Raw genomic sequence first — 144,179 nt, 5'->3', positions numbered from 1 at the left:
GGTCAATGATCAGGGATGGTGGGAGTTGTAGTTCAACAACAACCAGAGGGTCACAGATCCCTTATCCTTGCTTTTGGCTAACCTGGCACAATAAGACTTGTGAACGTCTTGTCACCTCATTCAGTTGTCAGAGCAAGGAGGGTGGGTCAGTTATCCTGCCACTCCAGCAAATGACACCATCACTTTATACACACACACACACACATATATATATATAAGTTTTTTAACATATCATTTTCAACAGTAATTAAACATACTTTTACATCTTATTCAATTTTTTTTGACTTCCATCAATCCTGTCTGAAAAATTTCCAATCTAATCTCTTAGTATGCATTTCTTATCTTCCCTATTACATTTCAAACTCATAACCAATATCTCTATCTTTTTCTACTTTGTAACACTTCGTATATTTCTCCTTACAAAACTTCTTGTCGTCCTACTAGGGTCATTTGTTGATTACAGTTGCTCTTCAAATAATTCATATACTTCTTCCAATCTTCTGTAAATCTCTGGTCCAGCAGGTTTCAAATCCTTCCTGTCATTTTGTCCAATACTGCATAGTCCATTAATTTCATCTGCCATTCTTCTTTCATTGGAATTTCTTCTTGTTTCCATTTCTGGGCTAACAATACTCTTGCCGCAGTTGTTGCATATAAAAACAATTTAACATCTTGCCTATTAATGTCTTGACCTATAATACCAAGTAAAAATGCTTCTTCTTCTTTTTTTAAAAAATGTATATTTCAACATCTTTTTCATCTCATTATATATCATTTCCCAGAAGTTCTCAAATGACACCATGACTTTTGCTCTGAAAAAGGTAATGGATCTGCTATCCCCAATGTCCCCATTCGCTATACTGTTGAAGTCTGGGAATATGCAGAAGACAGCTGGGTGGAGACAGCCACAAAATACTTTTTCACCCAGTTGCCAATCTGGAGAGAGAGAGAGAGAGAGAGAGAGAGAGAGAGAGAGAGAGAGAGAGAGAGAGAATTGTATACAAAAGAGCTATGTGATCAGGATCACACACAACGGTAGAGGCATGTTTTGCATGGAGAAAGTCCCAGATTTAATTCCAGGCAACTCTAGTTAAAAGGGTTGATAGGAAGTGATTGGAAATCTTCAAGAACCACTGAAAGCTGGAGTAGATTATGCAGGGTTAGATGGGCAAAGAGCCTGGCCTGGTTTTAGACAGCTTCTATGTTCTGATGTCCATGGTTGTGTTGTTCACAAATGTTCCATGACCACTAGAAAAGAGAGCTCTTAAGGAACTCATTCCCACCCCTCTTCAGATTTATGTGAAATAGTCACACTCAAATCCTTTTAAGATACTGCTCCTTCTGCATTTGGAAATGAATAACTGGTCTCCATTCTTGCTTGGATTTTCTTTTTTTTAAAAAAATAGTGTTCTTATGATCTACAGCCTACTCAGATGAACTGAGTAACAGAAACATTCCTTAAGCACGGATTGTTACAATGCTGGTTCCAGAGTGCTTGTTCCAAACAGTTAAGATGACACACAAGACGCACTTAAAAGATAATGACACAAAGTAGTATTTTCTTCCAGTTCATCAGAGAATTCTCTCTTTTTTGTAACCTTCTTCCTGTCTCCATGGTAACTGCTCTAATAATGTGTACCTGTATTTTTATTTCCAGCAATTTACATTAAATATGGTAGGCACAGATTTGCCGAGCTGATTAGACATATTTTGCAAGTGCATCTTAAAGGGTGATGGCGATGGTGGGGAACTTTGCCTGTTTATTGATGCTAGGAAAACTCCATCCATCCACCCTTTCCCTGCTGCCATTCCTGTGTTGTTGTTGTGAGGTAGGTTCCTCATCTCTCTTCAGAAGGGCATGCATGCGTACTGGAGTTCAAAGGAATACTTTACTTTTACAAAAGAAACCGAGAATGCTTTCCCCTAATACCAATCAGTTTGTTTGAGTGAAGACTAAGAAGGCAGTCCAATAGCTAATTCCCTAAGATGAGAACTTATTATCCACCCCACAACGCTTGCAATAAGTCACCTGAACTAGAGTGGTGGTGATCATAGCAATCAACTGCTAGGGACCAAGGTCCCTTCGCCCCCCCTAAAATATTTGAGGGGTTGCCCCCCAAGCTGATGGGCATTGCCATTCAAATGGTGTGGGTGCACACCGTCATGTGATCAATTATGTGTGGCGGAGCTTATCTGTCCCCCCCCAATACTTTATTCAAGTTGGCACCCCTAGTGGTGATAGACAGAAAGGCAACCCAGGGCGGATCTACACTCATGGTTTTTAACATTAAGGAAAGATTAAGGAATGGTTTGGATTACGTATATGGACACATGACGTCCTACTTTTATCATTCACAATACGTCCTTAAAATGTGACGCCAGAGGGTGCAGCAGAGCAATCAGCAGCAGGGAGACAGTGTTTTGACGGGGGGAGGTAAAAAATGTTTTAATTAACAAGTATGCCCTGTGATGTTTCAGAATGACATGTTCTAATATCGTTCTAATAATGTTTATTATTATTATTATTATTATTATTATTATTATTATTATTATTATAGGGACATGGGTGGCGCTGTGGGTTAAACCACAGAGCCTAGGACTTGCCGATCAGAAGGTCGGCGGTTCGAATCCCCGCGACGGGGTGAGCTTCCGTTGCTCGGTCCCTGCTCCTGCCAACCTAGCAGCTCGAAAGCACGTCAAAGTGCAAGTAGATAAATAGGTACTGCTCTGGCGGGAAGGTAAATGGCGTTTCCGTGTGCTGCTCTGGTTTGCCAGAAGCAGCTTAGTCATGCTGGTCACATGACCCGGAAGCTGTACACCGGCTCTCTCGGCCAATAAAGTGAGATGAGCTCCGCAACCCCAGAGTCGGCCACGACTGGACCTAATGGTCAGGGGTCCCTTTACCTTTACCTAATAATAATTTATTTATACCCTGCCCATCTGGCTGGGCTTCCCCAACCACTCTGGGTGGCTTCCAACAAAATATTAAAATACAGTAATGCATCAAACACCAAAAGCTTCCCTAAACAGGGCTGCCTTCAGATGTCTTCTAAAAGTCTGGTAGTTGTTGTTCTCTTTGACATCTGGTGGGAGGGCATTCCACAGGGAAGGCGCCACTACCGAGAAGGCCCTCTGCCTGGTTCCCTGTAACTTGGCTTCTCACAGTGAGGGAACTGCCAGAAGGCCCTCGGTGCTGGATCTCAGTGTCCGGGTAGAACGATGGGGATGGAGATGTTAAACAGGTTAAGCAGGAGACATTAAACACTGGCCCTTGACCTTTTGCAAGGGGACATATCATTGTATTCTTGTGCTACCCTGAAGACCATTGCATTGATGCTGTGAGCTCCTCCTTCAGCACACAGGAATTGACAGGTATGCTGCAATCTTACGAACACTTAATTTAAGCGATAATGTATTTTCTATGGCATCAGGGGGGCACATTTCTGAGATGCTACTTCAGTAGACAAGTTGAAGGTGAAAAGCCGCATTTTTATTATTTTCATTTCAGTTTTGAATCACTTCCCATGAAACACCCCAAAGCATTTAAGGATTAAAAAACACACAATTAAAACACCAACAATAAAAACATATAAGAAACAGTTTCAAGTCCATTACAGATGCAGAATGGGATACTAAAATCTCCTCTTAGAACTATGTAAATTATACAGTTTAATTGTGCTTCAGATTTTTTGTTCCCTAGTTTTGCATGGTATGTATTCATATAGCCAACCAGGCCAGTGCTAGCACTGATGTCATTCTCTTATGTCTTTTCCAATTAGAGGAAAAACCTTTCAGTGTTTTAATTAATTTTTGCTCCATTCAGAAAATGCATGTTTTCTTTCCAACTGTTGGGTTCCCTCCTCCCTGATGAATAGAAAGCCTTGCCAGAATATATTTTAATTATTCCCATGGCACTTTGTCAAGAGCTTTTTGGCTAATTAAAGTTTCAATAATGTAGCCTCCTCGGAACATAAGAATTGCCATGCTGGTCTAGGCCAACAATCAATTTAACCAAACCTGCTGCCTCCAACAGTGGCCAGGCAGCAAACAGGCAGAGTGTGAAGATGGCAACCTTCCTCTTTTTGATCTTGGATCTTGTTCCTGGCAATCATAAAGATGGAATTTCCATTATTAAGCTATCGCATGACTATCACACTAAAAGACACTGGTAGATCTCTCTCCCATTCATCTGCCCAACCCTTCTTGAAAAGCCATCTAGGCATCTTATTGTGGCCATATCTTCCAATCAGTTAATTGTGCTCATTGTGAATCCTTTTGCACATCCCAAATAGGGCTGGGCAATATCAGATTGATGCTTTTGAATTTTGGTGCTGGAGGAGACCTTGAGAGTCCCATGGACTGCAAGAAGATCAAACCCATCCATTCTGAAGGAAATCAGCCCTGAGTGCTCACTGGAAGGACAGATCCTGAAGCTGAGGCTCCAATACTTTGGCCACCTCATGAGAAGAGAAAACTCTGTGGAAAAGACCCTGATGTTGGGAAAGATGGAGGGCACAAGGAGAAGGGGACGACAGAGGATGAGATGGCTGGACAGTGTTCTTGAAGCTACCAGCATGAGTTTGACTAAACTGGGGGAGGCAGTGGAAGACAGAAGTGCCTGGCGTGCTCTGGTCCATGGGGTCATGAAGAGTCAGACACGACTAAACGAATAAACTGCAACACAATATCAGATTATCAACAACGTGATGTATCACCAGCTAAACATTGTGACACAGTGGTACCTCGGGTTACATACACTTCAGGTTACATACGCTTCAGGTTACAGACTCCGCTAACCCAGAAATAGTGCTTCAGGTTAAGAACTTTGCTTCAGGATAAGAACAGAAATCATGCTCTGGCGGCGCAGCGGCAGCAGGAGGCCCCATTAGCTAAAGTGGTGCTTCAGGTTAAAAACAGTTTCAGGTTAAGAACGGACCTCCGGAACGAATTAAGTACTTAACCCGAGGTACGACTGTATAGTGATGCATCATCATGTTGAAAAGGAAGGAGCACTGGTCCTGGCCCCTATGAGGCACTGGGAGGAAGGAGGCAGCCTGCACACTTGGCTGGAGAAGGAAGTTAAGGTGCTGGCCAGCTGGACAGCCCCATCTATGATATTGCCAGGCGGCAGTGCATCCAACCCCCATGGTAGATCGCCAGGAATGGATAAGACAGAATAGTTCTTACCAACTGTTTTTTATTCAATATTCACAGAGAGAGGCTTGGAAATGCAGCCTCTTGAAATAATGACATTGCCCCAAGTGAGTCTCCACCCCCTCCCTCACTCCATGTGTCATCACTATGGGTGCTGAAAAGTGCCATTCTGAAATAATTTCTTTTTGTGTTTAATTTTATTGTATTGTAGTGTGTTTTTTGTTGTGTGTTTTGTGTTTCTTTGTTATATCATTTTGTGATAAATGTGGAAAATCAATAAAAAGTTTTGAAAAATAAATAAATGCCATCATGATCTGACTCTCAAACCAGTCCTGGACGACGTATCCCGAACCTACACAGCTGATAAATCCCATGGGATGATGATAAGTCCTAGTGTTCGGAGAGAGGGAGAGATGGGGAGAGAATACTTTTTCCTATTTCCTCTCTCCATATCATTTATAATTTTATAAGCCACTATTATGTCTTCCAATATAGGTATAGATATAGATATGTTAATAAAGTAGAAATTGGCATATGCTTAAATTTTTCTTTCTGGTGGGAGAAACTTGGTTTAGATGAGAAGCTACCTAATTCACTCTTCCTGAAAAAACGCACAAAACAAAATGCAGTCATTCTTCAAAATTCGCAGCTCTCCCAATTTTCGCGGTGCAATTCTCTAACCTAAAAATGCTTATGATTTTTCTTTAAAAAAATGTATTTATTTGACAGACGTTATATACCACTTGATTGTAACAAAACCTCTAAGTGGTTTTAAAAAAGAAAATTATAAATAAAAACACTTAAAAACAAGTAGTTAATACATTTAAAAGATCAGTAAAATCAGCAGTAAAATAAAAAGATATTAAAACATGTCAACATCTGCATGTCTGGGTAGACTTACCTGAACAACAATGTTGTGAACAAGTGCTGAAAAGGCACCTGCCTGATATCATTAGACGGGGAGCTCCAAAATTCAGAATAAGTATTATTTGGCACCTGTAACACTGCCCATTCTGCAGATCAAAGTGGTCAGTGTGGTGCACATCTTATCTTTATATATTGGCATTGCAGCACTTTTTATTTTTAAACAAGCACAAATAATTAAACAGATTCTCAATCCCTTGCAAGCACAGTTCAGACAGGGACATTGTTATGTGCTAGGTCTTCCATTAACAGACCTTTTGGCAATTGATCTTTTCTCTTAATAGAGACATTAGGGCAGCATTTTACATTGACAGCATGGACCAGAACTATCTCATAAAAAATTCTCTCTTGGCAGTGAGCATATTCAAACGCTTCGAAATGCACACCACAACCATCAAAGGGCCTTGACAGTACCACTAATGAAAACTAATATAGACATCACTTATTTAAAAGGAGGCATGATTACAGCACATAATGCACATAAAAACCCCACAAAGGTCTACAAATCCATAAGCTCAACCATACAGTCCCTGAATAGCTACAGGTATTTGGTTCTAGGATAGGATTCTTATTAAAAAAAAAACCACTGTGCACAATGCAAGCCCCACGTTGGGCAAAATATTCCTGCATCGCAGGGAGTTGGACTAGGTGACCCTCACGGTCCCTTCCAGTGATGCAGTCCTATGATTCGAACACTAGATAGACACAAATTGAGCACAATAGGTTAACCATCAGTACACTGCTCAAATCTATTAACGAAACAGTGCCTGGCGTTGTGACGTTAAACCTTGCCAGCCCCAACTTAATGGGGGTGTCTTTGCCACACCCTAACTCCCCTGAGTAGAAGAGTTGGGTTGGTATTGTCCGGGGGAAGAGTAGACAACAACTTGAAGGGCCCAGGTGGGCCAGTAATGTAAAGATAGTTAGCCTGGCTTAAATAACTGGCTCCACCCCATACTTTCTACTTTGCACGATTCCTCTCTCCCTATGCTTTGCTAGTTACCCATTTCCATGAGCTGAGCATGATTCCCCCCCCCCCGGGAGAGCCCTGTATTGACCTCAGGATTCTCCTTACTTCATTCTGCTGGGAGTTCTGTTCTGGAGTGCCCTTTTTGATTGGTTTAATTGGCTGTCAGTCCAGGCAGGAAAGCGAATCACAAGATGCGATTCATGTCAAGTTGCATGAAAGGAGAGTCCAACTAAACATCAGGAAGAACTTTCTGACAGTAAGGGCTGCTCGACAGTGGAAGGGACTCCCACGAGAGGTGGTGGACTCGCCTTCCTTGGAGGTTTGTAAGCAGAGGCTGGATGGCCAACTGTCATGGATGCTTTAGCTGATATTCCTGCATTGCAGGAGGCTGGACCAGATTGACCCTTGAAGTCCGTTCCAACTTTACAGTTCTATGATTCTACGTGGTGTGGCAATATCTGTGGCATTACTGGGCTGGGGCACTCTTGGGTCACCCAGTGCCAGCTTGGCTTTGAGACCCCCGGGTGCCCATTTAAGATTGGCCTACACATCTGGGGGTGAACACCGGACAGGCTGGGCTGTAGTATGCTGGTTAAGTTCCTTATCCAAGGCTCTCACTGTAAGGAGAAACAATTTCTTCCAATCGTTTGCAGCAGTGCCATAGGATGAGTCTGTGGGTGAGGAAGCTGATTCCCCCTGTTTTAGGGAACTTTCTCACCCAGACTATCTCCCCCCCCCCGTTAATCTATTTGATTTGAGCTACTCTAATACGTTATAAGTTGAATAAATATAACAATTTCCCCCATCGTTATGGTGTCCTGAGTCGTCTTTGGGTGTGATGGCAAGGTGCTAATATTTGCTTTAATATTTGCTTTCAGCAACATAACAGCACTCTTTCGCCTTTATCTTATTTATTTATTTATTCATTACATTTCTATTCCATCTTTACTCTAAGGAGCTCAAGGTGGCCTACATGGTTCTCCTTCCCCACCATAGCTGAGAGAGGTTTTGACCTCTGGTTTCCCAGGTCCTAGTCCAACACAGTAACCACTACACCTCGTTGTCTCTCCTTTAAACTGCAGTGTGGGAAACAGCTCTGAGAATGAGAATCTAAGGGGGCTCAGTGCAATCAGAAGTGAGATGCAGAGCTATGAAAGAAAGAAAGAAAGAAAGAAAGAAAGAAAGAAAGAAAGAAAGAAAGAAAGACAAATCCAGTCAGCATAATATCTGCTGCAATCACGATTCTTGGCTACAATCACATCTCAAATTATGCTGAACTTTTAGGATCATGTAGCATGGCATTCATGTCACTTTGCGAATTTTGCCATTGTTTTCTGTTCCTTTCCTGTTTTGAATAGCATCCATATTCAGCTACAAAGGACAGAAACAGACAAGTTTGTTGGCAGAACTGAGGAACAAATGAACAGGGAAAGGAAGCTGGGAGCTTAGATTTTTATATAACGATAAATTACAAAGACTGATGTGATTGCAGACTATAGTGTTTCGGTTTTTTAAATGGGAAAAAAATCAAATACAGCATGCTTACCATGGCAACCTTTTGAATACACAGTTCACATTCTTCTGAGCTTCAAAGATACATTGCACTTGTTCAAGAGACTCCCACACACCCCTTTGCAATGTGACATTAACATTTTGCTAACACGCACACACCTCTCAATTTTCTGGTATCCTGCCTTTAAAATTGTCTCTGTCTTCTTCCTTCTGATGCATATCTTGGAGCATGATATATGGGTGCACACCATTGCAATCTGTGTACATTATGCATGCTGCATTTATTTATTTAATTGCACTTATATGCCACCTTCTCCCCTGGACGTTGAAAGTGGCAAACATGCTTCTCTTCCTCTCCATATTATTGTCACAACAGCCCTGTAAAGCAGGTTAGGTTAGAGATCAGTGACTGTCTGAAGGTCACCTAGTGAGTTGTACCCCTTACTTCTCCCTCCTTCTCAGCCTGGACCTTAGGGCAGTCTGGTCTCGCCCCATCTGTATTTTCCATGGGCTGGGTATCTCCTTCCCATCTTGGACTAGCTCAGTGTTTCCCAAACTTGGGTCTCTAGTTGTTTTGGGACTACAGTTCCCACCATCCCTAGCTAGCAGGACCAGTGGTCAAGGATGATGGGGGTTGTAATCCAACAACAGCTGGAGACCTAAGTTTGGGAAACCTGAGACTAGCTCAAGAAGAAGACCTGGAGAAGAGGAAGTGTTGAAGAAGAAACCATGCCTCCCACGGGTCTTCCTCATGGCCCGTCCTTCCACTCTAGGCATGGTGTGTATGCATGAGAGAGATCCAAACACATTTACCTCCATTTATTTAGGATAGGTTGATGCTCCACTTCTTCCCCATCACTTGGCCATCACTTGGCTCTCAAGGAGTCAACAGGGCCCTCCCACTAGCCCAGTGTTTCCCAAACTCGGGTCTCCAGCTGTTTTTGGACCCCACCTTCCATCATCCTTGGCCACTGGTCCTGCTAGCTAGGGATGATGGGAGTTGTAGTCTCCAAACAGCTGGAGACCCAGGTTTGGGAATCACTGTGCTAGCCCTTGACTTCTATTCCCAAGTGCTCACATTCTCATCCAGCTAGACAGATGGGCACCACCTTCTAGTCTCCCTGTGAATCATGCAGATGGTGGCACAACAGCTCTGCCCACACTGGCCCCTCAGGAAATTGCCAGAGTACCTAGATGGTCTATCGACTATTGTTTATTTTCCCAGTGCAGAAAGGCTACTACCTCCTTTGATTATATATCATATGAGTAGTTCTGGGTTGTGGTATAATTCCAAGAGAAAAGTGTAGGTGTGTGTGTGTATTATCATTTGGAAAGGCTCACAATGGATGGCTGACATCATGAGTATTTTCCAGGAGAAGACAAGAACTAAACTGAAATATCTCCTGGCAATTTTAATACAGTACTCTGTGACTGGGAGTTCCCAGCAAGCTGCAGTGAGCCATGCAAAAATGGAAGCCTTCCAACTTCATCTTGGCTGAATGTCATGCTTTTGGCAGAGTGCTAGGACAGGGAGAGCCCTGCTTTTTGCTGTTCCGGCTCTCAGGTTTCAAAAGCTCAATGGGCCACAGACATTTGCTCCCCATCGGAGCCTCTCCACTGACACACTGTCTGCACACCGACTGCTGGCGACACTTAACAAAAAAACAGAGTGAGTGGTGGGGAGAAGCAAAGGTCGCTGGTGGTCAGGCAAAGGGAGGAAATTAAGGGTCTTAGAAGATAAACCTCACTGCAGCTAAAATGCCCACTGCTCTTTCAAATTAAAAAAGGAGTCTCAACAGGACTGGCTCTACTATTAGGCAGAGTGGATACAACCGCCTCAGGTAACAGATGTTCAAGGGTGGCAGCAGCTCCTACCTGTTCCCCCTAAGCCCCCGAAACCTTGAAGGTAGGACCACAAGGGAGAGAGAATTCACGAAGCTGTTTCATTCCCCTTTCCTCCCTTTTGACTTTGAACTTCTAGACAGAAGTGTACATTCAAGCACCATAAACCAGAGAGATATAAATAGACTGAAAACAATTCAACACCCTACAAATGTCTAATGTCTTGACATGGGAATTTTTGCAAAAGCAACACAAAGAAACTTGCAATATCCTATGACAGCAGTGCCTCATTGTTGTTTAATAATTGCCTTTCACATATGTCCCAAGACAATATAACAAGAAAATCCATTGTTATTTTCTTTTTATTTATATAAGGTAAAAAGGTGAAGGTAAAGGACCCCTGGATGGTTAAGTCCAGTCAAAGACATCTATGGGGTGTGGCCCTCATCTCAATTTTCAGGCCAAGGGAGTTGGCATTTGTCCATAGACAGCTTTCCGGGTCATGTGGCCATCATGGCTAAACCACTATTGGCGCATGGAGGACTGTGACAGAAGCCAGTCATGGAAATGCCATTTACCTTCCTGCTGCAACGGTACCTCTTTATCTAGTTGTGCTTTTGAACTGCTAGGTTGGCAGAAGCTGCGACAGAGCAACGGGAGCTCACCCTGTCGTGTGGATTCGAACTGCCAACCTTCCGATCAGCAAGCTCAAGAAGCTCCGTGGTTTAGACCACAGTGCCACCCGCTCCCTTGCTATTTACCATATTATTTATATACCGCCCATCTGATTGGGTTGCCCCAGCCACTCTGGGCAGCTCTCAATGAAGTATTAAAAGAAGAAAGTTACAAAACTACACACACAAACACACACACCCCAGAGGAAGAATTTTAGAAACAGTACAAAATGGACACTTATAGCAGAGACTTCTTCATCAGATGGGAAAACTTGGTCAGCTTCTTCCATTTCAGCTGAGATGTTGCCAGTCAGCTGAGATATTTCCCTAACAATTCCCCACCTGCCCTTTTGGTCAATTTCCTTTTTTGCCCAGCATATGGGCAGAACTATGCTACTGAATCCAGACGACGTGCTCCGCTCTTTGAGGTGGCGTATGCCAGTCGAGGCAGCTCATACCAAAGCAAGTGCAACTTCGTACGTCATGTTTTGTATTGGGAAGTTGCCGCTTGCTCATCTCCACAGCTGTGGCTAACCGGTTGTATTTGTTCCTTACTGAGTGATTAAGTTTTTCCACCTCTCATCTGTACCCCCCCCAGGATGACATCAGAAACATTTGGCACTTTCTTTTGAAAACAGGATGGCTCCATTGCCAAGAGAGGACTAAAATCACATGCCCGGGTTGACAAATGCGGAAATAATAAATGGGAGGGAGGGAGGGAATGAACAGCAGGAAGGGAAGGCTCCGCATACGTAGCGTTGGAAAAGGTGCTGGGGCTTTACTCTCTCTGCCTGACGTCTACAATTTCACAAAAGGGGTGGTGGGAGGTAAAAAAAATCATTTCAGAAAAATGCCTTCCGAGTAACAAGAAGAAGGATTGAAACGCTGGGAGTTCTTTCTCAAGACTTGGAAACAGGCGGGACAATAACGAAGTCTCATTGCCCCTGAAGCAGTAGCAGAATTCTATTTGCTACTTTGCATCATGGCCCAAATTAGCAACTCCTGTCCCACTTACTTCATGGGAGGCTGATTTGTATTATCCAAAAGCAGTGACTGCTGGGCAATAAGACAGAGCAACTACTTGATTAGCCTCAGGCAGTCACTCCCAATTTCCTCCACCACCATCTTTGCATGTAGTAAAAAAGCCCCGCCAGGCACCATGAAGCACAGAGAGGTGATGGGTGCTAGGGGGAGGCTCCCTATTTTCTAGTGATGGCAGCCTCTTTACTCTTCTGTAGCTGGCAGGATATATTTGCACCAAATGCCCCATTTTGTATTTTTTAAAAAAGAAAAACAGCAGAGAAACGGAGGGAACTTGAGTGTCTCCCTGTGCATGCAAGCTGGGATTAGAGCGAGGCAATATGAATATTATTAATAAGTATTATTATTTTATAACATTATGAATCGCCTTTCACCTAAGCCCTCAAGGCAATTTACAAGCATATTTAAAAATAAAATAGGTTTAATACAATACAAAAAGCAGCAATTAATCTGAGAGTTTCCTGATCGTTAAACTAATCTGTAAATTGTAGCTCTGGATGGAGAATAAAGGTAAAGGGACCCCTGACTGTTAGGTCCAGTCGCGGATGACTCTGGGGTTGAGCGCTCATCTTGCTTTACTGGCTGAGGGAGCCGGTGTACAGCTTCCAGGTCATGTGGCCAGCATGACTAAGCCACTTCTGGCAAACCAGAGCAGCGCACGGAAACGCTGTTTACCTTCCGGCTGGAGTGGTACCTATTTATCTACTTGCACTTCATGCTTTCAAAATGCTAGGTTTGCAGGAGCAGGGACTGAGCAACGGGAGCTCACCCGATCGTGGGGATTCGAACCGCCAACCTTCTGATCAGCAAGCCCTAAGCTCTGTGGTTTAACCCACAGCACCACCCACGTCCCTTCTCAGTGTCCCTTCTCAGCACCCTTTCACAAACTACAGCTCTCAGAATTCTTTGGGGGCCGTGACTGTTTAATGTGGTATCAAAGCACTTTAAATGTATGGTGTGAATATGGCCTTCATTTGCCCCCTCTCTGGTCTTAGTTTCTAAAGTGGGCCCATGTCTGTTTGATTGAGAAACTCCACATTTCTGCTCTCTGTGGTCACATGGTTACTTAGAATGTGCTAAAGGAGCCCAGGCTGAACGTGGAATCTTGTAAATCCCATAGGTACATCCTGGGGTCATTCTGTGATTTACAAGTCTCTGTATCCATGGGAAAGGTTGCCCATGTAATGATATCCACCAGGTTAAAAATAAAACCACAGAGATATTGTTACATCTGAACTTGGTCTGGGAGGCAAGCTGGGACCTGTTAAGCCTATCACATGTTTGCTGTTACTTAAACTGATTGTGTAAATGGGCTCTGGTAATTTAATTTGGAGTGTGGGGGACTCATAGTGCTGATGTCTCAGCATATAGAAGTCTTTGGCTAGAGCTGGTTCTTGCTGTGAGGTGCTGCAAACCTCACTCCTTCTGTGGGTGGTATGAGTTGAATAGTTACATGCAGTGCAGGCAAAGTTTAAGGAGGTAAGGCAGCTAAGCTGGTGAGCACATTGTGTTTGAACTGGAAGATGTGTGTGTTTGAAGAATCTAGCTGCTCTATTTCCTTAGCTAGTTTTGCTCAGTAACATGGTCTAGGCCTAGTTACGGGTAGATAGTCGTGTTGGTCTGCCGTAGTCGAAACAAAATAAAAAAAAATTCCTCCCAGTAGCACCATAGAGACCAACTAAGTTTGTAATTGGTATGAGCTTTCGTGTGTATCTGAAAAAGTGTGCATGCACACGAAAGCTCATACCAATAACAAACTTAGTTGGTCTCTAAGGTGCTACTGGAAGAATTTTTTTATTATTTTGTATTGGCTAGGCCATCTTTGATTACCTTTAACCTCCAGGTTTTTGGGGATGCCTTGGGCGCAAGATGCTCTTAGAATAATAGAATTGTAGAGTTGTAAGTGACAATGAGGGTCACTGAATCCAACCCTCTGTAATGCAGGAATACTTTGCCCAACATGGGGCTCAAACCCACAACCCTGCGATTAAGAGTCTCATGCTCTATCAACTGATGGGGCCCACTTTTTCCTTGCCACTGCCTATTTGCTTCCCTTCCTCTGGTTGTGACTTGCCCAAGAGGAGAGGACTAGGCAGGAGGAAAGACTTTGCTGTTCCTCACTCCTGACATGACTCACCGGACAGAATTTGAGATGAGAGAGAATTGGATTCATATCCTAGCCAGCAATGAGTTTACGGCATAACTTAAGTAAAGCCATTAGCTTTCAGACATTTCAATGGAAAAAAATAGCAACCTGTTGTTCTATGAGTGTTGCCAATTGGAGCAACCAGAGACATCACATGCATGGGCTACAATTCCCTCTATGAGACACAAAACTTTGCACATGGAGTGGCATTATTTTCTGCACATAAGATGTTTTGGTTCTTCTGGAAAAGGAGAAGCCCTTTTTGTTCGTGCTACTATTAGTTGGTCCATGCCGTATAGACTATAGAATCGGGGAAATGTAATTTATTCCGAAAGCAGAGTGCCATCCCACCCACCTCAGCTTTCTTCAGCATACATAATCCAGATATCAACAAACATGCAGCACATTGTGAAATAAAACAGTTCTGGAAATAATTACTTTTGGCACACTCCTTTCAGAGTGAAGTACTTTTAAAGTTCCCTGGATTTCAATGGGAAAGATGAAGCATATACATTGCTCTCCCACTGAAATCAATGGACTTAAAGGTTAAGAGAGGGATGGATGAGTGCTGCTTGGACCATGGCCCTCTCTGAATGTCGGACATATCATCGGAGAGTAGTACAAGGCACTGTGAAACATGACAGGTTTGATAAGATCTGGTTCCCTCTTGTAAGTTACATGAGCAGCTCCTCATCTACTTGAACTGCACCATATGGCAATATGGAGAGGTTACTCAGATATGAATCTGTGTGTATTGTGTTGCTTAGTTATCATTGTGTTGTAACAGGAAAATCTTGCTCACATTTGTATGAACATTACCTTTTACATCACATTGCAACTGTGTTTGGTTTGAATTGCTTTATTGTTAAAAACACCACCACCTTTAATAAATACATTTGGGGGGAATGCTAAATTTTGACTGGTTCTTGCCTGGTGCTATAGATTTTGAGATGCCTGATGATGATGATAGCAGTAGTAGTAGTAGTAGTAATAGTAATATTAGTGTGAATAGCCCTTTACAGAGTATAAGAGGTCAAGAACAAGAGGTGTTCCAAGCATCATATAATCTAAATTTGAGCACAGAGGAAACATAGAAAAGGGAGGGATATAAAAGTAAAGGTAAACAGGAGAGGAACATAAAATAGAATCAATTATATGTGCTTAGGCTTAGTAACAAGCTGAGGTACAGTAGGCATGGAAATGCTTCATATAAACAGTGAGTTTTGAGGAGAGATTAATTATCTTCTTTTACTAACTGTAGTAATAGCAATAATAACAGATTCTCCAATTACTTTTCATTCCATGAAATTAATTTGCAAACTTACTGACACACAAGAATTTTATGTGAGCTATCTTTTTGGTAGAGAGTCAACGTGTAATGGCAACGCACACACAACACAGCTAAGAACTTGGCAGTGGTTATTCTTTTCTATTTATGCCCCTGTTATTTATATTTGAAAGATTCCCTGGTGGCCCACAGAGAGGGGAGGCAATGGAGAGCAGATGAGTCATTTGCATTGTAAACTAATCTTTGCTCTCAAGACAAAATGTCAAGGGCTGTTGCGCCCATCAGGGATGTGGCTGGCACTTGACTCCCTTACTCTACTGCCCCGGAGGCATTCCTCCTAGCAACTGCACTGTGTGGTAAATGAGCACAGCCGATAATAAATATCAATAGAATTGATAGGAGTGGTCTTAGTAACCAGGTGATGGGCTCAGAGGCCGATAAATCTGCTATTAGGCATCTGTGGGTGGCACATTGTTTGGGACTGGCAAGGCAAGTCTCGGCAGCTCAAGCCCTGACATTAAGCCGTATTCACAGCTGCAATTCCTGGATGATTTTGTTTCAGAGTCTGGCCTGCACATTGGCTCGGGTTTCATGGTGATTTTAAGAAGCTTCTACAGACAGCTGCTGCAAACCTTGAGTTTCAGGCATCCACTGATTCTCTCGCTCTCTGGCAGAACTCTTAACCCTCTATATAACTGGAAGAGCACCAACCTCTCATTGCCAGAGTATGATTTGAGGCCTAATGGAAATCAATTGAATTTCACTTCTCGCTGACGTTGTGGTTGATTATATTGTGGCTAATTTAAGGTCCCATTCGTTCAGGTGAGCAAGTTCCTTGTTGCTTTCAAGGAAGTACCCTGCAATTCACAAGGCAGATCGATTTCCTTGCCTCAAAGAACTATTGTTTTCTGATGGAGCATTTTGACACTGTCTGCTGACCAAAGACAATTCCATCTGAAAGCCAGTGAAAATGCCATTACAGATTCATGCCATTTCTTTAAAGGAGGTTAATTGAAAACATTCCGGTGTGGCTTTAATTAAATGTAGGCAATCCTATTGATCAAGGGGGAAATGAGCGGTGGTGTGTACTTAAAGTAAAGCTTTCAAGCTGAATAAAATGAACTTTTGTGGTTTTATTTTTTGCGGATTTGTCCTCCACACCCACCCTCCCCACACTCCTCAAGAATCTCTCATTACTACAGGTGAAATTCAGTGTAACTGTATGTTGAATATTTCCTCTGCACAAGAACATCAGCTTGTCAGGCAAAAGGATTCCCCCTATCTTCCCTTCCTCTGTGTGCTGTTTTGGGGATTCTGCTTAAATGCACCCATATATTTTTTTGGAGGGATGCAGAGGGAGGTGAAGCGGGAAAGCCTCATTGCAGAAGCCCTTGCACAGGGCTACTGCTGACAGGGTTTGCTAAGTTTTTCTGCCTCTCCCATAATACTAGACTTCAGGACCATCCAATGCAGCTGAATGAGGACCTGGCTATTTATGGCTACCAGCTGTGTTGGCTCTGCTCTGCCTCCAGTGTAAGAGTCAACATGGCTCTGAAAGCCAATTGCAGAGAGTCACGAATGAGGACAGTGTTGTTGCACTCAAGTCTTGCTGGCTGGCTTTCCGTAGACACCTGGTTGGCTGCTGTGAGAGCAGACCTCTGGAATAGATGGGCCTTTGGTCTGATCCAGCAGGGATCTTTTAGCTGTCCTAATGTTCTTACGACTTTAAGAACATGTCTACACAAAGAGTGGTACTGTCCCAATTTTTTGCTTCATGGATGTGGGTGGGCACCCTTTGTTTTCATCAACCTACCTGCTCCTTCTTAACTACTACAAAAATGTAAATATTTGCAGTGCTATAAAGTGGGCAGGGAGTGGCAACTTTGCAGTCGAGCAAGACCAGTTAAGAGTGAGAGAGTACAAAGGAGGGGGGAATAAAAGAAATGCCAGTTCCCTTCCCAGATCCTTTCACAACATCCTGTTGGTCCCCAGAAATCAGAGAGGGTGCCAGAAGCTGTGCTAGGAGATGAGCAGAGAAGACGTTTTCTGAAAAGGAAATCCTTCACTTGCTCCCAAGATGTGCCGTGATACAAGTCATTATTTCAGCGATGGGGGAACATGTGACTCTCCAGGCCTTGTTCCAGATCCCATCACCCTCACAACTGGTCACATTGGCTGGGGCTAATGGAGCCCATCAACACTGAGAGAGCTATGGGTTCCCTGTCCCTACATGCTTTATTTTTGCATCCTCTCTGGCATACTATGATTAAGAAGAATTTGGAAGGACCATGGTGGGATATCCAGCTGGCTGAAGTGCTTTCTCCCCCACCTTCCACCATCAACTCTCTTTACCCCTGGCACCCCCACCATCCATTTTTTGTCATGGAAACATTGGCTGCCTTGAAAGACAGTTGATTTGTTCTTTTATGCATAACCTTGTCAGCAGATAAAGAAAACATTTCTTTTCAAGAGCTCTCATAGGTGGTTAGCTGAGATATTTTCTGTTTTATTTATTGGAATGCTTAGCAACCTAGCTTCCCGCATTTACCATTGTACTCAACCCACTTCTTAGAAAAAACAGCAATGTTCTTCTGTTTCTTAAATTCTCATAATTACGATTCCCTCTGCATTAGGTGGACTTTTGACTTAGATTTGAACCTACTTAGTGAAGATTCATTTAAACATACTCTTTTCACCTTAATTAAGGGTATTAGCTGGATGTTTTTTTAAAATGTGCATTCCTGTTTTAAAAATAGCAAGTAGCAATCCAAAACAGGTTTTGAAATGTACAGAGAAACTTCAAAACAGAATATTTTAAAACCAGTGATAGATTGTTAACCTACCGCATATCTATGCATTTGGGCTAAAACAGGGGGATTTGTATACAATTCAGAATCGCAAGGATCTGTTGTTTTTAAACTAACTTTCCAGTCTGCTTGAATATAGAAAAGAGCATATGGAAACATGAGGAAACTGCTGACAAAGGCTCAGAATTGGTGGTAGCTGCTAAGGACTTGCAGAATTGTGGGGTGAGGCTTCTGTGCTCAACTTCAAATGAATCTTTATAACGGTGGTACACAAATCTGAATGATTTATGCTGAAAGTTGCCTTGGCACATAGCATGAAATGAATGGTGAAGGATGCCAAAATACGGTTCAACGGCACACACCTGTCTGACTGTAAGGTATTACAGATCCAGTCATCAAATTACTCACCAAGGTCTCGCTATTCACTTTCATCATAGTTTGAGGAGAAAAAGAATGAAGGCCCACAACAATAAGACATTTGCAAATAGGTAGTAAAAGCAGTTATGTCATTTCTCACATGCTGCTTGTCATGTTGCTGTTTGTATAGCTGAAAACTACCACCATTTCTATCAGGGTGAAATACTGTTCCGTCTGATATGAAAAGAAAGGAAGGGAAAAGGTTTTTCTCACGATACAGTAAGATATATAAAAATCTTAATGGCAAAGAATGGCAAAGAGGAGAAGGGGAAACATGGGGAAATGGCTAGTTGGAGATGCAGGACTAGGAGCAGTTAGTCCGGGCCATTAGGGAATGGGGTGTATGAAGGAGAAATAACGACAAGATAAACAGCTTGGGGGTCAAAGGGCCACAACTTTAGTAATTACTGATGTCAGTAAGTTTTGGCATAGGCATTGGGTGTGTAATCCTGAATCACCCAACCCAGCCGCTGGATTATGTCAGTGTTTGTTAAAAAAAAAAAAAAAAAGGTTCTGACCTCCCTTTGTCACCTCAGCCTGGTCCTCGGACCATTGTTGGCATAAAAGAGTCCACGAGAAAAGTATCCTTGCAGAGTACTTTCTGCTTTTATTCTTAAAAGTCTTTCTGCAAAAGCAATTGACCAACTGTACACACATCAACACTACCAGCTTTCACCAACCAACCAACCCAACACCAAACTAACATTTCTCACTCTATATATCCAACTCGGTGCAGGCCGCTGACTCATGCTGACCCAGCTTTTTTAAACATTAAAGAAACAGCGGCCAATTTTTAGCCGTGACAGATTATTATTCTTTCAGGCTTGACCCTGGGTTTTAGGATCGCCCTGTGACATGAATCAATTCTGGGTAATCCCTCCTGGATGCCATCGTGGGGAGTTCTGCATCCTGTTAACCCCCATCTGGCCATTCAGACAGAATACATCCCCCTACTTTAATTGGATACCCTGAAAATCTGACCGGTGTACTGGGAGTACTATTCCAAGCCACCCCCTCTGCCAGACTACAGATCCAACTCAAGGCCTTTTTCTGCCACCCAAGTCAACCCCACCATGCCAGCTTGCTGCCAAACCACTCACAACTGCGACCAATGACACAGGCCTCAGTAAATGTCCAACAGCCAAGCCTCATTGCCTGGTGAAGATAGGTGCATGCCACTTTCTCACGTGTGATGCCAAGGTGCCAAATCGCCCATCCTTCCAGCTGCAATGCTTTGTGCAACATTGCCCTGTTCATTTCCCGCCCCCAGGCGTGGTTAATGTGTGCAGGGTCCATGGCCCCTTGCCATAGCTGTTGTTCCAGAAGCTCCGAACACAAGATACTCATACGTGGGTGTGCTGTATGCAAGACCTCTAGGTCCATGGCAGTCACAAGGGTGAGGTTGATGCTCTGTCTGCCAACCAGAACGTTCTCCCCAGTTGAACCACCAGCGCCCATGCAGTGCAAATTGTGAAACAAGCCATGGCAGCAAGCTATCCCAGCACATGCCCCTCCTACCCATCCAGCTGATCTGAGCACTGGCATCCAGTCCAAGGTGTTGGCCCCAGAATGTTGTCATTGTGTCCACCTGGGCCCAGGGCACGATGTTGTGGCCACAGAGCCACACTCTCCTGAGGCCTATATCTGTAAGAAACAATCAACAAGAAAAGGTAAGAGCAACTGGTCTGATGTGCACCTAATGCAGGCAAACTCGGCCCTCCTGATGTTCTGGGACTACAACTCCCATGATCCCTAGCTAACAGGACCGGTGGTCAGGGATGATGGGAATTGTAGTCCCCAAACATCTGGAAGGATGAGTTTGCCTATGACTGACCTAATGCTTGTAGGCAGAGGAACGCCAGCAACCCAAGGATTTTATGTGAGCAGGAGGAAGGCCACGGAAAAAAGGCATGGTAGATTCCCCAATATGGAAAGAATGGGTGGAATACTCACATAGAGATGCGACCTTTCTTTATGGGCATATTTCCTGCGGACAAGTGCCAGCTTCCTCAGCCTGAAAGCGAGATGAGTGCCGCAACCCCATAGTTGCCTTTGCCTGGACTTAACTGTCCAGGGGTCCTTTACCTTTACCTTTTACCTGTTTCCTGATGGTTGTCCATCATTCACAGAGTATTTTTGCTAGCTAAGTATATTACATAGGAGAATTTATACAAATTATAGGCTGGTGTAATAGCAACAGTAATTACTAAGATGACCTTCCCACCCCGGATTTTCTATTTCAGTGTTTCTCATGAGAAAGACAACCTGATAAGCACAAAAGCTGGAACTCTGAAGAGAAGCAGCCACAGCAGCAGTTCCTGTTAACAAAGTAAAAATACAAAGAAAAGCTTATGGGTTATTATTATTACTAATACTATTGGCTTATTTATGAACCAGTAACATTTTGTTTCATTTTCTTTTCTTTTGTTTCTCTAATTATTTTGCACATGGCCCCATCTTGTCAGAGCTGTTTCATGTTTGTTTGTAGAGATGGAAAGCAGAAGTCTGAAACAGATATGTCTTTCAGTTTCTGTGAACTGACCCTTTCAGTAAAAGAAAGTTCTGAAGGTGAGAAACTCCAGGGGAAATGTGCCAAAGGGGAACTGCCTTCAGAGTCAAAGAACAATTATACAATTTCTTTTTTTTATAAAAAAAAATATTTATTACTTTTAAGGATTACAAAAAAGAAAAAAGGAAAAAGGAAAGGAAAAACAAGATAAAAAAGAAAAAACAATACAATACAATGTATAAACAATACACAACACGACACTAACCCAATACACTAAACAAAACAAAGCAAAAACAATTTAAAACACACATCATACCATTTCAATATCATATCTTACATTCACTTGTTTCAACGACCTCCTCACACCTCCCTTTTTGTATTCCACTTCTATTAATTGTTTCAGCAATTCCTTTCCATCTTCCTCTATTTTCTATCATATAGTTGTCTTAACATATTTTAACCTTATTTTCCCTTTCATACTCCAATGATCTACTTGTACTTAATTCCTTCTAACATTTCTACAAAAGCCGTATAGCTTCATTCCAACATTTTTCTAACACTCATTAATTTTACAATATTTCCATAAATAGTCTTTAAACTTTTTCCAATCTTCTTCCACCGTCTCTTCTCCCTGGTCTCGGATTCTGCCAGTCATTTCCGCCAATTCCATATAGTCCATCAACCTGGTAATCTTCTGTCCAAGGCTCTTAAGTCTTTTCCAAGTCCCTTCTGCAAATCTTCTTCGTATTTATACATGCACTTTACTTTGTCTTCTACTGATCTTATTTTTATTTTCCTTCCTTTGAGACTGAAGAGTAGATCTCGGGGAAACTCCCATCTAGAAATGATTTTATTCCTTCTCGACAGGGCAACCAAATCTCCGTAGTTAAAACTAAGATCCAAAAGATATTTCGGGATGTCTTTCAAAATTTCTCCAAGTCTGAAGGCCCTCACAATTTTAATCTCTTCTTGACCCAAGTCCAGGTCCCAAATATCAGCAAATTCCTGTGTGAGGGGATCTATCAAACTTTCCTTCTCCAGTTCAGGTAGAGCTCTGATCCTCAAAATCTGATTTTCTTTAAATTCAATCATAGAAGGCATCAACTTATGGTCATCAAGTTGCATCTGTAAGGCTGGGACTCTCTCTCTCTCCAATTGTGTTACTTTAGGTTCAACGACAACAACTTTCTCCCTAGCCTTCTCCGCAGTTTGCCATGTCAAAGTGTATTCCTGTATCAATTTCTGAATAGTTTCTGTATTGATGTTCACTTTTTGTCCCAAATTATCGATTTTGGTAGTTACCACATCCACAGCTAAGGCCTCTTCTGTCGACATTCTTAACCGATTCAAGGTCAGTCCCAGAATCTCACAGCTTTTTATCTTGCAGCTGGAAATTCCCCCAACTCAGCTCTTGTAACAGTTTCAAAGGCTTCCTCTAGAGGGATACAGTTTCTATTTGTATTGGTCCTTTTAGACACAGTTCAAACAATAAAATTAGTTTCAATTTTCAGTTACTTTTACTCCTTTTTAAACGCAGACGGAGACAATAGAAACAATGTATTTCTCTTATTTAACTAGCTGTCAGTGAACGTTCTAATCACGGTCAATGAGCATTCTAAAACACGTCAGTCCTGCTGGCAGCCTGTTTCCAGGATTGGAGCAGTGGTATTTTAACTCTGTTCGCTCTCTCCTGCAGGTATATTCAGTCCAAAACTTTCCCCCCTCTTCTCCTGCCACCAAGGGGGGTTTAGTATTTTTTACCGATGGAAATTTAGTCCTTTACAATAGACTTTCCGTGACTTCAGCTTGCATCCTCATTGCTTCAATCTATTTACAAAAGGGGAAGGTGGACTTCCTGTTTTGGACCTCCCCGTTTCGACACCAAATTAAGACGTTTAAAAATCCAATTCTCCGCTCTACTCACGGGTAGTTGCTTTAAGATCAAATTGTCCACAGGAAAAAGTCAGCGCTCTCCGGCAACAGCTATGCGGCTTCGCTCCGTGGAAGAAGCAATCAATTTGAAGCACTGCACCGCTCACCCCACATCGCTCCGGATCCCCGAAACCGGGTTTCCCCATGAGTAGGGGAGGCGCAAAAGGTGCCAGCCGAATCCCACGTTCACAGGCTTCACCCGCCTGTGATTTTTAGTGGGTCTCCGCCTTCGCCGTGGCGGCCAGACCCGAATTTCCATGAGGCAAATTCCTCCCGATCAGAGGAATTCTGCCATTACTGGAGGCGCCAACCCGGAAGTCAACAATTATACAATTTCAAGTCAGCTACAGTATGTATAGTTGGCATGTGTGTGTGTGTGTGTGTGTAATGCTGATTTTATTTATATATTTTTCTGACTTTTAATGAAAAATTTAATGTGAGCATATTTTATATAAACCATGTAAAGGTTTTTGCAATTAAGCGGTGTGCAAGTTCTGTAAAATAAATAAAAACAGTGGCTGGGACAGACAATATTGAAGATGCTTGATCAGTCCAGCCTAGGAATTGAGGCTGTGCTCCATTGGCTGTGCCAAAAACACACACCAGCGAAGTCACTTACAGCAACCCCCTGTAAGGGTGGGAGTGTGGCCCTAAATAAAAACAATATGGTAACAGTCACTGCTGTTCTTGCAGAAGACCTCACAGAGTTTTTCTTCACAGATTTTCTAAATACAGAGAAGCAAAAAGTTTTGGAGAGTGGTTTTATCTATAAAGAAAATGTAGGGAAGCACAGTTCTGACAGAACCTTTGTATGTGCATTTGATTTTTTTTGCATCGGTTGGGTCATGATAGTCAATAAATGTTATTCATTCACTAACAGCAGCAAGGGTTGTCCTGTAAATAAGGCACAAGCCCTATTTCAGTCTTCAACATGATGCCCCAGATGCTTCAAACTGCAGATCCCATCATCCCTGTTCATTTGCTGTGCTGGCTGAGACTGATTAGATTTGTGGTTCAAAACAACTTTAGGGAACCAGCTTGGTAAAGACCGGTCTACTCTCAGGGCTTTTGGGAAATCCTCGCAACTGTCCTTACCATAACACCCTAGAACCCATGGGATAAATTAAATTAGATGGCGTCTATTTACTCCAGCTTTATCACTAGTACTAATTGTACTGTAAAATATGCTAAAAATCTGTAGCTGTCACCATCCACTGAGAGAGCAATGATTCTTACTAGCATGAGTAGGTGCCCCAGTAAAGAGATCTAGCTAGGGTACCACCAATCTCTAAATACCCAACTCCTTCCAAAAGGTTATCTTATCCCATTTATAGTAATAGCTGATAAGGCAGAGGCATTATTAATGTGTGGGGGAGATAAGCTTAATTGAAATCCCCACCAGTCCACACAGGCTTAATTAGGCAAGAAGTTAGCTTTTTGAACACACAAAAGGCTGCGTTTAGAAAAATAAAACAGTAAAATGTAGTTTCTAGCTTAAAGCTCTCTCCTCTTCTCCTATTCATAGTGTTGGGAGTGGGTGGCACTGTGGTCTAAACCACTGAGTCTCTTGGGCTTGCTGATTGGAAGGTTGGCGGTTCGAATCCCTGCAATGGGATTCGAACCGCCAATCCTGTTGCTCTGTCCAAGCTCCTGCCAATTTAGCGGTTTGAAAGCACACCTGTGCAAGTACATAAATAGGTACCGCTGCGGCGGGAAGGTAAACGGCATTTCCATGCACTCTGGTTTCCGTCACGGTGTCCCGCTGCTCCAGAAGTGGTTTAGTCATGCTGGCCACATGACCCGGAAAGCTGTCTGTGGACAAACTTTGGCTTCCTTGGCCTGAAAGCAAGGTGAGTGCCGCAACCCCATAGTCGCCTTTGACTGGACTTAACAATCTGGGGGTCCTTTACATTTTACCTTTACCTATCCATAGCAGGCTAAACTGTAGCATAGACCCAAGCTGGCTACATGAACAAATATTGCAAATCCTAAACAGTGCACCAAGCCAACCAACATTAGGCTTTTGATTTAAACTATTTTATTAATAAGCCGTTAGATAATAATGAGGAAAAATGGCAGGTAGCAAAAAAACAAAAAGCCTTAAACAGGTTTCTGTCTAATGCTGGTCCAGGATACTCTTTGGAGAGGATTTAGTAACTTACAAGTGGAATATGATGTGCCATCAGCCTGGGACCTGGTTCAAAGGGGAGTGGCAGAGAACCCCCACAAAATGCCCCAAAAGCATTCCTCAGTGGGGTTTAAAGACTCTCCTCCTGGAAGAGAGGGGAGTGGTTGTGGGCGGGAACCCGAGCTCCACCTCTAGCAGGGGGCGTTAGCCCCCTGCCTTCCACTCACCTGGCTGGTGCCCACGCGCATCGGCAGGCACCCAACCAGGTGTCTCCGAGGGGGTGTGTACAGCAGCCTATATGTTGCGGCGCCAGCCCCTCCTCGGCCTCACTCTTCACCGTCCCTCGCGAGTCACCCACCCTCCACTCCCTTTTAGCTCAGGGTCTTAGTTTTCCTTGGCCTTGCTATGGACCTTAGGTTGGTCGCCCTGGTTGTCCGGGGGGCCTGGTAGGAATTTTTCCATTTGGCATTAGGCTTTTTGGTTTTTTCGCCTACCTCGTAGCAATCGTCACAACTTTTGTGGTATTGGTGGGTAGGTTAGGCATTGGAATAATGTGTTGTGGTGTCAAAGAGCTAGGTGTGGCCATCGCCTATGCCTTCAATTTTTGGGTATTCTGTTAAAGGAATCTGGCGGTTGTGTATTCAGTCCGATGCCTGCTTGGCGGGAGGCCATGGCATGACCCTCGGTGACATCAGGGGAGAGCCTATAGTTGGATTAGCATCAACAGGCTCCACCTACTGGTGAATAACCCCCCCTTTTTTCTGACTCACCCCTGTTTGAGGGGGTGGAGTCAGTCAGCTGACGTAATCCAATGCCTAAGCCAATACCTTTTCACTTGCTGTAATCAATAAAGTTGTGGCCTTTTCTTGCCCATTAACCTTATATCACGTGTCCTTGTGTATTCATTCCACTTTGGGGGGGGGATCGGGTCCTCGAACCACAACTCCAAGCTGCCTAAGATCTTCTCCCTTCTCCTAAAAGTGACGGAGCCCTCTTTCAATAGTGTTCACGCTGAATATCATTCACTGGAAACAACTGCAGAGAAAAATGTTGTTTTCAATATTTTTTTAAACTAGCTCACTGCCTGAACACTCAGCGATGATCACTGCTTTGTGTTTTGAGATTAGGTGCTTGAGAAGCACATCACAACATGTACTTGGTTGCTGCATTATTCTATTCCACCTTTCTCGCAAACATAGCATACTTCATTCAGCCAAGCCTTTTCTTTAATTTCATTACTGCAAAGAGAGGGGAAACAACATTTCCCTGCAATTTAGCAATAATACATTGGGAAGAGTTGTCGGCAGTAAATAGACAGGATGCTGTGTTTCTTTACAAGTTGATGTAATCTTGCCTGAAATTGTGTTGACATGTCGTCTTTTTTTTAATGTCTGCCATTGAGAAAGCTTTCCTGCAAGTGGCAAAAGCAAACAAACAAACACACTGTCCAACAATCATTTTTCTGAATTAACTGTTCCTTTTACACCGCACCAGGTAGCCAAAACATTTCCCAACATTTTAATTGTTTCCCCACCAGGGCATGGCTGCTAATTGGCAATCGTCGTGTTTTTCAGTCCTTGCTGTTATTGCTCAAGTGCCTTTTGTCTTGGAATCTTAATTGAGAGCTCTGCTGGTTTCTGTGCGTGCAAAATGGTACCAACAATGCAAGGCTCTGTGTGTTTCCAAGCAGAAGTTTTAAAGGCAAAGCCAGGTCTGGTAAGAGTTCAAAAGCAAGACTGAAAAGAAAAGTCATGTACAAGTGTGTAGAGGGCAAGTGAACATTGGAAGTTGCTTCAGAAAATGAATAGAGAAAACAGCAGGTAGCAAAAAACAAACCAACCAAAAAGCCATCAACAAAAGTTTCTGTCTGACGTTGGACCAGGATACTCTTTGGAGAAAATGTAGTAACTTACAAGCAGAATATGATGTGCCATCAGCATGGTACCCGGTTTAAAGGGGAGTAAGGTACAAGGTAAAGGACCTCTGGATGGTTAAGTACAATCAAAGGCAACTATGGGGTTGTGACACTCATCTTGCTTTCGGGCCAAGGAAGCCCGCGTTTGTCCACAGACAGCTTTCCAGGTCATGTGGCCAGCATGACTAAACCACTTCTGGCGCAACGGAACACCGTGACAGAAACCAGAGCGCACAAAAATGCTGTTTACCTTCCTGCCGGAGTGGTACCTTTTTATCTACTTGCTCTTTGACGTACTTTTGAACTGCTAGGTTGGCAGGAGCTGGGACAGAGCAATGGGAGCTCACCCCATTGCAGGGATTCAAACCGCTGACCTTCTGATCAGCAACCCCAAGAGGCTCAATGGTTTAGACCACAGGGCCACCCGTGTCCCTAAAGGGGAGTAGCAGAGAACCCCAGGTGAATGAAGGCAAAGACCAAATCATGTTAAAAAACTAGCCATTGTTATGTTCTGTCCCAACCTCACCAACCCACAAGAAGATTTCACTGCATTCCTAACTGCGGAGATTACTCCTGGATCTGCAAAGCTGTCATGTCCAAGACCACCCTGATTTCTGATAATAAATGTGGTGTCTGAACTGCAGAATTTTAAGAGTGCAACAGTCTGAAAATTCTGCAGAAAATTCTGCAGTTCAGACACATTTCACACCCTCTCTCCCTATCCTGAATGTTTCTCTTCCACCATGCTGTACTTAAACAGCTCAACTCTTACACATGCCTAATCAGGCTATGGAAGATAAGTGTTAGGGAATAAAGGAAGGACACATACACATACACATAGAGGTCTGTCACATGACAGAGTGTAGGTGATTAGCAAGTACTGAAGAATCTCAAGGACAGACGCTCACAATAGTTCTGTACAAATGCACGGCGCAGCCACAGACATCTGAAGCCAAATGAGTCATGCTGTTCAGAGCCCTGCTGGGAGATGCTAGAAGTGATGCAGCCCACCTGTGTAGAAAACAAGATATGGTGTGGGATCCGTAGCAGGGCTGAGGAGGAGAAAGCTAGGATGAGAGAAGGGGGATCTAGTCTACCTTTCCATAAAGGTGCAGTAGACATGCTGTTGCTTAGAGGATGGTAGGGCATTGGCTAATGGCCAAAAACAGGTGATTCAATGCATCTGTTCAGAGCCGATGCTGATGTTTGCAACATTCCAAATGGTTTGGGTTCTGCTCCAGGGTAGAAAAGTCACTGAATGAGGCAGAAGAACCTCCACTGCAATGTGACCGGAACTGCAATGCTACTATTAAAGATGGTGCAATAAGGGGCAAGTCATGTAGCAACAGAGTTTTTAATTAAAATAATGTTGCTGGATGTTAAGAAATGGAAAGAACATTTCAATGAGAAAATGTCAGTCTGGTTTTCTTAAAAACAAAACAAATTATCTGTGCCTATGATTTAATTTTATTACATTATTATCTTAACCCTCACACCGGTGTACATGATCCCTCAAAACAATCCTAGGATGTAAATTAGGTGAAAAGAGAGTGACTACATTGGTTCCCAGTACGTTTCTGAGCACAATTCAAAGTGTTGGTGCTGAACTTTAAAGCCCTAATCAGCCACAGCCCAGTATACCTGAAGGAGCATCTCCACCCCCATCATTCAGCATGGACACTGAGGTCCAGCGCTGAGGGCCTTCTGGTGGTTCCCTCACTGTGAGAAGTGAGGTTACAGGGAACCAAGCAGAAGGCCTTCTCGGTAGTGGCGCCTGCCCTGTGGAACGCCCTCCCATCAGATGTCAAGGAAATAAACTATCTGACTTTTAGAAGATATCTGAAAGCAGCCCTGTTTGGGGAAGTTTTTAATGTTTGATGTTTAATTACATTTTTAATATTTTGTTGGGAACCACCCAGAGTGTCTGGGGAAACCCAGCCAGATGGGCAGGGTATGTATGTATGTATGTATGTATGTATGTATGTATAAATAAATATTATTCCTGGCTCAAGATCATCTAATGAGCTTCAAACCTTGGTCTGTCAGGTTTTGTCTGGATTTTAGCCATGCCATCTGTTGCCCATGTGGACTATTAACTGCCCCATATTCATACTTTTAAAAATAAAATAAAAGTCTTGAGCCCCTAGAGAACAAGAGACAGAATGCAATATTTGGGAAACAGTGATAGTCAAGAGAGGCAAAGCACTGCTAGAATGACATACCCATTGTCTAAAGAAAACATTTCCTAGTTCAATTCGAAACCACATTTGGGGGTCTTCCCTGGGGCCCAGATGATACGTGCCCATGAAAATAATAGAGAGAGCCAAGATTTTAGTGTAGAGTCCCTCATAGTTCCAATCCAGCGCCTGACTGCATACAGAGGCCTGACCTTCCATTAACAGGTGCAGATGTTTTAGAACTCAGCAATTATATTTTTGTTCTCAAAAATAAGAGTAAGAGTTGAATTAGCAAACCATTTGCATAATATATAAATTAGGCTACCTTGATTTGAGCAACTGCAATTTGACATGCTTAACTAAATCTGCCACTCTAACCACCACACTGCCTTGGCTATAGCTAATGAGATTCTCAGAATTCATTAGTTCCTTTGTTTCAGAGAAAGAACATTGCTCTTAGGCTTCAAGACTTGAATATAAAAATAATTTCAAAGGATAAACATTAGCAAAATGGAAGCCCCTAGGATTGTTCCTAGTAGGAGAAAATGAAGTGCAGAACTTGTTGTTGGTTGTCTGTGAAAAGATGATGTACATAACTCAGGCAACATATATGAGAAAGAGGGAGCACTAATTTAACTGTCATGAGTACTGGGATTTCTTAAAGATAAAATAATTATCATGGCATCAATCTTTGTGGACTAGGACCAGGACTAAAATGAAGTCACCTTGTAAAAAAGTGTTGTTCCACACAGCTCAAAAGATATTGGCAGTGCCATCCTTTACCATATTTAACTACTAAATTCAATAGGCTTAAGGTAAAGTAAAGGGACCCCTGACAGTTAGGTCCAGTCATGGCCGACTCTGGGGTTGCGGCGCTCATCTCGCTTTATTGGCTGAGGGAGCCGGCGTACAGCTTCTGGGTCATGTGGCCAGCGTGACTAAGATGCTTCTGGCAAACCAGAGCAGTGCACGGAAACGCCGTTTACCTTCCTGCTGGAGTGGTACCTATTTATCTACTTGCACTTTGACGTGCTTTCGAACTGCTAGGTTGGCAGGAGCAGGGACTGAGCAACGGGAGCTCACCCCGTCACGGGGATTCGAACTGCTGACCTTCTGATCGGCAAGCCCTAGGCTCTGTTGTTTAACCCACAACACCACCTGCTTACTTCCAGGTAAGTCAGCAATGGGGAGCCTGTGGCTCTGCATGTGTTGTTGGATTCCAACCAGTGCTGTTTTTCTAGAAAAAGAGATGCCAGAACTCACCATGAACACCACCCTCGTTCTCTTAGAATGATAATGGCGCCCACCTGAGAGGTGCTGGAACTGAGTTCCGGCGAGTTCCAGCTGAAAAAAGACCCTGATTCCAACTCCCATCAGTCTCAGTCAGCAGGAGTCAGGGATGATGAGAGTTCCAGCATCTGGAGGGCCACAGTTTCCCCACCCTCATGGTAGTTAGCTGCAGTCTGAGCCTGTTTCTAGAAATAAAGGGTGCATGCTTACCTGGAAGTAAGTCCTACTGAGCTTCTGAGTGAAAGTCACCATTGCTTCTTTCCCGCTGATTGCTGCTGCTTTTGACTCTCTCCCTGGTGTTTCCCTGGGATCAAAGTGCAAATACTGTGCAAATTATGCAGCTGGGTTTAATTCTCCATAGCAGTGTGCATGGAGGACAAGATTGGGAAAGCCCAGAGATCTTCTCCTCCACATGGACTTCACGAACATCTCTCCCAGGCCATGAAATAACTTAAGCACCATGCAAATCAGCTCTTATTCTGAAGCCGCTGGTAACTTTAATGGGATTGCATCAGTGTGACTTGGGGATTAAGGCCTTTGAGCCTTAAGGCTGGGTTTGCAACTGATGGCTATGTTCATGCTGTCATGGTATGATCTGTTCCACAACAGAATAGAACCGCCTCAAAGCTTAGTCAATGCTCTTAATGCTGAACCAACCCCACAACTGTTCCGGTAATTGCAGTTGTTTGCAATATGTGAACCACCTTTTAAATTCACACCTATCTGAATTTTGCAATGCAGTTCTCCAACCAAAGTTTACAAAAATGCAGATATTAGGGGAAAGTGTGCATAAAAAGGAATATACAGTGCTACCTCGGGTTAAGAACTTCATTCGTTCTGGAGGTCTGTTCTTAACCTGAAACTCTTCTTCACTTGAGGTACCACTTTAGCTAATGGGGCCTCCCGCTGCCGCTGCGCTGTCGCCACACGATTTCTGTTCTCATCCTGAAGCAAAGTTCTTAACCCGAGGTACTATTTCTGAGTTAGCAGAGTCTGTAACCTGAAGTGTCTGTAACCTGAAGCGTCTGTAACCCGAGGTACCACTGTATTACTGAAAATAACATACCAAATATGCTTTATATTGGGGTCAATTGCATGAGGAAAGGGAGTACCAGGATGAAGTCACACCAAAATGCTGGTGAATTTTCATCAGGATTTAAAATAAAAAATTGCTGCAGGTACTTTATGTGGAGAGCTGAATTTAAGACAGGAAAAATGAGAAACTGAGAACCAAACCTGACTGATCCTTCTTCCGCTATCACCCAGCAGTCACCCAAACTTAGCAGCAAAGCTCCAACATTAGCCATGGGAGGAACCAAACAACGCAGCAATGGAAAGAATGCAGTTGTTTGGTTGACCCAACACCTTCTCTTGCATACAAAGCACAAACATACTGCCATGACTAGCTGACAACATGCAGAACCTAGAAACAAGCTCCCCAGGAGAAGGGTTGAGTCCCATTGCGGTACCAGTGTGTTCCCACAGGCAATGCTTGTAACACAACATGTTTATACTGTTGTCTATGTAAGCGGAACAAGCAAAAGCAGGGGAGCCATATGGACAACAGCAAGGTCACAGGAGAGACCGATATTAGGTGTTCATTTGGAAAGAGCAATGTAGCGGGAAACTGGAGCGGTAGGCTTGTTTCCTGTCCCTGGAAGGTGTTGATATGGCCTCTGTTCAAATGGAAAAGGGCGATGCAGTGGGATTAGACTTCAGGTCTCCTGCTTCAGCAACCAACAACAAAGCTACAGAGTCCCAGAAGAGACACGCACAACCGGGCCTTCATAGTCTCCCAAGGGGTCTGACAGATAAATGATTCATTGCTTCCAAATCCCCATGAATAAGAAATGGGAATCTCAGCAGTGTTAAGGGTCCTTCTTGGAATCGTGAGCTCAGTGGGAAGGCATGAGCTTAGCATGTAAGGCTCAACCACTGACTACTGGATCCCAGGAAAAGGGCTGAGACAACACACACACATGACCTGAAAAAGTGCAGCGCAGTAGTCAATCAAGTGTCCTGCTGAGGTCATGGTCTAATCTTTTTTTTTAATATAATTTTTTATTAGTTTTTCTAACATATCATTTTCAACAGTAATTAAACATACTTTTACATCTTATTCAAATTTTTGACTTCCATCAATCCTGTCTGAAAATTTTCCAGTCTAATCTCTGAGTATGCATTTCTTATCTTCCCTATTACATTTCAAACTCACAACTAATATCTCTATCTTTTTCTACTTCGTATATTTCTCCTTACAAAACTTCTTGTAGTCCTACTAGCATAATTTGTTGATTACAGTTGCTCTTCAAATAATTCATATACTTCTTCCAATCTTTGGTAAATCTCTGGTCCCACAGGTTTCGAATCCTTCCTGTCATTTTGTCCAATTCTGCATAGTCCATTAATTTCGTCTGCCATTCTTCTTTTGTCGGATTCTCTTCTTGTTTCCATTTCTGGGCTAACAATACTCTTGCCGGAGGTCATGGTCTAATCTAATCCAGGATTCCCCAACCTGCTTACAGTTGAACTTTGATTCCCATCACCCCTGAACATTGGCCATGCTGGAGGACACCAAGTTGGGAATGGCTTGTTTAACCCCATCGCAGTACTCCAGGATACCTTTGATATTGACCAACCTCCTTCACCCCTCCAAGTTATGCTCCCCACATTTTCATCAGGTTGACTTCCTGGGCCTGCTGGTTACTCAACAGACCTTGTTATTTACTGCTCCCCACCCTGCACACTTCATGCAGATTTCGGCTTTATCGCTAGCAGTATGGAGGCATTCAGGAGAGTATTGGTGCTCCACAGATGCACTCCCTCAGACCTTGTATGGTGTGACAATGAAGAACCTCCTGATCCATGCAACACTGCCACTGTGAGTCCTCTCAGATGAGCAGTCAGGAGGAAGGATTTCAATCTGCTAACCACTAGAATAAGAGACACAGCTAAACACTGGGGTTGTTTTTTATTATTATTGAACGATCAGTTGTGGAGCGAGTCCCGGATGTCAATCTTTTTTCTTCTTGTAGAGCCACTGTGCCTTTTGAAGCTTTGTAACAGGATAGGAGGGGGCCATCTTTCCCTGTGATGTGCATGAATGTAACTGTTTGCCATGCATTTCTTGAAGGGCACATGACCCCTGGGAAGAAAACAGCAGCAGCCCCACATCTGAACATCTGACTTCTTGCTAGCCACTGCTTCTGCTGCATCACTTGCGGTCTTCCTGGCACTGGTGAGGAACATCATTTCCTGTGGAGAGATGAGAAAGGCCTGGTAAGTTTAGATATAATGGGGTAGGAGCTGAAACCAGGGGTTTGTTGAAAATGCATAACTGAGAAAGGATGTCCTCTCACGGGTGCTTTTCTATTGCCTCAGTCAAACTCACTACTCTTCCATTGCCTGGGCACTCACCTAGTTGTAGGAATAGCTGGAGTACAGCATTTTGTGTTCAGAAGAAGAAGAGTCTTTATTTGCATCAGCCACTAGCCATAGAAATAAAATGAAATAAAATGTACAGAAGAAAGAGGTAAAAACATAACTATGCAAAATACATTTTGGAGGTTTACATCAGTAATCAAACAACAGATCTTATTCTAATTGCCCCTGCTAAAAATTTTGCAGGAGAAGAATCTTTATTTGCACCAGACACTAACCATAGCAATAAAATAAAATAAATGTACTGAAGATAGAGGTAAAAACTTAACCAGAGAAAATACATTTTGGGGCTTCACATCAATAAACAAATAATAGATCTTATTCTAATTGCCCCCACTAAAAACCTTGAAGTTTTTGCTGTCACCTGATCATCTTGATCTGCTAAAAGAAAGGACACAGTAGCAATGGTTGAGCGACCTGGCATGGACAATAATAGAGGGGTGATAGCTTCACTCCTCAAATCTTCATAAAGAGTGCAAGCCAGAAGCACATGAGCTACTGACTATATACTGCCATCTCCACAGGGACATAACCATTTTCCCCAGTGGAATTTTTAGCATTTTGTGTTCATTCACAGAGGTGCTTCTCGCTGCCTTTCCCACTCCATGGCAGAAGCTCAAGGAGTTGTGGCGGCAGCACCTTTTTCAGGAAGCACTGCTGCTGTTGTTTAGTCCGTATAATTTAAACACATTTAAGTGGAAGGAGAAACACTCTAGGGCAGGCATAGGCAAACTCGGCCCTCCAGATGTTTCGGGACTACAACTCCCATCATCCTTAGCTAACAGGACCAGTGGTCAGGGATGATGGGAGTTGTAGTCCCAAAAACATCTGGGGGTCTGAGTTTGCCTATGCCTGCTCTAGGGCAGTTTCAGCCAACATGGCTGGGCAGGGTTGCAGAGCTGCCTTCCTGGCACTGGTGTCATGGCAGATCACCTGGATGGGCTAGAGTGGGTAAGGGCAGTTGCGAGATTGGGGGTTGTGTGGGTGCACAGGTGGAGCCAATCTGATGCTCATGCTGGTGTGCCTACACAACCCCAACCTCACTGCCACTGTGCATGCTGCCCCAGCCATAGCCAGGTAAGCTGCATCGGTGCTGGTGTTGGCCAGCACTGTACCTCTTGTTTAGGGGAAGAAGAGGGGATGCTTAGAAGTCATACGTGGAAGCATGATGAGCCCTTCTTGCTTACCTGTATGGCTATGTTGTTCTTGCAGCACCTTTGGGGAGCTGATGTTCCAGGGGGATGTTTAATCACTGATTTCTGAGGAAGAGTTCTCGAAAGGAAGTCCGGGTTAGGTCAGGTATCGGCAGTGTCCCCTTCCTCTCTGACTTTCCCACTGTGGATCGTCTTGTCTATTCCACGTGCTGGGAGGGTGTTCCACTTTCTCTGACTGCAGGCCAAGACTCTATGCAGGACCCCTGTGTGAGGCAAGTGCAACAGAGTCAGAAACGAGAAAACTCTTGCCCCTACCAACTGACTACTTTCCCCAGCCATCCCTTACCTTTGACGGTCCAGATCTAATGTTACTCTGGACACCGATACAGATCTCCGATTCTCATACTTTCAGGATTCTGTGCAGCTTGTCAATTCGTAACGGTTGATCTTTGCCTACAAACCTGTGCCTTTTCATTTACTTAAGACATCAAGGATCAAAGGAGAAAAGGGCAGTAAAACATTGTTTTTCCACCAATCTGCTTGTCATTTAGATATGGCTTATTGTATAAATGTCATGGAAACAAGCTGTTCCCTGCTTTTTTTAAAAAAAGGAAACTTGCTTTGCAGTTTTCTTCCTCTTGATAAAAGGCTAAACAAAGCAAATGTGTTTATCAGGTAAAAGCTCTTTGCGATTCTCTCCCCCCCACACTACTCAGTGAGTATGCATGATTCATTTCCACAACAGGATCCTTGAGCCTCACAAATTAAATATTAGCATAGATTAAGGGCCAATATAGATATGGCATTAAACATGCCCTTGCATTTAATGTGCTCATTTCAAAAAATGCAAATAGCAGTCACTGGATTTGATAATTATTAGGAACGCAGCAGGTGGAGAGGGAGAGTTTAATTCTTCCTTCTTCTTTTTCTGCGCTGCAAATGAAAATTGCTCCTCCAAAGCTAATAGCCATTGACAAGACACATGCCCCTTCCAGGAATTTGTATAACGCCCCCTTAAAATTGTCTAATCCAGAGGCCATCAGTATGACATCTTATGGCAGCTGTTGAAATGAGCACTTTAATGCAGGACAGGTATCTGAAGTGAGGGAGTGACTGGCAGTGCCCACTAGCAATGCAAATAGCAGCTTCACAGGTTTTCAGGATGTGAGAATACACAGGGAGGCTATAGGTTCCTGGACAGATGCTTTGAAGGATGGAAGAGAGGCCACTCACAATGACCGCTCCCCACATTAAATGGGGGCACCCTTTGCGTGGTCGCGCGCAGCCCCCTGGACCCTACGCGGCACCATTAACACAGGCTTGGCTTCGCCTTCCCCAGGTGGGATACCTGGAGGTGTCCGCCTACCTTAGCCAATCGGCCAGTCCCGCCTGGGGAGGTGTTGCCAAGGTGATCAGGCCAGGTAGGGGGAGGGACCACTTTGCCCACACAATAGGGGGAGGATCTTACCTGGGAATCGTCAGTTGGCTCCAGAGCGTCTCCCATCCTACCCACCCTCAGTTAAGACTTCTTTTGCAGGTTAACCTTTTCTCCACAGGTACGTGGGCGCTGCTACATCAAGGTTGCTGTTGAAGGGCCGGAAAGGAATTCTCCTGCATTCACAGGTTTGCCTTTCCTGTAGCAAAACGTCACAACTTTGGCGGTATCAGGCCTTGGGCGGAATCCTTTAGTCTATCTTCCCTAAACTGGGGGTGGGCATGTAGCGGTGACTCATGCCCCCCTTCTCTTTGTGGCGGCGATACCAGGGGTCCCTGTTAAAGGGGTTGTTTTGAGGGGAGGCTTTGGCCATGCGCTGAGAGGTTGTCATTGCTCTCCCCTGCGATGGCAGCGTAATGGGGGCAGGCTCCCTCTGCTTGAACATATGTTCTCCAGAGCCAGCCCATCCCCCCCCCACTGGATAAACCTGATGTTCCCCAGATCCCCGGCGGGGGACTGGGAGGGATAAATGCCCAATGCCCAAGCCAAGGTCCACCCACATCTGGAATAAAGTTGTGGCCAATTTTAATCCCATAGCACGTTGTCTTGAGTTGTTATTCCACATGGGGGCCGCCCAGGGTTTGGGGGACTCTGCCTGTCCACGCAAAAAACCCTTGCACCCTTGTTGACTATCCTTTAATATATTTTTTTAAAGAAACAGAAACAGTGGTGAAAAATAAAGTAGGCACAACAAAAAACCCTGCACTCCACCCCTGAGAATTTCATTAAAAAAAATTTCTCCCCTTTTATAATTTTCAAGTGCAGTTTGTTTTCTCATTGATTGATGGAGAACGGCAAAAGGAAAAAAAAACACAGTAGAGAAATTGTCAGCTAGGTGTAGGGAAGACAGGCACAAATGACAGTGGTTAGGAAAATAGTCAAATGAATTTGGGGAGAAAGAGGAAAATGCTACATATGCTGCAGATTGATCTAGCAGAGCATGACATATGGCTGCTTAAATGATTCTTGAATGCTTTATAAAACTCTGTCCTTTAACTGCGCCAATGAAGAATGACTGAAAAGCATGCTGCTGACAGGCTCTTAAATGTTAAGGTGCCAAGAGAACATGGCAGCCCATTCTGGATGTTTCAATATTCCCTGGCTTCACCTTAGACATCCTGTGCAGAAGTACTAAGTATGGCTATCAGGTGCCGGTCATTCATGAACGCTCGCCATTCAAAGAGGTTGTTTTAAGTCCAACCAATGCAAATGTGCTGGCATTTAAAATCTGAAAGCTTGGGTGGGGGAGGAATAGTGACAATTCTCCAACACAACAATGGATTCTGTACCACGAAAAGCTGAATTCTGAGACTTTAAGGAATTATGCTAACTAAGCACATTTATTTAATTGTACCTCCTCTGTAGCTTGCAGCATTTCATCAAGCTTTGCCAAGACATTTGAAGCCTATTTGTTTACCATTAAGGGATAGAATTTTGCTTTTTTGGAAATGAGAATTCTGCATTTCTCAGGATACTAATTCTGAGCTAGATAGTAATCCACATGCTTACACAGTGTAATCACAGAATTACAGGGTTTCATAGTGCCTTGATTGCATGCACCTGCCATTCAGAATTAACACGGCATCCACATTTGGTGTCATGAATTCATTTACTTTCATATAGACGGTAGATGGGTTACTTTTTCCACAATGGACAATCATCACTTCCTGTCATGACTACTAGCCATTGGCAGACACACACCCCTTCCAGGAATTTGCAGAACTCCCCTTTAAACCACCCAAGCTAGTGGCCATTACACCATCTTGCAGCACCCACTCAAATTAGCAACTTAATGCAGGTCAGGTATCTGAAGTGCAGAAACACCTGAGATTTCTGATGTCAAAGAAGCACCAGCGATCACAGGAAATTGATGCAGCCAAGAGCTTATTTCTGGAGAAAGAGGAAAGTTTTTCAAGTAGTGAGTGGAAAGAGAAAAGTCACCCAATTAATTGTTGGGACAAAAGGTTACCTGTCATCGTCCAGTTTAAGCCATGCTATACAAGCAGAGGAAGTAAAAGTGTAATATACTTACATGTTTCCAGATCCTGTTGGAGTAAAAGGAAGAAAGGTTAGTCCAGAAATCAAGACATGCATATTTCCATCAGCAAACATAATTCAGTTTAGGTTCTCATTGCAAGAAAGAGTAAGGACTGACTTTGGGTTTGGCCACATTTCTGCTATTCCTGCCACTTCCCCCTGCTGTTTACCACTGAATCACAACAAATGTCAACTGGTTTTTTGCTGCGGATTGTCGTTTGTTCCAACGCAGTGGTAAACAGCAGGTTTTCCTGGGGAAAGTGGTGGAACAAATGAAAAACCACTCGGACCCATGCTTTCAAGGCACAGGACAAGCAGTATGAGCAAGCCCTTATTACAGCACATTATAAAAATATTAACAGATATCTATTTGGTGCTTTAATTATGGTGGATGATAAAAGGGAAAGATCCAATCTGGAAGCTTTAGGTTAGATAGGCTCGCAGTAATTTGGAGCACTGGATCAAATCTAGAATGCGCCCTGCAACCAGCTTCTGTTTGAGCACCACCCAACATTTGCATGGAGGTTGTCACCTGGATCCTGTTATGACCCACAGATGTTCAGGAGTAAACATTTGTGTTTAACTCTGGCTGGGCATGCGTTAGTGCGCACTCAGGCCATGGCACTCCTTTCTTACTCACCTGCTGGAGATTCATTTACTGAATCCTGTTTAACAATTGAAAACCTGCCCATCAACTGCTTGGGAAAGGGAGAATCAGGCTGTATCCGGTCATAGAAACATAGAATCATAGAACTGTAGAGTTGGAAGGGATCTCAAGGGTCATCTAGTCCAACCCCCTGCAATGCAGGAATCTCAGCTAAAGCATCCGTGACAGATGGCCATCCAACCTCTGCTTAAAATCCTCCAAGGAAGGAGAGTCCACAACCTTCCGAGGGAGTCTGTTCCACTGTCAAACAGCTCTTACTGTCAGAAAGTTCTTCCTGACGTCTAGTTGGAATCTTCTTTCTTGTAACTTCAATCCATTGGTTTGAGTCCTACCCTCCTGTTGCTTCTTCCACCTTTTGTGAAATGAAATTGTCAGCAAGGCAATTGAGGAATTTGTTGGACTTTACATTCTTGGCAGAGTTTGAGTTCCAACAGATATCAGAATAGTTGAAGTCTCCCATGGCTACTACATCTCTCCTTATGGAATGCTTGGTAATCTGCTCTAGGAAGTCATCAACCAAGCCTTTAGTTTGGCTTGGAGGTCTAGAGCAGGCACTCCCAGGAAGGTTACTGCTGTTTTCCTCTCCTACAATTTTTACCAATGTGCTCTGAATCGACCTTCCATTCTCCAAGTTTTGGATCTCTTCACAAGTGTACATATCCTTTACATATGATGCTACTCTTCCTCCCTTGCTGTTTGATCTATTTGTTTTGAGCAGGTTGTACCCCTCCATTTCTATGTTCCAATTGAGTCCCATTCCATTGGGTTTCAGCAATGGTCTGATTTGTTTCTGACCCCAAACACACAATGCATGCACATGTAAATGGTAACCCACTTACTGCAGTGCAATAGTGCTAGAAATACTTACTTCACTCATTGATGTAGATTTATACTTCACTTTGTGATCCACTCTGGGCTCATGAACTTACAGATGAAAATGAGACTTGGAATATTTTATCAAGCAGACCTCAAAAGATGATTGCATGATGCTTTGACTAGGGCTGGAGTGAGTGTTCCATGCAGCAGTACCCAGTGACGTTGACTACTTTTGCCCAGGTTAGTTACCAGAATTAATGTGGGCATAGCTCACCTGAAGCATGGCCCTCATTTCAATTCTGTCCACTAATATCCTGCCCACTTCTGCATGCGATCACCTCTCCCTCCTCTAATGTAAATAAGGGCCCACCTTGGGGAAGAGGAAATGGCTAGCATCCTTTACAAGACATGCAGTAAGATAACCTGAGCTTGTTATCTGTGTGGTTTCAAGCAGCAATGAAATTCTTGCCACCTTAACACAGGGTTTCTCTGCACAATGAAAAGACCTTAGCTATATAGAAGAGACCTCCAAAAAGAGGTAAAGAAAATTCAGTTTAATAAAATACCCAAAAATGACTGAAAAGGGCATTCAGTTTCTCATCTGGAAATGCATGCACCACAGCCAGAAAGTACTTTTATAAATGATTATTTTTTATTAATTGTGTCCCCCCCCCCTTGCTGCATTTTATGTTCTGCATTTGATAAGCTGTTTGTATGTGTGTGCTTGGCCAAATACTCAGGTGAGGAAAATGGCCAAATGCAATAAAATTGTTTTACTGCATTTGGATCTTTCTAGAGCTGCACAGTTGAACACATGGTAATTTGATCCAGGTCAATCCAGTAATTCATTATTTGCATTCCTTTTTATCAAGAAAAATGTCCTTAGAGAGACATGCTATTGCCTATGCACGTTCAGGTACATCCATTTTTAGGACTCGCTTGTAATGCTACAGGCTAGTCCCAAATATGGTCATAACTGGGGCCAGGCAAAACTAGAAACACTTGCTTGGGAGGCAGGGATTTGTCTTTCATTACATCATTACATGACTAAAGACAGCAGGCATTTCTAAGAAATAGAGGTGTTCAAATTCATCACCCTGTTTGCCTGAATGGAACGCTGTGAACAGATTTGGATAACTTTTGCTAAATGGGAGGATTTACAGAGGATCCCACTGAGACACAAGAGACACACAATATTTTGAGATGCCAATACATTTTGGTCAATGGAGACTTTCTCTTACATGAATATATATATATTCATATATATATATATATATATATATATATATATATATATATATATATGTGCTAACCCCACCCGCTTTCATTTAAACACATTTGAAGACTTCTTAAATGGTTTGGAGTAGTATATTATCAGCCCTTTCCCCAGTTTTTAGTAAACAACTATTTGTCATATATAATCTAGAAGAGCATATAGCATGCAATCCTATGGAATTTGGGAATGGAGTAGGTGGGCATTGGACAGCTGTTCTCACCGATGCGCTTCAAAGCCACTACTTTAACAAGTGACTTGGCCAGTTCTTGAGCTGGCATAATGAAAAATGGACATGCAGATTTGGTATAAGTGTTCTAGGATGTCCTGCACCAATCACGGACATGTGACCCTGCTTGGCTAATTAGATTAACCGGCATGTAAACTAGCACAGGATTACAGTCAAGGAAAATTAAACTTCAATACACTCTGTTAAATTAACATGTCATACACCCCCCCCCCTTTGCTGCATAGATAGCATGTGAAATTAGATCTTATTGGAATGACAATACAAAATGAGCTCAGTTTTCTAACAACTGAAGCATTTTCAGCATTGGGATAAAAAAAGTATTGAGAGTTAGGAATGTTAACATCAAAGTGATCAAGCAACTATGTGCAGAAATTAACCCTTTTATTATATTGTATATTGTAGTAGTAAAGTTTGTTGGAAGTGCATGAATAAAAAGTTAGTGAAATTACAGGAGGAACAATCTATATAGCAATAATAGGTGCATTCACTGTGCATCTGAAAGGAAAAAAGAGAGAGAGAGTTTTCACTCATTTTGGCCTAAAACTTTGTGTTCAGGTTTCCAGAATTCTGACATCAGAACCCAGATAACACTGATTAGAACCATAAGGCTTTACAATAAAAGCTAAAATATTGACCATATGATGGCAAAAAGTCTTTATTTTGTGGTTATATTATTCTCTTCTAGCTACTCTCTGATGAAGTGGGTGGTGCTGTGGAGGACGACCTCCTTCTCCGAGACAAGGACCTCGATCGTTCTGCACTGTAGGTCACATGCTTATCATAGTTTTGTATCTGAGCTTCAAGGAAATCCCTTTGTTGTTGGCTGATTGTTTGGCTAATCAGTCCAGGGAGGGCTTGAATGCTACCAATTAATGTTTCCAATTTTGTTTCCAAAGTAACAATCCTCTTCTCAAAGTCTTCGCTTCTTTCGTTTAAGTCAGAAATCATATCATACATGATGTTTTGAGTCTGAAAGAAAAAGGGAAAGGGAGATGCGTTCGAGCAAGCCAGGTTGTTCCACAGCAATTCAAACACTCATTGCTTAGAAACAGGAAAATAGCAACACAAACTGTGACTTCATAAACCAGCAGCTTCACAAACAACTAGCACAAAACAGCTTCAGAAAGTGTTTTTATTCCAAGCTTTACTGCACAGGTGCAATTCAGCTGGAGCTTGTGATTCCTTAGTGGCGCACTTTTGAGATTTCAAGCAAACAATGAGGTGGGTTGGAAAACCCTTCAGAAATCCGGAGTTGCAGAAATGTGACTCAGTTCAACAAATACTCTTTGTAGCAGAAGCTGAAAAGCTTCTCTATCCACAAATGGGTTCTGTTAGACCAGTTATATGCTTTCAATTTCCCTCAACATTTACAGTAAAGAGAGTTTTATCTTTCTAAGGAGCACTGCACACATTATGTAGTGGCAAATGTGCTTCGCGCACTGTGTGTAAATCCAGTGTCAAGCTGAGGCGTATCCCAGGTCCCTGAGACGCTTAAATCAGGAGATATGTGGCTGAAAATGTGCATAGCCTTTCCAGTGCATAGGCAGAGCATTTTAGTTGCAAACCATACAATTTTAATGTGTAAAGTGGCCCTGAGACTCCACTCCATTTTGGCAATTTGGATGGTAACAAGGAAGGCAGCATTCAAAAGCCACTTATAAAATCTAGTCCCATTTATTTGTACACTTTCTTCTGTTCTTTGTCACCTGCTCAAAGAGCATCTCCTGTCCCAAGGCCGGGTGAGTAGTTTCCCACAGCTAGACTGAAATTTTGCTTTCCTCAAAGAAGCTAAACCATTTGTGAATGTTGACTTGTCTCCTATGATAGCAGAAGGAAGTTCACTGGAATAGGCTTATAGAGCTTGAGTTGGCTTTTCACCTTAAACCTTAGCAAAACGATGAATGTCAGTATACAAAAGCAAAATGCCAGTACAGTATACAAAAGCAAAAGCCGGTGTTGTTACACTGACCTTTGCCAAGTCCACCAAAGTGTTTGCCTGATCGTTCAATTTCCTCTGTTCCATTTTAACACTTCTTAATCTAAAAGATTGAAAATCCAAGTCAGATAACAATTTTTTTTTTGCCAGCTCCTCAAACTTGAATACAGCATGCATCTAAACAGATAACTGCATGGACAATGTCTTGAATACTTTGTGTACAGTCATAACTGGTTATGTGTCTGGTACAATGAAAAAAAGCATGCTTCCTTAACACCGCAAAAAAGAAAGAAGAGAGCAAGAAAATGTGATGTCCCCGAGACTACTAATTGCCATGGTTAACGCTGAATTCAAAGTGGGAGGTAAGGATTTATTCATAGTGTATGAAAGAAAGCCAAAACATTCCTTAAAGCTCCAGTATCCTGGCAAGTAGGCATAGGAAGTAATGAACAACAATTCAATCTCCTTTTTATTGCCTGAGTAATCATTCGGCCTCTTCCATATGCCTACATGATTAGATACAGGTATAAGCCCTCTTCAGTCTGAAATGGATTTGGTTAGGAGGTGTTTGAACCTGATGAAAATACAGTGATAAGTGAGTTCCTTGTTAATTTTTAAAAGCTTTTATCTGACCAGCAGCTAAATAAAGAGCATCATTGTTAATATATTAGTTTCACAGTCCTCAGTGTCACTGACCTGGAATACTTTTAATTGTTTTTAATGTGCATAACCGTTTCCTTGTTAATATATTAGATTCACAGTCCTCAATGTCGCTGACTAGGAATACTTTTGTTTTTAATGTGCATAGCAATTTTCCTAGTAGGTTTGGTTGGCCAGTTTATCTGTCCATGATTAAACCAGAACACTATGAAGTATTGTATCTGTATAAAAGAGCCTCATGGGTATAGTTTTCCCCTTGGTGCCCAAGTAATTCCATTCATGTTAATCAGCTGAGCAGGGTAAGAAAGAGAAAAACAAGATGTATTATTCTGAACTGTAGTATGAAAATGTGTGTTGGTTTAAGGGTATATGGCCAGTGAGTTTGACAAAGACTGTTAATCTTTTCCCCCTCTCCAAATATATGAGAACAGAAAAGTTTTAAATCTGTAGTACTATCCATGTAAAGTCTTGATGCAAATTGTTAATCGGCTATATTGGTGTAAGTGGCTTCCTTCCTCTTCTTCTTTTCTTAAGGGTTATGTGCTTCAAGGAATAAAACAGTCCAATGCAAAATTCTCTATTTATACCAAAGCACCCACCCACACCAAGAGCTCCATAATAGCTTTCCCATTCATTTCAAGGGACGAGGCAGCTCTACATGCTTTTTCTTTTGTACAGTTAAATCTGTTTTGCGGAACTAAATGTAGAGGCCTTACAGGCTGGGGTTGCTCTCTGTGTATTTTGGACATGGATACTGCCCCCCCCCCCCAAGATGTAGGCTTGTCTCCTTTATAAAGGCAGTCTATCATCATTAAGTTACAAAGGCAATGAAGGACTTTGTGTGTCTAAGCCAGCAGGGTGTTGTGTGGTCAACTAAGTGTGTTATTCAGTTCACAACATGCCCATGATCTCATTCAAGAAATGAAGCTACCCTGAATTTAGGCATTAATCTCATGGGGTTCCTCTTTCCAGGTCATTGTCCTAAACCTCATTAATAATTGGAATCTGTTTATTTAATTTTTTGTGTTTGTCCTGTATCAGCACCATTGCACCCATTGTCTTATTCGCCACTGATAACTCATGAATTTATTCTCACAGTTTATTTTAAAAGATAAAATAAACTGTGAGACACGGGTGGTGCTGTGGGTTAAACCACAGAGCCTAGGACTTGCCAATCAGAAGGTCGGCGGTTTGAATCCCCGCGACGGGGTGAGCTCCCGTTGCTCGGTCCCTGCTCCTGGCAACCTAGCAGTTCAAAAGCACGTCAAAGTGCAAGTAGATAAATAGGTACCGCTCTGGTGGGAAGGTAAACGGCGTTTCCGTGCTCTGCTCTGGTTCGCCAGAAGCAGCTTAGTCATGCTGGCCACATGACCCGGAAGCTGTATGCCGGCTCCCTCGGCCAATAAAGCGAGATGAGTGCCGCAACCCCAGAGTCGGTCACGACTGGACCTAATGGTCAGGGGTCCCTTTACCTTTATTTTAAAAGAAGCTAAAGCTGGTTTCTTCACAATCCCAGAATCCAGTTGTTTCAGGATTCCCTTTTAAAGCCCACCCCTTCAGCACCGTGCATTCAGTTTGATGGGGTGAATGAGAATGAATGGGCTTACGGCTGCAGTCACACAAATTCAGCATTGTTGTGGGAGGTGTGAGGGGCACTCAAGCTCACATTTTCAAGAGGAGGAATAATGTATGTCCAGAAACACATAAAATTATTAAGTGATACTGTGACCCATTTCTTTTAGTCAAACCATGGCTAAGTGTAAATGAGCTGTCCTGCTGCTGTTCCACTACCCAGAGCTAAGCCATGGTTTGGCTTAGCATTATGCCCGATTCTGGGCTCATGGTTTTGCTCAATCACACAAACTATGATTTGTAGCAAAGGTTTAGATTTGGCTTATCATTTGTCAGTGTCGGATTTAGGACAGTGCGGGCGGTTCCCCTGCACAAGTCGCCAAGCCATGGGGATGAATAATAATAATAATAATAATAATAATAATTCCTATATTTATACAGGTACCTACTGAGAAGATTGATTTAAAAAAGGAACTGTACCAAAAGGAATTATTGTGAAATTAATAAATATATTTTTTTGGGGTGGTGCCAAATCTTGTCCTTGCTCAGGGCACCATATTACCAAAGTTTGCCCCTGTATTTCTAGTTTGTCTTGGAAGGAAACCTTGAGCCTAGCTTTAGATGTACTGCTAAGCCACTCAATGGCATAATGTTTGCTAGCATGGCAGCAGCAAGAGTGGGGAGGGGTGAAGTGCCAGTGATTTTTCCTCTAAGGACACACACGTTCACTCATTCATGCTTAGCCATGGCTTGGCTTACTGTTATGTGCAAACAGGGTCTATAAGGGACAACACTGAAAGAAATCAAACAAGAGTGTTGGTCTGTATACATCAGACATGTAGTTTTGTCTGTATAAGCTTTTGAAAGTATATTTTAGGTCATCAGTTATCTTTGGAAGAGGGAAAGCCAATTAGCAACATTTTAGGTTGAGCTTTCTATCCTCCTTTCCCTCCCTATATGAACATTTGGAGAAATATGGTAAATAAATGGTATAATTTTTATGCTGATTATTTACCTCTCTTGCAAATGTATGTTGATAAAGAGAGATTTGCATCTTCAAGGTGTGTATATCAGCCTTGGTTGTGACTTAGGTGGAGCAAACCTTTTTATAAACTGATCATTTCTTAGCTGCGACAGTCAGATTAAAAATGATACTAGCCAGATCTTTCTCTGAAAATTAAGAAATATTGATACTCTGATTCCTTCCTTCCGAACTTCACTTATCACAGAAGAAATTCATGACTTTGGATTGCAGTTCCACAGTAGCAACCAGACTATTGAAATTCACAAATAAAGTATCCATTTGTTGCATGCAGACAGTGGTAAATTCTGCAAATTTGAAAGGAACAGCTCACACAACTTACTTCCGAGCTCTATTTTCATTGTTGAAATAAAAAGACAAAACAAAAGAAAAGAAACTGTAAAATTGACTAAAATAAATTAACACAAGGGATGGTCTTCTTGTGAGCGCAATGTGCTCTGTTATGGAGCTTGTAGTTCATACATTTTCTCCATAGCACTTTCTGGGTCAGCAATTAACAACTCAAATGCAGGACAGCGTTATACTCTCAGGTTCTATACCACATTTCACCATGTTCTGAAAGTAAGCAGCGACATTTCATACGTTGTGGTACAAGCAGACATTAGCTGCGTTCACACATCACATTAAACCATGCTTAATTTTTAACTATGGCTTAATGCGAACAAACAGCATGCTGGTGGAAGTCCCTGCTTAACTCCTCCCCTGCTCTTGGGTGTGCTATATTTGGGGGAATAAAAAGTCGAGCCTTGGCTAGTCATATTATCCAAACCTAGGCTTGTGGTTTGTTTCTCCCAAACAAACCATGAGCAGTAAGCCAATAACAAACTTTGGCTACTACTTGTGGTTTGTTTAGAGCCACAAACCTTGACTCGACACATGTTCTGAATTCAGACACGTGTGTTGAGTCAAGGTTTGTGGCTTGTTTCTCCTGGCAGAGCGTGGCCAAGAGTAGGGGAGAAATGACACATGGACCTTTGAGCACTGTGCACTAGAATGCTGCTTGTTTATGTTAAACATTTAACGTCACATGTTATTCTGGCCGGAGGGATATCAGTGGCACCTAAATACCTCAGCCCCCTTCCCACATGCCATCCATACATGGGAAGAATTGATAGCTGAAATATTACCAGGATTCTCAAAAGTTAAGAGACTTAGTATTGGTACATTTTATTTCCATCTTCCCTCCCAACATCAAGTGTTGAGTAGGCTAGAATTAACCTTTAAAGGGGGTCATTAAGGGGAGTTAAAGGAAAACATATGAATATGTGAATGAAGACTATCACCATGAATCAAAAAGGAGAACTACACAGTTCAGCTAGAAATAGAAAATCAAACTTATCATTCTGAATGTTAGCATCCAACAGGATATGACTGGTTCCATTCCCCTATTTTGCTAGAATACAATTTAACCCCCTTTGTTTGACTTGGGAGGTCAAATGACGCAGGACTAATGACAATTCAGAAGTAAAACAGAAACCTGACTCTGCATAACAAGGAAAGGTAGCCACTATGGGAATTACTTCATTTAGTTTCTTACTCAATAGTAGGTGGTGAACAAATATTTGCAGTTCTTTTTGAGACTAAAGGAATAAAGTTGCATCACTTCCTTTGAGAACAAAGCTCTAGCACATCAATTGGCAAATCCACACATATTTTTGAAAGTCTGAATACTTCTAGCAAGGGACACATAGAAAGTAAGGTCAGAAGACAAAGCTAAATCACGTATTAAATTAAAATGAAGACAAGCACCTGGTAGATAATAGCTACCCTGCCCCATGCTTATTAGAAGCCATATTGATGTGAAAAAAGGACTATTCCATGAATACTGATCTGATGCCAGATCACAGTAGGGCAGGGTGGGAAACCTGTGGCATTCTGGGAGCTTTTGGAATCTAATTCTCATCAGCCACAGTGAGCATGGCCAATGGTCAAAGGGTATGGGAGTTGTAGGCCATCGGCTCCCTATCCCTGTTGCAGAGGCTGCAGTCCAATCCTGAACATGTACACTCAGAAGTAAGAATCCCACTAAATCACAATAACGTAGTACCTGGTTTCAGCTCATTTTGTAATTCACTGTCTCAGGAACCCACCCACACTGCCTTTTTTTGTAGAAACAGCTTTTCTATAGACAGCAGCATTTAACCTCACATCTTTGCTAAACTGAACTAATACTCATTGTGTATATTTTATTTTATAACTTAAGCATACTACGTAACCATTAATGAGTTAGCCCTTTTCAGATCCCTCCTCTGAAGCAGAAAAGGAAATAACATTACTGCCATTTAATGTGCTCAAATCAACAGCAAAAAAAGAGAAGCACGGTCAATTTATGAAACTTATTTCTTCCTCACTTTTGGTGTAATGGGTGACTACACACTCTATAAAATGAAACTCATGACTCTTGGGCTCTGTACACAGACCTCTCTGCAGGGAACAACCAGAGATTCCATGTCTTGTGTTAACATCAGGTATGGAAAAGAAGAAAGTAGGAAGAAAAACGAATTGTTCATAAATGAGCCTTGTTTGGACATGATACTAAACCATGGTTGAATGAGCTACAGCGAACCTTGGGACTGTTATCCCTCTTTCTCTTTCTCTAAGCTTTCACTTCTAACTGTTTGTAATGTTGGAATTCAGATAATACAAACTGTTAATCTTAACCATAGTTTGTTGAAACAAGCCAACTTCAAACCACAGTTTACAAAGTTTGCTTGTTTTAACTAACCATGATTAAGATTGACCACAGTTTGGGGTTAATATAGAATGAAAGCAGAGATTTTTTAATATACTCCCTGTATCTGTGCTGGAGTAGAGAGCACATAAACCAGATGCTTGCTGCAGTTCATAATGCTAAGCCATGTTTATTTTGCAACTTCTCGGCTCTGAAATCTTTTTCTTGTTATTATAGTATTGGGTCTGTCAAGATGATCTAACTTTACTGATTCCCCACTGCAGAATGATTAAAAGCAATATACATCATGTGTATTTCAACTCAGATTCTGAGGTTCTGATCTACACTTCTGAGAAAGGACCTCTTTCACAGAAGTGGACCTCTGCTCCCATTTCCATTACACTATATTTCTACTGCTAGTTCACCAAGCTCCAGACTCTTACATTTGGCCATTTCCTCCTCCCAAAAACTCTCTATGTGCTGCAGAGGAAGGGTGTGAAGAAGAGAAACCTGCAGCAATTAATATCTGCCACTAGTTTTATGTAGCCCAATTTGTGGTGAGGTCTTCCTGCTCTAACATAACAGTGACTGAGCACTCTCCAAAGTCAGGTATGAATGAGGAATCAGCAATGCTTCCATTATATCTGCAAGGAGCCTGCGGTTTCCAAAGATTAGCTTGTATCAGGAACTAATTCCCCCACATACCCTAAATGAATAGACCATAAGGTGGCTAATTTCTTGGGGTGCCAAAATGAAGACAACTATCCCACCATTATCTTTTCACCAAGTGTAAATTTGCTGCAGCAATAACATTGATTTTAAAATGAACCAATCATTTCAATAGGAAATGATTACATTCCTTTACTCATTACCTAAAACTGGTACAGTAGTAGAACCTACTGGTTGCAATAATTTTAAAAATGGTAAAAAAAAATATATTAAACATATATCACATAATAAAATAAGGGGCTATTGGCTGATGGTTAATATAGTAAAAGATTCTTTTGTCAGCTGTTAGCACCTGCCAGAAAAATCACAAGAGGGTGTTATTGATATTCAAATCTATTTTGCAATACGTACTAGATTCATTCTTATTCCAAAATATCATGTGTAGGAAGCTTTAGCAAAGAAAATCTATATTCAAGGAAGGGTGGTTGGATCACACATGAAGAGTCAGGGATGTGAAAAACTTGTTCATTTGTTTCCACAACGTTTCTGCTTTCTCTTCCCCTGGCCTTGGAAATCCATGGAAACTTCATGAAGAGTCATCTTTCCTTCTAAAAACCGTATGTATAATCTGTATGTGAATTAGATTGTGCACCTCATTTCATATCCATCTCAAATGCTATTGTTTCCCATCAATGAGATGGAGATTCAGGGACACACTGAGATACATACAATGCTCTCCTCCCACACCCTTGAGATAAAATGAACAGAATCAGGCAGAAGGTGGATTTGGGACAGCTGCCTGTATCGACAGAACAGCAACATCCACACTAGAAACTGAACCTGCCAGATTACCACAGCATCCTGGATAAGGGGGAAATAGACAAGCCAAAATGGTACTTACTGGTGAATAGCTTGCAAGAATTTGCGCTGATGTTTCCTTACTTTTGCATGGTCTATCTTTTTCACCAGCTTTGTATTTTTATAAATTAACCATGTTTCCCTGAGTACATTGGCAGCTGCATTTTTCACCTGTTTTAAAAAAAGAAAACACCAGGCTGACTGAAACAGCATTACACGTCCCTTTGAGTCTTCCCTAGCACATGTTATCTATCATAAATATTTACAGGAATGTCTCCTTCTGAGACCAGGTGCTGTAGAGAGCTAAGGTAATATGAGCACAACTGTCTAAATTCTGTGCCTCTGCTTGGCACTTGAATTAGTGACTATCCACACCTAGCATCTTGGGAATTCTGGTTCATACATTATGATGCAGTAGGTCTGATTAACATGCTGACACCCTTCCCTTCCCCACTGCCCATGCAGGAATTTCCCTTCTCTCCTGTGTTGTCATGGAACATCTTTTTCATAGACAAGAAGAGGAAACAAACTTGACATTTTGGATCATGGCTTTATATAGCAGGGTTGCCAAAAGTTGTTAAGCTTTTTTGCTAAATCTTTTTAAAAAGGTGAAGTTTTTGAGCTATCTTTAAGGAAATTTTCAAAAATCTCGACTTGCCATACGGACGGATTTTCCTGGATGTATATAATATATTTTAATTTTTTTAAAGCATGTGGTTAGGATAAAACTAGAATACCAAATAGACAAGCATTGCTTCTCACAAGATCATTTTATCTGATCAGCACTCTGAGAGTACATTTCCACCACAACATCAGGAATTGTTAGACATTGAATGCCAGTCATGTTTTGTTTTGTTTTAAGTAGATGAGCAGTTGGGTTGAAGGACAACTAGTCAGACTAAACTGGCTGCCAGGTTGTCACTACAATCATATCTCATTTTTGTTCCGTGATGGAATCAAGGCAGAAAACATAAGGCTTCCTTGGAAGTTTCACTTCCAGGCACTGACCAATCCCATACCTACTTAGATTTACTAAGCTTGGTTTATTACAGGCATAGGCAAACTCGGCCCTCCAGATGTTTTGAGACTACAGTTCCCATCATCCCTGACCACTGGTCCTGTTAGCTAGGGATGGGAGTTGTAGTCCTAAAACATCTGGAGGGCTGAGTTTGCCTATGCCTGGTTTATCATGTGCCTTCAGCTCATGTTCCAGGACCAATTCCACATGTTTGCTTCTGTTTTGCTATTCCTTAAGAGAGACCTCACATCTACCACCAGTGGACAAAACACTCAAAGCAGACATGAAACTTAAAGATTCAATAATTCAGTAGAATCTTTCAAGATCTATCCCTTGAACTATCTGTGATCATGGTGAAAAACAAAGTAAAATATTTGCTTTTTATTACGCATACAAAAAAACCCAAACCACACATTGTGACTTACTCTTTTAGTTAGCTGGGTATCCATCATGAAATTATGCACATGTTTTTCAGCTTTGGTAAGTTCTAATTTCCTTGCTACCACAGCTACCACCAGTGCAGTGCAACCAGCACCCTGGAAATAGCAATAAAACAAAATCCAAAGAGTTGTAATACCTTATTCAACAATGGTCACACTATTGACGAAACAGGAAAAGAAAACAGTATGGTTACACAAAAGAAGTACATTTGTTTAGTGCAAAATGATATAATTTGATTTTATCAGTGTCTCTGTAGTTGGGAAGAAATTCAGTGTCATGTTAAGGCGATCATTCAGTCAATGCGAGCTTTTCAGTTTCCCAGATGGAATTATCTCCTCTCTCCTCCTTCCACATGCTCTTCTAAGGGTTCTCTCAAACCCCCCAGAGCCAGTTTTGGGTGGCACAGAGGGTAGCAGGAGGGAGAAAAGCTGTGTTGCACACACACACAAATTCCAGACAAGACTCATCAGGTGAATCCCACCCTCAGTAATATCACACTTTAAGAGTTACTTTAATGGCACATTCAATCGCTTCCAGATCATCTGCAATTCTTCTCCCTCCTTCCCTCCACAATGGCCTGATTTGCATATTACATTAAGTGAAACCTTGGTTAAGCGTGAATGCACAGACTCTCGTAGAGGAGCTTGTAGCTACTTCACTCTTCCCCATCTCTTTTTGCTGCCACGCCATGCTATGTCTTAGTATGTCATCCCAACCCGTCTGGTTAACTTCTATCCAGACTAGCCATGAGTTGTAACCAAGAACAAACCATGGTTTGTTGGAGCCCGTATGTTCACGCTTTTGCACTAAGCCAAGGTTTGACGTGCAAACCAGGCCACTTGGTCTCACAGGAAGAGAATCTTCTTGCTCCAGTGATTCTGCACATCATTTGTGTGTCTGCTGTTTTCTCCCCTTGCCACAATGAGAAGGAACAAAGGAGGATAAAGCTGAAAGTACTGTCAATATGTTAAACAGCTCCCCACTAGTTCTCCACAGGCGTTAATATTCTTTAGTTGGGAAACTAAGGACTGCAAGTTACAGATATCCTGTTGAGGGCAAAAGAAGTTGAGACTTTATAGGCCATAGGCAAAGGGCAGTATAAGAGATGTGATTCTTCGAGCAGCCGATACATGCAATGGGGTTTTGGCACTGACACATAAACATCAGTTCCTTATTTGATATTAGAAGTTTTCCGTTTTCTCTGCTAGTTATGAAAACAAACTAGGGAGACTTAAACAAGTTGCATCATTAATATCAGTGTTAAAACACTACTTAACATTTACATTATAGCAATAATGAGCTTAACTAAGCCAATTTATAGTGAACTGATCAGTGTGTCTATTAAGGAGGGCAGTATAATTATATTAGGAACAAATCTAATAAAAACAGAAGCCTGTTTAAACTTTATCTTTGGACTTTAATAAAAGTCTTACCTAAAATCTAATTAACCCATAGAAAGTGAAATATTGTACAATCTGCCCTTTGCTCTACCCACAATGGGGAAAGGCTGACATTCCATTAGTAACAGTTTATAGGGATTCTATACATTAAACATTTATTGACATTAATATTTGATCTGTATTGGAATACATTGCAGCTCTACAAACCCTTGTAAAGATGAATATTTGGGATGCTCTTCACAAGACTTTAATGAACTTTTCCTCTATAAGGTAAATTTATCTCATGCACACCCTCACAAATACATTTATAAATACGCTGAACAGCAGAGAGCCCAGGATAGAACCCTGTGGCACCCCTCTTGAGAATTCCCTTAAGGCTGACACAGAGTCATTACTGAGTACCCAATGGGTATGGTTCTTCAACCAGTTGTAGATCCACCTAACTGGAGTAGTATCCAGCCCACTTTTTACTACCTTGTCAGCAAGGAAGACTGTCAATTGCCGAAATCAAGATATATTATGTCCACGATATATTATGTCTAACCCCTTTTCAGAGCCTGAATGAAACCATGTTAAATAAAACAGCCTAGAACATCTAGGAGAGTCCGTCATGGGAAGAAGATGTGCATAACAAAATACTGTAAGTCTTTCGTCAGGAAGATATACTTGCACTAAGGGATTCTCAGCACCTGCAGTAGCAGAGATCTCAGCCTTTGGAACCCCCTCTCTCTCTCTCTCTCTCTCTCTCTCACACACACACACACACACACACACACACTGGTTTTTCTAGAAACCACCTACTTTTCTTTCAGGGACTGAATCCACCTCCAGTTTCCTGGCTGAACAATGTTGCATAGAAACTAGTTTCGGGAAAGAAGGGATTGGCACGAAGCGTTATGTAGCTCTTTTTTGAAAGACAAATGAATAGCTGCACTTTTGCTTCCCATTTCCCCAACAATACAAGCTCTATTCTGTCTTCCATATACTCTGCTTTCCTTTTCAAGTCTACCCTCTCATTTTTAATAGGGGGAATCATACCTATTGGTACTGGATCAGAGTCAGGGCAAGTATGAATCCATTTTTTCTGGAAAAGCTTAGAACAAACTGTGATTCATGATATAAAGAGGTTTCTTTTTTTAAAAGAAAAAAGTCAGGCCTCCATAAATGTACAAAAGAGCTTCAAAAACACGTAAATTATTTTTGAACTCCACGGCTCCTCCCTGCCACACACGGTCTGTGCAGCATATTCTCCAGAAGCTTAACCATTTCCAACAAATGATTATATGCTACAGCTGGTACTTCAATGACTAATTAACCTTCGGAGAAAGAATGCCTTTGTTAAAATGTCACCAAGCTCACAATGAATAGAGGGAACATCTTGAGATGTCTAGGTGAAGACCAGTAGCTAGGAGTCCTTTAACAAAACACTATACACACATACACACACACACACACACACACACACACACACACACGGTACAAGATTTAGTTAAGCATGGAGATTTGGCTTAAGATGATTCATTTGTCCACATGCTAGTGTAAGACAAATCAGGGAGCCACAGTGCTTGGGTCCAGAATTAAAAATTACAGCTGACTGAATTCAAAGCAGGAGGAAAACAATCACAACTGTCTGCAGAAAATCTCACACTTCTATAGCAGTTTGGTTCTACAGCTGTTCTCATGCTGCTGCTTCCACAGCACATTGTGCAAGAAGCAGAGCATATCCGAATTTAGTTGCACTTTCCTCATGAAATGACACAAAACACCCCTTCTTCTGTGGCTTCTAACTGTGGAAGGGCACTGCGGCATCCAACTCAGAATTTGGATTCAGAGTTGTGGTTCAGTTTCATCTTTATGTGCGGCACGGAATAGTTCTGATATTTACTAAATCCTACTTTCCCCCTTGAAAATCCAACACAGGGATTATCTACATAGGTACACGTATGCTCACAGGCATTCCCTGGTTCCCACAGGGTAACCCCCCCCCCACTACACACACTGGAGTTTGACTTGACAGAAGTATTATGTTGCACCCAATAGAACAAGCTGCAACGTCTGCTTGGTTGTGTGTGTGAAGGGGCAACAGTTTCTCCAGTTTACAGATGAGCCCAGGGGCCCAAAATGGTTGACAGCCCCTGATCTAATGGAACTTATAAAATATGGGGACAGGAGTTAGCCACTTGCGCAGAATTCAAGACACAACAAAGGATGACGGAACTAGTTTAACTGAGAGAATATATCTGTCTGATATAGATGAACATGAACCCATAATCCTAGTTGTGATTTGGAATTGCCATTCAAACAGCGTGCTGGTGAACAGCATTGGCTATTTTTCTACAGTTCTTCATGTCAAATTGTTGTGAGCAGGGATTTTCAACCTGACGAATATGAAAGAAAAGAGAGAGGCTTCTTTGTGTTTATGAAGAGTTTGTATGTCTCAGATTAGTTCAGTCCTATGTTAAAAATCAAGCACTGATAGGAGTTGTTTCTTTTTGTTTTGCAATGTATTTCTTATCAATAAAAACTTTGGTGTGGCGTGAGCACATTTTTATTCTGAAGGTGTGGCCCAGAGAAGAGTTTGAGAACCAGTGCCATAATACAAGTGACAGATCTGATTCTTTGGCTTGGCTTGCATGTCTCATTTATGTATAGTTCTTTGCTACTGTATATTGCTCATTTACATACAGTGGTACCTCAGGTTACATACGCTTCAGGTTACAGACTCCGCTAACCCAGAAATAGTACCTCGGGTTAAGAACATTGCTTCAGGATCAGAAGAGAAATCGTGCTCCGGCGGCGCAGCAGCAGCGGGAGGCCCCATTAGCTAAAGTGGTGCTTCAGGTTAAGAACAGTTTCAGGTTAAGAACTGACCTCCGGAACGAATTAAGCATGTAACCAGAGGTACCACTGTATATAAAATCAGTGCATGTATTTCAATGTATGCAACTTGAGAATGAGTAACATGAAATATCATTTTCCATATCCTGAGTGAAAAAAGCATTTGGGTTTTCAATAACTCTGCCCAGCAAATTCCTTAAAGACTGCAACAATTTGGACAAATTTTAATTCTTAGATATTCTTTTAATGAATTTTTTATTACAGGTCAACACAGCTAGTTTTCCTTTTTGAATGACTTGGAGAGTATTGAATTCAGCCATTCAAAAACAGTATCCTAAACTGGAGGAAGAGGATTTTATAGCATAGGGAGCTGGGGCTTTATTTTCTGAAGGTAATTCCCTTCCAGCCACTAGGAAAAGCTACTTAATGTGACTTCAGGTTACTCTTTTTTTAACCTAGTACACTACCTAAAATTAATCTCCAGCTCTGCAGATATAAAAATTACCACATTTCCCTATGCGTGTTTTGCTTAAAGGTACAGAACTGCTGGATTTTATATCTGTTAAAAAATTGGGAATTGGCCAATGTCTATCTGTCTATTTCTTCCTCTTAGGATCTCTAGGTGCAATCTAAAAACTGCAAAGCACCTAGAAGAACCTTATATGATAAATCTGCTATCTTGTCCTACACTTCAGCTAAAGACCAATACCAATGTAAACTTTATGGTTTCAACGCAAAGTCAGCCTTCCTCCCCCCAAAATTTTCCTTAACACCTAAGCCTGATAAAGGGCTTTAAAGAACTCAAAAGTTTGATCACTAATTTGTGGCATTTTGCTGAGGTAATAAAGAAATTTCCCTACTATTTGTTTTTCTTATGGCCCAACACAGCTGCCTTTGCTTCTCTTCTTCCTGATAGTGTTTTTTAATCCCCCAAAAGATATCTGTTTTTCAAAAGTTCCCCCCGCCTAGCCAGGCTTTCAGTGGGTCTCAAGCACCCACACCACAGGGTCCGTCTTCCAAAGACAGTTAAGGCCGACCTAGAGGTTTGGGTGACATTTTTGGAACACTACAACGGAGTATCCCTATGGCAGGATGTTCTTAACTTGTCCTCAGATTTTCAGGTCCATTCAGATGCGGCAGGGTCCCTGGGCTTTGGCTTGTATTTCAGGGGCCGATGGTGCGCACAACATTGGCCAACGGGGTGGCAGGGCAAGGGCATCACGCGGGATCTCACTTTTCTCGAGTTTTTTCCAATAGTAGTGGCCGTGCATATCTGGACGGAGGAGTTTCGAAATCGCTGGGTGTGCTTCAGAACCGACAACCTGGCAGTGGTGAACATACTGGCGAGACAGTCATCCCAATCTGCGAGGGTCTCCTCCCTTCTGCGGTCGTTTGTTCTCCGGTGCCTTGAGTACAATATAGTTTTTTCAGCCAAATTCATACCAGGGGTCAATAATGATATAGCCGATGCCTTGTCTCCCTTTCAGATGTCTCGCTTCCAGTCGCTGGCACCTGGAGCACAGCTGTTGCCCAAACCCTTTCCGGAGCACCTGTAGAACGTTGGAGACGCAAAGTGATTAAGGGAGTATTAGCGTCTGTCGCACCCTCCACTCTCAGGTCTTACAAGAGGGCCTGGTGCGATTTCTTGGGCTTCAGGTCTGGGACATCTGGGCTTTCGCCTAACGTGCCGCCCACCACTGACTACGTTCTGCAATACCTTTCACACCTCGATGACTTAGGATGTGCGCCTAAAACCTTAAAATACATGCCATTAGCTGCCATTAGCTTCTTCGCTAGGGCCACGTTCTCCTCCGATCCATGCAGTGACTTCCTGATCCGCAGAGCTATCGAGGGTTGGGGCAGGTTACAACCCCCTAGGGCCGAGGGCCGTAAGCCAATTTCTTATGGGTTGCTCTCTCAGATACGCAAAAAGCTTAGGTCAACCTGTTGGTCCAAGTTTGAGGCCCGCCTCTTTTCCACTGCATATGCTATCGCCTTTTTTGCCGCCCTGAGAGTGGGCGAGGTTGTAGTCGAAGGTGGCGCAAATGGCTTGATGCGTGGCCTCCTTATGGAAGACGTGCAGCTGTCCGAAACTAGTATGACGGTACGGATATGTCAATACAAAACTGATCAGGCCGGTACGGGCGTTCTTCTTAAACTCACAGTGTCTGGGGAGCAGGGCCCATGCCCGGTCAAGGATACTAGGCTGTATCTTTGCCTCAGACCGCCCGGCCCAGGTCCGCTTCTGGTTCACGAAGATGGGTCACCCTTATTGAGACACCAATCCACAAGGGTACTCCACAAAGCTATTGATGCTTGCGGTTTAGCTTCCTAGGATTATGCTGCACACTCTTTTAGGATCGGCGCTGCCTCAACAGCTGCGCGCTTGGGCCTGCCCGTGGATAAGATTAAGGAAATGGGCCGATGGAAATCCAATGCTTATAAAGGTTATATCCGTTAGTATACGCTCCGCTACGTTGCATCTACTTACCCGTTTTTCCTTTCCTTTCATTCTCAGCTGTTTTCAGGAGAAGTGTGTGGATTTGCGGCCACAGTATAGTCCATTGGGCCCGCGTTTGGGCGGCCAGCTGTGGCCTTACCCCTTATCTTGGATTGCCACCTGGGGTGCGAGTTTCCTGGTTTTCGAGACGCGGCATACGGTGGGAGGAGCTTATGCCATTGTTGATGAAGAGAGTAGCCACGTTTGGCCCTCCTGACATCCTTATCATTCACTTGGGAGAGAATGACCTTGCTAATAGGAGAAGCGAGGATTTGTTGTGGAACATAAAAAGAGACTTGGAGGCGATCGCAGCCTTGTGCCCCGGAACAATGGTGTTCTGGTCCTCCTTCTTGAAAAGAATTGTTTGGCGCAGTGTGCAGAGCTGTATGGCCATTGAAAAAACCAGGAAACGCTTGAACCGGGCGGTAGCCCGTTGGGTACGCTTTATGAATGGCCGAGTCATTTATCATGACTGTATCCGGATCGGCGACCAAGCCATGTACCGGAATGACGGAGTTCATCTAACAGACATTGGGAATGACATCTGGTTGGATAGCATCATTAGTAGCATTAGGGATTGGTTGCAGCTGTGAGGGTATTGGCGGCGAGCCCCTTTGCGGCTCGGGTGGCGGTTAGGCATTGGATTCATGTGTGTCAAGGGCTAGGTGTGGCCATCGCCTATGCTATCTACCGTGGGTTATTCCGTTAAAGGAATCTGGCGGTCGTGTATTCCGTCCGATGCCTGCTTGGCGGGAGGCCATGGCACGACCCTCGGTGACATCAGGGGTGAGCCTATAGTTGGATTAGCATCAACAGGCTCCACCTACTGTTGAATAAACCCACCTCCTATAGTCATCCAATGCCTAAGCCAATACCTTTTCACTGCTGTAATCAATAAAGTTGTGGCCTTTTCTTGCCCATTAACCTTATATCACGTGTCCTTGTGTGTTTATTTCACATAGCGGGGGTCGGGCCCTCGATCCACAACCTACGGCCCGTGGGCCAGATGTGGCCCAATTGCCTTCTCAATCCGGCCTGCGGATGGTCAGGGAATCAGCGTTTTTTTACATGAGTAGAATGTGCCCTTTTTAAAAAAATGCATCTCTGGATTATTTGTGGGGCCTGTCTGGTGTTTTTACATGAGTAGAATGTGTGCTTTTATTTAAAATGCATCTCTGGGTTCTTTGTGGGGCATAGGAATTTGTTCATTCCCCCCCCCCAATATAGTCCAGCCCACCACATGGTCTGAGGGACGGTGGACCGGCCCATGGCTGAAAAAGGTTGCTGACCCCTGTGTTAGGTACTCTCCTTTATGACTCTCAGGAAAACACCACTGAACTCTCCCGCTCCTTCTAGATATCTCAAGCAGTTTTGAGTTCAGCCAAATAAGAGGCGGACTGCTGTCTTTGCCCACAAAATACTCTTCTATACTTGCCTGGGAGAAGGTAGCTGACCCATTTCTTGCTCATTTCCCTTGGGATCCAAAGAAGAAGAAAGTAGGTCCGCTTTATAGACAATGATGGGAAATTTAGTTCTCACCAGAAAATGCACAACAATCCGCCTTCTCCTCTGAATAAAATGAAAGGCCTGTAAGAATTTAAATAGACATTCCATTCATTCTGGGATCCCTAGGTGGAGAGCCAACCGAATGGGCCAGTTAAAAAAAGCGTTGTGGCTAAAATTTTTTTTATAAAAGAACCAATTATTGGAGAAATGAGAGCAAAATCCATCCCTGAGATAGGTTTTAAGACAAGTGAGACCTTCTGCAACAAGAAGCTGCAGCCTGGAAGTAGTAAACAGAAATGTATTCCATTAGGGGGAAATGTGTCACAAAAAATGTGCATATTAGACAGAACTGGATACAAAAAAATGGGCATTTTAGGTGCAGGAGCATGCAATATCTAAATGTGCTTGGGTCTTGATGATTTGCTGTTCCATGGGCGGAGGTGTCATAGTAACAAAGGTACCACTATAGCAGATAGAAATCTGAAATCCAACATGTGTATAAGGCAGTGCAAACTACTTTTTAATTCTCTTGCTTAGGGAAGTCTGTGGCATGGCAATGACTAGCAAAAGTTGTGCCTTAGTTTGCTCAGAGGTTGTTGTGCTGCACAATCACCCATGAGCAAGGAAGGCATAGACAGGGCAGAAAGTTGGGGAATTCTCCGCTCCCATGCTGAAAGCAGCCTCCGACTGAGAGTGAGAGAGACTTTCAACAGTGAATCATCTCTGAGTGGAATATTTCTATCTACGATCTTTTCAGACTTCTAAGGCAGTGGAAATACTGTTATATTGTTTATGTTTCACTGGTATCTACTACTTTCCCTTTCCCTTTTTAATTATTCAAGTTTTTATTACATCAGCAATTTTCAATTGGCCTTTTCTGAACCTTCCTAAAAGAAACGGATAATTCAATCCCTTATTAGCAAAGCTAATTATGTTGTTGATACCAAAAATAATTTACATAGCTCTAAGAATTGAACATCCCCCTCCCAGAAAAAATGGCAGCCATTAAGCATTTTTTCTCAATCGTCAAAAAACCACAAAGGTATATAATAAGTTCTTAATTTCTCCACAATGCAGAACTTGGTCGAAGTCACTGCAGCTTCAATGCTACGGTCCCTGGGAGAAAGTCTCAGGGACACGGGATACCTTGGGTCCTACTTGTTAGGATATAGTTCCGTTCTACCTTAAAAGGCAATAGGCTGTTGTGGGTCACATGCCTGTTTACTTCTAGCTTCTTGCTGGGAATTTCCATTTGTATATAGCTTTTTTTCTGGCTGTTTTTTCCTGGAAACGGAGGCAAGCAGGCATGTTTTTCCTTTGTTCTGAACAATGTTGAATAAAGCTGTAAATATGCTCTCCTGTATGCATCTTTCGTCATGGAGGCTCTGCTAAAAGGGTGTGCACAGCTCTGAGCCCAAATAACATCAGAGCTCTGATGTCAGCATGGGGCATGTAGAGAGGATGTTCAGGGACAGCTCTGGGGCAGTAGGGGGCATGTGGTGAAGGGCACTTATGCAGAGGCACCAGCTTCTCCGGAGGATTGCGGCCCCCAATGTGATGCCACACAACGTCCTCTGAATATTGAGGGGGCCCATCCCCTTCAAAAATATATATTTTGGGGGCCGAAACTTCCTTGGCCCCGAGGAGTTGGTGTGTTTGCACATATGGAAAGGAGCCAAATTGTCTGGGTTCCCCAGCATCCCCAAAGTAGGGAAAGATTTAGACCAGCGGTTCTCAACCTGTGGGTCCCCAGATGTTGTTGGACTACAACTCCCATCATCCCTGAGCTCTGGCCTTGCTAGCTAGGGATGATGGGAATTGTAGTCCAACAGCATCTGGGAACCCACAGGTTGAGAACCGCTGATTTAGACCATCTGTGTGTGGAAGACTGCAAGATTAAAACACTATCATTTGCAGGAAGTCAGCGCATTAGTTCATTATAAGGCATGTGTGTGTATACTAAGGGTGGGTGAGTCTGTCAATTTCTGTTTCTTTCCATTGCTCATTTTTTCCAGTCTTGAGTTCAGTTTTCCACATCAGTTTGCAATTTAGTGATTTTTTTAAAAGGCCTCATGAAAATTCACCAGCATTTTCATGTGAATGTCTCCTAACAGGCACGTTTGTGTATGCAATTTTGCTTTATACACACATTTTGCAAAGCAAACTCTCCCTAATGTAGTGCATTTGATATGCTTTTTTCACTACCAATATTTGCATTTTCATGTACACTTTGAACCAAAATATGCATTTTGGGGGACATTTCTCACCTTCAGAATTGCACTGCGAAATTCCGAAAAGTGTGAATTTTCATAAGCTGTATTTTGGTTTGCAGATTGTTTTGGAAAGTGAAAATTGGGTAGGTTTACTTTTAAATGTCGAATTAGTCAAACTGCTCCCCCATCCCTAGTATGTACTAAGGGCATGTACAAGATTCAGCCTGAATACAATTTTGGCATACTTCAGCCACTTTCATTACTGCATCAAAAACCAATCAGGCACAATCTTGCATTTGCTGTTTGTGTGGCATCTATGTGACTGTCTCATTATATGTCAAATGGGCAGGATTCAACCAGTGAGTTCTGCCAGGACATCCACTTGCGGGTGGTGAGCGAACTCTAGGAACATTGTGCGGGGAGAGAACAGGGTTTGTTCTGCCTGGCAAGCCAAAATGCTTGCCCTGACGTAACAATTGCCTCTGGGTGACGCTTAATTTCTCCCATTGTTCTCCTGTGGCTACAATGGATGGGGTTGTCAAGAGAAGAGACCTTCACTTTGAGCTACAGTAAGATAAAATATTCAGATATTAAGGGAACTGTGACCTGCCAGTGACAATTTGTCTTATGCTATCTATTCAGTTCTTCAATGAACATCAGTATGTTTAATCTACTTCTCTGGAATACTACAAGCAAGAGAAAATCAAGTCTGCCATCCATTGTTGTATTCGATATCTCATATAATCAAAGATATATGATCCCTGAAGATGGAGGTGTTATTCCAAGTTATGACATTTAAGCTATTAATAGGCCAATTCTCTATGAAATGGGGAACGTTCATTCGAAAGCCACTTATATTAGAGGCTATGACAATATCATGTTGATATAAACTTATCATGCACTGCACAAATCATTGCCTCCATTTGTTCATGTCAAGGTATCTGAGCTGAACTATCCACATAGTGGTAACATTTATGCATGCCTTCTCCTTGGGAATTAGTAAATCTTGCTTCCTCTCCACATGCCGTTGTTCAGTACAGTGGTACCTCAGGCTACAGATGCTTCAGGTTACAGACGCTTCAGGTTACAGACTCCGCTAACCCAGAAATAGTACCTCGGGTTAAGAACTTTGCTTCAGGATGAGAACAGAAATCGTGCTCTGGCGGCACAGCGGCCGCAGGAGGCCCCATTAGCTAAAGTGGTGCTTCAGGTTAAGAACAGTTTCAGGTTAAGAACTGACCTCCGGAACGAATTAAGTTCTTAACCCGAGGTACCACTGTACTGAACACAGCTCTTTTGTCCCCTTTGGTACTTATCCCTTTGGGAGCAGCCAGCAAGGAGCGCTGTTTGCACACACCTAGCATCTTAGGAGGGGGAGAGGCAAAGCGGCAGGGAGGTTGGTGCTGTGTGGATGCACCAAAAGCAGTGCTGGACTGCCTCCACCATAGCGCCTGCATATGCCTGACTTTCTCACCACCTGGCCCTCACCTTCCAGGTATGCCCCATTGTTGGGAGTATTGGGAAGTGTGTTGCATACTGTCAGCCCTCTCCGCAAGCTGACCCTGATCCCGTTTATTTTCCATTAACGGAAGATGTGCCTCTGGTGCTGCACAATTGCTCTCTGTTTCATCGATGTCTTTGTGACTTAGTATATTGCACTCTTCCAGGTGGAAGCTCCCCATACTCCTGGATGATTATAATGCTGATAATAATAATAATAGTAGTAGTAGTAGTAATAATAATAATAATAATAATATATTCAGTATACCTGAAGGAGCGTCTCCACCCCCATTGTTCTGCCCGGACGCTGAGGTCTGGTGCCGAGGGCCTTCTGGCAGTTCCCTCACTGCGAGAAGCAAAGCTACAGGGAACCAGGCAGAGGGCCTTCTCGGTAGTGGTGCCTGCCCTGTGAAACACCCTCCCATCAGATGTCAAAGAGATAAACACCTACCTGACATTTAGAAACATCTGAAGGCAGCCCTGTTTAGGGAAGTTTTTAATGTGTGACATTTTGATGTATTTTTAATCTTTGTTGGAAGCCACCCAGAGTGGCTGGGGAAGCCCAGCCAGATGGGCGGGGGTACAAATAATAACTCATTATTATTAGTTATATGGAGCCCGGACAGCCCCGTGGTTTTCCACGGATCTGAGGGCAATGAAACAATTGTTGAGACGGCTAGAGCGCCGGTGGCGGATAACTCATTCCAAATCTGACCGGACACAGGTTAGAGCTCAACGTCGAGCCTACCAAGTGGCGATAGTGATGGCGAAGAAGAATTTCTTCACCGCCTCTATTGCATCTGCAGAAAACAGCAGCAGGAGACTTTTTCAGGTGGTTCACAATTTAGCGGAACCACCTGCAACATTGGGGCCCAGTACGGGCCACATGTTCTCCTGCAATGATTTTGCAAAGTTTTTTGCAGATAAAATCGCTCAGATTCGGGAAGAAGTAGACTCCACCGTGGGAGCAGGGCCGGGGCGGGAGAGTGCTAGAGTTCTGTCTAGTCAAGTTGAGTGGGATCAATTCCAATCTGTTACCTCCGAGGATATGGACAGGCTGCTTGGACGAGTGAAACCAACCACCTGTCTCCTGGATCCTTGCCCATCCTGGCTTATAAAAGCTAGCCAGGAAGGACTGGGCGATGGGCTTCGTGGGGTGGTGAATGCTTCCCTCCGTGAGGGAGCCTTCCCAGACCTGCTGAAAGAGGCGGTTATTAAACCGCTTCTTAAAAAACCATCTTTAGATGCGGCCACGATGGCCAACTATCGCCCAGTCTCAAATCTTCCATTCTTGGGCAAGGTGATTGAGCGAGCGGTTGCCGAACAACTCCAGGCACGCCTGGAAGAAGCGGACCATTTGGATCCCTTCCAGTCGGGATTCAGGCCTCATCATGGGACTGAAACTGTCTTGGTCGCACTGGTTGATGATCTCCAGCGGACTAGGGACAAAGGTGAGAGCTGTTTCCTAGTTCTGCTGGATCTCTCAGTGGCGTTTGATACCATCAACCATAACATCCTTCTGGACCGTCTTGAGGGGCTGGGAGCTGGGGGCACTGTCATACAGTGGTTCTGCTCCTTCCTCCTGGGCTGTGTTCAGAAAGTGGTGGTGGGGGATGAGTGTTCAGACCCCTGGGCTCTCACTTGTGGGGTGCCTCAGGGTTCTGTCCTCTCCCCCATGCTTTTCAACATTTACATGCAGCTGCTGGGAGAGATCATCAGAAGGTTTGGGCTGGGTGTTCATCAGTATGCGGATGATACCCAGCTCTACCTCTCTTTTAAATCAGAACCAGTGAAGGCGGTGAAGGTCCTGTGTGAGTGTCTGGAGGTGGTTAGAGGATGGATGGCGGCTAACAGATTGAGGTTGAATCCTGACGAGACAGAAGTACTGTTTTTGGGGAACAGGAGGCGGGCAGGTGTGAAGGATTCCCTGGTCCTGAATGGGGTAACTGTGCCCCTGAAGGACCAGGTGCACAGCCTGGGAGTCATTTTGGACTCACAGCTGTCCATGGAGGCACAGGTCAAATCTGTGTCCAGGGCAGCTGTTTACCAGCTCCACCTGGTACGGAGGCTGAGACCCTATCTGCCTGCGGACTGTCTCGCCAGAGTGGTGCATGCTCTGGTTATCTCCCGCTTGGACTACTGCAATGCACTCTACGTGGGGCTACCTTTGAAGGTGACTCGGAAACTACAACTAATCCAGAATGTGGCAGCTAGACTGGTGACCGGGGGCGGCCGCCGAGACCATATAACACCGGTCTTGAAAGACCTACATTGGCTCCCAGTACGTTTCCGAGCACAATTCAAAGTGTTGGTGCTGACCTTTAAAGCCCTAAACGGCCTCGGTCCAGCATACCTGAAGGAGCGTCTCCACCTCCATCATTCTGCCCGGATGCTGAGGTCCAGTGCCGAGGGCCTTCTGGCGGTTCCCTCATTGCGAGAAGCAAAGCTACAGGGAACCAGGCAGAGGGCCTTCTCGGTAGTGGCGCCCGCCCTGTGGAATGCCCTTCCAGTAGATGTCAAAGCAATAAACAACTATCTGACATTCAGAAGACATCTTAAGGCCGCTTTCTTAAGTTCAGGGAAGTTTTTAACGTGTGATATTTTACTGTATTTTTGGTTTCTATGGAAGCTGCCCAGAGTGGCTGGGGAGGCCCAGCCAGATGGGCGGGGTATAAATAATAAATTATTATTATTATTATTATTATTATTATTATTATTATTATTAGCTGCCCATCTGACTGGGTTGCCTCAGCTACTCTTGGTGGCTTTAATGCTCAAGTAGGACTGCAGAAAGTACTCAAAGGAAAGGTAACAGGTACCCTTTTCTTCAACAGGAACTGAACCATATAAAGAGCATAGCGCAAGATGATCCTTATGAGCTCCGCTGAATGCCCCCAGTCAGCATGGTTTGAAGTATCTCACATTCATGGATAATTCAGAATGCTGAAGCGATCCAATCCCCAACGTTAATGCCATCTCAGAATGCCCTTTGTCTTGAGCCTATCCAGGGAACCATCATCCCCCAGTGCAGAAAATACAGGACCGTATTATGTCACCCAAAATAATAACGGTGGTAAATATAAGGCTACAATATTTTCTATGGAACGTGTTTAGAAGCGGGGGTGTGCACTGACCACAAGATTTGGTTCAGCATTTTGGAAAATAGCCGGCATCAATCTGAAGTGCTTTGTACATTGGTTGGTTTGCCTCAAGGTCCATCCGAATCAGTTTCATTTTCCCCCTTCCCTCCATTTCATTACTGGAAGAACAAAACAACCCTTTATCCCTTCTGGCAGAAGTAGATGGTATTTGCAAGCATGCTAACCCCTACAGAGTGGATAAAGTCTGCCAAATGACAAATAGATGCAGGGAAGTTCTGCCAGGTACCTTTAAAAAAAAAAGTTTTGATTTTTGCAGATACTTCTCTGCAACCTTTTTTTTTTTTGACATCTGGATTGCTAAGGCGCCCCAGGGACTCTGATTTTTTGCTACGTCATACAGTTCCTACTTTGCCTCTGACAAGCCCAACATTCCTTTGAGGCACTCCACTTTGGCTCAGGATTCAAATCTCACGCACACCTCTCTTTACAATACTAGCTAACTCATAAAGTACACTAGAGACATGATACAATTGAAGAGTACAATTCCTTACTCCTGAGCATTTTTAAGCTTCAGGGTTTCAGATGGATATATTTCAGTATGCCTGTAACTCTCCCACTAAAAAGAAATGGGGCCTAAAGTGCTTATGTTTCCTTGGATCATGTGCAATATTACCATTATTACTACAGTATTTACTCATATGCTCTAGTGTAATTGCTCCATAACTTCTCTTCACAGTATTCGGTCCTCAGCAGCTGTGTTCTGATACATCCTGTGTGAAAGCCCTACACCATAGAGATAGAGAAAGAAAGAGACATGGCAAAAATGTATAGGACCAGTACAAATATATGCTGGAAATGTAAAGAAAAAGAAGGTACCTTTTATCATATGTGGTGGACTTGTAAGGTAATAAAAGCTTTCTGGGAAATGATATAAAATGAAATGAAAAAAATGTTTAAAATAACCTTTGTTAAAAAAACCCCCAGAAGTTTTCTTATTAGGAATTATAGGTACCGACATTCCAAAGGAGCAGAAAAGACTTTTTATGTATGGAACAACAGCCGCCCAGATGTTACTAGCCCAGAGATGGAAAGAAGACAAGGTCCCTACCAGAGAGGAATGGCAAACCAAGTTGATGGACTATGCTGAAATGGCAAAACTGGAAAACTCAGAAACCAAGAGGACAAAAACTTTATTTAAAAAATGGGAAAAATTTACAAGTTATTTAGAAGACCACTGTAAGCGGATTGGCAGGATTTTGATTTCACTTGTAGTGTAACAAATACTATGGACAATATGGATTGATATAAAAGTTAGTGTATTGAAGAATATGCAGTTGTAAATCTTCTAAATAGGACCCCATGGAAGGGGTGGAGGGAAGTCGTGAGATTCAGAGGAATCTCTGTAGATGGACATATATTTGGATTTTTATAACTTTGTACTTGTAAAACCAAATAAAAATGATTTCCAGAGAGAAAGAGAGAGAGAGAAAGAAAGAAAGAAAAAAGAGAGAGAAGGCTAGATATATTACATTCCCCACTCCACTGTGTTTGGGTGTCTTTAATCTGGACAGTTTATGACTGATTCAGACATCTTGGTTTTGTGGATGTGGGAATTACTGCAGTGTCCTCAGGATTCTACAGTAGGGCTATCACGTTATCTACCATGTCAGATCCTTATACATTGCTTTTTTGATCATTTAAGGAAATTGTCAACAGGCCAGAACAAACCCTCTTCAAAAAGGGTCAATAAGTCCTGTGAGGGATTCCCAGAGGCTCCATGTAGAGAGGTGTGTACAATTTGTCACATAGAGAAATATATGTGTAGTTAAACAGAAAAGTAGCTGTAGCCACTTATTTGTATGAATCAGCTAACACTGGCAGGCTTCCCACCCACCCACCCATTTGGTGGCCAGTAGAAGACCAGCTTAACCAGTAGAAGAAAGTGGAGGGACATCTCAGATCAATCCAATGCCCTTCACCCAGCCCAGCAGAAGGGAGTCTGGATTGCAGTCTAAGTCTTCCTCCATAAAATAGGCCACTATATCAAATCACTATTTCAGTTGGCCTTTCCTTTCCTTTATTCAGTTCCGCTATATTCGTTGAGGAAATTAGGGCCCCCAAATGGAGAGGGTATTATTCAGGATTCCCTTTACAAAATTTTCTGGGGTGCCCCTTCCCGGCAAAGTCAGCCCTCGGCATGGTCAGTCATATCCTAATGCTCCCTAGGCAAAACTACCATTATGTACTCCATGTGTGACAGCTCTTAAAAAGTGTTCAGAAACTCCAGCTACCGCTGGAGAATATGAAAGTATATTAAAGGCCACTTTCTTCCATATATGCCCCCCCATGTGCCCTCTATTCAACATCCAAGGCCTTGGTCTGGATGCCACTGCCAAAAAAAGTTCAGCAGATGTGCACTTATAACAGAAACCTCTTGGTAGTGCAGCCAGCATTGTTGAACGCCCTCCCCAGAGAGGTCTGCCATTTTCAGGCTCTTCAGAAAGCCTTTATAATGTATTTTATGCATACAAATTCTTTTTATTGGGATTGCAATGTTTTTCTTTTCATTTTAAATCACTGCTTTGTCACTGATAAAGAAAAAATCAGGATACAAATTATTTAAAAATATAACATTAGGAGAACCAAAGATAGATATAATTTTATTATTATACTTGGCTTAAAAAACAACAACCCAATCCCTTTCTTATTACCGCATTTCCCTTTTCACTGCCACTGCATGTAGCAATGAAGTATACAGTAATAATAGATGCATCCAGTGCTTTTCCCCCTAATAAAATGTTTAGGGGTACTCTCATTTTCCTACCCATAGTGAAATACTGCCCCTCAATGAGGCCAAACTTAGATTCACAAAATGTTTTGGGGTATGTGTACCCCTGCGTCCCCCCAGGAAAAAAAAGCACTGGATGTATTAATGCAAAGATGTTAGAGGGGAAACCACTATGGCAGTTTCATAAAAGCAAGATCACTCAGTCTATTGCAAGACAAATTTAGAAACTATTAGGTCTGACATTATAATTCACGGGAAGCAAAAAGAAGAGGCAGAAATATGCTGATTGCCACATATGATATGAGTGGTAGCTGAGATATTTGATGCTCAGAATATCAACTTCTTTAGCTCAGTTTGTAAACATTTCCTAAGAAAAAGCAGGAAGTGAATTCCCGAAGACAGTGCTCAGGAGTGTCATGCTGTAATCCTATATATACTGGGTTGGAGCCATGTTTCATCATGCTTAGAACACACCCACTGAAATCAATGGAATCAATTATCTCAATCAGTATACTCTAACCATGATGGGAAGTCAGGGTGCAACTTACTTACCTGGGAATAAGTCCCACAGAACTCAATAGGACACCTGTATAGACATGTACCGGTCTATGGACAGTAGTATACAAATGACCAAAGATTTAACAAACAATTTTACATTAATAATACATGTTGTTAAACCAGTGAAGTTGTTCTGAAAACAATTCACCCAAGAAACTCACAAGAAATGTGGAAATTAAAACTAGGGGCACTCACCATTATTCCAGTAAGCAAGCAGACTCCTTTCCCACAGTATGTGTTAGGTACCATATCACCATATCCAATGGAGAGAAAAGTTATTGAAATCAACCACATTGCTCCAAGGAAGTTGCTAGTAACATCCTGTTGGTCATGATACCTGAAAAAGAAAATTATAATCTCTTTAACCACAAATTCTTCAACAGTGCTTTTCTTTTTTGGCTTTGAAAAGAACTTTGACAGCTCGTTCCTTCTCAAGAATAGCTTTGTTACTTGAAACATATGCTTAAGATGCATGTTTTGTCCCCTATGGGGCTCCCCTCAAATACATACATGAAGAAGCATATACAGTACATGTACGATATATGGGTTGTTGCTATCAACGTGGGCAACACTGATCTCCTCTTAGAGGAGAAAAGCACTTGGGTCTTGAGTTCAACGTACAATCAAAAATTGAAAATTTTACTGATAATCCTTTCCATCTATTCTTCTTCTTATTATTATCATCATTGTCATTATCTTCTTCATTATCTTGCTTTTCTGCTCTCCCAGACACCGAGAGCAGCTTATACGTGAGAAAATACAATAAATATTCGATTTTATTTATTTAGAAAAATTCAAAACTACTTAACATTAAAATCTATCCAAGTAGCATACAGTTGAACAGGTGTTGGGAACAGGAGTAGGTTGAATCAGGAACTGCTCCACCCTTCACAGGTGAGCGAACCAGTCATAGGATATCAGATGATTTAAATTTACTTGCTGTAGCTGTGAAGGCAGAATTCGGAGCACCCTCTGAGTGCACTCCTGATTCTTCCTTTCCACCTTGAATTCAGTGCCTTTTGAATTGGCACCTCTTTTGGTCACTATGCAGGGCAACAGAAAAAGTCACTGAATTCAACAAGCACCAAATTGAAGAATTGACAAGAAAGGAAGGACCAGGAACATACTTACAGATAGGCAAATCTCAATTTTAGTTTCCCTTAATTTCTCATTTTTCCCTGTCTTAAGTTTAATTTTACACGCCAGTTTGCATTTTTGATAATAATAATAATAATAATAATAATAATAATAATAATAATAATAAAATTTTATTTATATCCCGCCCTCCCCAGCCAAAGCCGGGCTCCAAACGGCTAACAACAGTAAAAATAGCACAGTTTACATAAAATCACAGTCAATTAATTGAAATACATTCTAAAATCAGTTCAGATTTTAAGTTCAGTTCAGAATTAAAATCAGTTCAGAATTAATGGCAACCATTGGGCTATAGTTCTATGAAGATTACAGAAGGAGAGAGGGGGTCAGACTATGTCTTGGCCAAAGGCTTGGTGGAACAGCTCTGTCTTGCAGGCCCTGCAGAAAGATGTCAAGTCCCGCAGGGCCCTAGTCTCTTGTGACAGAGCGTTCTACCAGATCAAAGCCACGGCCGAAAAAGCCCTGGCTCTGGCTGAGGCCAGCCTAACCTTCCTGTGGCCTGGGATCTCCAAGATGTTTTTATTTGAAGACCGTAAGGTCCTCTGTGGGACATACCAGGAGAGGCGGTCCCGTAGGTACAAGGGTCCTAGGCCGTCGTATAGGGCTTTAAAGGTTAAAACCAGCACCTTAAACCTGATCCTGTACTCCATTCATCAGCTCTCTAATGTGAATTTCTCTTAATATAGATATTTGTGTTTGCAGTTTTCTTAATATACTCTTGGTTGCAAAGCAATTTCCCCTAATACATTTTGCATGTCGTTTTTACAAATGTATGCATTTTAATACACAGTTCACCCTAGCAGTAAATCCATTTTTTAATACTCATTAGTTGTCTGGACAATTCAACTGCAAAATCAGAAGTGTGGATTTTGAAGAATGGCTGTGTTTTGGTTCTCATATTGTTTTGGGAACTGCAAATTAGATAGATTCGCCTTTAAATGTGAATTGGATCAAATCTCTTCCCCAGCCCTACATACATAGTGCACCCCCAGTTCTTCCTTTGGAATGTGGCACCATGGCTTCCCAAGTCCAGCACCTGATGCCCAATGATGACATGGGAAGGCCAAATGGGATTGTTTTTCTCAAAACTATCTCATAGGCCAAAAGGAGATGCCTGGTGGGTCTAATTAGGCCTGGAGGATCCCCACTACTGAACTAAAACATAATGTAACAACATATGAAACCATTAAACATAAGAACACAACAGAAAATAAAAACAGAAAACAGTGAAATACAGTAAAGGTAGAGAATCCAGTTAAGTCCAGCAAAATTTGACTATCAGGTACAGCACTCATCTTGCTTCAGGCCAAGGAAGCAGGCGTTTGTCTGCAGACACCTTTCTGGATCATGTGGGCAGCATAACTAAACAGATTCTGGTAAAACAGGGCACCGTGACGAGTGCCAGAGAGCACGGAAATGCCGTATACCTTTCCACCACAGTGGTACCTATTTATCTACTGGTATGTTTTCGAACTGCTAGGTTGGCAAGAGCTGGGACAGACCAACGGGAGCTCACCCCTTCGTGTGGACTCGAACTGCCAACCTTCTGATTGGCAGTTCTGATGGGCCACCCACTCCCTAGTGAAATACAACAGAGGCAAGCTGAAACACTTCTGAAATGACATTGAATTCCACCTGACACATTTTCAGGAGGCACCTAAAACACATTACCTTGAGACTTGCAGAGGGAAAGGTATTCTAGATTACAGGGCCACCCACAGAAAATGCCTCTTTCTGGGTCATTGCCCCATTCCAATCTGATGGGCACAGTGCCATAATAATAAATCCTAACATATCCAAAACACAGATTTATTATCAGTATCACAACAAGCCACCAATTAAATCCAAGTTAAAAGCATAAAAGCCCAGGAATTAAAAGAAAACAAGCTGAAGAAGACAAAGTTCAGGTAGGTTAGGGGAATTAAAGAAGAATATGTGCACATACTGTAGCTATTACTGGTATTACCAATTCAGACATTGCTAATCACAAAAATGCTTAGCAGGGCTATGCTATATTTTAACAGCAGAATTAACCGAAGCAGTTTCACAGGTTTCGCTTGAGAGAAGAATCTTAATTATCAATGTCCTTCAGATGACTTTCCCACCATGTATGTATCCCTATTTAATAACACACTGCTCTGTGGTGCTGAACAAACGTTTTCTCAGTTTTTAGCTGTAAGGCAAGGCAATACCAGAAAAAATCCAGTGTGAATGATATTATACAGCTGCGATTTAACAGAACTTAATTTACTGTATTAGTAGTCTCATTTTTCTGCGGCAAAGCCATTAGGTTCATAATAAACAATTCTAAAGCCACTGACTTGCAAGCAATACCCCTGGTGTCATGAAAAGAATCCCTTAAGGACTGCTGCAACAGACATCCTGATCTTATAATCACCGATTCAACAGTGCACAGACTGACTTGCAGCAATGTAGCTGTTTCTGCATCATGGGGAAATTAAGTGTAGAGCAGGTCAGTCTTGTCGTGCAATTTGCTGGGCAACCTCAGCCTGGAATGTGCAACAAAAAAATGTAAGATACATGAGCAAAAAATGCCTCTGTAGTAGGTGGTCTTCAGAAATAATTTTCCTGTAGTCCTACACTGTTTCATTCATTCATTCGTTTATTTGCAAGCCACTTTTCCACACACAAAAAATCATTCTCAAAGTGGCTTACAAGCAAGAAAGCAATACATTCCTAAACCAAACACTGCAAAGATAATTTCATAATAACTTAGCAAAACAACACAATAGCAAACATAACAACATGCAAATAAGAAACAATTCGGAACTATAAAAATAAAAAGATTACATATACAGCATCCAGTAACAAAATAATGGGGGAGTTTTACACTTTCACCTTGGTCCTACCAAAAAATTCACAATTCCTTTCATAATTCTTTTGCATCACAACTAACTATGTGCTAGGCAGTCCGGCTTCCAAGTTCTTTCAAATTGGAGCCTCAAGTGACCCTAGCAAATACATTATGGGATGACCTACAATGGTTCTCTGGACCCAAGGGCATTCTGTCAAAAAGCTGGCCATCCTTTTCCCCCAGTCATTGTCTCTGGATTCTAGAAATGATGGTACAGCATCACATAGCATCTTTTCTCAGAGTTCTTTGAGGCTCATGTTTCTAAGCATTGACAACGAAGCTGCTATCAAGTAGGGATTGTGGGGGGATTGTGTTTAGTTCACATTCAATGGTGAAGTTCACTTTCTGGAATAATATGAGAACAAAACACACAGCCACCCTTCAAAATTCGCACTTAACTGAATTTTGCAATGCAGTTTCCCAACCAATGTTCACAAAAATGCAAAATTGTGTATGTTAGCCACAACTGCATACAAAAGGAGACATTCACACAAAAATGCTTAAATAATTTTATGAGGATTAAAAAAAAATCTACCTATCATTGCAGAAATGTGGAGAACTAAATTTTAGATTGGAAAAATGAGAAACTGCGAGAACCAAAATTGACAGATCTTTCCATCCCTACTGCTGAACATGTCAAAGCTCTAGGTGGGGTTTTAGATTGTCAATCAAAAAGAAATGTTTGGACAACATTGTACATTGCTGTAAATAAAGAGTCATTCAACTTTCTTTCACTCACACCACCTAAAGTGTTTTGGTGGAAGAAGTGAACAGGATAGAATATTAATTTGGGAATATAAATTAATTTCAGAGGAATTTATTTAGAGGGATGGGGTAATGAAGAATGGGGGGGTAAATTAGTTGAAGGGGCATTTATTTGGAGTAGAATCTGGATGGAAAATCAACTGGAGGTAAATTAACTAAAGATGAATTGACGGTGTGTGCTGGGCAGGTTTATCAATTTGGGATGGGGTGCAAATAAATCAAAATATTTTGAGGTGTGCGCCAGATGGATACTTGAAGTAAATTTATTGAACGAGTAACTGTAGATGAGAAATTAATTGGTTTACTTTCTGTGAAAGGGGTGTTTTGCTGCAGCAGAGAAACGTGGGATCAAACAAATAGTTTGATGTTGTGGGTTCAGATCCCATCACTGTCTTGTACCCAGTTTCTTGGTCAAGTTATTTATCTCTCGCCCTATCTTCTTTACACACACACACACACACACACACACACTACTTAATTTTGCTTTCAACCACTCTGTTACCATCTTTGGTGATGGACAATATACAAATCTCTTAATAATAATAAACAAATGTGTGGCATGAACTGTAATCTGCCCACTTCCTCAAGCTTTCTGCTCAGTATGTAGGTGATTTGCTGCTTTACAAATGTAGCACAGCTGTAGTCTTGCTTACATTGATCTATGGAGCTTGGTATCATGTGGGATGATGGTATTGTTTAATACAGTGGAATATCTAAAAACATATGCAACAGCTGTGTATAGTCCACCTCCTGATCCACCAGCTCCACTGGCTGGCATTTGACCAGCTGGGTACCAGCTCCTGACCTGTCAGGCTCTCCCTCTTCACTGCCAGCTTTCCTATAGGTATAGCTTGGCAGAGTGGGCAGATCTTGTAGCATGCCAACAATATTCTTTGGACTTCTACTGTTTGGTTTATTGCCATACCTAAAGTGAAAAATGCTAAACCTCACTATTTGGACTTTATGTTGGCTACATTCATCTGTTGCTGTAGCTTATCCCTTTTGGTTTATTGGCACACATGAAGTGAAAAGTTTTACCTTCACACTGGATGATAGAAAGAAAGATTTTTGCAAAAGAGAAATGTCAGCGTTCTGAAGACAAAGACATAGCAAAGCACTGGAAAGAAAACCAACCATATGAAATGCTTCTCCTAGGGATTTAAATTCCTATGTACGTATTTTGCATGCATATTACTATAGTTGCATGAACAAACATCCGTCTCCTGCCCTGAACAATTCCTGAGAATTCACATTATCTAAGCTTAAGTTAGGGTGCACTGTGCATCTTTTGAATACAGAGGAAGGCTTCTGACTCGAAAACGGAGAAGAGGAAAATGGAGACATGGCATCTTTCATCATTGCTAGCTTTATGCAAATGCAAACACAGATGAGACAACAGGTTTCATTCAAAGTGCCTACTGTTAAGCTTTAATAGTTAATGAAATGTTATGACAGCTGCAGAGACAGGCTTGGCTTTTATATCCTCTACTGGATCTTCAGAAACACAACACAAAGGCAGGTGTCTGTGTGTGTGAGCGAAATTTACAACAGGAAACACCGTAAAGCAAGCTAGGGGCCTGCAGTTGGTAGATCAGCAAGTAATGTCAATGTGGGTCATGCAACAGAGATGAGGAGTTAGCAAAATATGACTCATTTGTAGTGATTTGTTCTGCTGCAAATCCTCCCAATTAGGACCACAAAAACATAGAATCATAGAAATGTGAAGTTGGAAGCGACTAAAGGGATCACCTAGTCCAAGCCCCTGAAATGCAGAAATCTTTTTGCCCAACACAGGGCTTGAACCCACAACCGTGAGATTAAGAGTCTCATGCTCCACCGACTGAACTATGTGGGTAGACCTTGTATCATATCTGGCAAACACATACATATTGGGTTTAAATACTACTACATCGCAACAGGTGGGAATTCAAGGGCAAAGGACAGCTCAATAAACAAGCACTTCAAATATATTTTACACAGGAGAAAAACCACACAGTGGATAAAAAGAAGCTTTTAGAAAGAAACTCATGTAACATTGTACTTAACTCCACTCAGGGATACTGATTGCATTAAATAATAGTGTGGAACCTCTAAACCACAGGCAAGCCATGGATACCTAGCCCACACTTGACATATGATGTCAAATGTCAAGCAGGTAAAAACATGGGTCAGTGGAAAGCTGGATCTACAGGCATCACCAATCAGCAGACTGGCAGCAACTGCAGAGTACAATGCCTTTGTAAGCACCATCAATCAGCTGATTGTTGGCCTTGTTCCTTTGCCCAGGCAGTTTGAACCACGTAGGCAAAGGAAAATGGATTACTTGACAACATTGTGACATCAGGTGATTTTCAAGTGGGAAGCCCCACTCACCTACTGAACATGGCTCATGGGGGAATTAAGGAACCAGCATACTGGATTATTCAAATTCCCCATCCCTGCATTAAACTATGTGTGACAATGTTTTCGGTTTGTGGCAATCATCTGACAAAAAAAGTTAATTAAAGAAGCAAAATACATTGTTTGAAGCGTGGCAGATGAGCATAAATAGTTATATGATCTAAGGCTGCATATACAGTGGTACCTTGAGTTACAAACGCTTCAGGTTACAAACTCCACTAACCTGGAAGAGTTACCTCGAGTTGAGAACTTTGCTCCAGGATGAGAACCGAAATCGTGTGCCAGCGGCGCGGCAGCAGCAAGAGGCCCCATTAGCGAAAGCACACCTCTAGTTAAGAACAGTTTCAGGTTAAGAAAGGACCTCCGGAACGAATTAAGTTCGTAACTAGAGGTACCACTGTCCTGTACACTATAAATTTAAAGCACATTGCCTCCCCCCAAGAATCCTGGGAGCTGTAATTTGTTAAGGGTGCTGGGAATTGTAGCTCTATGTGGGGTAAACTGTAGTTCCCAGGATTCCTTAGGGGAAGCAATATGCTTTAAATACAATGTATGTACACAGTATTAATTAACAATGTTTTGCATTTTAAAAGCTGAGGAGATTAACTCTTGACTAATGATGTTTTTTGTGAAAATTTTCCATTTTGTAACCTATTATCTATATTTCTAGAGGCTGGTTTAGTACAGCTGGACTAAATAAACTAACCATTTGTTAAGTCTAGTCTACTCCCCTATTATGTTTGAAAGAAAGTACTAAATTACTGGCAGCTGACAATTCTGGAATAAATTGGTCCAAAAATCACCACGCACATTGCCCAAACCTCGTTCACAACCTGCAGGAAGACATCAACCACCAATTTGTGCTTGTGTTTCCCAGACACATTTGTTTGGCTGTTGATGAAGACAGATGACTCAGCCAGATAATGCTCAACTTTACAACGGAGCATTATATAATTTGTGGAATCTAACACTAGCACTTTTGCATTGCCACATCTCTTATCAGGAAAGTATTCTGGAATGATCCAACACGGCATTCAAAACTCTAAGAATGAAAAGCAGAAATATCCATCTACCAATGATACACAAATAGGATTTGAACTTTGCAATAGCCCAATCCTTCAAAGAGAAGTTTGAGGGAAAACTTCTGCAGGACTCTTCAAGCAAACAGGCACTGAGTTTTCCAAGAAGGTGAAAGTACAATATGCACTGACAGCGGATTATATTCTGGAGGAACTGTTCAAGTTAAGCATGAATAAGAGCAGGTCTAAAAACTATTCACTAGTAAGTAACTGAAATGTTCCTGCTCCTTCTCACACTATGTCACTGACTTTGGCAGGGAAAGAATCACTCATAAAAGTTGTTATTTATATTTTTTTAAGGCAATAGTCCAGATTCCTTTACTATCCTAGGTCCATAGTACAAATTGTAATTGTAGAGTCCTCCTTTCCCTTAACATGGCTCAAATGCACATTATGACTCCCAACTTTATTACTTTTTTGCTTGCGGTGAGTGATACATCCCAGTTTAATGGTTACAATAGCTGCCTGTTATCTGATCACAATTGCTACCCGTCATTCCTCCTTGACAGCTGTTTCACATTCATCTTAATGCCAACAAGTAAAAAAAAAGAATTAAACTTTGCTTCTCAGCTTATCTGCTGCTTCATGCGGAGCTGCCTGACTCAATTTAGCCTGATCCACACCGATAATCTCATGAATACAGTTCACGATCCAGCACTTTGCTTTCTTAAAAGGTAAAGGGACCCTTGACCATTAGGTCCAGTCGTGACCGACTCTGGGGTTGCAGCGCTCATCTCACTTTATTGGCCAAGGGAGCCAGCATACAGCTTCCGGGTCACGTGGCCAGCATGACTAAGCCGCTTCTGGCGAACCAGAGCAATGCATGGAAACGCCGTTTACCTTCCCGCTGGAGCAGTACCTATTTATCTACTTGCACTTTGATGTGCTTTCGAACTGCCAGGTTGGCAGAAGCAGAGACCAAGCAACGGGAGCTCACCCCATCGCAGGGATTCGAACCGCCAACCTGCAAGCCCTAGGCTCTGTGGTTTAACCCACAGCGCCACCCGCGCGCCTTGTTTTCTTAAACAATAAAACAAAAATTACTGAGAAGATTAATAGACAGAAAGTAAATGTTCCCGGGGGGGGGGACTTCCACATATCCCCTCCCCCCCCAAAAAATAATCCTGCAAAACACTACTGATCTGAGCAAAGCAGAGACCTGTTAAACGCTATACAGCTAGACTAATTATAGCGAAAATGGTACAGCCCACTAAATCTGAAACTTGTCAATTTGACACTGAGTGGAGTAACTAGCTATTAGACGTCCCCCAAAATAATAAATCTTCTGTCTTTTCATCACTCATTTAAATAATAGGTAGTTGGAGAGTGGTTTCTTTCTTTCTTTCTTTTTCTCCTCAATACACTGCAGGATTTATACATATATTCTTCTTTTAATTCATTTACTGGCAGGTGATCTTAGTACAGTGGTACCTCAGGTTAAGTACTTAATTCGTTCCGGAGGTCCGTTCTTAGCCTGAAACTGCTCTTAACCTGAAGCACCACTTTAGCTAATGGGGCCTCCTGCTGCTGCCGCACCGCCGGAGCATGATTTCTGTTCTCATCCTGAAGCAAAGTTCTTAACCCGAGGTACTATTTCTGGGTTAGCGGAGTCTGTAACCTGAAGCGTATGTAACCTGAAGTGCATGTAACCCGAGGTACCACTGTACAGGGAAGAGGAGCTGTGTGACCTTCCCAGTCCTACCAACCAGGGGTCAAATGAGACGCAGGTACTCAACATGATGGGGAGCAGGAGTGAGATTGTGCAAATCTTGTGTCTGCAGGATTGGGCATCCACCCAGAGCACCTGCATCCCATGTGGTGTTATATGCCTGGTAGGGGGAAGCGAGGGCATCTGCTACTTTCCCATGCAAAGACTCTTGTCAGCCCCAGTATGAGTATGTAGTAAGCCTCAGTCACATGGACAGGAACGAAAAGCAAAACACCAGAAAGGACGCTAAAGAACAGGTCCAAAATATATGACATTTCTATGTAAACAGAGAACCCGAAACGGGATGCTTACAAGCACGTTGTGCAGGATGTCATTTAGGGATTGAACTGGGTACTTTCTTCAACTTCTACCCATCAGGAAAAATGTGTTGAAACATTAGTCGTAAGTACTAATTGTGGTTTTGTGTGCTGCACACTAGAAGATTAGCAGTGGCACTCCATACCCTGCTTTGTTCCCATGGCATACTCTTCAGATAGCCCGTTCAGTCCAAGTAAGGATCAAAAGCAGCTGCCGTGATTGGAAAAGTTGTATGAATGAAGCTCAGCATAACAAGAATCACTTTCAGTAACCTTTGATAGGATAAAGAAAGATAGCAATTAAAATACTGCTACAGTTATTACAGTGGTACCTCTGCTTACGAACTTAATTCGTTTTGGAGGTCCGTCCTTAAGCTGAAACCATTCTTATCCTGAGGCGTGCTTTCGCTAATGGGGCCTCCTGCTGTGTGCGCCTCTGGTGCACGATTTCTGTTCGCATCCTGGGACAAAGTTTGCAACCAGGAGCAGCTATTTCCGGGTTAGCAGAGCTTGTAACCTGAAGCGTTCGTAACCAGGAGTGTTTGTAACCAGAGGTACCACAGTATTAAAGGTAAAGGTAAAGGGACCCCTGACCATTAGGTCCAGTCGCGGACGACTCTGGGGTTGCGGCGCTCATCTCGCTTTATGCACTGAGGGAGCCGGCGTACGGCTTCCGGGTCATGTGGCCAGGATGACGAAGCTGCTTCTGGAGAACCAGAGCAGTGCACGGAAACGCCGTTTACCTTCCTGTCGGAGTGGTACCTATTTATCTACCGTATTTTTCGCTCTATAAGACACAGTTTTCCACTCTTAAAAAGGGGAAATGTGTGTGCGTCATATGGAGTGAATGCAGGCTGCGCAGCTATCCCTGAAGCTAGAATAGCAAGAGGGATCACTGCGCAGCAATCCCTCTTGCTGTTCTGGCTTCTGGGATTCAGAATATTTTTTTTCTTGTTTTCCTCCTCCCAAAACTAGGTGTGTCTTATGGTCTGGTGCGTCTTATAGAGCGAAAAATACGGCACTTGCACTTCGTGCTTTCAAATTGCTAGGTTGGCAGGAGGTGAGACTGAACAACGGGAGCTCAACCCGTCGCAGGGATTTGAACCACTGTATTAGCCTTCTGCATTTTATCAAGAGAGCTCCATTCCCTGAAAACTTGTTAAGGGTCACACAACTTTGTTGTTGTGGCTGCAGAAAGGTGACCAAGCCACACTTTTAGAAGTTGCTGAAGTTGCCGAACAAACACAGAGTGAGTGGTCCACTGTAGACGTTCACACAAAAGAGGGCTTCACACAGTTAAAGGGCAATTAGGCCACATTGCTGGTCCCACCTAGAGAGCAAGTGAGCTAAGCACTGATGCCTGCAGCATGAAATCTATGCATGCAGACCTCTGTGTGAGTAGCTTTCCTTCTGTTCTGGAATTATAGAATCATAAATTACTCCCTGCAATGCAGGAAATCACAACAGCAGCATCCCTGCCAGATGACCACCCAACCTCTGCTTAAAAACCTCTAACGAAGGAGAGTCCAATACATTCGGGGGAGTCTGCTCCACTGCTGAATACCTCTTATTGTCACAAAGTTCTTCCTAATGTTTAGGCAGAATCTCCTTTCTTGTATCTTGAATCCATTGGTACAGGTCCTGCCCTATGGAGAAGACAAGCTTCTTCCATCTTCATGAGTCTGGCTTGGTTTTCCTATCCACAATTTCAACAATCCACAGTTCTCTGTCATCAAGAACTGTGGCTTGTTTAACATCAGAAATTAAGGTTTCCAATTTCTTCCTTGTGGATGTGAAAGGAGAGGAGAGGATGCATATGAGCCTCAGGGATTCCATGTCTCATTCATGTAGCAGAAAATCATGGTTTCTCATTACATCTGAACTGTATCAGTGTTTGGTAAACATTATAGTCTGTAAACAAGTGAAATCAACCCCCCCCCTGAATTCTAAAATCCAGAAAAATCCAGAACCTCAAGCTTCCTTCACTGTCTGAAGGAACTCGCTAGAACCATCACCCTGCACTAATGCCAGTCTGAGGGTGTCCTAATATCAATGACAGGAAAAGGAGAGGGCATTGCTTCAAGATAGAAATCCTAAAATAGGTAGAGGGTTAAAGCAAGAACTGGGAGCACTTGTGCCCTCCAGGTGTTGTGGATTATAACTCCCATTATTCTTGGCCATTGGCCATGGTGGTTGGGGCTGATGTGAAATGGAGTCCCAAAACATCTGGAGGGCCACATTTATGTGCCTTTCTTCATTTATGGGCCAAATCTTTAAGCTTTTGGACCTGGACACCATTTAAGAATGATCTAATTGTTTAGCTTATTCAGAAACTAGTCAACTAGCAAATGAAATTTGCAGTTTCTAGCCCTGATTGTTTGCTACTCAGTTGCAGCGGTCATGAAAAGTTGTTCATTCACACTGACACCACTAAATCAACAATTCCAGAAGGAACCCCAAATATTCCTGGTTGGGTGAATGAGAGCTTTAAAATCATCCTGGTTCATTTCACATTGTTAGCATGTCAAGATATTTAAAATGGTAATTTTTGCCAGTATATTTGCTCCTTCGATAATTCGGAATATAAACAGTAGTGTATAGACATAAACAAAGCATTTAGAGCTAACTGACTTGATGAAAGCATCCCAAATCCAGTATGTCACTAGCTGCAGAACATAAGCCGTCATCTGTTTCAGCGATGCCTGATAAATCATTCATCACATTTCTACAGGAGACTTATTTACTTCCCTGATGTACACAGTGTAACACCTCTTGGTGCTTCAGTCATTCTTCAATGACAGTCACTGAGTCATTACGTATATTGGAAAACAGACCATGAATCCAGCGGCAAAGAGGAAAGCACCCCATACATTTTATTTTATGGATGCTCAGTTTAAGACAATATACTGAGGGAATGAGGATGAAAGGGGAGAACCCAAAGCTTTAATTCAGTTCTGAGGAAATGTTGAGGAACACTTAAAAGAAGTCTCATGAGAGGGAAGCAAGCTTGTTTTATGTTAACTGAACATAAAACAAAAAGCTTTCCGAACAAAGATTTGTTTATTTTTAAGTACAGTGGTACCTTGGGTTAAGTACTAAATTCGTTCCAGAGGTCTGTTCTTAACCTGAAACTGTTCTCAACCTGAAGCACCACTTTAGCTAATGGGGCCTCCCGCTGCCACTGCGCCGCCGGAGCACGATTTCTGTTCTCATTCTGAAGCAAAGTTATTAACCTGAAGCATTATTTCTGGGTTAGTGGAGTCTGTAACCCGAAGCCTATGTAACCTGAAGCGTATGTAACCTGAGGTACCACTGTAGGCAGGACAGAGTCTCAAACAAAGATCATAGAACTGTAGAGTTGAAAGGAACCCCAAGGGTCATCTAGTCCAACCGCCTGCAATGCAGGAATCTCGGCTAAAGCATCCATGGCAGATGGCCATCCAACCTCTGCTTAAAAACCTCCAAGGAAGGAGAGGCCACAACCTCTTGAGGTCAACTGTTTCACTGTCGAACAGCCCTTGCTGCCGGAAAGTTTTTCCATATGTTTAGTGAGAATCTCCTTTCTTGTAACATGGAAGCAAATGGTTCGAGTCTTACCCTCCAGAACAGGAAAAAACAAGCTTGTTCCCTCTTCCATGTGGCAGCCCTTCAGATATTTGAAGATGGCTCTCATATCTCCTCTCAATTTCCTCTTTTCCAGGCTAAACATGCCCAGCTTCATCAACCGTTCCTCATAAGGACGTGCTCTCCCAAGCTCACATTCCTGTCTCAGGGATGTCTATACTGGCTTGGCCATGTGCATAGAATGGAAAGTGACAGGATCCCCGAAGGTGGCAGGCTCCTCAAGGACATGCTCTGCAGGGAGCTGGCTTCAGGCACTAGGCCTGTAGGCAAAGCAACTATGTGTTACAAAGATGTCTGTCTGTAAACTGGACATGAAGGCTGTATGGGAATCCCTTGAAGGTCATCGCAGTACCTGGAGACAGAAAGTCAGGTTGCGTATCCATAGCAGTGACCAGAGGACAAATAACTGCTGGGAGCAGCACACAGAGAAGAAACACCAGGGTGCACCTGTAGCAGCAAAACTGGACACCTTCACCTGCCCCACCTGCAATAAAACATATCTCTCCTGTATTGGTCTCCACAGCCACAGCAGGCGTTGCAATTCTGCAATAGTTTGACTTTACCCGCAAAGGCACACTCTTACATTGTTTCCCGAGGCAGGTGGATGCCAACAAGTACAAATTCAATTCAATCGTGAATTAGATGCCTAAGTACAAAGGTGCAGATACCTTTTAAAAATAGCAATGTTTACAAATAGGGATATCGTATCCCTCCTTTCCTTCTACCATAACCCTACAACATTTAAGCGAAGCCTTTCCTGCAGTCCTTGAAAGCAAACAATGAAAGAGCCAAGTATGTTTCGCCTGGAAAAGAGGAGAGTGAGAGAGGATAGCCATCTTCCAATAACTAAAGGGCATGGAAGATGCAAGCTTGCTTTCTCCTGCTCTGGAGGGTAGGAGCTGAACCAATGACTTCAAGTTATAAGAAAGGAGATTCTGACGAAACATCAGGAAGAAGTTTCTGATAGTAAGAGCAGTTGGACAGCAGAACAGGCTCCCTCAGGAGGTTGTGGACTCTCTTCCTTGGGAGGTTTTTAAGCACAGGTTGGATGGCCATATGTCTTGCAGGCTTTAGTTGAGATTCTTGCATTGCAGGGAGTTGGACGTGATGAGCCTCAGGATCCCTTGCAACTCTATGATTCATGCATTTGGATGCTGAGAATAATAATCACACAAGCATACTAGTTCCTCCCTCTCGCCACTGTTCTCATTGCCCACCCTGCACAAGTTGGAGGGTGACTGTGTGAAGTGGGGAAGCCTTCTCTACTTGTGGAGGCTTCCTGCATGCTTTATAACCCACTTGACCTCTAACTTGTGGAGGTCAATGAAAGCAGTGGGTGGAGCTAGCATGCCCTTCTTTGTGGGCCATCCTCGTGTTACATGATTATTAGACACAGCAACAGAATGCCTAAAGAGGGCCATTGTTTGTGGGGAAATCGCTTCAACTGATTATGGTCCAGAAGACAAATACAACCCCCCCCCCCGTTTCAATTGTTGTTTAAATTATTATTTTAAAACCATTCTCAAGACAGTGGATTTCCAAGCCACAATCTCACCCACTCTAGGCTACTAGCTGACATATAGAGACATCATATATCTCCCTGTGCACATGCCGTTATTTCCAAAGAGGCCAAAGATTTAGTTTCTTACACATCATCTCTCTCAAAAACACGAGAAACTTCAGTGCCCTAGCGTGAGCTACAGAGATAAATAAAACATAGTTCAATTGTTCCTCCTCTGCTCTCTGTGCTCTGGTGCCCTTCTCTCTCCCCTCTCTGAGAACACTCCTTTCCTTTGCAAGAAAAGCGGGGAAGATGCAAGTGAAATTAGTAGACTGCTTTTCCTGCAGCAGACAAACCCCCCAGCGGGATTAAAAAGGAGGCTTCACTTTCACATAGTACAGATGAGAACAAAGCAATATCTCTGCTTTTTTCAAAGCACAGCCAGAAATTATTCTGAACTCTTATGAATGAATGAAAACACTTCTCGCTACATTCGTGACACAGCAGCACATCCAATCACCCTTGATGTATAGAACAAAAAAAGCAGTTCAAACATGGATCTGTTCAAGCAGGCGTTTGCTGGTCCAAGACTTTTTGGCACTGAGGCTAACCACAAAATGGTATCCCAAACCCCGCCAGGGAAGAAAGGGCAAGTAAAGATATTCGCATCAGGAACAAGGGGGGTGGGGGGGAGACCAGCAGTGCCTCCTATTCACCAAGAGACCAGTCTAGAGGTCACTGTGGGGGCTGCCCAGGAGGTGGCAGATCTGGCCTCCAAGGAGCATGCCTCAGCCATTGCTGCCACTGCGGCAGAGGGTGATACATTCCTTGGGGCCAGATCTGCTGCCTCTGCGGATCCTGCTGCCTGAGGCAATCACCCCACCTTGCCTCATGCATGGGCTGGCCTTGCCTTCAAGGAACATAGCAAGCTTATCGTTTCTAATTAAACTTGGGGTTGGGGAATCAACTGCTACTGTCTTACACCGGACACATGGAGTCTTTTTCAGATGAATGGTCACACTGTTTTCCAGTAAACCGTTTCGGGGTGGAAATATTGGTGAGTGAGGCCGGATGCAAAAGTAGGAAGAGTAATGAATGTAGGTTGTAAAAGTAGATTGTGCAGAGGCTGGTTTCTACACAGACTCATGAACCCCTCTCTAACTTCTGCCCAGGCAAGCAAGAGCTATCAGAATTCCAGGACACATTCTAGAGAGGCACTCAAGGAAGGTGTGACTCAATAAAAGTGTGCCAGTGCATGCTGCATACCCTCCAACATTTCTCTGATGAAAATAGGGACGTCTTATTCAACAACAACAGCAATTTTATTTATACCCTGTCTATCTGAGCGAGTTGCCCTAGACAGCTTCCAACAAATATAAAAACATAGTAACACATTAAACATTAAAAAGTCCCTTTACAGTGGTACCTCGGGTTACATACGCTTCAGGTTACAGACTCTGCTAACCCAGAAATAGTGCTTCAGGTTAAGAACTTTGCTTCAGGATGAGAACAGAAATCGCATGGCGGCGGCGCGGCAGCAGAGGGAGGCCCCATTAGCTAAAGCGGTGCTTCAGGTTAAGAACAATTTCAGGTTAAGAACGGACCTCCGGAATGAATTAAGTATGTAACCAGAGGTGCCACTGTATAGGACTGCCTTCAGATGGCTTCTAAGGATTGTATAGTTAGTTATCTCCTTGGCTCAGGACTCACATAACTCCATACCCTCCAACATTTCTCCATTGAAAATAGGGACGTCCTAAGGAAAAGCGAAGGGACGCGGGTGGCGCTGTGGGTAAAAGCCTCAGCGCCTAGGGCTTGCCAATCGAAAGGTCGGCGGTTCAAATCCCCGCGGCGGGGTGCGCTCCCGCTGCTCGGTCCCAGCGCCTGCCAACCTAGCAGTTCGAAAGCACCCCCGGGTGCAAGTAGATAAATAGGGACCGCTTACCAGCGGGAAGGTAAACGGCGTTTCCGTGTGCGGCTCTGGCTCGCCAGATGCAGCTTTGTCACGCTGGCCATGTGACCCGGAAGTGTCTGCGGACAGCGCTGGCCCCCGGCCTCTTGAGTGAGATGGGTGCACAACCCCAGAGTCTGTCAAGACTGGCCCGTATGGGCAGGGGTACCTTTACCTTAAGGAAAAGCGGGACATTCCAGGATCAAATCGGAAACAGGGATGGCTTCTGTAAATCTGGGACTGTCCCTGGAAAAAAGGGACGCTTGGGGGATCTGCATGGCGTGGCTTGGGGAGAGGTGGGTGGCTGGGGAGGGGGTGGCCTAGGGAGAGCCCAAAGAGTCTGTCACAAAGGCCTGGAAACGCCACCTTTTCCCCCCAGGCCCGAGGTTCCCCATCCCAGCTTTCAATGAATGCATTTCAGTTTTTTCCTCCCCCAAGACTTCATACTTCAGGATGTATATTGATGGTTCCAATTTTTTAAAACAAAATGCTGTTTCCTTTTAAAATCATATTCCAATTTAATATGTAATAACCACAGATAATTACACTAAAATGAAATAACAGAATTTTACTTCTGTGAATTATGAAACATGATTAAGAAACAATATCTGCATTAACAGGTTCCTTCATATGTTCCAGAAATGTATAGGTTTTTTGTTTTTTTGTTTAGGATATTTGTATTCTGTGTGGAGTAACAGAATATTGAATCCAGCTGAAGCAAAAAGAGAATGCTAGCAGCCATCTGAAGGACAAAGTTTCATATCTCTGAGTTAGCAGCTAAGAAAGTTTATGCAGAAGGTTGACATTTGAGAAGGGAGCTTGTGCCTAATTCAATTTAATGAGAGGTACTGTGGAGCTACACTATAATTTATGGAAATCAAGAAGCTAGAATGGAATAAGGGTTGTCCTAAGAGACTGTAATGTTCTAAAGTAAGTTAAAACCATTATAAACAAGACATCCATTGCAACTTTACCATGCAGGCTGACTGCAAACTAAGTTGCAGGATGGATCTCAGAAGTCAGGCCATTTCTACCATGGTCTGCTTAGTGACAATCTGTATAAAAAACCACACATTTGTTGCATAGTTATTGTGTGAGAAATCAAAATCCTGGTATTTGTTTCCCCAGCTGATAAGAAAAATCCTTTTTTTTGTGTCTCCGAATGTATCATCTCATACATTTTGCTTTGAATTTTCATTCAGTTTCTATACTTAATCCACGAACCCTTAGCCTCGCCCTCCCACGAGATGTCAAAGCGATAAACAACTACCTGACATTCAGAAGACATCTTAAGGCAGCCCTGTTCAGGGAAGTTTTTAACGTGTGATATTTTAGTGTGTTTTTGGTTTCTATGGAAGCCGCCCAGAGTGGCTGGGGAGGCCCAGCCAGATGGGCGGGGTATAAATAATAAATTATTATTATTATTATTATTATTATTATTATTATTATTATTATTATTAAAGTTGCATCTGTACCAGCTGTATTTCATATACCTCAGAGCAACTAATGCAATTCATACCACATCCTGGCTTCAGTTGCTGCTTAAAGCTCCAATGGCACTAGGAATACCTCAGATACAGTGGTACCTCGGGTTACATACGCTTCAGCTTACATATGCTTCAGATTACAGACTCCGCTAACCCAGAAATAGTGCTTCAGGTTAAGAACTTTGCTTCAGGATGAGAACAGAAATCGTGCTCTGGCGGCGCAGCAGCAGCAGAAGGCCCCATTAGCTAAAGTGGTGCTTCAGGTTAAGAACAGTTTCAGGTTAAGTACGGACCTCCGGAACAAATTAAGTACTTAACCCGAGGTACCACTGTAGGTACTTTTGCCATTTGGAGTGTTCCACATCATGGAAAGCATTGTCTATCATAGGGCAAAGAACAGAAAACTCAAGTGAGCTTTCCTCTCCCACAAAGAACAGGACACATGTGGACACATCAGAGTATAGAACCAGTGAACTGTCCCAATATATAGGTGGTCTGATACTGTAGAATAATTGTATGATGTCTGAAAACAGCCAGCGGCAGATACGCAGGAGGGGCTGTTGACTACCTACTTCTGCGCTCTCAGCGACTTGGACTCCCAGGTGGCAGTGCTGCAATGGCAAGTCTTGCCCTCCGTTTCACATTTACCAAAGAGCTTGGCAGGAAATCCCAACGTGCTTATCTGTCCTCACGCCCTGGCCGAGTCAATGCATTTAGCACTGCACCCTAATCAATAAAATTAATAAAGTATTTTTTAATCAACTAAAAAGGTGCCCTTGATTTTCAGGCAGCCCATTTAAAATACTCTTTCTAATAAAAGAATGTATAAAAAACTGAAGACGGCACACGCTTAGAACAATATTCATCTTTCACTTGCTCCCACGGGAGGAATTGCTTCTTCTAAGATGGTTTATGCAACACATATAGATATAAGAAAAGCAAAGTAATCATACAGTTTTCTTCAGAGTGAACACAGTCACTTAAGTTTTCTTTATTCAGGTGACTGCTCTTTGTACTGCTGCTTTATTTTATTTTTTTAAAAAAATTACCATTTAAATTCTGCTGGGGTTTTTTGACAGTGGTTTTATATTTTAAGTTGTTTTTTTCTCAGTTCTGTAACCTAATATGTTTTGAAGGAAGAAGGTTCAATTTAGCTATAGCATCAATATGTTAACATTCACTAGCTTGGTAACGTGGTACAGATAAGATACACCCGCCCACACCCAGATATTACTGCACTCTAGCTCACATCACTCCAGCCAGCATTCCTAGTGGTCAAGGATTTTGTCAGTGAGCTGTGGCTGTGTTTAGGCCCTGGGTGATAGCCAGGAGGCTGCGAGGGAATGTGCATAAGAAAGAAAAGAGGCTGATACTAGCAATTTTGTATTAATGTAACATTTTATATAGGAACGCGGGTGGCGCTGTGGGTTAAACCACAGAGCCTAGGACTTGCCAATCAGAAGGTTGGCGGTTCGAATCCCAGCGATGGGGTGAGCTCCCTTTGCTCAGTCCCTGCTCCTGCCAACCTAGCAGTTTGAAAGCACGTCAAAGTGCAAGTAGATAAATAGGTACCGCTCTGGCGGGAAGGTAAACGGCATTTCCGTGCACTGCTCTGGTTCACCAGAAGTGGCTTAGTCATGCTGGCCACATGACCCGGAAGCTGTAAGTTGGCTCCCTCAGCCAATAAAGCGAGATGAGCGCTGCAACCCCAGAGTCGGTCACGACTGGACCTAATGGTCAGGGGTCCCTTTACCCTTTACCTCTAACATTCTACATATAACTGTGCATTTCAGCAACATTTGTTGTTTCTGCTTTAGTTTTCTACAAACAGCTTAGAGATTTGTAAATATTACATATATAGATATATATGTGCACATTTGTACCAAAAAGGCCCCCAGAGTGGTTTACATACACTCAAGTAAAACAAGCCATATATGCTGAACAGTATAGAAATAGTCTCAATCATTAATAATGGTAATAATAATATTAGGAGGGGGAGACCAGCAATACAGGGAGGGCACCAAGTTTCCATCTCTTATTAAGACAGGGAAACAGATCCATTCTCCTGGGCATGTAAATGCTTTTAAAGAGACAGGCAGACAGGCAGACAGGCAACCAAAGCTAAAATTCTCTTCCAACTAATGTGGCATTTCTCTCCCAATTGCTATGCAAATTTACATCAAATTTTACTCTGGAAGTAAACATCCTTCTAAATTCTGCGCTAAGGTAAAAATTGATGTAAACATGACTATATCTGCTCCTGCATTCCTAATCAGCTAGTGACAGTAAGCAGACAGTATATTTCCTGCTTCAATCTGGCTTTATAAATCAGCACTAATTTCCGTAATTTGTAAAAAGTGTTTGAATTACAGAAGCTTCATGCCAGCATTTTCTCATTGTCTGTTGTTTTGTTTTGTAACTGTAAATTCTTCCACATCAAGAGTATCTTAATGAATGTGTAATCTAGGATCTCTGAACGCTCTGAACCATTCAGAATTGTTTCTAGCAATTAACCAAAGTTCTTTTACAATGCATTGCATATTCTCTCTCCTCAGTGATGGTACCGTCACTCCACTAGAGCACCTATTGATGTTCACACAAGGAGGGCTTCACACAATTAAGGGGTGATTAGATCACATTGCTGGTCCCAGCCAAAGAGCAAGCGAGTTAAGCACTGAAGTCTGCAGCATGGAAATCTATGAATGCAGACTTGTGGTTCGAGGACCCGATCCCCGCATAGTGTAATGAAAACACATGGACATGTGATATAAGGTTAATGGGCAAGAAAAGGCCACAACTTTATTGATTACAGCAAGTGAAAAGGTATTGGCTTAGGCACTGGATTACGTCAGTTGACTCCACGGACCAGACGTCGCAACGCTATAGATTGCGCTAGGCTAAAACAAGTTGCCCGAAATGGGGGTAGTGGAAATTTAGGCTAGGGCTTTTGCCAAACCAGATTGTCTGCAAGCCCCAAATATATCAACAGGCACCTCTGACACCACGGAGCCTCGCTCCAGCCCCCTTAAGTTTTACAGCCACCCTAGCAAAACCACACAGGGATAGTAAAAGGGAGAGGGGTCCGGAAAATAGAGGCAAAGAGCCGGGGGAGCGCGAGTGGCTGGGGCAAAATTCAAAGGTGCTAGGAGACACGTTAAGGGCTCTACTTGTGATAACAAGGAGGAAATAGGGGTGATATAAGTGAAAAGCAGCAGAAAACAGAAAAGGTAAGGCAAAAATTCCCTGTTAAAGGTCCTATTCCAAGTAGCTCCACGTGGTCGTCACTGCTGAGCACACACAGACGAGACGAACGATCCTGACTCGCGACGGGACGACAAAGACTGAGGCCGCATGGCTGGCACAGCAGTGATTTACGCTGCCGTCCACGCCCCCTCGAAGGCACCTGGTTGGGTGCCTGCCCGTGGGTGTGGTGCCAGCCAGGTGAGTGGGAGGCAGGGGGCTGACGCCCCCTGCTTGAGGCGGAGACCGGCTCCCGCCCACAACCACTCCCCTCTTTTGCAGGAGGAGAGTCTCTCTGTTTGGATTCCACATGTGTTGGAATCATAGAATTGCAGAGTTGGAAGAAATTGCGGGGTCATCTAGTCTGACCCCCTGCAATACAGGAATCTCAACGAAAGCATCCATGACAGATGGCCATCCAACCTCCAAGGAAGGAGAGTCCGCCACCTTCCAAGGGAGTCTGCTCTACTGTCAAACGACTCTTATTGACAGTTTAGTTGGAGTCTCCTTTCTTGTAACTTGAATCCATTTGTTCGGGTCCTGCCCTCTGAAGCAGGAGAAAACAAGCTTCCTCCATCTTCCATGTGACTGCCCTTTAGATATTTGAAGATGGCTATCATATCTCCCCTCAGGCTCCTCTTTTCCAGGCTAAACATACCCAGCTCCTTCAACCGTTCCTCATAAGGCTTGGCTTCCAAACCCTTGATCATGTTGGTCACTCTCCTCTGCACACATCCCAGCTTCTCAATAGCCTTCTTAAATTGTGGTGCCCAGAACTGAACACAAAGAAGAATAGAGTGGTACTATTACTTCCTCTGATCAGAACACTATACTTCTGTTGATGCAGCATGGAACAGCATTAGCTTTCTTTTGCTGCTGCATCACACTGTTGACTCATGTCAAGCTTGAAACCCATAACCAGAAACCCGTCTGATCAGGGGTCCAGAATGTGTGGGAGGGAGCCTTTGGATGTTGAGGTCTACATGTGTAGGCTGCCTTGCCGCAGGTATCTGATCTTAACATGAAGATGTTGAGGTCAGGGCTAGAAGAAAGTTCCATTTTACCTTCAGCCCATGTAATTTCTTCTGCATGTGCTTAACTTACATTACACACTCCTTTGGCTATAAAGACTGATACGGGAGAGACGTGTTTTGTTGCAGCTGGGGCAGATGAAGGTATCTGGTCGTGCTGATGCAGGTGTACCATGGTGTACCATATTTACACACTTGCAGAACTTATGCTGAACATGACTTACATGGGGCATGGTCAGCGGGTGGTGGTTAATATTGCATCTCTCCAAAAAAAAAACACTGAGCTGATGGTAGAACAATCTGCTCACTTTGTAAAAGTGTGTGTTTCTATGTAGATTGCAACTGTTGTCCACTATAAAGGCAGTTCCCAGCAACTGTCAAAGGAGGAAGCCACATTTTATGAAGCAGCCATTTTGAATCCCCCAAAATTCAAAAAGCAGATTAGAACAGGGCTTTCTGGGGGCACCAAAATGGCAACTGCTACTATTCTCTTCCAGCCAAGGAATTTTAAATCGCCTCCAAAAAACTTGCTGAAACAATACAGCCCATTCAAAGGTGTATGAAACAAGTGTCAATTTGGTCCAGTCATAATGTTTGCTGACATGTGAATATGAAGAAGGCATTAAGGCAAGTTCCTCAGTACCTCAGCATTAAATTCACTGTTCTGTTCCCCATCAACAGAGAATAATAGATTTATTTTGAGGATAAATGACCTAAAGAATGCACATTAAAAGTATCAAATATTGCAAAAAATGGATCAAAGACAGGTGCAGAAAACTATTTTTATTGCATTTTGGGCATGGATCTTAATTGGGGACATATTCACTTCAAGCAGAGACACAGAACATCCATTTATTGGAGGAAGATTGCTTCTGCCATCTTGCAAAACATGTATAGCCTGTTAATGCATTTTACCAGATTGTCAATTAGTAGTCAGGTTGTTGTTTTTTTAATCACTTTAAGAAAATAGAAACATTTATTTTTACTCCAGTTGGCTGTTTCATGAAGCATTTTTCCGTTCTAACCAACTTCCGCAATGATTCCCCCCTTTCTCTTTATTGGAATGAGGAAACACTTTGTTTACTTTTCTGCTTTTAACAGTTCAGACTGCTAAAACCAGTTAGAGAAGTGTTGCTGAATATTTGCTAGATGAAGAACACTGTTTACAAACAAGTAATCTGAAAATGTGCCAGACTGTATCAAACGGTTGATTTGATGGTGACAATTAATGCATTTGTTTCCACTATTGATAAGAAACCCTAATTCATGGTATTAAGAAGTGCAAGCTCTAGTATGGAATGAATCTGAAATACTGCAGGGCTCCCAGAGATGGTCTTTCCCATTCACTTCATTGCACAGGAATGCCCCATGCATGCCAACAGAAGAATCCACTGAGGAGAACATTTACTTCCTGTTGACATATAAAAATGGCATCTGGGGCCAGGTCTGGTGTCAACATTCAGCACAGTCAAACAGCTGCTGGCTCTCTGTATCTTAGCAGAACCTGGCAGCACTGGTGCTTCCCTTGTGCCATCTGCAAGAGGCAGATTTCCCACAATGCACTGGAGCTATGTTACATTGGGCACTGCAGAAAATGCAAAATGACAGCACATAGCTACCCACAGCCACCAGCTAAGCCCATGGTCAGGGAACCCATTGACACAGGAGAAGGACAACAACAATGACATTTAGCAAACAGAACCCTCACACCCAGAGCCTGCCATTGTTAATTCTTATTTTTAATAGGTCGAGAGGTTGGTACACTTGTATCAGGCCCATCTCTTCTTCACCAGAAAAACATCTGGCACAAGTCAATTCAATAGCATCTACATCTGCAGTGCAGTACTGGATCTACATATTGCCATGGGGTGGGGGAAGTCTGCACTGCCACCCACTTCTCTTGCAGACTTCTCTCAGTGCCAGTTGTGCTGGCAGAGGGTGAGGGAGAACACATGTGCCCTATGCAGGCTTCCTTCTTGCGACAAGAGACATGAAGGGAAGAAAGTCCTTTCTCTACTTCATGTCCCATACTGTACAGGCTTTCTTAGTGCAGAGCTAGGATGGTGACAAAGGGAAGAAAGAGTTTATTTTCTTTATGTTCTCCATTCTATCACCAGCACCACTGACAGAAGGAAGCAGGCAGGTGTCCTGTCCACCCGCTGCTGCAGCTTCTCATCTTCCATGCCATCCCGATTTAAGCTGAACATCCTGGAATTACAGAAGCCATCCCAGCTTCTGATTAGATCCCAGAATGGTTCAGTGCTCTGGCATGAGTTAGCTGGCACCAGAGCGCTGGACCAAAAGGTGCTCGTTTTTTGGTCTCTTGCTCTGGCGTGAGTCAGTTGGCTCCTGAGACAGCACCCTGATTTGGATCAGCCGGATGTTGGAGGGTATGACGACGAGCGAGAAGCTGGGACTTTCTACAGGAGCTCACCTCTTCTGATAACAGAAGTTCCACTTATTAGAAGTGGTTGGTAGTTGCAATGCAGCATAGACATGTTCATTTCCCATTCACTGGGTGGAATGTAAAACCAGTTCCTGGGCCCAATGAAATATAGTGTTCGTCTTAGGAATAAAACAGAAATGAAGGAGTTGAACTACCTTAGTATGAAAGCACACAAATACAGCCACCCACTTGGCTGACATTAATGCTACCAGGATGATTACCTTGAGAGTAAGAATTTCAAGGGGTGCTTGTCTTTGGTTTTGAAACACTGGCAAAGTAAATTCCTTAACACAAAGTTGGGAAGCCAGATGGTAATTTTCTTATGTGTGGGTGTGATGACATATCCATACTGGTTTGTATATGCAGAATACTGAAAAATAAAGCTGCCTTTCCCCCCCAAGAGTGTCGGGCTTGAAATCTGCAGAGAACAAAAGACTAAAGTTCCGGTATAAAGAAAAGGTCCTAGTGCCCGTGAGAGAATATCTGGAAAAATGGTTGTACTGGAAAGAATCTCAGTCGTGAAAGTGTTTTTAAGGTATCTATCATTCCCAAAGTTTGCCAGTCAAGGGGTCAAGAAGATAGGGAACATCTCACCCTGCCAGTTCTGCTAAGGTTTGTTATCTCTCTGGAAAGAGATACACCCAATTTAAGGCTTTATATGTCTAGAATGTGAAAGAGATTTTGGCCAGAGTAAATAAAACTCTTGCTTCAATTCACTAGGGAGCTGTGGTGCTGGTAAGAGTGCCAGGTGAAGTCTCCAAGTCCAGGAGACCCTGAAGTTTAAGTAGAAAATGAAAGAGACATTTGCTTAAATAAGGATGAACACGAATTTCTTCTCTCGGGTGAGCTACCAAGGCAATCCTCAAGCTCCCCTTCAGACTGCCACTGCTGGTGGTCTACTGTCACTTTGTGACAGGGAATACTGCTTGGGAAACATGGCGACATAAAGTGTCTAGATAAATTCTGTCTTTCTGTTCAGAGGAGAAGAAGATATTGACCCCCTTTCCCTCTAGACAGTTTGAATAAAAAAAAATTTTCCATTCTAAGATGGCAGAATCATCAAACTAAATGACCTCGTGATTCTGTAAGGAGAAAAGGTCCGCCCCCCATCCCCCACGTTTCCCTCAAGCATCTTTAAATAAATTATTCCCTGCTTTATCTTTCCACTCCCTCAAAACATTTCCACTTTTTGATAGAATGGCCACATTTTCCCATCATTAATTCAGCATAACTTTTGGATGTAGAAACCATTATCTGTCTGCTGCAATCATATACTGTTGCTAATAAAATGGAAAAAACGTTTAAATCGCAATCTTAAAAGCCAATTAAATATCTCAGCGGGAGAATTTTGTTTCATCTTGCTGATCAGCATACACAACCCATTGCAGTTTTGAAATAAGCAGCTAGTCATAGTTCAGTCTGGTGTACTGGGTGTTTGGGGTGTCAGATTAGAACCAGGGAGGTTCAGTAGATCTACACTCAGCAATGAAGTTTGTAGTGTGACCTTGGCTCAGTCTCTCTCTCCTCAAACTACCTCACAGGGTTGTTGTGAAAATGAAGGGGGGGGTGAATCCATGAGTTCATTAAAGGAATAGCAGTGTAAAAATGGAACTATGGGAATGCAGGAACAGTCTTTTCCCACATAAGGTTTGAAGCCCGAAGCAAAATGCAATCTTGAAAAAGGCAATTCATCTTACTATTCTCTTGTTAAAGGTTCTAAATATGCTTGTATTTAAACCTATTCTTCAGTTTGTTATTGCCCATGAATTAATGCCCAGAAGCAATGCTTTTTTATCTTTAAGAGCTGGCACTGAAGTTAGTGTAGGAGGATGCAGCCTTCCCCTCCCTTCCCCTGCCACAGAAGAGCTATGAGTGAGGTGCAAGGTGGCAAAGGACAGGGATTATATTAGCCGCCCCACAATCCTGACACCAAGGTTTGTATCACCAGGCTTTGCATATGCACAGTCTTATTAGAGGACTCTGCATGGATACAAAGTCTGTCAAGGGCTATGGCTAGGTGAACATCTGTTTGTGAGCCACTATCTGAGATTGCAAGCGCAGCCTCCTTCCATTATTCGTGGCTGCTCTCCATGCGTTTTTCCAGAGAGAACCATTTGAGAGCTGGTGAGAAGCAATTCAGCAACACAGCCAAATTGTTATAATTGGCACTTTTCAGAAGCATGCATACTGTATACTTCATTTTGCTTTGGATATAGTAATTGGTTCATCTCTCTAACCTTGTAATTCTTCTATTATTTGAATTGGAATCACTTTGTAATTGTTTGCAATGACTGCTGAAATCAGCATCCAGTGTTTTGGGGCCGTAAAGTTATGCGGCTAAAATGAATGTACTTAGTGCCATTATATCAGACATCATGAATCCTGATCTGAGGTTCCAAACATTTTTTTTGTGGCCAAAAAAAAGCTGTTGGAAGCAACACTACCGGTCAGCCATAGGGTTTACATTCATTTCCATCATTCTCTCTGTTTCTGATTCAAGACTTCGCATGCAAATGTGTAAAACAGCACTACCCATGCCCAAGGGGGTGTCGAAAGACATGAATAATCCAAAGTTTTGCAAGAGTAAAAAAAAGAAAAGGGAAAAAGAGAGGAGGGAGGAAGCCCTTAAGAGAAAAGAAAATCCAACACAATCCAATGAGAACTCAATAGCCATAGAATACTGTCTGACTTGAGAGGGAGGGAAATGTAAAAACTAGATGGGAGTAGAGTAATGAAATGAAACTCTAACACACGGCATGATAAAAGTCTGCAATTTTATCAGGACAAGTTATTTGTTGTTTACTGCTGCAACCATTGTTTTCTCAAAAAAATTATTCTGTACCATGAAAATAAATAAAAACAGTTAAAGGGGGGGTACAAGATGGGAGGGGGAATGAAATAGCTGAGAAAGGAGGATGAATGAAGAGGGACATAGATATATAAAAAAGGTAGTAAAACTATCTCATGGTGCGGGTAAGTTATTTCCTGGTTCATACTGTAAATCTACTTTTTAAAATCCCTAGAGATGGAAGGAAGAGATGCCAGGAGAAATCCTAGTTGTTTTTCTTACTATAGTTAAGACTGAACACAATCATGTTCGCTTGACCACCAGCAAACCCCAACCCCCCCAAAAAAACAGGGGAGGAAAGCAATAATGTCCCAGTGCAGATTGAACATGCTTAGTTCTTGTTGTTTAGTCGTTTAGTCGTGTCCGACTCTTCGTGACCCCATGGACCAGAGCATGCCAGGCACTCCTGTCTTCCACTGCCTCCCGCAGTTTGGTTAAACTCATGCTGGTAGCTTCGAGAACACTATCCAACCATCTCGTCCTCTGTCGTCCCCTTCTCCTTGTGCCCTCCATCTTTCCCAACATCAGGGTCTTTTCCAGGGAGTCTTCTCTTCTCATGAGGTGGCCAAAGTCTTGGAGCCTCAGCTTCAGGATCTGTCATTCCAGTGAGCACTCAGGGCTGATTTCCTTCTTGCAGTCCATGGGACTCTCAAGAGTCTCCTCCAGCACCATAATTCAAAAGCATCAATTCTTCGGCGATCAGCCTTCTTTATGGTCCAGCTCTCACTTCCATACTGGGAAAACCATAGCTTTAACTATATGGACCTTTGTTGGCAAGGTGATGTCTCTGCTTTTTAAGATGCTGTCTAGGTTTGCCATTGCTTTTCTCCCAAGAAGCAGGCGTCTTTTAATTTTGTGGCTGCTGTCACCATCTGAGGTGATCATGGACCCCAAGAAAGTAAAATCTCACTGCCTCCATTTCTTAGTGCATGCTTAGTGCACATCCCCAAACTGCCCATAATCTCAAATTAAGCAGTATTATAATATATAGAATAATCCTTTGTTTTAGACACTGTATATGTTATGTTGTGTTACAGCCAAACATTAAGGACGAGCTAGAAATAGTTCTGACTCCTATTGCTGAGCCATTCTTGCTATCTACACTACAAGGGATGTGTTGCAAACTGTTCACCACACCTGAATGTTTCATTGCTGGCCTGACCATTTATGTATGAATATGAATTATGTTATTACAAGGCCAACCTTTCCACATAGATTATTGCACTCTTGTCTAAACAGGAGAGTGGGGGGGATTAAAAGACATTCATAGTATAAATCTCTTCGTAATAAGCATATGTGACAAACTAATTATGTCAGCAGGTCTGCAGTCACCAGTCTTGCTAGATAAGCAACTAGCTGAGAGACCAGGAAAGACAACCTCTGCAATCTGCTTTGAAGCAGATGTCAGTGTTGGAAAGCAAAAATAATTCAGGGTTTGGATGGCTGCCTTTTAGAACTGCCACACATCATGTGTCCAGTGCTTCTGTGAGGAGATGAGGCAACAGAATTAATGCTACAGTTTTTAGCACCAAATAAATGATGGCACTACCAGAGTGTTTAGTTCTGTTAATATATTGGTGAGGCCAATGGAACTCATTTTTAGGAGACGGGGACAAGCCAAAACATTTTTATTTAGAGAACAATTTATCTGAGGTTGCTGTAGATGGATGACATAACTTATTTCATTTGGGTGCTTGGCTGAGTTGCTACTGAAGTCCAGGACAATCTGGAAACCCAGCTAAAAAAAAGTCAGAAAGTATTCCGAAGCAGGTTTCGCCTATCCCTATGAGTAGGAAAGTATTGCTTTTTGCAATATACAAAGCTTCTGTAACTATCTCAGTCTTTTTAAGTTATGAAAGTTAATGGGTTGCTATGGTCTTTCAAAAGTCTCTTATCAGCCGAAGTCTGAATACATGAAGCAGTCTACATTTGCAAAAGCATGGAATGGGCTTTTAGCCACATGACTCCCATTAACCTTATGTTCAGATGTTCAGCTAGCCTTTCACAATGCTTTGAAGCTTGCCTCTTATAACTCTTCCTTCTACCTCTTATCATGGAGCAAAACACGTCGCCTCTAAATGCAATAAAATGAGAGGGGTTTTACCCAGGCAATCTAGATGCAAGGCATACGCCTTCAGAAGCTAGAAAAATAGTTTTTGAAATAGTTGTAGTGTTACTTTATGATACTGATATACATTGTGCTTGTTTTAATAAAGATAGTTTTGTAACTCGCCCTGGGAGCATTTGGTGAAGTACGACTAACAAATGCATAAATAAATAAATTGACCAAAAACAAATGGCTTGGCCATAGTTTCCCCTGCTCCATCCCCAATTTCCTCCTAAGCATACAGTGGTACGTTGGGTTAAGAACTTAATTCGTTCTGTTCTTAACCTGAAGCACCACTTTAGCTAATGGGGCCTCCTGCTGCTGCCGCGCCACCAGAGCACAATTTCTGGTCTCATCCTGAAGCAAAGTTCTTAACCTGAGGTACTATTTCTGGGTTAGTGGAATCTGTAACCTGAAGCGTATGTAACCTGAAGCGTATGTAACCCGAGGTACCACTGTGCTTGCATAAAAGCTGGATAACAGGCAACAGTTACCCATGTACCTTCCAGCATGTGAACATCAACATCGTTCATCAAGCCACTTTGGGGCCATGAAAAAAAGTAGCAGTTTTAGTGAGAGGTTCATACATTTTCTTCTTTTTTTACAATGTGGCAGGAAGATGCAGGGGCACCCATAGACAGCCTGGGAAGCGAGAGGACATGTTTGCAAGGAAAGAGTGGCATCTTCAACTATGCCTTAAAATAAATACAGTAAGATTCGGACCAGCTTATGCAATGTTTTCAAAGTAATGCAATATGCCCAAGTTTCACAGCTCTGGGAATGGATTAATATTTTGCTGAGCTTGGGCTCAAAATACATTGTCAAGACATGGGTGGCAGTCATCCAGACTGGGTTATGTATAGGCTCTACTTCCTGAGAAACACACACAATTGTACAAGCTGTGATACACAAATAGAACCACCCAAGATCTAGTAAGTCACTCACTCCAGAAAATTATTTACTACCATAACTAGCTTTGATTATCCACCAAGAATGGCTTCAGATGACTCTTCCACTGTATACAGTATATCCTTTATGACTGTATACAATCTCCGTTCATGACAATGGAGATGATGGTGTTCAACTTATCGCCCACAATTCACTAGCAGATCCCAAGGTGGGTTACAACAAGCTAAAATTCAACATCAAAAGCCAACCAAAACAAATTGCAGTCATGGGAACAGAGTTCTGCTCCAGATATTACTGCTTCCTTTTGCTCTAAATTATGAATGCTTGGCCATATGGTTCTAGAACAGTGGTTTATGTCTTTCTAAATCTTTATGCTGATTGATTCCCAGAACAACATAACCGTTGCTGTTTCCCAACAATATTGTAGAAAATGCCATGCTTTTCCTTAAACAGAATGTCCTTTATTGAGAACTCAACTGGATGTGACGGTGGAATCCATGTTTATTTAGTCATATATCATCCATGTTAATGCCTAAAAGAGGGTAAGGTGTGGGATCTACTTTTCACACCAAAAAAAGAATGCACATGTGCAGTGAGCTGACCTCCCCATCCCAGGCTTCATCATTCAAGCATTTCTCTCCCAAGCTCAAATCACAGCCAGTTACCCAATAGTTAAAAGGTAAAGGGACCCCTGACCATTAGGTCCAGTCGTGGCCGACTCTGGGGTTGTGGTGCTCATCTCGCTTTATTGGCCGAGGGAGCAGCTTCCGGGTCATGTGGCCAGCATAACTAAGCCGCATCTGGCGAACCAGAGCAGCACACGGAAACACCGTTTACCTTCCCGCCAGAGCAGTACCTATTTATCTACTTGCACTTTGACATGCTTTTGAACTGCTAGGTTGGCAGGAGTTGGGACCGAGCAATGGGAGCTCACTCCGTTGTGGGGATTCGAACCACCAACCTTCTGATCGGCAAGTCCTAGGCACCACCCGCATCCCACCCAATAGTTAGGTTGGGAGAAAAAAGCCTGAAATGATGGAGAAGGTGAGGTAGGGTAAAGATTCAGTTATTATTACCTGTATTCTCATAGGAACATACAAAGCTCAGTACCAAGTCAGATCATTGGCCCATCTACCTCGTTATTGTCTATGCTGACTAGGGTTGACTGGTGACTCTCCAGGGTTTCAGGCTGTGGACAGTCCCAAACCTTCCTCGAGTTGCTGGGGTTTGAACCTGGGACCTTCTGCATGCAAAACAGATGCTCTACCACTAAGCTATGGGCCTTCTGAAAAGTAGACAGTAATCTCACCCCGACCTGTTTTGGAATGAGACATGTCAAGAACAAATACAGCTGGCCCTAGGGGTGGAAGAAAAAATGGATTCAGTGTGCATTCAAAACCTAATCTGCAAATTTGCACTTCCAAAACAATATCCAAACCACAACAAAGTTATCTTTCAGAATTTGAACTTATCTGAATTTTGCAATGAAGTTCTCCAACCAATGTTTATAAAAACGCACGTATTAGGGAGGAAAGAGTGCATTAAAATGAAGGTATTAGTGAAAATAACACAGAAATGTATTATAAATGGGGGAAATAGTTACAAATATGTGTACGTTAGTCAAAAGTGCACATAAAATGTGTATATTTGGAAAAATGGATGCCAAGATGACACTGAGTTTTCTTGAGGCTTATATTACAAAGGGGGAAGTTGTAAATTGCGGCAAAATGTGGAGAACTAAATTTAACATTGGGAAAACAAATCAAAAAAGCCCTGAAGAAACTGAAATTGACAGATACTTCCACCCCTAATGATTCCATCCTATCTGGTATGGCTGTGCCAGGCCAATGGATTGCTATCTTTAGATGCCTGCATAACTTCAGGCTGATGTGAAATTTTGGTTGAAAATACTAAGCCATGGCTGCTGTGCTTTCTTTTAGAGGACCCTTCTCCCTACAGCATCAAAGTGATACCAAGATGAGGAGCATTAAAATGTGGTAGACTGTGGCCCGCAAAGACCATGTATCAACACCACTGCTGTCAGGGTGCTGAAGGAAGAGAAGCAATTGCAATTGCACCAGCTATCAACTTCACTTCGATCCAGTGTTTCATTTCCATCCGTTGTTCTGTTATGCTGCAGATCATCTTGGGTGGATGCACCGTGGCCACAACAACTGATTCCAGGAAGCTGAGGCAGTACAGAGATCCTAAGTCATAAACAGATGTGTGTGTGTGTGTTTTAAAAATGTGCATAAACATTTGCTGGAGCAAGTGCGTGCCAGTCACCAGTTCAGTATTTTACAATATTGTTACTTGCTCACTTTTGAAGTTCTGCGGTTCAGTGACAGGTTCATTTGCAGAACATGATGAGCAAGTGTAAAACTCTTTGCATTAGTGAAAGTTGCAAAACCCAAATGCCTTAAAGACTTGATGGAGACACACTGCACACAAAAACAATACACAGCCAGCCACATAAAAAAGATGAACTTCTCAGGGCCTAGAATTGGTGTGTTGTTGTTTTTTAAGAATTTAATTCAAGATCTGTACTATCAGTTTATTTCTTTTCCAGTTCAGAATCCAATACAGAGCTAAGTATGCTTAAATCCATTGATTTCAGTGGGACTGAGAACACTTAATTCTGTGTTTATTCAAGGGCAGAGCTTCACTAATGAGTTTCTATTTCTACTTAGCTGCTGTTTTGTGTGCCAATGTCTTTGATGGTTACTGCATGTTTTCTTCCCCCCCACTACTTAGATATAAAATATTGTTTTAAAAATGATTGAACCCATCCTTAATTATGAACACCTTTTTTGAAGTGCAAACATTTAAACAGCAATACAAATTAGGCTTTCAGCCAATTAACACTGACATTTCAGCATCTGGCAGGAAAGATGGAACGACAATAAATTATTTGACCGCTCCCTGCATTGGTATGCTAACAAATCAAAGTGATAATGGGCAGTCCTTGATCACCGTTCTTAATTAATTTTTTATGACTACTTTTACATCACTGAAGAAGAAATCTGTTCACGAGTAATATTTCAGTTTCAATGATTTCACAAAGGTTGGGCAGGTTATGGTTTCAACTCAGTATTTTCTCTGCATTCTCTTTCTATGATTTTAATGCCAAGTTTGCATTTTGCCCTCCAACTCGCTCTCCTTTAGTGTCCTGTTGTTGTTTTATAGAAGTTGCAATGCTGCAGGGAAGGACGTGTGTGTTTCATCCACTGCAACACAAATAACATATTCGGTACTTTACGGAGCTAATATATTAATAATGGATAAGTAAATAAATAATGTATTTCTAGCCCATCTATTTTGGCAAGACAAGTTACAACAAATGGAAGCAACGTTAAGGGGTTGTATCCCTTGGCGTCATCTTGCTCTGGTCAATGGAGCGTCCACCCATTTCTCCCCTGTAGCCACTCCTTCCTCAAAATCTGCTCTAGAAGGTTGGGGAACCCCACCCCCAGAGCAGATTTTGGGGTGGTGAAAGGAGAAAATAGAGAAATCCCATTGGATACAATCCTAAAATTTAAAATATAAAAGGGAAGTAAAAAATAAATAACATTAAAAGAACACTAACAGATAAAACTGTTCTTAAATATAACAATCAATCACAAAAAAAACCTAAATGGAAACTGGGGTTTTTAAAAAAGAAAACACCTTTAGAGTTTTCCAAATGACCAACAGAGAGAGGTCCATATGAATTTCCCGGAGTACATGATGATGATGATGGCTTCCTGACCTTCAAGGAAGGACCAATGGCCTAGCCTCTGCATTACATGCAGAAGGCCTCAGGTTCAAGATGGAAGGATTTGGCATTAAGTGAACCTTTACTGATAAGTGGGGAATCAACTTTTAACATATACATGATGGCACAAGTAGTTTTTTTAAACTTCCCCATGCAAAATTGGAAGCTGTTACATAGAGTCCTCTTGTAGGGAGGAAATAGTGTATTTCAGGGGTGCTCAAACTTTTTTCAAAGAGGGCCAGATTTGATGAAGTGAACTTGCATGAGGGCCAACCACAGTTGTTGAGCTTTTTTTAGGATTTAACCCCAAAATTTGCAATTTTACCTCGGAGTTGTTGAGCTTTTTATAGGATTGAAGTTGCTAAGCTATTTTAGGGTTTTACCCCAGGACATATACTGCCACAGGGGCCGGATTAAATCGACTGGCAGGCCAGATTGGGACCCCGAAACAGACTTTGGACATGCCTGGTGTATCTGCACATTATAAACAAGACCCATATGTGTAGTCATAGATTAGTGCATGAACCAGGCACATGCGCATTGTAGCCATAGTAACAGGGTCACGGCACTCCAATGACATTTTCAACACAACTTTACATTCTCCTTAACCTCTGGTAACTGAAATAAAAAGATAATTATCTTTTGTTTGAGCCTTAACAGTATTCAGCAATCACCCTTTGTGAGCCAAATCAATTAACAGCCAATTGGCTTGCTGACCAGCGTCATTCCCACACGTATTCCTGTCTGACCTCTTCCTGTTATCCTTTTCTCTTCCTGTATTGGAAGCCTTTTTCAGCAGGGGAAAGAGAGGAATGAAATGGCCATGTTTCCCCATTTGCTTCTAGTAAAACATTAAGAAATATTTTGATTACAGGCAAGCCCAATCTTCTCTCCTGTAAAGGTTTCCTATTTAATTTTACTGTATTTTAAAACTTGGCTAATAAGTATCTTGAAGCCAAAGCAAATGACAGCGATTCAGCACAGCCTAATTTTTTTTTTTTTTGTGAGACTTACAGCTTTAGGGGAACATTTACAGCATGATATGCAGGAAATTGGGTGTGCAGCTCCAATTAATCCAAGGAAACAAGTATCATGTTTTTTAAAAGTATCATTTAAGATTTATAAATATATATATATGAGAAATATTCATAATATTTACAATGAGAAATCCACCCATTATGCAATTCCTCTTTAGAACATGGGAGCTTAGTCCTCCCCGTCAGGCTTCAAGGAATCCGCTCCCTCCCATGGTGGCAGCCAAGAAGCAAATAAACAAGAAGAATTTCTTATCAAATTATTTATTCACTATGTACAGAGAGAGACAAAGGAAAGCAGTCTCCCCTAGATAATGGCGCTGCTCTGAGTAAAGTCCCACCCCCTCCACCTCTCCTATTCTACGTCATCCCTGCGGCGGATAAGCTGAGCTGTCTGCCTCTGAGCTTTCTGTTCTATCACCCTTAATGCCCGCCAGGTCCTGGGACAGAGGGGGTCAGGAATGTTTTCCAAGGACACTGAGTCTGTCAGCTGTCTCTCCCCTGGTGGTGCTTCTTCTTCTTCCTGTTGGTCCTCTTCCAGTATTTCCCAGCTTCTGCCCCCAGCAGCCTCTGAACTATGCCCTTCTGCAAACCGCTGTTCTAAATCTATACTGTCCTCCTCTTCTCAGGAAAGTTCAGGAGAAGGTGGGGGGCAGACCCCACCATTCCTCCTCAATTCAGCCCCTGACACCCCTCCTTGCAAGGACTGTTTCAGTTATAATAAGCTACATTAATTATTTTTATTAAGAAGAATGCTGGAATTCATAGAATTACTGGGTGGATGTGAAGCAATAGTCCATGCCCTCTCCCATTCCCAGCCAAGTTGCAAGGTAAGAACATCTGGATATATGTACATCACCACTCCGATGTTCAGCTTACATAATACTGTATAAAAACACATTTACAGTGCAATCCTATAAATGCTGTGTCCAGGACTGCACTATAAACAGTGCATTGTTGGCTTGTTCTCATAGTTCTTTTCCCTGAAACAAACCACAAGTGATGGCTCACACTGGGGTGATTTGAGTAGCATGAACCAGCAGACCTGCCTGGTTCCCAGTAAACCATGGTTTGTTTCCCTCGTTAGCATTACATTCAACCAAGGCCAGTGATATTAGGCCTATTAATTACATGGGGATCACGTTCACCAACATCTGTGAGGCCCCAGTTCTCCTGTATCCTTCCCCAGTTTTAAATGTGCATCATCACATTAATAACCACATCACAATATAATTAATATACCTGAGATATAAACTGGAACGATAATGACAAAATAGATTAAGGCTGCAATCCTACGCACACTTGCCCAGGGAGAAAGCCCAACAGAAGACCATCAGTGGGACTAACTTCTGTGTAAACACACACATATTGCACTCTTAATAGTTCCCAGCCAGTTTCTTAAATGTTCTAGGTAAGCCAAAAATAAACCACAGGCAGATTCTGATGACTTAAATACCAGTTTAGGTGAAAGCAAAATAAATATCACTCAGCATCCTGTGATGCTATAGAAAGTAATGATACAATTTAATAATCTCCTTAAAATGCTTCAAAGGCAAGGAGCTAGCAATTATAGGGAACAGAAGTGACGTAAAGCACAAAACAACTAACATTCCTGGGGGGAGGAGCTGAATTAATAAAGGTCACATCCACACCATACATTTAAAACACATGGCTTCCCCCTGAAGAATCTTGGCACATCTTAATAAAATGGAGACTTACCTTTCGCAAGCTCTGACAGTCCATGCAGCAATTATCCACAAGGAGATACTAAAAACCAAGAGTACAGTTCCTGGACATATTGTCATTAAAGTCTTCATAACAAAACGAGTATTGAAGTTTATCTTATTTAGTGCTCCAATGCTTCTGGATGAGGCATCAGTGAAAAGTTTGCTATGCAAAAGCATAACTCTGGCAATAAGATATAGTCTTAAGAACATTGGTATGGATAAAATTATATCCACATCAGCTATTGTTGTAGATGGCGTATAGGAAAAGGCAAGCCGAGCTGTCCATGTGAATGTATAGTTGCCAGGGATAGGATGTATAGCACACACCAAGATTTCCAGGCAGATGAAGAAAATGCGCTCATAAGTCATGGCTATTCTCCAATCATCTGCTCCATTGTCCACCATGAACAGCTGAAAGAGAATTGCAGAAGACTGACTTTAGCGAAATATTTGAAGAGATGTATAAAGAACATCAGTCATATTCTGAAAAAATAATTCATTTGAAAACATTAAACTCGTGATGTTTTCTTCCTTATTTTTTTACTTCAGGCATTATTCAGAATCTCTCTCACACACACAGCTCTATCTAATGTTGAAATGAAATCCGTATATATGTTGTTGGGGTAACGAAGTTCCTTACGTTAGTCACTCAAACGCTAATAACAGATACAACTTTAGACACATTTACTTTACTGCTTTGTAAATAGCTGGCCTAATCATTAGTTCCTCACCACAAATGAACAGTGAATAAGGTGAACAGGTTTGTTATGAGGGAGATATTGGAGTGACTGGTTGGGTGGTGAACCCATATGTATTGGTAGATGTATGGGAGAATAACGGAGTGAACGGCGTTGGCTGAGAAAGTATTGCATGATTTGTGTAGATGTAAGACAGAATTTAGGTGTGATATGTTAGTGGGGTGAGTGTTGTATATCTTGAGTCAGGCAGAAGATGGAAGGGATCCCTGGCTCTTACAGTATTTTCAAAATCAGCTGCTATGTTTTTGATTTTGAAGGGCAATCGTACTGTTTTATACTGAACTGCATTTCTGTTTTGTACTCTATTGGAGTTTTTATGGTTTGCTTTAGAAATATAATTGTCAGGCTGCTGCCAGAGACTCCGAGGGCTGGTTGCCCAGGAACATACAAAGACAAGGAATGTTCTTACCGTCTGCTTTTTATTCAGTATTTACAGAGAGGGGCTGTAGAACCCAGCCTCTTGGATAATGGCGTTGTCCCGAGTGAATCTCCACCCCCACCCCCCACGTCTCCCACTTCCTCATTCATCATCCTCATCACCTCCTCTACGGATGCTGGTACGTGCCCTCTGTCTTTGAGCTTTTTGCTCTCCTACTTTCAAGGCTCGCCGGGTTCTGGGAGGGGGGGTCTGGAACGCTTTCTAAAGACACTGTGTCCGTCAGCTGTCACACACCCCCGGTGCTTCCTCTTCCTCCTCCTCTCCCATTATTTCCCCTGATTTGCCTCTGAGCTGTGACCTCCCTCAAACCCCTTTTGTAAATCTAAACTGTCTTCCTCTTCTCTGGAAGGGTCAGGCTGGGGAGGTGGTCTCCACCATTCCTCCTCTGCCCAGTCCCTGACAATAATACAAACATACTGTACGATATTTCTTATTTTGAAAACTGCTTAGAGCCTGTCTTAGTTTAAGCATGATATAGGGCAGTATACAACTAACCTGTCCCATCAGAACAAGGTTTTCTGCTTGCACAATGAGACTTTGCTCCCTCTTCTCCTCCATGTGCTCCACAACCCCCCAAAATCTACTCCAGAGGGTTGTGAGAATTCCCAGAACAGATCTGAGGAAGGGATGGAAATACGAGATGGGAAGAACATATTGTGGTGCAAACAGAAATCCTTGCGCTGATGGAACATTCACTTAGTGCTATGTCGGATTCCAGCCATATGAAAAAAATTAATAAATGTACAGCAAAAATTTTCGTAAACTGTGAGCATTTTTACATGAATATCCCCATGGCCCAGAAGCATTATGGATTAGAAAAATCCCAACAGAAGCGTGGCTCAAGTTATCATTATTGTGTTTCTATGGAATTATAGCTAACTGGTTGCTGTTGGGACTGACTCCAATACATGATGTCTACTTCTGCCATCAATAATCTTCCTCACCTTTTCAGGCTTCTTAGCAGACAATCCCACCATTAAACCGGAAGGATACTACAGCTTCTCACATGACTGTGTATCTTCAGAAAGTATGTGTTTGAAAATGTCCCCATATCAGAATTTCCCTCGTTGTGGAAATTTTTATTAGAATAAATGTGTGCCAAGTAGGGAGCAAGATCACACTCACCGTCTTTGCTCCTGCCACCTAGACAAATCTCCCTATCTATAATTGAAAAATTCATCAGTATAACAAATAACCATAGGCTAGCCAACAGTTCTCGCATGGTGCTCTTGTAGTGGATGGAGGGATGTGAGAGAACATCCTTTGCATATCAGGTGGAAGATGATGTCTCTTACCTCTGCCAATTTGTTACCTATGTCTAAAGAGGTTTTCTTAATAAAATAATAATAATAATAATAATAATAATAATAATAATAATAATGATGATGGAGAATTCAATCATGTGAACCCCAACTGCAATCTGAAGTGGCAGAGTTGTGCTTTCCATCTTAGTAAGACCCAGGACTTAGTTTTAAAAGTTGCATGGAAATAAATGGACCAAGTTCATACAACATACATTAAAATTTAATCTTGAAAATTACTCAAGGAAAAGAGTTATTTAACTGTTCGGTAAAGAAAATTAAAATTTTAATATCGTTAAGCTTGGTAGAGAATATGATTCATGAGAATAAAGCCATTTATATTTTATTAGAAAAAGAACTCCATCATTTTTCTTAATAGTCCAGATACAATGTGCAAGTTCCCTCTATTAGTGTGAATATGGTGTCTTACATAGGAGGGATCAACAATTAAGCGGAGGTTTCTCTCAACCGTGCCCTGCTGAAGGTAGGTCTCTACCAGGACAGAAGGCGCAGATTGTTGTCAAGCTACCACAGGTGGGAAAACCACTGGTGATAGCCTGACCAGGGCCGAGGGATGTCAGAGTATTCCAAAGAAAATGGAAAAGGAAGCTGCAGTTTGCATGTTCACCTGTGGTCAGGAACGGAAATCAGCAAAGCAAACATTATGGGGTATATGTTCACATCATACTGTTGTTGTTTTTATGTCTGCGGATGATGTATCATTAATGAGCTTTATCTGTGCTGTTTTGAAATCAAAATTAGTTATGTAAATAGTTACATAACTTTCGTAACTTCCATTAAATAGCAGAGAGCAAGACGAATAATGGAGTTCTTGGCAGAAACCAAATTGCAGTGGAATGGAAACAACACAACCTTCTTGCATTCCCAATAGGGCACCAAAACAAATTGTTTCAGGGGTGGAGCAGGGCTGGCAATGGATGGGCTGGATCCAAACCAAATTGTTTCTGTCAGGATCCCAAATTAGGGAGCAGCTCATGCAGCAAAAAGGGAAATTGACTAACCCCAGTTCACCTTCAACCTCAGTTACCCATTGATGGGAATGTTAATGAACTACTTTGTAAGGTAGCAATGCTGTTATCTCATTCTGTGGTAACTAAAGGGTCACAGAAATAAATAACATGGAAATAACTTACAAGACAAAGGCCAAAAAGCCACACACCAGAAGTCCTATCCAAATATTCCATGTCTACTTATTCTAGATAAGATCCCCTGAGATTTCCATTCAAACATCAGTTATTTTAAGATGATAGCACTCATATCAAGATGTCTTAAACTAAATACAAGGAATCTCAATGAGATGGATATTCATAAATATGTATCTGAGTCATTCAGATACATTCACCTGGAGATTCTGGGCCTTTCCTAAACAGTACTGTGCTTATCTCTAATGACTTGCAAATCACAACATGATACAACTTGGATATATAAAATAAGAGTGAGGCATAGGGCCACAATATTTTTAAACAGTTAAAAACACTAAAGATGTACCACAGATATGCATTAATCAAAAAACAAAACATTGTGCTAGGACTCACCTTCAGGAATCCTGATCAATGCAAAAGCATCAGTTTGAATGTCCATATTGTTACCACAGACATATCATATAACCTCTCCTAGGCAAGCTTATCTAATCTAAATGCTTCTTTATTCTGAACATGTCTTCCATATTCTAAAACACCCTTGGCACATGACATCCTGCCCAGTGCCAACTCTCTAGAGCTGTTTTTCTAATTGGGATAAAATGCATGAACCACAAGAAGATTGGCTTGTGTGGAGGAAAGAGGTTTCACTATAATTACATTTTGTACACATTGTTCTCACGGCAGGTTCTGGGTGGGGAAAAGGACAGATGAAAATGAAGTTTTAGGCTAATGTTCACACTTGGATCCTTGTTACCTGGTTCAAAGTTCTCATTTCATTTAAACTACAAGACATTTCTTGACTTTTCATACTGCTCAGTCATGAGGTTTTATAACAAGAAACCTTTTCACATTCCTTTCTATATAGACTTCGAAGCTGTCTCATATCTACCAAGTTCTCCTTCAGTGAAATACCTATCTAACAAGTTTCCTGACTTAAATTGTTTGATGTTTCTCATCTACATTTTGCGTGAGTAAAAACTCAATATATCCCTCATTTTCTATGGAATTATGTAAAGGGTTTCAAATGTAGGAATATATTTTTGAATAAATCAATCTTACATGAACTGAAGATGAAATGTAGCAAATTACATGAGATTTTGGTTTTCTACGTTGTAAGTACAGAGCACCCAAAAACCAGAGCACCGCAGACAGAACAAATGAAGATATAATTTACAATTCGCACATTAAATGTGCTATAGAAATGATAACATGCTATTTGATGCAGCCAAATTATTTCTGGAAGTGTAAAACAAAGGTTTCTAGACAGTTGTTAGGCTATGCATCTACGCTGGTCCTTATATCAAATTATTGCTCCCTTTAAAGAATGCTGTAGGAAGTTTTTTTTTTTTTCATATCAGGATGATCAGAATGCATTACCTGTTAGTAGGTGCTGAACCTGTGATTCCGAATTAAAAGTGAATGAAGTTGCTGTGAACTCTTTGACATCCTAAAGCCCTGCTCAAATTTCTCTTCTGCTTGTAACAGGACACTATCGGTATTCTCCATTTCCTGTCCTGAACTGTAGTATAATATTAATGTGTAGCATTCAACACTATCAGTCCGCTTCAGATTCCTCCCTTTCAACATGTCCAATGCAGCTCAAGAGGGGGACAAAAATGTCCTTAGAAGTTGGTTGTTCTTTTTCATGTGGGTCTCTGACTACCAATCACTGGGGGATGCCGAAGTATTGGCCATGCTATGCTTCATCACTGCACTAACTCAAGCAGTTACAAGTTCCTCTGCTGCCTCTGTCACTTGAATACAGTTTATAGAAAACATTCTGGTCTCTGTGCAACCAATCTACTGTCCATAAGCATGCACTTGCATGACTGATTAGCTGGCCACAGATGGTGCATTCAGCCATTTCTGCAATTACCTATCCATTCTGATTGTAGGAATTGCCATTGGTTATATCCATTGTCAGTGAGTTCCCTTGATGTGGTGTTGTTTATATAAATGGGTACCTGCGCATGCTGAGGTTCCACTGCAAACCAGTTGTTAAAAACCGAGTGGATTAATTTAATGGAGAGATGCTGTTAATATGCACTCATAGGCTTTCCAGACACAGAAATATCTGGCATTCTCCTCATTGAATGCTTGCCCCTAAAGCCAGGATGTTGTAGAAACTGAACTGATAAACCCCTATCACTTGTTTTCTTTCCAGTTCATTTATCCCTCTACTGAAACGAATTTTTTTTTAATACTTTCAATACAATATCTTTCTATAATGCAATTCTCACCTTGGGAAGACAGGTTCTCATTTTTCTATTATGATATAGAACCATTTTGCATAGGGAATCATATGAGTGTATCTTAATAGAATTGTCATTAAGAAATAGTTGCCATCATAAATCATTTATGCTGCCAATATTTTAAAGAGTTATCAGAAGCCTATATGCTGGATAGGACAATTTTGGCTCCAGGGTGGAAGAGAAATCAGTACAAAGGGTAGTGGGATAGCATAAAGCAGAGCAACTGGATTCTGAACTTTCGTTTTGTTTCTTTTAAGAATTCACTGCCTAGTTAACTTATATTAGAATGGTATACATGTATATTCAGAAGTGAGTAACTTTATGCTTAATGGAGCTTATTCCAACCTAAATTAAAGTGGGTACAGGAGTGCAGTAATCAGGCCAAATTAAGATTGGTTGAAGTCTTGGAGCTATACTAATTTGCAAAGAAGAACCCCAAAACATGCTCCATTATAGTACAAAGATGACAAATTTGACATCTACAACATAAAGTCTCCTTTTGCAGCTGAGAATTAGCAATTGATCCAAGGCAATAAGTGAGCAAAACAATGATGAGTACATTAAGTTCAAAATGTGAAACTGCAAATAGAGTATTTTTGTTGTTTATCAGCCCTGGCAAACTGATTTGTGGTTGTCTTTTGCTGTTAAATATCAGGAGTAGAATCTAACTATCAAGTGTGGTGGGAGGGGGATGACTGCTTTCCTAGTTTTGGGTGTGTTTTCATATCTAACACTTCATCATCTCATTTTGTCTGTCAATGTTACCGTACATTTATACAGTTACAGATGTTCACTTATATAAAAATGTATTATCAAGTTCCACAAATGTTTCGTTTGCATGGCTTAAGGTTAGTATTAGGGGAGAGCAGGGCTCCTGAATCTTTAACAGCCCCGTGACAGGCAGAAATTAAACAGGGTAAGGCATTTCTAGAATGGAAATACAGTTGGGGGAAAGCTTTACCTGTAGGCATTTTGTCTATCATCATATTATTACTTGTGTGTGGTCCCTGTTTACTTCTGAGCCCTCTCTGCCACCTGCAAGACATGGCACAAATGTGCATATCACAAAGAGTATGCAAATTTTATGCAACTTGGTGTCTTCTTCTGCGAGCGTAGAAGAGAGCCCAAGCAATATACTGCGTACTGGGCCTATAAAATTCTGCTGGTACCCCTGTTTGGCTGTAATAGAAATAATCAACACTCTCAAGAGTAACGTATGTGTGTGAAAATCCAGGAGCATTTTAGTTAGATGAGCTTTTGAAGGTTATAGATACTTGCTAAATAGACCAGACTGGGTTTTACTCATATTGGTTCCATGCACAAGTTGCCAGAGGAAACCCATGCATTACAATCTTAATAATTTCTCCATTTTAATATTTAATAACACACTGCATGTAACAGGTAATCCAATTATAATTCAATACAAGCCCAGGGCTTCATGAAGTTGGAGTAAACAATGTAGTTGGATGAAACTCCTCAAGTTTCAACATTTGAAGCCTTCTGTAAGGTGAGCAAGCAGAGAAACTAGGTATTACTCTACGTTAACGCACTGATTTAAGGACAAAGGGCAAATAGCAGCATACAGATGCCCCTTTCTGCTGATCTGTTCCTCAGCCGCACCAACAATGTATAGTATGCCAAGAGTGTTCAGAGCTGTTTAAGAAGCTTACAGCTCAGCTCAATTATAGGTGCAGCCAGCTTGCCTTGTGTGCTTTGAGATGACACTACAGATTTTTCTCCATTGCTGTTGAGGACTAAACTATTTATCTTAAACTAGGAAATAATACTAATTCTCAGAGATATCAGAATATGGCACTGAGGTGATGGAAGACACACTGAGAACAGATTATGTCTGCAGACTGTGCTGTCACTGAATGGATTTGCTGATTTTTTTAAAAAAAAAGCTTTGAGCCACACACAAAAACTGTACTCGCAACTGCCACTTTCTGCAGAACAAAACTCAGGACTACTTTTGCCATTTGTTCATGTATATCCACATTTTTGAAATCCTGTTCTAAATGGCATGCTGTCTTCTGATCCATCCAGCATAGCAATATTTTTTTTCTGTCTCCATTGTGGATAATGCATGCTGATCATTACATGTTTTCTGCATTTGTTCCTGCACTGGGTTCCGTATCATGCCTCTCTCTTCTTTCTCCTGCCTCCCAGCTTAAGAAAATCTCTTCTGTCACACAGCGACAGACTCTAGAAGTATACTTGCTTTGAATGCAACCTTTATTATATTAGATGTCTGAGGAAATAAGAAACAGTGTTTACTTTCCAACAAGTAATCTTTGCTAAGGCTGTTAGGGAAACTAGCATGCTTGTATACAGGGAAGTGTAGTGGTTAGGTAAGCTACTGATATAAAAATAAAATATTGTGACACCTCAAACACTAAGGGCAATATCCAACTGCTGCCCTTGCACAAGGGCAAAGACTTTTCATCCATCTGCTCATGGAAGAGGAAGGCAATATTTGCCATCTACCGCTGCCCAGCAGTACCCACCAACACACTGCAAATCTGTGGGAGCGGGATTTGGCAAAAGGTCAAAGACTGGGTGCTTGCTGCTGGCACAGCAGTGTTAGAAGGCACTAATTGGATATCCCCCAAACCCTAACAAATTTATTGTGGCGTAATAAAATGTGTGCCCAAAGGGATAATAAAGTCTTTAAGATAAGGTTACCAGGGTTTTTTCCAAAGAATTCGGGAACACATTTTTTTAAAAAAGACAAAAAATAGTTATTAAAAAAAGTTATTTTTTAAAAAAATAAGTAATATCTTCTCTTCTGTGGTCTCCTCTGTCGCGTGGCCTTCCTCTGGGCCCCGGCCTGCTCTCTTGGAGTGCTAGCCACCATGGAGTAGGCTCGGGCCAGGCCTGGGCTTGGCCTCCTACCTCTTTTCCTCAGCAGTGGCAGCGGCGCGGCAATGTCAGGGCTCCCCTCTTTTTTCTCCTTCCTCTTTCTCTCTTCTCCTTCTCCTCTCTTCTTTCTCCCTGCGTCAGCTCCAGGGTTTTCCTGGCCCTGGAGCACCGCTGGGCAGTCAGCCGGGTGTTCTCGCTCCTGGTTTGATTTGGGTCACGGGGAGGGGGCGCTGGTCAGCGGTTCCCCCAGTTGACGTGCCAGGCATCCCTGGTTCCCCCTTGGCAGTGATGGTGGCAGCAGCAGTCTCAGCAGCCCGGAGCCAGCCTGGTAGCGCAGTTGGCTCTGGCTGGCTTCAGGAGCTGCCCGCTGCCGTGGCACCCGCCATTTTGTCTCGCCAGAAGTCCCCATATGATGTGTCTTGTGCTGTTGAACCGATCATGCAACATTCATTCCCCACTAATAAATCTGCAACACTTAAAATATAAATCCATTAAATGAAATCTGGGAACATTCCAGGGACGGATTTTGTCCGGGGACTGATTTGTAAATCCGGGGACTGTCCCTGGGAAACAGGGACGTCTGGTAACCATACTTTAAAGTGCCACAGAACTGTTTGTTCTTTTGCTAAAACAAACTAACCCAGCTACCCTTCAGGAGACAGATAGTAGTTAAGGATTATTGAATATAACCGGGGCAGTGACCCCAAAAAAGGCATTTTCTGCCACTGCCTGTGAACCTTAGAATGGACCCAGTTATGACTGAAATAATAATGATTGATAAGTACAACCCAAGGAGGGAAGAGAAATACAACAATATGCAATCTTCTAGATCTATTGCTCTGTTCAAACTTCAGATCGCCAATAGTCCTTCTGTTCATCAACTTCCCCTTCTGATATTATTCTTTTTAAGGGAGTTATACATGAACAGGTCAAAAGAAGTACATTTCACCAATGCACCAGAACTTGTTGCACCAGTGACAGTGTTGCCTTCCAGGGATAATGCCAATTTTCACCAAAAAAAAGCCATAAATAGCCCAAGGCATGTACTGTAAAAGGTTTCTTTTCACTAAAAATGCCTGCCTCATTCTGCCAATTTTATATATTACAGCAAGATGCTGAAAGGTGGGATTTATTATTCAAGCTTTGCTGAAAGATGCAATTTGTAATTTAAACATGCCAAATTATTCTGACAGCAAAGTTGTGTTTTATGTTTCAGTTCAAGATCTTTGGCAGCCCATCTGACCAAATATGCAGTCCCATTTGGCAGTATTTGTTACACTACAAATCCAAACAAGTGTCTGTCCAACATTTTTTTGAAAATCTGCAAGGAAGGAAATTCTATAACCCCACTAAGCAGCTTATTTCACTGCTTAACTGCTCTTACATGATATTTTTTAAAATTACCCAAAATATAACTTCCTGTAAATTAAGCCTACTCCTTCTTGTCCTGTTCTCAAGTGATGCAATGAACAATTGCATTTTTATCCGCTCATATATTTCACAATATTTGAAGTTTGCCAACATAACTGCTAATCTTTTAGCACACCAGATTTGATGACATGCAAAATACCATTCAGCTGAATAATCTGTTTATTTTAAACAAGAGGCACATTCTACAAAGACAGAAGGACTATGAAGTCTCACCCCCAAAAATGATTGTTAAATAAGTTCTACAGGAGCCAGAAGCACAATATCAAGACTAAAAATAAAATCTCAGTCTGTTCTGCATTCACAATTCAAAAATCTATACAGAAGCTAGGTGTGGCTTTGTCTGCTTTTGTGCTGACCAATGATGACAAACTCCAGAACTTTACTTTTATAGAATGGTAAAATTCAAATGATGCCTTTCTTCTAGTAATCCTATTGTATAAGGTTTTACAAATGTGACATGAATATAAATCTTCAAAACATCTGCTGCTAACAATGACTGGGAAACAAACTAATAATGAACTGTTTATTGTCTGTTTTAACACAGCTATTGTTTCTGAGTGAACAAGCTATTCTATAAAAGGACATTTATGTTTCTTAATAAATCTGCCAATTTTCCAATGGTGAGAAGTTCAATTTGCAGTTGAAAAGTTATGTAGCTTATTCTCTAGTTTTGATACAAACAGGAGAAGAATATGACTTGTATTCTAAATCACCATTCTGTGATCAGTTGATCTTTCCATGTATTTATTTTATTTATAATAATACTTCTGATCCACCAAATCAATGGAGCATTAAACCATTATTAAACAAAGGAAAGTTTTGCTTGTTTAAAGACCTCTTCAATGAGCTGAACTCTTTCCATGAACAGAAGAGCAAAAACTCCCAAGCGTTTCTATTTGATCATTTAAACGAATCCTAACATTGGCTGGAGAGAAGTGGAATACAAAAAGGTTGTGGAGCCACCACCACAACTGAACCTATGCTCCTCACACCAGCCAGGACAGAAGGGAAGGGAGTAAAATCCATGTGCTTTTTGCTGCATGAGCTTTTAGGCCAGACCAAGAGGTACAAATCATGCCCCTTTGTGGGTGTTAGCCAGTAGATTCTTGGCCGTTTCCACTTGGCCACACAGAGAGAGAGAGAGAGAGAGAGAGAGAACACCCCATTTTGTTCCCTTCCACCATACTCTGCAACTGCAGTGGGGCCTCCGTAGAAGCAAAGCCCTCTCTCCAATCCACTGGTGGAGGCATTCAGATAAGGGTTTAGGATTTCTGCCTTAGATAGAGTAGGAGGGAGACTAGAATATTATTCCAGGAATAATGGGACAGCAAGAGAAACCACTTGAGAGAGCAAGAAACCCTGAGACTGCTGACGGTAGCAAACCTGGTGGAGCAAATGTTACAGGCAATGAAGTGTCAGGGTATGAAAGCAGAAAGATAAAGTGAGTGGCTAAGGTAAGGAAAACCTTTGAAGGAAGGATGAGTAGCCTGTGCTGTGTCTTGCACAGGGATTTTATATATATATATATATATATATATATATATATATATATATATATAGTGATGGGATGATGAGCTGCTTGTGCGTGAAATTCCTAGTCCCTCAGAGTTTGGCTCAGTCCACAAACCTCTGCCTGTAACGGAGCTCCTTAAGCATGGCTCCGTCAGTCGCTGGTAGCATCCGACAGTGGGCGTTTACGGAATTTCTTCCAGCATAAAAGCTCCTTAACGGAAACGCACCTTCTGGACTCTCGGCGCGACAGTTTCCGGCGAGGAGTGGGTGTCCCTATAGGAGGTCCTGAAACCTCCCCACTGTTTTCGCTGGAAGTGTCTCTGAGCCCTCCCTCCGACTCACTTTCCCTTGGAGCTCCTTCTCTCCCCCTGCTGGTTCCCTCCTCAGCTGATAAGTCTCTCCCAACCTCTGTGAGCCCTTTCACCTCCTGTTCTTCCGATGGCAGTTCCCTGACATATATATATAGACCACTTATCTCTCTTACTGTGGGCTAAACCATACCCTTTAGCTCAGCATTATACTTTTGAGAAATTGCAATCCATTTCTTTGTTGCAGAACAGCATTAAGAGCTGACAATTTGAAGAGAACAAGCAACAGCAAGGGAGCTTAACCCTTCCATCATTTCTCCCCCCACCTGGAAGCTCTCAGAAACTACTGGAAACTCTCACAAAATGAGACAGTAAGGGAAATTGCAGGTGGGGAGGGAGTCAGCACCTTTCTCCCTATTGTGTCCACACCCTAAACATTCTACAATTAAAACTAAAAACCATAAGAGAATAAAACAGTCTATATCATCTGAGGACAACATCTTGTGCAGAAGATACCTGCTATTTAAAAGTGTGTCCATGGGAACATGCACAGCAAGGAATCAAGAAACATAAGTCTCTCTTCACAGCGAGTTTTACTGCATGTACCGGTAATTTGAAATTACATATCTGCAGAAGTCAATGGCACTGAAATCGATCCATTCTAGATCTGTTTCAATGTTATTTGCAATTGTAAGCACCAATATGTAAGGTTTTTGGTTCTTCATCTAACACGGGGCGTCTCAAATTCCTAGCAGGATGAATACAACAACTGGCAGTGCAATAAGTAGAATGGGGTGTGTGCGTAGGCAATTGATTCAGAGGACAAGATCAAAGGAAGATAACTGGAGGGCTGAGCAAATCCTGATTTTCAAAAAAAACAACCTTTTCATTCAAAGAGTCAGAACCTTAGGGAGGAAAACTAAAACCTGGTTTCTGATGTGTCATTAGCAGAATTATAGTTGTAATAACCTAAATGTGACATTTTCATTGAAGCTGATGGAGCACTGCAGACATAAGTGAAAGGGATGCAAATGTAAGGGATTGAATATACCTTGATCCTTTAAAGGTAATTGTTTTAAATGTGAATTAGGCTTGCCTTGGGAATAACGGTCACCATCAAACCCCAGAAGAACAAAGGCTCCTAGTAGAAATTCAGCGAAAGTAATATTAAAGAGAAGAGAGTACACGTATCGCACACTGCGTAATTTCTTATCTATGGGACAGAGAAGAAACCTAAGATTTATGGGCAGAAATGCTTATGAGGCAATGGCATCTAATGCTAAAGTGTGCTAGATTTCCCCCTCGGTTGTGACTGCTCTCCTTTATTTAAGTGCTCTTTCACTGCCAACCTTTTTGGAGCCATGGGCACATTTCCAAACCAGATAAACTGTTGGCAGCACCAACACCAACCACACACTGCAGCCTATTATATTGGCTACAATTGAGTGCTACTTCCAAGACTCATTTTGTGGGTTGGGGTGGACACCAGGGAAAGCCTTTGCCCATGCAACTATGTGAGTGATGTTAGTCAGTGGCGTAGCAAGGTCAGGTGGTAGCCAGTGTGGAAATTTTTTTGTCACTCCTCCCGCTCTTGCATTGAAATTGAGATATGTCAAAGAGAGCCATGCAGGCGATCCCGATGCAGATCCCACTTTCCCCCATCCTCCCTCCACCCCCCTCTGTCAAAGAGAGATGCACAGGCGATCCCAATACAGATCGTGTCTTCCCACCTCCCTCCACCCCGTCAAAGAAAGCCACGCAGGCGATGCTGTTGCTGGTCCTGATACGGCTCCTTCTTGCCTCCCTCCTCTCCTCTCCACCCCTACACCAGCGCGGGACCTCTCTCTCTCTCCCCTCAAACCAACTGGGCTGTGGAGCTCTCCTAGACACCACTTCTCCTCCCCACCCCCACCCCCAAACCAGTGTGCCTTGGCCCTTAAATGAAAGGCGAGAGCAGGCGACCACAGCCTCTCCCACCTCCATGCCCTTCTCGGGAGTCCACGTCAGCCCCAGTAGGACCCTGCCTTGCCCCATGAGCAGCACAGCTTTGACCGCGGCCACACAGACACGCACACACCACCTGAGCAAGGGCAGGACATGGGCGGGCAGGGGGAGAAGGGTCTGACCAACCACGCATGCGCCCAGCCACAGAGGTGGGAAGGGGACGCATCAGCGTTGCAATGCAACTCAACCCCATTCGGTTCCACTACACAGGCAGCGTCGAGTTCAGCGGCATTTTGTCACCCCCCTTATGATGGCACCCAAGGCACCTCCCCGTACCCCCTTCCCACGCCCCAATGTTAGTGACCCCTGATGACCTACAAGTGCCTAATTCCTGCCAAGCACGAGGTCTGCAGATCTCCCCTTTTAGGATTTCTCTCTCTAAGCATCACATAAGTTGTAAAACAATGTGATACGTAAATCTGATGACAAATTTCACTGTCTTTATCTCACTGCGTTTATTTCCAATGACTTGCAAGACACAACATGATGCAACTTGGATATATAAAATAAGAGGGAGGGATGGTGTCACATTAAACAGTTAAAAACCACTGGAGATGCATCACAGATATGCATTAATAATAATAAAGACACTGTGCTATGACACAGAAATTCAGGAATCCTGATCTATGCGAAAACATCAATGTGAATATATAGATTGTTACTTGCATGTAAGTCCTCATAGGTGTGTACTTGCTTGGATCTAGCTTGGTGGTGTTTGCCAAAAGGTTGGCCCGATGCCCAAAAATAAAATATAATATTTTACTCTTGATAAAACAGAGACCTAGGTCATGGGTAGGCAAACTAAGGCCCGGGGGCTTGATGTAGCCCAATCGCCTTCTAAATCCAGCCCGCAGACGGTCCATGAATCAGTGTATTTTTATATGAGTAGAATGTGTGCTTTTATTTAAAATGCATCTCTGGGTTATTTGTGGGGCACAGGAATTTGTTCTCCCCCCCCCAAAATATAGTCCAGCCCCCCACAAGGTCTAAGGGACAGTGGACCAGCCTCCTGCTGAAAAAGTTTGCTTAACCCTGACCTAGGTCTTCAGTCTGAGTGTTAGGCTTGAGCTTTATTTTGTATTCTCCACAGTATACCAAACTCTGGGTCCACAGGCCATTCACTGAAGCACAAGGACAGCTATTTAAGTGCTCTGTAACATCATTATTTGTTGTAAGAACTATTTTAAGTACAGCCCGGTGTTTATGAGGATCTACAAAAGAAAATGGATGTACAAAGAGCATGGGGCTGGCTTACTTAACATGCTCATTTTGGAATACACCTTAAAAAGCTCATGAAAACATAAGAAATAGGAAAAATAACTGTCTATGTTATCTTGTGTGATTCAGGAGTATGCAGTTATAATCAGGCAATCCACAACACACACACACACACACACACACAGTTTGTTATATACAAAACAACATAAGGGTCTATGCTCTGAGAACATTACACAGTCACTTCTAATTAATGTGCATATTAATATGCAAATGAATATTACAGTGCAATCCTGCCACTCAGGAGTAAGACCTATTGAATTCAATGGGGTTCATTCCCAGGTTAACTGGGTTAGAATTGCAATTCTATGCAAACTTCCTTGGGAGTCAGTCCGAGTGAAACAAATAGCAGTTAACTACCAAGTGGATGAGAAATAGTCAATCCAAACTTAAGTTTCCCATTTCTTGAAAAGGTTAATATCAATCAGTAACTGACAGCCCACCACCATCTAGTATGTATTTTTCTGTACACTTCGGCTGTCCCATCCAAAGAATGATACAGATCTAAAACACCAACTACTTGTTATTTTCAAAATTCTGTCAGACCATCAAGAGCTAAATGTTACATATAATTAACAGCTTAACATGCTACTCTTTTCTTTGAAATAACCTCCAAGTAACATTTTTGCTCCATAAGATATGCTTTCCATTCTTAACTCATCTCCATTCAACCACATACCAATGCCAGCATATATGCTTTGCTTAAAAAAAGAAGAAGATAAAGGACCCCTGACAGTTAAGTCCAGTCACTGACGATTCTGGGGTTGCGGCGCTCATCTCGCTTTACAGGCCGAGGGAGCCGGCGTTTGTCCACAGACAGTTTTTCCGGGTCATGTGGCCAGCATGACTAAGCTGCTTCTGGCACAATGGAACACCAAAACCAGAGAAGCACAGAAACGCCGTTTACCTTCCCGCTGGAGCGGTACCTATTTATCTACTTGCACTGGCATGCTTTCAAACTGCTAGGTTGCGGCAGGAGCTGGGACAGAGCAACGGGAGCTCAACCCGTCACAGGTATTCGAACCACCGACCTTCTGATCAGCAAGCCCAAGAGGCTCAGTGGTTTAGACCACAGCGCCACCCGCGTACCTATGCTTTGCTTACTATCATGCTAATCAGAGACAGCAAAAAAACAGAAAATGTAGCTTGACAACTTGAAAAGGTACCACCAGTAACAATGAACTGTACTGGGCTGCATGCACCATTGGATTGACTTATTGTAAGGCAAACCACAGATCTTTTATTGATCTTCCAACCACACTGAAGCCATTGTACTAAATAAATAGGTATGACTGACTTTCAAATCTCTCATACAATATTTACTGAAAAATACTGCATTTCTTTAAATTCAAGAACCTTTGTCCTCTACTTTTTTTACAAGAACATAAGCTCATGTTTTAGTGCTCGATGAGCATTAATTATGTGGCTATAACAACATAGTGCTAAATAAGGTATCACCTGCACTGCATGTTCATAATCATATGGCTCACTTATGCTGAAAACCATGAAGATATGAGTCCTATACAGAAAATCAATCAAATCTGCTACTCTTGATACCTCATGCATATTTCAAAGAGTGACTTTATTCACATGCATGTGCATCCACACACACATATATATTTGCAAATGAAGCAAGAATTCAAAGACTCTGAACAAACACTGTAGTATTTTCAGATACAACTAATTAGTTTACCCTTTTTTCTTGGGCTTCCCCTTATTTTGGAAAGATAGGATGAAGTCTTCCAAGTTATGTGTTATTCCTTGCCGTATTCTATAAAGGGAAGACCATTATTGCATGTGGGGAAATGATATTCTTCACAAAAGCTCCCCTACAAAAATTGAAATTCTTAATTTACACTCAAAAAGGCACTGGTGCTGTGTTAGGATTTTCTTTCCAGTCAGCATGTGTTTTACAATCATTATTGTAGGAAAAAGCATACCTCCCTCTATTGGCCTGAAGCACGATCTTCATATTATGCAATGTGTGCCTCAGTAAACATCTGTAAAAACTTTATATTTAAAATAATTCTAAAATGGTATGAGTATTGTAATTGTGCTCCGTTCTAAAGCAAAACGACTTTGCACAAGCATCACTTTTTGACAGAAATGCTATTTAGAAGGCAGGTCGCTGTCAAATGCCAAAATTCTATGCACACTTATTGGAGCAGAAACGTTAATTTGTTTTGCTGATGGACTTAGAATGAAGATTAGGCTTAGCACAGATGTCAGTTTCCAAGGGTTGCAAAATCTTTGGAACTGAACTGGCCAAATACAATACTACGAAGATTTCCAAGTGAGTGGTCATCACCCCTGAATACCCTCCACAAGACTGTGGGGTTTAATACCTTCTCTCTTATAAGCTGCTCACATCCTTTATCCTTTGTGTTTCACCAGATTATGCAAACAGCGAATGTAGCATATTTTAACAGCATGTATGTACATCATAAAAAATAAATAAGCCATTCATCTCTATTCAAAAATGTCTTTTAACTAAATTTTAATATTCATCTGACACTGGATTTCCAGAAATACTTTGAATCACAGTGCATATTCCCTTTCCTATATGTTCACGTACACATTTACTTTCGGGGCAAAAGATGTTAAATTGCATAAACAAGTATTAGCAAAACTTCTGGTGCCAAGAGCTGTCCACAGTGCTGAAGGTGAAAGCCGGTACTGTGTACAGAGCTGGTGATTTTTCTTTCTTTCTATAGAAATTGAGCTTTAAAAATATATAGTGAAACTCTTCCCTACGCCCTCAACGGAAAATAGTGAAGTCAGGCTGCCTACTGATGTAGATTTATATGCTATCTAAAAGCTTTTATACCAGAACTAAAAATAGCCACTGCCAAAGCTTAGAAAAACAACACTATACAAGTGTTTGAACTTTCTATCACTAAGATATCTGGGGAGTATGATACTGGAAAGCCCAAGGAAATTATTTGTACTGGAAGGTTTCCTGTGATACTTTTTGGAACTAAAATGAACCCTTATATTATTCCTTAGCAAGAGAGACGGAGAGAGAACACATTTGTTAAGCTAATATTCCTGGTTACGATGTAATGCTATTTCCTTCAGAACTAAAATATTTATTGCAACATAATTAGAGAAAAATGTTCCTATCTGTTGTTTCTCCTAACTTATATTATATTGATTACACTTCTTTTCAGCATACATTTAAATAGTCACAGGTAACTTAGACGAATTATAACGCAGAACTACATCATCCACAGAAGTGAATGAACTCAAATCACTGCATACATGATTTCCCCACAACTATCCACCCAAAAATAGCTAGTTGCTGCTGATTTTGTGGGCACTGACTATTGCTGTCCTAATTTTCTATCATCTGGTCATGAGAGAGCAGGTGAATATTTCACAAGGATGTAAAGGATGTAATGAGGTCATTGTGGTCAGAAAGAAAGAAAAGCCCAGACTTCATTTGAAGATTTGTAATGTACCAATAATTTCACCAGAATGCCCTGCTGTCTACAGTAGCCAAATTTAAAGGAGTACCACTGTACCACTATCCCTGTTTAATTAGGCTTTTAAGATACAACAACAATAATGGCAATTATTGGTAAAACAAATCGTCAACAGTCACTGACAACCACTTTAAAAAGGTAGTGAGTTTAGAAGTAATCACATAACTGTAATAAAAGGTTAATTTTTATTGCATTTACCAGCACTTTCATAAATATATCGGGGGGGGGGGGAATTCACCAGCATAAAGTATTTGTAAGGTTATAACTCGCTGAACTCTTTACTTGGGTTCAAATGCTCAAGAATAAATTATTTGAACACTGATGTTCAGAACTTCGTCACTTATCTGGTTGTAGGCAATGCTGATTTTATAACATACACCACTCAATCATCTGAATGTTTACTCAGAAGTAAGTTCCATTGTGTTCAGTGAGATTTGCTCTAGGGAAGCAGGAAAAAAACTTGCACAGCCCTATATTGATTTGAATTGATTTATTTGCATATACTTACTTGCAAATAAAGATTGATCTTTTTACAAAAGTGCTACAAATCAAACATCTGTTTAAAGAAATGTAAACTATATTCCTGTTATCCATTTTAAATGCTTAGTACAATTATATTCATCTTTTTTATGACAAGCAGTAAGCTTCTTCAGGCTTCACATGACTCCTGAGGGGATATTTTATTTGCATTACTGAAAATGATGTACTATTATTGTGATTTGAAACATATTAGCTCAGATTTACTGGGGAAGATGTGCATGAAAAAATATTGGCAAATAAGTTATGGGTTCCAAGAGGGGGGAAATGAGATTTCTTTTTTAAAAAATAATAATAATACTGTCTCACTTTCACACAAGCAATCCTATGGTTTGTGCTAAGAAGTATGAACCCAAAGCTGGGAGGAAGGTTTGATAAGACTGCGATCCTACTCAAGCCTACCTGAGAGTAAGTCCCATTGCACTTCAGTGGGACATACTTCTGAATAGATATGTACATATGTACATTGTTAATGCATTTTTTAAAAAATGTAAATGTTCTTTCTACTAGATCTACAGTACAAGTTAAGAGAAACAGATCCTGTGACCTTGAGCCATACAACACACAGCTACCTGAGAAAGAACCTTCAGGATCTATGGTTTGGTTTGAAAATGCTCAAAAACACTTCACAATTACGACTGCCTATTCGATGCTGGTATTTTCCTCCATCAATTAAAGAAAAAGCCTTGGTCCTTGAAAGATATTAACTATTGCATTTATAAGAAGTTATCTGTGATAACTGAACAGCATTCTATAGGAATACATTGTACCCTTCACACAGGACAGTATTACTACACTGAGATAGTTTTCACCCCATGCATACTTCCTTGGGTGTAAGGAATACTGAAATAAGCGAATCTCCCAAGTAAGCACATACAACATTAGGGTGCACATAGGGGAAACCATACACCACTACTTGTGAAGCACACAATTGTATTTGTGATACACAAATACAAGTAATTCAGTCAGGAAGACACATTTCGTAAGCAACAGAACACACTTTTTCCAATTCAGAGACAATGTCCTTAGAGGAAGAAACATATCTAAATCTTGAAAGGGACAGATCTTCCAAACTACTTTTACTTAAAGAAAAAGCTAATCATCGGCCCTTTAAACAAAACTATGCTTTGCTGATTTAAAAAAAGAATATAATTTTGGTTCATTACTGGAGTTTTGCAAACCTTGTGACAAGGATGAATTGAATTTAAACCTGTTATAACCCTTTATCCCCAGCCGCAACAAGTCTATCTTTGTATAATAGACATCTAGCACAGCAGCACCAAGGTTTGATATTTGGAGGTGACTGAAGAGTCCACAATTAGTCATATGATCCTGTATGGATTAGCATAACATGCAGTTGTTGTAGAAGAATGGGCAGGCATTAAAGCTCTTTATTTTGCATTAATAAATTGCCATTGAGGGCTAGAAAAGCACATCTAGTACATGCAGACTAGGGTACTCAGACATTGGAAGTGACAATATAGCTAGTAGCACCTAAGACGTTGCACTGTTAACTCTTTAGTAAGAATGCATCAATGCAGTCTGCTTAGTTTCACAGAAACGTCCTTGAAACACAGGTAGCAACAAGCCTCAGATCATAAGTGGAACGTACCTGAATTTCCCTTGCGTGGTATACAATAATCAGACCAAGCAGAATGATTGTAGAGAGGCTAATAAGGCATTTTAGGGCTAATGAATACAGCGACTCCTGCAAGAGAAAAATAGATGCTTTTTACACTGATCTTTGTGTCCTTCATCTTGAAGATCTCAGAGGGGAATACAGGCTAAGTTTTGTAAGAAAGACTTTGCTCTTAAAAAACAACACCTTTAAAAGTATAGATCTTTACATTAAAAAGCAACAACACAGAACAAGATACAACTAATGAGCTAAGTGTAAACTCACTATTCTAGCAGAGCAACCCAGTACAATACTGGGAAGAGATAAACTCCTTTAAATGCCTAGCAAAGCAACTGGGAGTGGAAAAAGTCACCCCAAAAAACGTTACATGCAGGTCTAACCACACTGGGCAAGCCTTTCTGGAATTAAAGCTATCTAAAAGGCAGTAATCTTGTAAGGGATGCTAAAACCATTGATGCAAGGCATTTAAACAGCTGGCTTTTCCAGTTATTATCTTATCAAGGCATTATCCGATTGTCTGTCCCCCGTCAGCTTTGCAGTGTGGTAACAAAGAGGCAGGGTTTTAACACACAGCTGTCGCTGCTCAGTTCAGGAGATACAAGCAGCAAGTGCCTGCATACCAGATGCGGGGCATCTTAGTGTAGAAAGCATCCACACAGCATTCATTCAGAATGTATGGATGAAGAATGATTATGGGGAAAATCTTACTAGGCTGACATGGATTGGCTGTGCAAGTTAGCAAGTTCCTCTGTTACTCCTTGCATAGTATGGTGTGCAATGTAGCAGATGCACGATACACATTCGTTCTACTGCAAAGCATGCATGGATGGGCATTTTAAACATCTGCAGGAAAAGCAAGGAAACTCCAAGCCACCCTGCAAGGTTCCCCAAAATAGCGGCAAACGAAGGCTATTTTCCAGTGTAAGTAGCTATGGGAAATATCTACAGCTCTCTGGCTGGAACAGTCCCACAGATTTCCTAGGCAGATTGTGGCCGTAGCAATAGGAATCTTTGGATATGGAGACCGTAGGATTAACTTCCAAGTAACAGAGTTTACAGGACTGGAGCACTTAGCTGCATCCCTAAAGGCACTTCCTTGGAAGTAAATGCCATTACAGTAATTGGCACTTTCTCAGTAAGTGGATGTATTCAGGGTGGGGGTTTCAAAGTGGTTATCTGCCCCATTGGAGGAAGTAAGCAATATTGAAATTGGTGGCTGAGTAAGCAGGTGGGACATTAGAAAACCACATTACTTGTGAGGCACAACTGCATTTGGGTGTGACCTACACAAAAATAGTTCACACAGCTGTAGTAGCTCAGTTTTCACATACACAAAAGCAGTTCAGCCGGGAAGCCACATTTCCTAATCAACAGAGCGTACTTTTCCCAATTCAGAGACAATGTCCTTATGGGGGGGGGGAGGATATGACAATAGGAACTGCTACAAAAAGGGAGAAAGATGTGGAAAGGAGAGGGAAAATAATAAAGTGGGCAAGGGAAGAAGGAGAGGAAAGGAATGGAATGGATGGGGGGAAAACAAGAAAGGAAATGTGGAGGGGAGAGAAAGAAAAAGAAAGAAAGAAAGGGGGGAGAGGAACAGAGAAGAAGAGAGGGAAGACAGCGATGCCAGGGATGCGAGGCGGGCGCTGCGAGGGGCAGCAGGTACCTTGGTGTAGGCGCCCCACGACAGCTCGGTCTCGATGACCATGACCACGATGCCGAACATGCCGAAGATGAGCGCGTAGTCGCTGAGGCGCTTGCGCTTCTCGAAGAGCGCGCGCCGGTGTCCCAACTTGTAGCCGATGTTCTGGTTCTTCTTCTTGCTCGACTTGCTGCCGCCGCCGCCGCTGTTGGTCTGGCTGCCTCCTCCACCTCCTCCTCCGCCGCCGCCGCCTGAGGATCCGTAGAGCGCCAAGTTGTTGGAGTTGTTGTGCTCGGGCTTGGACACCACGATCTCCGGGCCGGCGCCGCTGGCCGAGGAAGCGGCGGCGGCAGCAGCGGCAGCCGAAGCGCTGGGACTGGCGTGTGAGGGAGGCGGCGGCGGCGGCTGGTGAGGCTGCAGCGGCTGCGACTCGGAGTCGAGCTCGTGCAGGTTCCTGCGGGACGAGCTGAGGTTGCTGAGAGGACGCATGACGCCGCCGTTGTATCTGCAGCTGCTCATGGCTATTTCCGTGAAGGGGTTGCTTTCCCGCCGCTGCTGGGACGCTGCTGGGTGGCTGCTGGGAGGGTGGCTGTGGCTGCCTGCGCTGCCGACGCTGCTGCTGGGGCTTCCCGCCGGCTGCTGCTGCTGCTGCGGCTGGACGCTATGGCACGGCTGGTAGTAGTGGGAGTGGTGGTGGTGGGGCTGGGGCTGGGCGTAGTGGTGGGGCTGCCTGGGCGCACTGGCATGGCTGGAAGGGGTCAGCTCGCTCACGTTGAGCTGGCTGCCCGGGCGCGACGAGGCTGCGGAGCACGAGAGCGGCGTCGACGAGCGCGCCCGGAAGGCGCCCGCCGCCGAAAGGGGCGACGAAGTGCGGAGCAGCAGCGGCAGGTTATCTCCCGCGCCCGACGCAGCGCCGTAGTGAGCAGCGCAGCAGTTGTTGCACTGGAGGCACGGGCTGCGCTGCTGCTGCTGCTGCTTGTCTTGAGCGTGGCGCTGCTGCTGCTGCTGCTGTTGCTGGCAATGCGGGTGTGGGCGCTGCTGCTGCTGCTCTGAGCAGAAGCCCGGCTGGAACTGCAATGGTGTTTCCATGTCAGAGCTGTTAAAGCTGCAGGAGGACCAGGCGGTGGTGCACCCTGCGCAATGCGTTATGGTCGGCAGAGGGGAGTCCTGTTGCCGCCACGACGGGCCCATCGCGGCTCCCGTAGAATCCAGGCGCCGAGTCCGATTGGTCGGGCGCACCAAAACAACGGGCATCACGTCACCTGGAAAAGGCGGGAGGGTTGGGGGGGCGAGAGAGAGAGAGAGAAAGCGAGCTGCAGCGTGAGGAGGAGAAGAAAAGCGCGCGAGGAGCAGGCGCGTGGCGGGGGGGGGGGGAGGGAGAGAGAGAATCCCAGGAGCTGCGCGTGCCGCCGCCGCCGCCTCTGCTGCTGGTGGCGCTGCCAGCCACGGGGGCGCGCGCTTCTCCTCTTCCCTCCTCCTCCTTTTCCTCTTCTCCGCCCGGGGGGATTCCTCCACCACCTGCCACCGCCAGACACTCACTGCAGTGGCAGCCCCGGCGGGAGGAGGAGGGGGGGCTGTCACCAGCACCACCCGCTGCTGTTGCTGCTGCAAGAATTGCTCAGGCAGGTAAGGGTTATTTCTCTCCCCCCCCCCGCTCCCATCCCATCCCCTCCTCCAAACTCCCCTTAATCTGGATTGCTGCAGGGCTTTCCCCTATGAACGAAACCCGCTCTACCGCCCCCCGCCCCGAAAAAAACAAACGAGTCTGTGGTCTCGCAGCTCATCCCTTAACATCCCCGGCTCCGAAATAAAATAAGGCCATTGGTAGCCTTATTGTGTCTGGACGTGCAGCACAGGAGTTCCCCGGGGTGGTTCCGCTCGTGTGGATGTGACGTGCATGTAAGGCACTGGGCGAGGCTTTCCATTTGACTACGGATTCCCTAACGTTTCTAAAATTGCCCCCGACGGGGGTCTCCTGCTCGCTGTATCATCCAGAGACCCGATAGATTTAATTCGGATTTAATTCGGATCTCATGGGGGTTGGGGGGGGGAATCTAAGCCTTGGGCTTGGAGCGCAAACAGGTCTCCCGGGTGATGTAACTGGGGGTTACCTCTAGCGGGGAGAAAGATGCGTGCATTGGGATGGGCGGGCGGGTGGCAATCCTCGAAGTATGTAATTTGAGAGCAGGAAAATGCAACCATGGTAGCAGTGGTAATAATAATAACAACCATAATAGCATCCGCAATAACAGCAGCAACAGCAAGATCCCCGTCCTCAAGGCATTTGCTCCGAGTCCCATAGAGATTAGAGCAACACAACAACAGGAAAATCCAGTGCTCAAAGCCCTTGCTCTGGAGTAGCCCCATTGAAAAGCATAGAACGAGTCCGGAGTAAGAGCTGTGAAGCTTGCGGGGAGAGGGAGGGAGGGAGCGAGGGGGGAGACTGCGGAGGAAGCTTCCGACGAGGATTCCCGGCTCTGAACAAAGGGAAATCCCGGAATGCCAGTGTGAAAGGCGGTGCTCGCGCTCATTCGCGAGAGGAGGCAGGGAAACGCTTTCCCATTGAAGGAGACGGAAGCGCGGGGGGGGGGGGAGGGAGGGATTCTTTTAACCCTTTCGGGGCGTCTCCCCCGCACCCCATGCCTCCTCCGCGCCGGAGGGCAAGAGGGCGGCGGCCGGCGACCTTTCCCAGCAGCTGTCGCTTGGTGCTGGTGGCGGCGGGGAGTTGGCTGAGCCGCAGCCGCTTCCAGCGGGGCTGGACCTTGGCGCGGGGAAGCCCTGGCAGGCGCAGGCGGAGGGAGGGAGGGAGGGGAGCCGCCTGCTTGGCTGGGGGCGGGGGTTTCCCCCGACCTCGCGAGCGCCTCGCTTGCTCGCGCACATTTACGCTTCTTCCGAAACATGCCGAGCGGCGTCCTGCTGCTGCCTCCCGTCGCTGGCTTCGGCTGCGCTTCGGCGGGGGGGGGGGGTGGATGTCGGAGGGTCCGCCCCTGCGAGGGAGAGAGAGAGAGAGGAGCAACTCGGAGCCGCTGGGAGCTGTCCAGCCCGGGCCAATCCCTCTCCGTGCGGGCTTTCCTTTCTGGAGCCTCCAGCAGTGGGGTTTTCTGCAAGACAGAAACACACACCAGTAATCCAGCCAGGCTGTTTGCTTAGCGCCTTTCTCCGCTCCGTCTTTTCTGCTTCTGAAAGCCCCACGGGCGGGAGGCTGTTCCTAAAACAATCCCATATAGAACTAGCCATATAGCCAAACCCATATAGCACGCAGAGAGAGGATACCGTAGAAATATAGGCGTACAAATCTACCGCTCATGCCAAGCCTTCCTTTATTTTAAAGCAGCACAGTCCAGTTGCAGATCCTTCCAACTTGCCTCTCTCAGACCTTTTTCTAGCGCAGGATCGAAAGCCAGCTGAAAAACCGCACTGTAAATCCTGCAGTGCAAAACCTCTTTGTGCAGAGAGAGGCGTGTTGTGACCACAGTTAGGCAACGAAAAAGACTAATTTTGGACGATCCAGATGTTTGCATTTTATATTTGCATAGCTTGTGGCAATCTTCTTTAAATAATTTTGTTGTTGTCAGCCTTTGGCCCTGAATTGGGTTAGAAAACTGAAATAAATAAATTAAACAGCCTCTGCTGAATCTGAAGATATTTGTGCAGATAAGGCGTACAGTTCGCTCCTGTTCACCAGGAGCTCTTTAGTCTAGCGAGCTAAAAGAAAGGCATTCACTTTTAAATTGCTGGATATTTTTGACTCCATTCCATTGTGTACACCAGTGCTGTAACGATTAGAGACAACCGTGGTGTATATACCACACAGTGTTTCCATGATCATCTGCAGTACACGATTAAAAGCTTATATAGCCTGCAATTGCTTGTATTGCTTACCCCTTTGCCTGGATAAAACCAGATTGCACAAGCATTTGTGGTATAATAGGAGCACACTCCAATGATGATAAGGGGATGTGTGGGTAAGACTTACATGGAAGGGAGTCAAGACCAATTCACAAAACGTTCCTGCATTTCTCTGAATCTGAGCCAATATGGTTCCAAGCAGCCATATAGTCGGACAACCCAAGCTGTGAACATCTAGTCCTTGGAATTTAATGCAAACTAAACATGGGAGACCAAGATTCAATATAAGTTCAAGGTTCTTAATAAGTACAGGTTTCTTTCATGAGTGAATACTTGTCGACGGTACTGTCTGTCTCTGCTTTTTGGTGCTTCTCACATAATATGCTGATTAATGTGAAGTGAAAAAGCCACAAGAGTAGGGTCCAGGGACCCATTTATCAATTATTTTTAAAACAATAAAGATGAAAATATTTGGTGAGGTTGTCGTGTGGACAAATTGTTCAAGGTTTTGTCCCTTTTCATTCATTTTTCCAGAAACATATCTTTAGAAAGATTAAACGTTCTGGTCTTTGTGTGTGTGTGTTTTAAAACTATTAATGTTTTATTGGGAACTTAAACTTGAGAGGCAAAAAAACCATCCATCAATAGCAGTTTTGTAGTTTCTTTTAAAAAAACATACCTTGTGACTTTTACCAAACGTTTAAGAAGATTCATGTGGCAGGGACACTCCTTAGGGGTCAGCAAAATCCAAACAGTGAAACAGGATCACTGTCATTAAGTAATTGAATTTCTGACTTGGATCCAGTTTCCTGAAATTCTATTCTGCAGCAACCCTAAAGTTGATCACCTGCTACCATTTTGTCTTTTTTCCAGTGCCTTCAAGTAAATAATTAATTTTAACACATCCCAAAGAGAATACAATGGGTGTGCCGAACAAATTCTCTTTTGTTTCTTTTTATTTACAGAAAGGAAACCAAAAATCGATTCATGTACAACAGCTATGCTGTTCTGAGTACCATTATTAAACCAGCAATCATATGTCGGGCCAGCCGTTACAAATGGCGCTTAATTCAGCATAAAATAAAGACGCAGAGAGCTAGCTTATTTCCTTGGACTGATGGAGCAGCTCTTTCAGACATCTTCTCCTCTCCAGTCCGGTCACTTTTATTACCCTTTGTTCTCTCCAGCCGCATGGCTGCTTGCCAGTGTCTCATGTTACCTCATCCGGCCAGGGTTAAACCCACCCACACCATATAGGGTCAACACTGCCCAGAGGAAACACAACTCCTTTTAAGGTCAATACAATTCTAATACATGTAAGGCACAGACATGCTGGTCACTGGGTCAGCAAGACACCAGGTGGCACTACAAACCTTGCCAGGGCTTTCTGGCTCCCACCCTGGCTCCCACATGCCCTCTTTCTTTATATTTTAAGCATAATCATATATATCAGTACCAATGGCTTTGTCGAGCGTGATAAGCGACTCTTTTGACACCGGAAGCGGGCCGTGGACTGGAGAACCATGCAGTACATACAGAAATTAAAGAATGAATACATTGTATATAGCAACACAAAATAATGCAAATAACTACTATAATAATCACTATAATCAATAAATGTCGAAGCCAACTTCCATCAGGAAGCTAAGAATGTAAGAATTCTGATTCCATGCTGCATGGTAGGCTTCCTTTCTAGTTTTTAGCCATGCACTGGTGTCACTTCTATAGCACTGAGATTGGTCACTGTATGTTCCTGTAAGAGAACAAGAGCTATTAAACATGAATTTCAATGTCTATTGACAGTTTGGATATATGCCCCATGATTCTTTCCCCTCTTTAATTTGAAAATAACTGGGGGCAGGCATACATACCCAATATTTAGAAGCATGCAATAAACTAGTAAACTTAATCATAACTTGTACAAAAATATTATTCCTCTATATCTTATGATAATTTCACCCCTAAAAGTCTTATTCAACAACACTGTTCTTCTAGTTCGAGAGTGGCTGAGCCGTGAATACTGCCAGCCAGTGTAGGATTCAGGCAACTGCTGCTTGCCAGCCAATAAGGTGAAATATGGTGGTTTCAACTGGACCGTGTCGTCTGCTTCTCTTCCTTGTATAATGGTGCAGCAAAGGATGGCAAGGCAAATGGTTAGGAAGCACTTCTGCAGTTGAAAGGACTTGCCATGGCTGCACACATCGAGCTGAAACCCATAAAGGCTTGTCCTCGACATCCACTGCCGCGTACCCTCGTCCCCACGTGATCAGCGGGACAGGTCCATGCCATGCGGGATCAGGCAAGCGTCTGTACACCACCAAGGGGTGGGGCAGTGCCTCCTCCTTCCTAAAATGCAATTCCACGGGAGTATGGGTCCTAGTATTTGGATATAAGGATGGTTAAACACAAAAAGAACTTGGTGAACAGCTGAAGGAATGAGTGCTGTTGGATGTTTCGGCCGCCAAGCTGTTTTAGCAATAGTGTTTTGAACATCAGGTGCGCTCTTTCCACTATCGCTTGCCCTATGGAGTTAAAGTGTATACCATGAGTTAATTTCACATTCCACAACATACAAAATTCCGAAAATGTTTTAGAAATATATGCTGGGCCAAAGGAATAGAAAACTGCTTAGCCAATGCTTTTGCAGGGAGATGAAGGTTGTTATAACATAGTATAGGATCAGAAAAGAGAGAAGGCAGAAATGTTCTTCAGAGCTGAATCTGCTCTTGAATTTCCCTCTGCTAAATACCCTGGGTGTGATGTGTGGGAGCGAAGATGTGCAACATAATAAGGAACTCTCTGTGCTGAAGTAAGGCCTACAGGGCAAGAAACAAGGAAAACAAGTCAGAATCCAAAGAAGGAGTTATATAAGATATTGGTAAAATAGCAAAAGGCGATATACATACTGAGTATCCACAATAAGATTGAAAGAATGAGTAGGAAAGGATTGAAAGGCAAGAATCACAGCCGCTAGCTCTGCTCGCTGGGCAGAAGACTGTGGAGAGGTAAATAAACTTTTCCATTTTCCTCCCTCTTCCCATGTCACCCCCCCCCTATTTTTCGTTCCATCCGTGAAAAGGGTTAGTGCAGAGGGGAGAAGTGTGAGAGACAAGGGGTTTGTCAAATCATAAGTGACTTGTGTCAGAAATGTCAAACGGTCATCCTTTGGAGGATTAAAATGATGACCTATAAAATCAGCCAAAACAATTTGCATGGCAGCATTTGTGATCAATGAATGCTGCTGTTCAGTCTGTGAAAATGGCATCTAAATTGATGCAACATCAAAACTGCTCAAAGTTATAGCACGTGAACGTCCTTTGATAACAATTGTCTGATGTGGATTCATTTGCGGAATAAATGTTCTTCAAAGGGGTATGAGGTAAATGTAACCATTCTATAATGCAGATAGTCTTCTTCTTGTCCGTCTGAGCATATAAATTTCCTGTTGACAACAATGGTGTAGCAAATACTGCCAGATGCAGCTTGTGTTCAGCACCTCTAGGTGGCGCATGCGGAAAGGTTTCAATGCTTCATTCACAAAATTTTGGCAAAGTGTAGGGGAGTTCCACATGCTGTTGTGGCAGAACAATCCACTGATATCACTGGGTGGATTGCAAATTGTTATATACTGGCAATGTAAAAGCAAACTGTTCCTGTCTGCTGGATCCAGTGGGATAAAGATGTTTCAATGTAGCCAAAAGTTAATTGTTCAGAAATAAGCTGTTCAGAAACGAGATGGTGCCATTGCTGCGGTTTTTTCTTTTGGTGGAGGCCACTGTTCTACCCACACTGAGGTATCAGTGATCTTGGTTTGCCACGCTGGAAATGCTGTATTGATAGCTACAGGTTGGTTTTTATCTTGTACTGCTGCCAGCAATTGAGCCTTGTGGGTGGCTGTACCAACAGACTGGCAAATGTGTAGCATCGTAGCTGTATCAATGGCAGGAAGGTGTATTATCGGGCGCAACGCAACCTTACAATCCTCAGTGGCATTTTCAAAGGCCAATTGTTTGATAATTATTTGTTTGGCTTCAGGATTTTCAATTTGGCTACTCACTGCTGTAATCAGCCTGTCCATAAAGGAAGGACATGATTCTCTAGGTTCTGGGATTTTTCTCATTGCTTGTTTAGCAGCAAGAGCTGTATCCCTCAATAAGATCTGCAGCAGTGTGGCTTGTACTGAAGCCTGAGCAATGGGGCCATGCTCCATCATAGCATCCATCACATCTGCGAGGGTAGGATTAGGATTTTTTCCTCTGATTTGTTGCAGTAAAGCAGGAGCATAAACACCACAGGCAATTTCCCATTCATGAGCTGATGGGGGTAAAACTGTACGTGCCAAAAGCTTGAATTCACCTGGAACCAAAAGCTGGGCTTGAATTCCTGCTGGAACACCAGGGAATGCCTTAGTATCCTGAGTTAAGGAACAGGCAAATACTGCACGTTGCAAAGGGGTAGCTGCTTTTGCTGCTGCTGAAAGAGCAGGATCATTTCCAGCCAGACCACGGTATTTTTGCAGATTTGGGTCTTCTGGTGAGGAACTGCAGTCTGGAGGTTTGGGATCTGGGGCTGCAGGCAAAGCAAGGGTTGGAACACATGGCAGGATAGCAGACTGAATTAAAGAAGCTGAAGCTTGTGTTGGCAATGCAGCTATGGAGATATTTTTTGGTGATAAAGAATCCATAGCATATCGAACCTTGCACCATGCATTTAAATTCCGAACACCAATGCTGGGAAGCCCATGAAAATGTGTTCCAATATCATCCCAATGTTTTAATTCCAAAGTTCCTTCTGCAGGAAACCAGGGGCAATGTTCATCAATGCACAGAATGAGCTGTATCAAATCTCCCTCAGGAACTTCCAATTTGTTGCAGGAGAGGAGAAATTTTAAGTCTTTTAAAAATTTCTGTTGGGGAGTAGTCAAAGAGCTGCCCATTTTTCTAAAATCAATATTTAAGGGATCGACTAACCTTGGATCCGTAGATGAATAGCGCTTGCAGCCTTTTCCAGGCGAGGTAAGTCGATGAATATCCACTGCTTGGATCAAAAATCTTCTCACAGTCTTGCCCAGACTGTTTGCTTCAATCTTGCTTCTTTAGCTCTCTTTTAAAAACCTCAGTCGTAATCTTTTATTCTGCCTCACACGGGGCACCACTTGTCGGGCCAGCCGTTACAAATGGCGCTTAATTCAGCATAAAATAAAGACGCAGAGAGCTAGCTTATTTCCTTGGACTGATGGAGCAGCTCTTTCAGACATCTTCTCCTCTCCAGTCCGGTCACTTTTATTACCCTTTGTTCTCTCCAGCCGCATGGCTGCTTGCCAGTGTCTCATGTTACCTCATCCGGCCAGGGTTAAACCCACCCACACCATATAGGGTCAACACTGCCCAGAGGAAACACAACTCCTTTTAAGGTCAATACAATTCTAATACATGTAAGGCACAGACATGCTGGTCACTGGGTCAGCAAGACACCAGGTGGCACTACAAACCTTGCCAGGGCTTTCTGGCTCCCACCCTGGCTCCCACAATCATATTTTCATTATAGAACCTTGCTTTGAATTTAAAAAAAAGTAAAATGAACAGGAACACCTTACTTAGACAGAAGCATCTGCAAATCCCAGTTAATCCAGAAAAATAAATATATGTGGAGGCCATGTTTTGGTAAACTAAATTCTTCTCTGAGAATTTATGACATGGTCATTTGTATCCTGATCAGTATTTAGGCTTCGTTGAGAATAAGCCAAGCTATTTTTCTCATCCAGATTTTGTACTGTTGAAAGCAGTGTCACTGTAGATTATAAATAACATGTTGCAACATGTTACAAGATTATTGTAATAGCATGAAAATCAGGATTATTATACTTATCCTTAGAACATTTAAACGGATTTTTATAATCTGGGATATTGTAGTGATTTACAGAAGAAATCACAGTCTGCTAGGTTAATAATCTGGGTTTGCTAGGTTAATAATCTGAAGTATGCTTATTTTGTGTTTGAATATATCTTTCTTATGTTAACAATCTACTAAGGCTACACTCAAATGCACACTTTCTTATAGGTGATTCCACTGAACTCTGTGAGACATATTTCCAAGTAAATGTTCATATGCTGCATTATTGCATGTTAAATGTTATGTGTAGACAATTATAATAATTTAGGTTTATTTGATTAGGTCAATCACCTTGTACACTTAGTGGAAGGGATTTTATTTACTTTAAAATAGCACTTTTTAATAAAAATAATAATCCTATACCCATCAAAACAAAATAATTAAAAAGTCCTTGTTTTGACTGCATTCTGAAGTGATCTGTATCTCATAGTAGTTCACAAAGTCCAAGCTGAGAATATGCTTGAAAACCTGAAATGCACAATGTATAGTTCTACATTGAAAGAGCAATTTGTAACATTGACAACAGGATCAATGCTATAGGACACAACTCATGAAAGGATCAATACACTCTTGATTTTGTTATGTTCTACTATATGCTTCTATTTTATATTTGATGTTGCTCTAAATTCCCTGTTTTACATTTTAATCATTTTTAGATGTTGGATGTTTTATTCCAACTTGGATGTGTAACTGAGTGTTCTTACTGATTGGATTTTTTAGCAGATGCAGTGATCCTATATTTGCATCTATTCTATTCCTTATTAATTAATTTAGCTTCGAAAGGCAAACAAATTGAATTGCATTCTGTTGTACATATAAAACTTGATGGGTTTCCCAAGCAAGTCTCAAATGCAGCCGCAGCTACGCCCCATGTGTGCTGTATTAGCATTGAATGCATTCAAATTTGAATAAATTATTTTTGTTTCTAGCTTCTGGAATATCTTATTACTGCATGAAGTCCCATTGAACTCCATTGAGCTTACTTCTGAGTAGGCATACATAGGATTGTTCTATAAGCCAACGGACAGTGAATGAATTGTAACAACATTTAACACAAGAAATCATTCCAATCCCAACAGCATTAATAGAAATCTCCAATCAAAGTATTTAAGTGGTTTCATTTCTATAGTTCTTGGTTCAGCTCCAGAGAGCCATGCAAATAGTATATTGTGAGCTATGCATCTGAAACGGCACCTTCCATCTTGCACATGCATGCGCAAAGACACACATGCACTCCATGTGATAATCCACTGTTAAAATGGAAGAGAAATTCCAAATTCATTTGTGCTATTGTGCACTGGTCTACCATCCAAAGGAGGAAAGTGGGTAATTAATAAAAATAGCATCCAGTCATCATCTTGAAGGGCAGTGGTTCCTAATTAGCTAAGTACTGTGGATGCTCTGTTTTTCAAAAGCCAAGCCTTGGACCCGCTGCTTTTGAAGATTTTGATGTCTCTATAGTAGTTTTAGTTATGTGAATGGTTGCACAGACCCGCTAGAGTTTGTGGACCACCAATTGGGAACCACTGTTCTAGGGTACTTTTTTATTCATTTTAAGAGGATGGTGATTCTTTTCTTTGTTTGAAAGATATTAAAAGCATAGGTAGGGTCTACCACATATGTGTGGCATAAGATGCAGAATCATAAAGCATAATTGCAAAGTTTTTCTGAAGATGAAATGGCTGATACTTGCCAATGTTCTTATCCTAACTGCAGTCACCGAGTCTCCTTTTTCATTCTCTTTAAAGCAGGGAGAATATTACATGCATGCAGTGTCTATTTTGGCTCCATAGGAGACAATCATCCAACAGTGTAGCCTGTAACCTGCTGTTTACAGGCTTGGAATATATGTCTCCTAATATATATACACACAGAGCAGCTAGCTGCTCCAAAATTCCTGCTTTTCAAAACACAACAAAAAAGTCTTTCTAATATTTCTAAACTAATAACCGTGGACAAATTAAGAAAAATCATTTTGAAGGTGAAAACCAGGGCCCAAATGAAAGTCTGGCATACCAGTCAGTGCATCCTCTGCGAATAATACCACTAATAATACTATTATTTGCCACAGTAGCAAACATAAGACAACTTTACTTTCTAGTTCATATCTGTCTAGTATTCACTCCCAGTACAGTAAATATCAAATGGCAGCCGCATGCATAAAACAAAGCTGCCTCCTTGAATGACATGGGTGAGATCAACTTATGAACTGTGACTGAACATATCTTCCAATGTGATCAGCTGCTTTCTAACCTTTCAGCCCTTATCATAAGAGGAAACTTGTACAACACCTTTCAACAGTGTGCCTGGGAATGAAAATCTATAACTTTATTTCAGACAAAGAGCAATTGATTCAATAGAGGCCTTGGCTTTCTGGGTCATTAATAGACTGTAATTTTCAGCTAGTCAATATATTTTCGGTTTTGCAATTACACGGCCAAGCGAAGGTGTTTTTTCTCTCTCTATGCAAAGGGAGCAAGGACACCCCCATACACAAACTCAGAATGTGTCTAGTCTTTCTATTTCTAAATGTGTAAGGTACACACTCAGCATATTCAGGATTGGGCACAAAACTAGATTGTGTCTAATATGATGACATCCCCTTGCGGAGGCTGAAAAGGTTTGGGAGACCATATGGGAATCCAGTATATGGTGCCTTGAGTTTCATGATGGAAGAAAGGGGGATATGAGTAGGGGTGGGCTATTTCTTTCTATTTCTCATTTAACCCTTCTGAAATTCAG

General features: G+C 42.6%; 1 protein-coding gene and 1 long non-coding RNA gene across 4 annotated transcripts; both read right to left on the bottom strand.

Moving 5' to 3' along the window:
* Positions 1-33,678: 33,678 nt before the first annotated feature.
* On the bottom strand, positions 33,679-36,419 carry LOC128423453 (uncharacterized). Its single transcript, XR_008332759.1, has 2 exons — positions 35,355-36,419; positions 33,679-33,981 (listed from the first exon to the last, which is right to left on the bottom strand). It is a non-coding gene; the product is annotated as an uncharacterized LOC128423453 (long non-coding RNA).
* Positions 36,420-42,223: 5,804 nt separating this feature from the next.
* On the bottom strand, positions 42,224-133,315 carry KCNN2 (potassium calcium-activated channel subfamily N member 2). 3 transcript variants are annotated; one of them, XM_053408634.1, is made up of 8 exons: positions 131,721-133,311; positions 130,028-130,123; positions 109,081-109,499; positions 71,326-71,467; positions 52,711-52,821; positions 51,311-51,438; positions 43,829-43,898; positions 42,224-42,828 (listed from the first exon to the last, which is right to left on the bottom strand). In XM_053408634.1, exons 1-8 carry the CDS (start codon positions 132,948-132,950, stop codon positions 42,541-42,543), a joined length of 2,484 nt encoding a protein of 827 aa, XP_053264609.1. In that variant the 5' UTR covers positions 132,951-133,311; the 3' UTR covers positions 42,224-42,540. The 3 variants fall into 3 exon arrangements, with proteins under 3 accessions (XP_053264609.1, XP_053264610.1, XP_053264611.1); XM_053408635.1 differs by lacking the exon at positions 130,028-130,123 and having other exon boundaries at positions 131,721-133,313; XM_053408636.1 differs by lacking the exon at positions 43,829-43,898 and having other exon boundaries at positions 42,702-42,828; positions 131,721-133,315.
* Positions 133,316-144,179: the final 10,864 nt, after the last annotated feature.

Source organism: Podarcis raffonei, chromosome 11 (assembly GCF_027172205.1).
Source record: "Podarcis raffonei isolate rPodRaf1 chromosome 11, rPodRaf1.pri, whole genome shotgun sequence".
Lineage (NCBI taxonomy): Eukaryota > Metazoa > Chordata > Lepidosauria > Squamata > Lacertidae > Podarcis > Podarcis raffonei.
Note: the sequence above shows the minus strand (reverse complement) of the source record. Positions and strands in the feature narration are given on the sequence as shown.

Bases quoted from the DNA above. Each gene is read 5' to 3' on its own strand.
- KCNN2 (XM_053408634.1), bottom strand. From the start codon at position 132,950: ATGCCCGTTGTTTTGGTGCGCCCGACCAATCGGACTCGGCGCCTGGAT. The intron at 71,468-109,080 runs GTAAGTCTCCAT...TTTCTTTTTCAG, and splicing joins ACTGTCAGAGCTTGCGAAAG to GTATCATGACCAACAGGATG. The intron at 51,439-52,710 runs GTAAGTCACAAT...TTTTTAAAACAG, and splicing joins ATACCCAGCTAACTAAAAGA to GTGAAAAATGCAGCTGCCAA.